Below are 140,078 nucleotides of genomic sequence, written 5' to 3'. Positions count from 1 at the left end.
TTCCAGGATCTCAGGTAAGCACTTGAAACGGAATTCTTAGCACTTTACAACCCAGGAGAAGAAGGACTCCTTCTGTGGCTGCAGACTGGCAACATACGACCACGCTACGTCTCCGTCTTGCCGGGATATTAAAACCTTTTTTTTTATATCGTTTTGAATACATCTGGTGTTACTGGAACGATACGAATAGGCAGATCTAAATTAATTAAAAAAATATCGACAGACTATATTTACTATAGAATGCAGGAATAGGTAATCACTAATCCAATCCGATCGAATCCAATCACTCTCTAAAAAAAGATACGAAATAAATCGATTTTTTTATTGTTAGTGTTAACTTCTGAGTTAGCCTGGAAAAGTGCACAAAAAACAATTTAAAGTTTCTTTCTAATTCCACGCGAATGGAGTCGTGGTCATCATATAATTTTATTCTTTAGCCTTATTTTATTCTTATTTCCATTCCCATCCTTATCTTATAAGGATAGGATAGCATCGGAAAGTGAATTTGACAGAGAAGTTTCTTTCTGTACGTCCTCTCCTCTTCCCACATTCATTGTATTCGAGTATTTCACTGTCAAACACCAATTACTTAAAACCAGAAATGTTTTTACGCAGTTTGCGACTTGATTAATTCGTATGACATAAAAACATTCGTAATAATATTATAATACATTTTATACAATGATAACTAGAAATATGTAACAATTCAAACAAATTTTAATAGAACTAGTACAGTAAATCTTTTAATACTCAATTACAAATACACAAATTTTCATTGTGAAATCTTCGAATCTTATTTCGCATTATTTCGTAACTAGCATAATAAGTCGTAGTTTATATCCTAATAAAAATCAATTTATTAACATATTAAAGAAATGAAGACTATTAGAAATAATAAAATACTACAAAGAAATCTCTTAATTTCTTTTGACCGATATCTGGCACGGATATAAAGGCGTGGCGGGAACATGATATCTCCTTTCTCTTTCACTCAAAGCCACATTAACGTTGAGTAAGAGAGACGATGCGCTTCAGGCGGAGCTTACAGATGATTCCAGAACATCCCACGTACGCATTCCCGCGCAACGAATAAAAAAAACAAAAATTGCAACAAATCACCGGCTAATAGGAAGTTTAATGAGTCACATAGTGCACAGACTGTACAATGTCACAGATTATAATTAGGAAATGATGACAGACATATCGATACATATTTAAATAACGAAGCTTCATGTAGTTTTTTTTCTTTTAATTCGTTGACAATTATGCAGTTATGATATAAAAAATGTGTTTGACTGTTAAAACTACTTACTAATTTTATATTTTATACTGATACAAACAGACAAGAACAATAGATAAGACCTAGACCTATACCTATTGCAAAATTAAGTGTATTCCGTCTGTATCAGCAACTATTCTTAAAAAGAGATTTCGTATTTTCTTATTGCTATGGGCGCTTCCATTTCAGTTAAACTGAATTGGTAACTGCATACTGTGTTTTGCATCGTAAGGGGTTTTATTTGGTTAATAGCTAACGAGAATCAACGCTCTTACCCACAAACATGACAATAACGATCTGTTTGGTAACCTATTGATTCGGATTTCATTTAAAGGAACCCAATTTCATATATTTAATATGACCGAAACAAAATGTTCTCAAAGATTAGCCGTAGCTTCTGTGTATAATTTATTTAACTACATATCTTTCATATTATAAAATGTCGTAAAATCAAAAATAACTTTTCAAACAGTATAACCAAGAACAAAGTGCATTTCCGAACGCAACACAAAAATCCAGAGACCCTCTTCCCGCACTTTATTTACGTTTATGGCCGACGCGACGACAGCGCTAACGACGCCATCTTCCTGCCGCGCATTTGTCTGTCAGCGGGCACTCGCGCGGCGGCCGCGGCGCGCCGGATGCATCTTCAGAAAAACGTTTTGACTATGCTCCATGAGTACTAGATTTAATCGGATAGATCTAAAATAGAAACATATGACTTTATCTTACTGAGGAAACGAAACAAAATTTCAGTTAAATTCATTCAATATATGTATCCTTAATCACCCCTCATAGCAAAACATTTGTTTACTAGTAAATGTTACACAACTACAACTGTCAAAAAGGATTAACCGCTGGTTTCTCAGACCAAAACCTTTGCATAAAACATATCGTCATCCTTGTCATTATTATTGACAAAACTGAGATAATATGTTTTTAACGGATTTGGGCACAGAAACCCAAGGTAAAACAGTTAAGACATTTACAAAAATCGAGTTCTGAGCAATTGGCCGACAATCAGTTTGACGTCTAATAGATATGATCATCAATATCGAAAGGCCGTGGAGAAAATAAATGAGGAAAAATTTAACAGGATAAGAAGGGAAAAGAAACTGGCCATTTGAAATCTCTTTAGTCAGATAAAACAGAATACTTTGTGCATGTCATTGACATTTTAAAAGTAATTTAAAAAAAAAAAAACGCTTTTTGTCCTATTATAAAAAGATTATTATGGTTCACATATTCAAAGTGAACTTTCACTGTAAACAATAAACAGTGAAGTTTGTTTATTGCAGTTGATCGTAAAACCCAACGGGAACTAAGACAGCTCTTACGCAACCTACTCAAAAATCTTGTACTCAGATTGAATATGTTGAATTTTTACCCAACAACTCATGAGGTTAATGTTTTTCGCGTATGTACGTTTTTATGCGGGTCTGTATGTGTTTAAGTTCCATTGTTACCGTCTAAAGCCCAAATGATGCCGATGATCTATGAGGGTGCCGAACGGGGCTGATGATAGTAAAACTTTTTTTTTATTCTAATGAGAATGCTAAACAACATGTGGTTCAATTTTTTAATAAACTGACTAGTCCTTTTTAGTTATCTATGTGGATCTATAGGAATTGTAGGCATCCTTTTATTTCGAAGGAGCTTACTTACATAATATTTAACATTTTTCAAGGGACTACTGCCCCCTGCCCGTGGCGACGTCCATGAAAACCTATCAAAGCAACAAAACCGATTTTATTTCTGAACCTACGATCCATAAATCAACGGTAGTTCCTACAGTTTATTTGGTAGAAATCGTAAGATTATAATTTGTAAGATAATCTTCAGTTTCACAAATAAGATTTTCAATAAAGGATAAGTACGATACGTATCTTTTTCAGTACTTTTATTTATTTGAGATTATCAGCATAATGGGGATGACCATTTGCTTAGTAAACTTCAGAACAAAAAACGTTCGTACAGTAACAGTACGTACTGCGTATGCGTTCGATTCAGTGTACGACTAGCAAGTAAAAACAAATCCTTGGTCAAGGTGTCATTATTTTTATCATCGCAAAATATAGAGTCATAAAACTATCATCAGGGTACGCAGGTGAACGTCCCCGGGGCGCGTCGTTCGCAACATGTCTCCCATATTTCCGTCATCGAGGTGTCTGATGCGCGCCAAAATAAGATTATCGGAAATTTGACACACACGAGCGCGCGCGCTTTACGATGCCTGCACAGACTGTATAATGTCGATGACGTATATGAGTGGTCCTTTTCTCTGTATTTATGGTGGTTAGGATGTTATTTTTAATCGAATAGTTGTTCTTGTGCTTTCTAGACTGCATTTGATAATAAATTCTTTCTGCTAATTTTCAAATATTTTTAGGTATTCCAGTTTTATGTTTGGTCTAAAAGATACTTGGAAGTAAAAGTTGAATGTTGGATTTGAATTATGACAAATCGTCAAATCCTTTGATCTAATAAAATTAGTTATGTATCGATAATTTTATTGAATTGAATGCCTACCCGAATAAAAAATAAAGATTTAAGCAATTAACTTGCATTCAATTTTGCGAATGAACTCAAAGAGTATATACAATTTAAGGAATACAACGTAAAATAAAAAAAATAAGTAATAGGGTAGTTTCAGTTTTAGCCACCTATGTATAAGTACTTCATAACATAAAGTTTTACTTTAATCTTACTAGATGACGCTTTTTAACAAGTAGTAAAATATTATGTCAGACAATTATGGAAATTATCGCATAACGAAGTGTAACATTTAAAATTAAATACTATTGAAATTGAAAATTGTGCAATACTTTTTAATTTTTTTTTTTTACTAGTGTTGTTTACATTGATTTTTTTATATGGCAACTAAACTTGTTTTCGCAAGAACCTTGTGAGCATCGTCAATTTTATTTTGATTGCGAAATTGTCATAGAATTAGATAAGGATTGGTGAATCAGTGAGCTTATCGGAATAGTGTTATTATGTTCTATGTGTTATAATCAATCACCAGCCAAGTGGAGCTCATAAAGAAATTGCTTGCCATGGCCGGCCCGTCCGACGGCGAGCCCGACGGATGGGTCGAGTTCTGTGAGCGTCAGGCCAAAGCTGCCGCACAGGACTTCGCCAAGGCATGCTTAAATTATATTCAAACGGGTGCTAATGACCTCTCAAACCGACCTAACGTTTCACAAAAGGAGTTTTTAAAGAAATTTGTCGACTGTTTCACAGAACAATTTGACTTTGAGTTTGGTAAATTGAAAGCGCAACACAAGCTACCAAACGGTACTCATACCGGCCACGATGAAAGTGACTACTCAGAAGACACGGATTCTCCGAAAACACAACACAAACCATTCTTTCGACGATTATCTTTTAAGGGTCTACGGCGTGGTAAAGGTCTATTTCACAAACAGAACTCTGACGAAGTAGAATTGTCTTCTAATTTGAATAAACATAGTAAAACGAAACTCGCCAAAATAGTTGTTGAATGTAGAAAGGAAGGTTTAGTTAATTATTTAACACCAGAGAGCTTGGAACAGCCTGGAGGTCCACAGAAATGGGAGAAATGTAGGTTAGCTTTAGTGAAAACTGTTGGAGGCTACATGTTAGAATTTTACTCACCACCAAAGGCTCAAAAGCCAAGGAGTGGAGTGTTTTGTTTTTTGATATCTGAAGCTCGGGAGACTACAGCTTTAGAGATGCCTGATCATGAAAACACATTTGTTTTAAAGGTTGGTACTTTATTTTATGTGATCACAATCCATTTGAATTTATTTCAAATACAATGCATTTTAATTCATCAGTTGTAATTCGGTCAAGGTTTTTTCCTGTCATAGTGATCATGGGTGTCCTGTCAACTAAAACACCCAAATGAAAACATATTGTTTTCTCTATTTTTTCAAAGACATGACAACATGTTTTTATAGAGGTGTTTTTGCAGTGTAAACTCAGAATACAGTATAAGTAAAATTAAATTGTGGAAACATTTTAATTTACAACAGAACCTGGATAAGCAAGAATCCAATGGAATGCAATATTTTTCTCGCTTATAGAGGTTTCTCTCTAACCCAAATTTCTTCCTTATGAAGGTTGTCCATAGAAACCATCCGGTTTCTCTTGTGTATAAAGGTTTTCACTTTTCCAGGTTTGACTATTTACATACATTAATTAATCACAGTGTGTGATTTGTATGTTTTCAAAGTTGATATTTTAAAACATTTAATAAATAAAGATATTGTTTCTATATATATCTTTATATAACAAAGAAATTAATGACTAAGCTTATACTGTCAATATAAATATAAAAAACAGTTGAAATTGATTTTGTTTTAAATAAATATTTTTATTTGGCTTTGTAAAGAGTACACTGTTAAAGTGGTCTAGCATATTTCAACTTTTTCTCAGTGTATTGATTGGAACTGTGGTGTTCAGGTATTTTACAATTTTTATAATAAGTATAATTTTAAACAATAAAATTACTTGATAGACTTGTTCCATAGAATTAAGTGAAGTTAATTTATTTTGCAATGTATCTTAATAATATCATGTCTGAATACAATGTGACATTCAAAAACAGAGTGAACAAAAATGTCTGTAGATGGTCGAAAGTATTTTAAGTAACAACAAAATTACGATTCCTGCTTATTAACATATTCAGTGCCTCAGACTTTGTAAGGAGTGAGATTGTGTCCTTTTCTTGAGTTAATAAAGTTCGGACAAGCAGGTGATTAGCCCACTGTACTGTAAGCTATTGGCAGGGCTGTCGCCTTGGAGTTCACAGCCAAAAGGGAATGAGAACAGTGTGTTAAAATATCAATGTTTTCAGGCAGATAACAACATGGAATATGTAATAGAAGCGGCTGATGTAGATGATATGAAGTCCTGGCTGGCCACTATCAAGTATTGCATGCGGTCGGCACCCACAACACAGCCCCCACCTGAGTCGCTGGCAGGGCTGCCGGAGCCCGCGCCTCCAGACCTGCCGCCGCGTCGTGATCTTCCACCCAGCACTAGTAATGCTGACTTAACAACTGATACACCGGAAGAAGGGGAGTTAGGTTGGTATTATAAAGTTTTATTTACAACCAATACTCACATACAAACATCCATCCATACATTCACATTTTTTATATTAGTAAGATCTACCAAGAGAAATAAATATTTTCCCTGATGTAATTTGAATTAGCAAAAAATTTGTTTGAAACTTGTTTCTTTTTCTGTAATATATTTAGTAGACAGTAAAAATGAAAACAATTGATTTTCTACTTATAGCCAGAAATACAGATATGGACTTAGTGTGCTATTGAAGCTGTTGATATTTCTAAGCATCCAACAAAAAGAGTTACTAGTAAGATTCACTATAACTCTTAAGAGGTACATAATAGGTTGATTTATAAAAATCTTACTTTATATTATTTGAACAGGTTCAATAGCGGAAGAAGCATGTGCGGGTTCGGGGCGTATATCTCTGTCGGAGTGGCCATGGTTCCATGGCACGTTGGCGCGTGCGGCGGCCGCGGCCTGCGTGTTGTCTGGCGGCGCGAGCGCACACGGCTGCTACCTCGTGCGACAGAGTGAGACCAGGCGGGGGGAGTATGTGCTTACTTTTAACTTCCAGGTAAGGTTAAGTTTTTAATATTTTTAACTAGATGGCGTTGTTCTCAATTCAAAATATAATTTCTGATTGAAAACAACGCCATATAGTTTTTTTTTCTTGAATTTATATTTTAATGGAATAAAGTTGAATTGAAAATGATTTTGTTAAAATTAAAGCATAATTTCTACTTTATATGGATGGATGTTTGTTATAAATGTGTATCTCCAGAATGGCTCAACAGCTGTCAGTGAAATTTGTCACGGATGTAGAACATACGCTGCTAGTAAAGTTTTGTTTTAAATTCCGCGTGTTATTAATACAATTCCATTACTCCAGGGTCGCGCTAAACACCTCCGTATGACGCTATCTGAGACGGGACAATGCCGGGTGCAGCACCTCTGGTTCCCCAACGTGCACGACATGCTGGAACACTTCCGAGCGCACCCCATCCCGCTCGAGTCAGGCGGAGCTGCTGACGTCACGCTCACACAGTTCGTCGTCTGCCAGGACCACGACGGACGTCACCAAGTGAGCTCTCAGATGCTCTCATAGATTATTCAATAAAGTATAGTAACTGATACTGTGGAAGTATACTTTTGTCATAGATTAAGTAGCTGCAATAGCATTGCATTCTCGTCAAAGAGTATATATGGTAAAACATTAATTTTCAAAGAGTAGCTACAGATAATATAAGTAAAATAGGCTTTATAGTTGAAAAACTACATTTTTTTTTATAAATGACATCATTTACTTCCATAGTACATTTACTATTCTTATATTTTAGATGTTGTGTTCACTTTACACTGGATGTAGGTCCGCCTGGCTCACCTTACGCGAGTTGAGATAAATGTTGATTTATGAACAAATATACTTATTTATGGTCCATTTAAATATTATAATATGCAACTTGATTTACCTATAAGCATAAATAATTATGAGGCTTAGAATCCCACCGAAGTCTTCGCCTTTCTATGTAAATATTAGTTTAGTTTTTTTATATCTTTTTATCTCTGGATTAAACACAGTAATCAGTCACAGTTTATTTGCTTGTTTGACTTAATATGAACTCTGATATTAAATATATGCAATATGTTAATAGAATTTGCTGATTTAATTTAAACATGTCAGAACTTGACTGTTTACAATTTAAATTTTATTTTAATCCTACCGCAAATATACTAAAATTACATATAAATATCATATTTGATTTATTACGTAATATGATTTCTATCTTTTTATGTTGTTTTTTCAACATTTGTGTCACTCGCACTCTAACTTGTTATTCTTATGAATAATTTTGTTATTGTTATGAATATGTTGCTATTAATGTTGTAGGTTATATGTAAATAGTTATTTGCTCAGCAATCTCGTTTATATATTTTTTTTATCCATATAAAAGGTGGTAAATAACAATGAAATCATGCCTTTATTTTTAAATTGAAGTCCATTTTTATTTTATTGCATGTGCAAAAATATATTTTAATATCTGATCATACTTTTGTATTAGCTACATTTTTTTACGTTTCTTTCGGTTTAAAGTAAATAAATCATTTTTTTTATTATTTTTCTCAGTACAGTCTTCATAATAATTATGAAATATTGTAATCTTTATTTTTTTTACCAAATTATGAAATAACTAAAATCTACTTACATTAAACATTTGTAATTATTTTCTTTTTGTATGGCAACATTGTTATGATATGGTTTTGACATTGACAGTTTTAGTATATTTTTTTTTAATTATTAATAAGCAGAATTAGGGTATTCTTATTTCTTTTAGATGTTCTATTTTTTATGAAACAGAACAATAAAAAATGAACAAAAAATATTATTTTTCTCTATACAATATTATGATGACTCTGTCATAGATATATTTCCTCTGGCAACACTTCATTTTTTTATTCAAAAAATTATATAGACGTGAAAAGGGGAATGTGCACCTAATACTTTTCAATATATTAAAAAAGTATATATTTTTAAATTTACAATTTTTTTTTAATTCGTATATAAAAGATATTTCGTTGATTTCTGAGCATGCATTTTATTTATTATTTCGATTGTAAAATATTATTTATATATATTTTTTTGTCTAAGTTATGTTACTAGGAATAGGTAAAAATCACAATTGTGTAATGTTTTTTGTCTTTCTGTCTATTGTTCTTAGTGTTAACTCATGTTTCTTTTCTATATACTTGAACTCTGACAGTAAATAATTATATTTTAAACAACACAAATTAAATAAAAAATTAAAACGTTATACTTTAAAAATAAATTAAAGTATAAGGAAGATTTTTAACTACAATTTTTTTAATGTAAAATTGTTTTTTTTTAATTTTGAGGAACTGTCAGAGTTTTTTTTTATGTAAATAGTATAGTAATAAATTGCTTTTGGGATCCGAGTCACAGTAATCCAGTCCAAACGTAGTTTTTATTTTGCCAGTATCCAGTAATATTAGCTTTACTTGTAGTAACATTTTAAGATTTAGGTGTATTTGATTTAGTTGATGGACTGTTATATTATACTAACATAGATTGTATGTCTGTGTGTTTTCATTGCTGGAACATGAACAGAAACATGTTATTGTACAAATGTTTCAGTAATGAAAACTCATAATTAATTTTTGTTTTATTATTTTTTTTGTACAAATCGAACTCATGTTCTTTCGAGCTTTAATTACATTTCTTTTGTTGTAAATTTTATTATTAAAACTTATTCTGCTGAATGGCTTTGTTTTTTTTTTATTTTTTGCTGGTTATTTTTCTTTTGCCTGCTGTTTGGTGTGCTTTTGTATATCTTATGGTAAGTTGTCTTAACTTCTTTCCTCATACTATTTAAAGGAATTCTTAGTATTGTTTTCATATTTCTTAATGTTATATTTAATAGGTTTCCAAGTTTTCGTAAAGTTTAATCACAAATTATGTAAATAAAAAAACAAGCAAATATTTAGATTTTTCTATAAATTCATCACTTTAACTTTGCCTACTACTCTGGGATACAGGCTTTAATCATTTGTGTAATTTTATTAACAGTTAAGCTTAAATAAGACGCTTCACGACAATATGAAAGCGACAAGCTTTTTTTGAAATTACCCTAAGGTTGACTTGTATTTACTTGTTTTTTTTTCAGCTTGGACTATCACTTGGTAGTGACGTAAGAATGCGACGGGCGGAAATGGAGGCACTACTGGTCGCCAGTAGCGCCCCCCAGGACATGCGGGCGGTGGAGAACAAATACAGCTTCATGTAACATTTACTCTTCTGTAATACATTCAGCTGTCTTGACAGCTACACTTCGTACTAACGTCACCTGTCAATTTGACAAGTGGCTGACATCTGTCAGTTGACGAGTCAGTTCAGAAATTTACAGATCAAGGAATACTAAGATTGGCAAAGATTATATTAAAATTGATAAATAATAACGTTTGTGGTTTGGTGTAAAAATTATTATAATCTTTGGTGAAGTGAATAGGTTAAGGTCATAAACAGACTGCTTTTTATTGGTGACCGTGGTTCGTGTATGGCTGTCAACTGCTGATCGCTGGTGTGAGTGTATGTCGGCTTTAATATTTAATTTATTTAGTAAATATATTCAAGAAGGAATAAAAAATAACAGAAATGTTTACAATCACGCGGGAAATACTAGAAAGATAATTTGGTTGTTGCGGCTATTTGTCTTAAAAAAGCATTCCCGGGACTGTTTTTTACTTTCAAGTGCACTTTTTATTTATTTGTTTTTATTATAATTATTACAATATCCTTGTTATATGCTGGGTAGTTTACAATTTGCTAACTTATTTATTTTGTGCAATAACACATAAATTAATTACATAATGTAAATACATAAGGAATAAAGGTAGTAAATTATATATATAGAAATTTTGTTATTTACTTAAGTATTTCTTCTTCATGTTTCAAATATTTTTTAATATTAACATTGTGCTTTCGTTTTTTATAGAGAAGGATAGCAAATGTGTTTTCTCTTTCGCACTCGTCAATAGAAACATACAGTTAGAATCGTTTATGTTCATGCTGTTCATATCCGCCCCGCAATTTCCTATTTTTAAATACAATTCCGTTACACGCTACATGCATTCCGTATGTACCCAACGACAATTATTATATAAAATATATATTTTTTATATAATAATATAGTTTTAAATTGTAATCAATTCCATAAGTGTTCTATAGTAAAGAATTGCCAATCTGCTATGTGGGATATTTATCTAACTACCCACATTTGCTTATTAAACTGAAACTAAGTTTCTAGTCATTATATTTAGACAGGATTTTAGGATACAGGGGATAGTTTGAATCCATTTTTGGATTTTTTGAAATCTGTATCGTATAAAAAATGTGCATTTAAGCATAGATTAAAAAAATCATAAGCGTAATAAAGCTATTGAACTGATTTTTAACAAGACTATAAAATCAATTTTAAATACGAATCTTCAAATAGCGATGTATGTTACGAGATGAAGACCAGTCTCTCGATGGTCCTTCGAGTCAGATTTAAGTGTTTGAAATTAAAATTAAATTATAGTGAAATAAATTTAAAAAAAAGTAATTAATTGTTGTTGGAATTGAATAAATAAATGTTTCTTATTGTAATAACATGATTGTTGATTGGTATTATGTAAATAATTGGAATTTAGACGAATCAAATATCTTAAATCTGTCCTTTTTTTTGTGTAGACGATATTTTTTTGGTCTTTTAAAAACTGTATTAGTCGAAAATAACAAATTGTTTTTACAGAAATATTTATCTCGAAGTTTTAATGCGAATTTAAGTCTTGAAAAGTATGAAATAACCGTAATGAATATTATAAAACGTAATAAAGGATATGCCAAAATCCGGCTATGAAAATAAAGAAAAAATAATTCATGTAAGCATCAGTTCTTGATTATTTTTTCTATATCATACGGTGGCAAACGAGCAAGCGGCCACCTGAAATCGCTGAAATAGCGAAGAGAAAGTTGTCCATAGACTTACGCAATTGCATATGCGTTGCCTACCTTTAATCGATGGAGGAGAGGATGCACAGAAAGAAAATCTTTTCCCTTTCCATGCATCCTCTCATCCGGAAAGTCCACTTTCACTTCCCATCCTTTCCTTATAAGAAAAAGAGTGGGAAGGGAAAGAGTAAAAAATTAGGCCTCCGTGACACAATTATTGATTACTTTGATGTAAATATCTTTGTTTAATTTAACTTTTGCACAAAATTAATTCTTATGAATATAACTCAATGTAAAAGCTGTTATCTCGATTGTCTTAATTGTTAATTTTTTTTATTAACATTCCTTAGTTAAGATGTATTTAATAGTGAAATATAATACATTATATATTTTGCACAATATTGTTTTTTTATTATGTACCTCATTTAAGAGCAAAATAGCTTTTCCTAGGAATAACAAATGTTTCGTCTTTATTTTAAGGCTGATTAACGAATTTTAAATCTACCCCACATATCCATAGACTGTATTATAAAAAAACATCATCTGTGATATTTTAATACTTTCTATTAAAAAACGTATAAACATTTTTTTAACGGAAAATTTAACCGAAAAATATAAAAAAAAACTGAAATTAAAAAATAACATATTCTAAATACGAAATTATCTAATAGGATGGTTACACGATATCTGCATAACGTCTCAACGGATTTTGACTGATTTGGAAGAACATATAGATTACTAAGTTTTTTATTCCACGCAGACGGAGTCACGGGCCTCAGTTAGTAGAAAATAAGACGATTTTATTTTTTTATTTTTCTTTGAAACATTTTTATTATATTAAATAGAAAGTATTTAATAAATTAATTAACAAATTTCAATCATCAAGTAAAGGCACAATATAGAACTCGGAGAACATCTGTCTCTGATCTTCTTTCTCCAGTTTCAATTGAAGCAGCAATACTCCATTGCTACTGAATCTTAAAACTACCTGCAATTATGTATTTCTTTGAGTTTTCATTGTTAAAACATTTATAAAAACATGTTTGAATAAAACAAATAACTTTGTTACTTTTGCAATGAAAATCCGTTATTTCACAGATGACCTTAAACCGTTGAGATATTTGAAAAGAACTATACTAACCAGTTATAAAGACCGTCGGTGGTTTCAGAGTTAAGCACTTGACTTGTAAACTGCAGGTTCTGAGTTCGAAAGCCTGTAGAGAGTATTACTGTGTTTTTAAATTTACATATGTACATTTATCCGACGTTCTTACTGTGAAGGAAAACACCGTAATGAAACCTGCACATATCTGAGAAGTAATTCAATAATATGTGTGAAGTCAACCCGCACTTGGCCAGCATTGACTATGACCTAGTCACTGACTTAGGGTAGGCTCCGAGCCCCTCAGCGAGGACATATTGAGCTGATGATGACTAACCTTTGAGGAGAGTGCTAGAGCTTTCATAAAAAGCCTAATATGATGAAGCTGGTAGCGCAAAGTGAGAGCTTGCTCACAACTGAAGCTGGACACCATATCTGATGACTTGGGCATGTCTATACATGACCGGTCCTTAACAAATATCGATTTTTTTTAAATTAACAACTCATATGTATATACAGTGCTGTTGCCCGCGACTTCTTGCGCAGAATTAAAAAAATGGGGTGAAAAATCACGTGTTACAGGAGGTTGCAAGAAGATGTGTTAAATCATTGCGGAGTTATCTTACTAATATTATAAATGCGAATGTTTAGATGGATGGATGGATGGATGTTTGTTTGAAGGTATCTTCTGAATGGCTGAACGGATCTAGCTGAAATTTGGCACACATAAGAACATAGCCTGGAAGAACACATAAGCTACTTATTAAGTTTTTATTTCCGCAAGAACGAAGTCGTGGGCTACACTTATTTTATCACAAAAATTTGTGTTACACAAATGAAAGCAAAGTCGAAATCTTACCTGCATACCGTATGTAACAATGCTAACATTTGGATGTTCAGGTGATAGATTGAGTTCCAATACATCGCAGGATCTTTCTAAATCAGCTAATAAAGCAAGGAAAGCCGGTGCCTTGAGCACTAGCTTAGCGACTTCATCTGCGTCAGAATCACGCAAATCTAGCAGAGAATCCGGTGTCTGTGTTGATATCTCACAGTCTGTCATTACATTGTGAACTGATTGCGGTTGAAGCCTGGAAATAATTAAATTCTTTTAAAAATTCACATCAAATACTTTGATAATTGTGTTAACTTCAAGAAAAAAGAATTAACTATCTTACTAATATTATAAAATACGAATGTTAAGATCAATCCATGTTTATTTAAAGGTATCTCTGGAACAGCTCAAAGGATCTCTATGAACTTTGGCATAGATGTAGAACATAGTCTGGAAGAACATAGTTTTCTTTTAATTCCGAGTTTACGGAGTCCGGGCGACAACTTGTATTTTGATAAACATGTAAAATTTAACAAAAAAAGTAACTAATTATCAGCTATTTTATGATTCTGCAACACCATTTAAGACTAAATGAAATAAAAACTAGATATAAGGAATTAACTTTAAAAAACATAACTCTTGTAACCCAGAGGGGTAGACAGAGACCACAGACCTCCATTTGCCGCGATCTTGACCTCTCTCGCTTCTTCAGTCAAACATCTATACATGTTAACTTTTTTCAACTTACACTAAAAGTAATGGTGAACCTTCACATCTGTAATACATTTTCAAACTCGATTCCTCCGCTGAACCAAATATATTCAAACATTCAGCTAACACTGCAATACTTATCTGAAAATAAAATTCAAAAATCGCCAAAGTGGTCCAGGACTCCATTAGGTCTTCGGAAAACCATCTGCTTGTGGATGGTGGAAATAAAATTGAAAATTCACAAGTTTTAAAATCTTTAAAGTTTAAATTCTGTGCAAACAAAGACCAAAAAACTAATAATAATAGATATTATTAAATTTTACTAATATTATAATTGCAAATGTATAGATGGATGGATGATTGTTTGAAGATATCTCCAAAACGGCTGCACAGATCTTGCTGAAATTTGGCATAGATTACAACCTAGCCTAGAAGAACACATAGGCTACTAAGTAAGATTCACAGGTGACAACTAATGCTATATAAAAATGTGTTTTTATACATTATTCAAAATAAAATAAAGATATAATTTGGTTGTAGTTATTTAAAACATTGGTAAAAAATACCTTAAACATAACATCCACATCTTCTCTTACATGGTACTCTGTAAAGTTATCAGCTGGGACATAGGCTGAAGCTTGAACACTTTTCCCTTCCTCCACTGTCAGCTTTAAACCTTCTGTCATAGCACAAAATACTGCACACTGTAAAACATAGTCATTGATTCACAAAAGCAGTTATTTTACAAGACTAGCTGTCAGTGACTCCATCCGCACCGAACTAAAGAAATAAACGTAATTAGTAGCCTGTCTGTTCTTCCAAACTATGTTTTACATCTATGTCGAATATCAGCAGGATCCATTAACATGTTCAGGAGATACCTTCAAACAAACATCCATCCATCCAAACATTTGCATTTATAATATTAGTAAGATATTCACTTCTGTATGTCTGTATGTATGTGGTCATGTTAGTATTATTATTGCTTTTATCTACTTAACATTCTAAATTAGAACAATTCTCCTAATATTATAAAGGGAAATGTTTAAATGTATGCATTAACATGATATTTGATATTTGTTAGAATCTTCAGAACAACTTAACAAATTTTGATAAAAATTGGCATTTATATAGAACATAATATGGAAGAACACATAGGCTACTTCTTCTGTTCTTTGTTCAATTTTGTGTGGACAAAGTCGCGGGCAAAAGCTATAATTAAACTATTTATACAAACCTCTTGAAACTGTATTGCTTTCAATAAACTACAGAGTATTTTTCCAGATTCCATTGAAGCAGTGAAATAATACTCAGATGTACCATCATCCATTGTTCTCGTCTTCTAAATCAAACATAGACTTAACTAACATTAAATATTGATCATGAGTCACGTCATGGTTCACTGTTTTACCCAATATTTGTTGAATTCTTGCAGCCAATATATGCTTACAAGATATCTGAGTTTTCTTTTCTAAAACTTGATGTTTAAATGCTAGACATGGACAGAAGTTAATACGTGGAAATACTCTGTAACATCTGTCGTTTTCACCTTTAATCTCTATGAGTTCTCTCGTTTTATTTGCAGTCGAATAGGTAACGAAGGTTGGATATTTTTCTATAATATCCAAAGCCCTTTGTAACACACCTCCAAATATAGAATGCAAAGTCAGAAGATCTTCATCTGTAACTAAAAAAGGTATCTTGATTAAAGTAAATATTAAAAGACAAGATTAAAATATTTCGGAAAGTAATTAACAACTTTGTTTATTAGTCGTTTTATGTACTCTTTCTTCGATTTGGTTCAAAACTTTTTCGACAATTGATGGTAATTTTGACTGGGTACAATCAGTCATAACAATGAACTATAAAATACTTTCAATAACAATTTACACTATAATAATTCGCTTGGGTTAATTCAAAAATTCACTATGCCGCGTAAAAATTTGTTAGACGTTAGACATCATTTTGATTGTTGTTGTTTTTATTATTCACTCGAAAGAGCAGGCAAATGAACTAAGCCATACAGCCTACATCATTTTGATTGTTGTTGTTTTTATTATTCACTCGAAAGAGCAGGCAAAGGAACTAAGCCATACAGCCTTGTCTTTTTTATTTTGAATATAGAGAATTTTATAATATATAGGCCGCAGCCAAGTCTTATTTTTCTTCCTTCCATCTCTTCAAAATCCATAAAGGCCGAAGCCAAGTCTTATTTTCTTAAATTTTTCATATTTTAAAAAAGGGTAAAGGCTAAAGCCAAGTCTTTATATCATAATCTTTGGAATTTACAATCCATGTAGATTTGTCAATCCAGTATCATCCAATATTTCCAAAAACTGGGATACCATGTTTCATATCTCTTTTACAGTATGATGTATAAAATTGTAAAGCGCTAAATATGTATCAGTATTCCTAAGAATATCTTGCAGGGCACGCGGGACGCTTTCCGAATTTTCATAAACTTGCATGAGTTCTTCAATAAGTAGCAATCTAACTATAGCATACGCTGGGCAGTCAAATATTATATGTTCTGCAGTCTGATCTGATTCTGTATGGCAGAAGCTGCATGTTGCAGATGCTACTATTTTCATCCTGGAAAGATGAGCGTTCAGTCGATAATGGCCAAATCTAAGTCTGCACATTATTGTATAAAATTTTCTGCAATGATATCTTTCGTTGCGAGAAAACCAAGGAATATTTAATTCTGAATTTATTGATGCATACCAACGACCCTTTCCTGCCTCTAAAACAGCATTCCATTGCATTTTCCATTCTTCTCTTAACTGTTGCTTTAAAATTGAGTACAAATCTGTATGTGGTATTGCAACACCAGTTATTCTGTCAGTGTCAGCTGTAACTATACTTTTAGCTAATTGATCTGCACTTTCATTTCCTTGAACACCAATATGTGACGGAGTCCATAAAAATTTTACTTCCAAATTATTTTCTTTCAATTTCCACCACGAACTTTTGATTTCATATATGATGAAAGACGTTTTGGCATCCAAAGTTCTTGTCTTCAGTGCCTTCAAGACACTCATGCTATCAGAGATCAGTAACCATTTATTAGATACATGTGGGTTTTCTTCTATATATTTAAGAGCGTTTAATACAGCATAACATTCTGCAGTGTATATGCTTGCTGATGCAGAAATGGAAAGGCCACGTCCAATTTTCAGATGAGGTATGTAAAATGCACAGGCTACTTTATTTTCAGTTTTTGAACCGTCTGTGTAAATTTGTCGACATTCATCATATGCAGATATAAGTTCGTAAACTTCTTCTTTTCTTTTCAATTTTTCATCAATATTTATATGTATATCACTGAATTTACTTTCATAATTACCCTTATAGCAAGGCCAAGTGTATGTACTTTTGTGAATATTATATTGTTCATCAAATCGAATCACTTCATGAAAGTCATGGAGGATATATGGGGCTGAGTTAGATATAGGAGACATACTATTATAATAAAATAATACTTTTTGAAAAAGAGGATGGCGAGACAAAGAATTAATATTTAATAAAAATCTAAATTTCAGATATTTAAACCTAAGTAAAATAGGAGGAGTAAGACATTCAGCCTGTAAAGACACGATAGGAGTTGTTCTCATAGAACCGGTAATAAGTCTTAAATTCTTATTTTGTATAATATCTAATTTGTTTACTAGTTTTTTATTTGATGCAAAACAAAGGAAACCATACTCAAAATGACTCCTTACTAAAGACTTATATAACATTAATAATATTTTTGGATCAGCTCCCCAGTTAGTACCAGCCAAAGCTTTTAATACATTAAAAGCCTTAGAGGCTCTATCTGAAATAGAATTCACATATTTGGTCCAAGATAAATTATTTATAAAAATTACACCTAAGAATTTTGCACAACTTTCTATGGGTAAAAATGTATTATTATAAATTATTCTAGGATTAAATGGACGAATTTTATTAAATACTAAAACTTTACTTTTCTCAGTACTAATATCTAAATTTAAGTGTGAAAAGTAAGTGTGCAATTTCTTTAAAGCCTCATTTAAAATGGTTACCAAGTTTTTGACATTTGTTCCATAGGCATATATCACCAAATCATCTGCATATTGTAAATTAGTAACATTTGATCCTAAAATAATATTTAATTTAAATATATATAAAATAAAGATAAGAGGGCTTAATATTCCTCCCTGACAAACACCTTTATAACTGAGCCTAGGGCCAATAATTGTATTATTATTATTAACTTTAGCAAAAACTTTTCTTTCATGTAAAAAATTATATATCCATTTTACAATTTTTTCAGGAATGCATAAAGACCTCAACTCTGAGGCAAGTACATCAAGATTGACATTATTAAATGCACCAACAATGTCAAAGAATATACTAATTAATACTTCATTATTATTCATTGATTTAAAGATGTCTAAATGAAGAAATGCAATACTTTCTCTAGATGACTTACTGCGTCTGAATCCAAACTGATTTGACGGTAATAGACAATTTTTTTCTATATAGAATTCTAATCTAGATTTTATAAGTTGCTCAAATATTTTACCCATGCAAGATGTAAGTGCTATAGGTCTGTAAGATTCTGCTATGTGAGGTTTTTTACCAGGCTTTAAAATGGGTATTAGACAATCTTCTTTCCAATCATTAGGAATAAGTGAATGAAACCATAACATATTATATATTTTCAAAACTATTTCTCTACAGGCAGTATTCATGTATTTTAAAACTTTATATGGAACTGAATCTAAACCACAAGTAGTGTCCTTTCTAGAGTTAATAGCTGAATTGAATTCTGTCAAGGAAAAAGGTTTGGTAAGATAATCACAATGTGTATCATTTGATGAGTGAGGAGTTAGAGGTGATTCAACTGTGTCTGGAGTATATTTTTTCAAAAATTCATTAGCCCAATTAGAATTTATCACTGATGTGTTATTATGAACATAGCTTTTGTTAAACTTTTTAATGTAATTCCATACTCTAGTCAAAGGAGTAGATCTATTAAAAGTTTCACATAGTAATTTCCAGCTAAGCTGTCTTTCAGTCTTTAATGTAATTTTTTTGACAGCTTGGAGTCTTTTAAAATTAATGTAATTTCTTTCTGTGGGATCATTCTTAAATCCTAAATATGCATTTTTACAATTTAATACTGCCTGTTTGCATTTTGAATTCCACCAAGGTAGAGAAACTTTTACTTTATTTCGTTTAGGAGATTGCAATTTAACATTTTGATTAGAAGACTGATTGGATGGTATGGATTCAAGCATAGCTTGTTTAACTAGCTTTATTAAATCAGTATAACATTGTAAAGGATTACTATAATCAAAACTATAATTTCTAATTAAGTTATCTATTAAAGTTTGATATTTTGACCAATCAACTAATTTTGTGTTAATGTTATTTGATACAACTGTTTCTTGAAAAATTTGATTATTGACCGTAATTTTTGTCTTTACAGGAAAATGATAGCTACCTAGAGAGTCATCATCACATACTTGCCACTCACAAGACAGTGCCAGTGAAGATGAAACAAATGTTAAGTCTAATGCATTCTGCCTCCATCTATGAGATCCTACTGTAGTCATCTGACCATCATTCAAGAGTACAAGATTGTTGTCATCTATACTTGAAAGAACGTCCCTACCTCGTGAATCCAATTCAGTACATCCCCATATTGTATGATGGGCGTTGAAATCACCAGCAACAAAGACTGGCTGTGGCAAGCTTTGAATTAAATTATCTAGTTTTGATTTGCTATAATTAATTGTTGAATTTGGGGGACAATAAACACTAAGTAAGGTTAATAATGTATTATTGTATTGTATTTGTACAGCTATATTTTGTAATGAGTCATCAGAGAATGTATTGATAATGCGAAATCCAATTTTGTTATGAAGAAGTATTGCTACTCCATTATGATCATTACCTGAATCTAAACGTACAATATTATAACCCTTAACTCTAAAATTTTGCCTAGGTTTAAGCCAAGTTTCACATAGAAGAGCAACATCTATATTGTTCTCGTATAAAAATTGTGTAAATTGAAAGCAATTTTTAATTAAACTCTGTGCATTCCATTGTAAAATGTTAAAATGATCCATAAAATGTTAAATAATGAAATATCTATTTTGGTTTCATTGTATCTATGAGAACATCTTTAACAAGCTGAGAAGATATGGTGGTTTGTTCATTTGATTTATTAAGAGTTAATACTTTAATGACTGTATTTAAAATTATATTAATAATGTCATCATTTTTTAACAGTGACATAAGAGCATCTTTAGGATTTTTTTTGTTCAATTCAGGGAATTCATTTTTATTAAAAAGGTCAACAAATGGGGTTTTATGTAATTTAGCCTGATTTTCTTTTATTTTTTGTTTTTTAACAGGACACTGTCCAGAAATGCTTAGATGGTTACCTTTGCAGTGAATGCATATAGCTTTATCGGGAGTCATGTTACAATCTTTGTAACTATGATTTTCGGTGCAAATTGAGCATTTCATGGAATTTTTACAATACTTTGCAAGGTGGCCATACCTGAGACAGTTGTAGCATTGTTTTACTGGTGGGATATATTGGTTTACTAAGAACCGCCAACCATGAAGATCGACGTGGTCCGGCAAAACATTAGAAGCAAACGTGATCGCCACGGTGCCCGTCGGCTGCAGGAAACTACGTCCTGCGTCATTCTGGCGTTTTCTCCTTATTCTTTTAACACATATAATCTTTCTGTAAGTTGTTAACTTGGAGAGATTATTGGGAACATTAGTTATGACGCCTGTTATCTCTGTCCCAACAGCTGGGATAGAGGCCTTCATTTGGTATTCATTGAGGAATGTAACGTTATTTAAAAAAGCATTCGCTAAAGAAGGCTTTTCGAAATGAACGCCTATTTTGTATTTGTTCATGGATTGTAAATATTTAATTCCCTTATTAAATCTCTTTATATGAGTGGATAGAGACATCATGTCCCGCGTGCCGATTGGCTTTTTTTCTTCGTTTGATTCTATAAAAACTACAAAATCAACGAGGACAGAGTCCTCAGGGTACCTCCTGCTGTAATCTGATACAAAATACGGCTTATATTTACGCTGCTCTTTCTCGGAATCTTCGTCAGTACTTGTATCTACTTCTTCCTCTTCGGTCGTTTCTTCAAAAACTTCTTCTTCCGGCAATTTCTTCTTTTTACGTTTCCCCATGATGAGAGAACCCAGTAGTAATAAAACTTGTGAAAGTTTTGTGATTTTCAACAAAATAAAACGAAATTTAAAATTTTAATTTAAAAAAAGCGCCTTTCGCATTTCAACTTTCCCGCGTTTTTTTTCACATCATTTTGATTTTTGACACTTGGTCTATTGACATTTGACGGTTACGAGTTACGCTATAAAACTAAAATATTTTACAAGTACAAAAATCACGTTTTTGTACTTTTAAAATATTTTTAAATAATCCATATATAATAATAATCAATATTGATGCACATTATCACTTGTCTCTTAAATTCAGCATAAAAATAGATATTCCATAATGACCACTTCGTCACTTCAGAAACGTCATAACACGATCTGTAGATGAACGTCAAACGTCATTTAATCTTTATGATAACAAAAACTGACCTTGAGTTTACTAGACTCTCAAGAAATTTGTAAACAATTATATATTGTTTAAAATCAATTAAAAAACTCTTTTACTTGATAATATCGATTTTACAAAATGAATATGGCTTCAGGTTCATCTTGGGAAGGTAAAGTATAATACAACTTACGAGCTACCGGTGTCACCAATTATCTTTAGAAATTATGACGTTGCATCAAACAGTTTCTGTGGATATATTTTTATAATTATATTACACTTGTACGAGGTTGCACGAAATTCTAAAAAGGCTCATCAACTAGATTTAACTGTAATAATACATTTTAGCAAATTTTAGTTTCTTTTATTATAATTATATCTATGTACAGATAATTTAGAATAACAAATTGTAGTCCATAACTTAAATAGTTAATTTGTTTTGGTTTTAGATTTAAGAAAGCAAGCGAGGCATCTAGAGAATGATATAGATGTAAAACTGGTTGCATTTAGTAAATTGGGTGTTACATATGGATCATCAAATCTATCTTCAGAGACAGCCCCCTTGATCAACAGCGATGATATGTTTGATACAATGTCTATGGAACTTCAGCAACTTCTAAATAAGGTAGAGTATTTAATATAGAGAGTAATTTAATTATTAACATCCGACCCAAAAACTACAGGGTGTTTTAAGTTTGATGTGTCTGTTTCTGTGGCATGGCTCCTAAATGTATGAACCAATTTTGATTTGGTTTTACAGTTATTGGTTATTTTTACTTTGTCCATGTGGTCACATGACCAAATACTAATTTTAAATATTACAGTTTTGATTAATATAATTTCATCAGCAATTATAGGTCAGTTTATGCAGTGGCAATAAAATGTTGACTCATTCAATGAAAGTTACCTCCCTTTTAAACATATGGTTCGGTTTTTTAGACTTTAATTATTTCCAGTTGTCTGCGATTAATGATACAATGGCTGATCTAGCTCCCAGTGGTACTGCTACAATGCACACAATAAAAAGACATAGAGAGATTCTGATGGTATGTTTTATCTTAATTACCTTAAAGTTTTACTTTGAAATGAAAAAATCATAGTGGCAATGTTTTAATTTAATTAACTCACCAATGATTGTCCGGGATGACACCAACTAGTTTTGGCCCCACCAGGAGTCAATCTTCAGTAGTAGTTTATAGTAAAAGTTGATACTCTAATAACCCAGACAATGTTGATAGAGAACTCTGCGAGGAGGTGGAATATGTCCGAGGATTGTGACCATTACTGTCAGAGGCTTACATCCTGTAGTTGTTAACCTTAAGCCGATGATGAAGTATATTATAGGATTACCAACAAGAGTTCTCGCGGACGTCAGCTTTAGTGTGTGCAAGGAGAGAGCGCGAGGAACTACTCCGCGGAGGCAGCCCGCCGCCCGCAGCAGCTGGGCTCAGTCGACGCGACCAGTATGCTAAAGAAGCTAATCATTTGCACAGGTAAATATCAAAATTAAATCCTAAGTGATACCAAAGAGGGATTTTAGGGTTTTTATTTTTATTGGATTTAAAATGAGGTATTTATAAAAATTTAGATACTGGTTGTAGAAAATGTATTATGGTTGTTTTTGATGGGTAATGATACTATATTATTAGTTGTTTTAAGTTACTTTTTTGTCATAATTAGGGAGCATCGCTAACTTATCTTAGGTGTATAGGGATAATAAAAAGCATAACTTACTTTGTTCGCTCTGTTATTTCGGAAAATCTGGTACAGTAGTATTTGAGTTTATTTAGTCTAGTTTAGAATATTTTTTTTTAATAATACCAGTATCAACTAAATTACAATTGTACGGAAACTTGCGTGATCTCTTAAAATGATTTCTACTTTCATAGCTCACACATCTTAGTGGATGAGCAGATCAACATAGCATTGGAAGCGCGCGAGCACCTCACCTCGCAGCGGCAAACATTCAAGCGTATGCAGACCAGATTCAACGACATTGCCAACAGGTAACATTGTGTTAACACAGCCAAGTGGCACGATTGAAGAGTTTAGACTCAAAAACTACTATGCTATTTTCAAAATCTGCTTAGTAGTTTTAGAGTTATTTTTTTAATATATACTAATATAGGATTTATTTATAGAAACTAAGTTTAAAAAAATTAAGGATTTTAAAACGGAACATGCCTAAATCAGAAGTATCTTATTTTGACTGTCATTCTATGATTATTTTTTAAACTAACAGGACTGATAAATATTATTTAATAATTTTGCAGGTTTCCGATGCTGAACAGTCTTATCTATAGAATAAACGCCCGTAAACGTCGCGACTCCCTAATCCTTGGTCTAGTTGTAGCTGTTTGCACATTCCTTTTACTGTTTTATGCTTTCCATTGATTTTTTTTCTTGTTATAAAGATGAATAACAATATCTTAAGCATAGTATAAGTAGATTTAATATTTAATTTTTATTTTGTAAAAAAAATCAGTAATCCATTAAAATTCCCGTTAAAATCGGTCCAGCCATTTCGGGGATTTCCCGGAACAATCGCGGACTCGTTAAGAGACGGAAAAAATTAAAAAAAAATATGTTTTTGTTGTTTCATGAAATATAACAATATTTTGATATTACATATAGACACTCCAATTTTATTTATCTGTATGTATTCCATTGCTCTTGAATTGCAATTGGGTGTAAAAGGAAAGTATGACCATTTTAGATTTTAATTCTTCCTAAGTATTAATATTGCCGAAAGAAAAAAAATGTTTTATTAACTTGTATTTTTGACTAATGTACAGCTATGTATTTACTTATCAACTGTAACAATTTGTAAGTAAAATGTAAATAAATAATATTGAATAAAAGAGTTTATTTCACCATGTTTTTAATTACTCATTATTTACAAAGTTGGATGGATATTTAAGTAAAGAGGTTTTCAAATACCTTGGCTGCTCGGAACATCGCACGACTCATTGCGCAGAACACACTGTGGGGTATGTTGGGAATGACCTTAAGCCGCCGTGATATTTGAAAAGACTTATATTACGTTGGAATTCTTAAAAATAAAACACTCTCGAAGAACTATACTTATTTGACAATTACACTTCACTTTGTCACATTTTTCACTAAATAAAAATTCAGAAGTAATAACCATCATTTATGGAAATTAACGTACCTCTGTTTACTTCTCCGTAGTCGCCATATACATAATTGCGTAGTTAGGAAGAAAATCAGACACTGCCGGTGAATCGGCGCAACACTAGCCTTATTAAAATATCAACGTTGATGTCCCCTCACTAATCAATCTGACACTTAACTTGTTTATATGAAAGCGCGCCATTCGCGTCAAATTATTTTAATTATTAATGTCAAAAACGACCGAAACATAAATATTTACATAATACATAAACTCAAGAATCAGCCGGATTTGTATTATGACTAGAGGAATTAGCGTCCATTTCCACTTAGCTTAAAGTGTACAGACTCGCACGGCTAACAATTAGTGAAAAGAGACCATTAATACTTTGTTTTACTACCAGATTCTACATAGCTGCATATACATTTCATGTTGCCTGCTATGTTTTATCGCGATAAAAATATCTATTATGTATATAACATACGATATATTAAAAAAAAATATAAAAGTTATCAAAATAAGTACTAAACGTCAGGCACACGTCAAAGGCTTAACCTCCACAAGTGTGACTCGCTTCCACCTGAAATGTACCTTAATCCATTTTTGAGACTTGTATTTTTTACGTGGACTTACAATATAAGAGATATGAAATTCGTTATTTCTTTATCCCTATGATCTGAATTTCCCTGATGTTTGATAAAGAAATATTTTATATAATTAATACAATGGCAATAGAATTTCAATGTACAGCATCTTTATGACTATTCAAAGTAGATTTTTGTGTAAAACTTTTGTCACACAAGTTACATTGGTACGGTCTCACACCTGTGTGTATTCTGATATGTTTCTCCAAATCTGATTTGGAATAAAACATTTTGCCACATTCTTTAATAGGACATGCTTTTGTCTTGTTATGCTGTCTCGTATGATGATACAATTTTCTCCATGTTTTAAAAGATTTAGTGCATTCCTAGAAAAGAAAAACGCAAAATAATAAGATTTTTTGTGTTTCAATATACAATAAAAAAAATAAAAAGTCAAACTTGTAAAGTAACTGAAAAACCACATTGATGAATATTATAAATAGGAAAGCTTGGATGGATGGATATTAGAAGATATCTCCAGAACGGCTGAATGGATCTCGATTAAATTTGGCATATATGTAGAACATAGTCTGGAAGAACACATTGGCTACTAATTAAGTTTTTTTTAATTACGCGATAGGAAACGCGGGTGGCGGTGATAATATATAGTAAATTGAAATAATCAGCTCACTATGTAATTTTACTTTAAAAAATCTATATCTTACCCGACATTTATATATAATTATATCTGTTTCTTCACATTTAGGTTTTTTTTCAACTTTATTTTTACAATCAATCTTGTCTTCATGTGTTTCCTGAAAATAAAAGTAATATATTTCTAATAAACATTTAAATTTTTTTATGTATTGTTCTTATATGTATTATCAATCTAAATACATAACAAATTAGCTGTCGCCCGCAACTCTATCCCTGCGGAACTAAAATAAAGTTAATAAGCAGTCTATGTGTTCTTCCAGACTATGTTATACATCCATGCCAAATTTCAACAAGATCTGTTCAGTTGTTCCGGAGATATCTTCAAACAAACAACCATCCATCCAAACTTTCACATTTTATAATATATTATCAATAAAAAACACAGTTTTTAGATATTACCTCACATTCATCTTGTATAACATCTTTATGATTTTTAGATTTTTTAATTTTTTCTTTCTCTTCACAAACAATATTTTCTTTTTGTTTTTCCTGAAGATAAGAACAGTTTGATATAAAAAATACAAACAAATTGATAAACTCCTTCTTTTTCATCTAAAAAATTAATAAAAATAAACTAAAAAGTAAGTATAAAACCAATAGGCGCTATAATGTATTCATAAATGTAGTGTTGTTTGTCTCGAGTATACACGTCATAAGTACATGTCGGTTGTCATCGTCAGTCGATGTCAGACCTTTGGACAGGCAGCACGCGTCGATACGTGATCAAGCAAAATATAACGCAACAAATGCTACAGGCTCCATTAGGGAAGAATAACTTCATATGTCAGATGCTTAGTTATCTTAAGCTACATGTAATAAATTTACCTGTACGGAATTTGGAAATAGATCTTTCCTGATTGTTAAAGAGCCCAATGGTGTTGAATTTGACTGAAATACAGAACATACATATTGTAATAATTCATCAGCAGCTTACTATATATTCCCACTAAGGTGCCCGGAGCCTATCCTATGTTAGGGGTGGCTATGCCATAGTCAACCATGCTAGCCAAGAGCGGGTTGACTTCACTCATATCATATCTTGTGATAAATTAAAAAAGAAAATTGATATGTCATTTATTTCAAAATTATATTATTTACTATCTGTCGCCACCCATTTACTCTATAGTCTATATGTTCTTCCAGACTAGTAGACTGTTGAGCCGTTCCAGAGATACCTTCAATCAAACATCCATCCATCCATCCAAACATTCGCATTTATAATACTAGTAAGTTTAGACATACTTACAGTTAAATTGACTATACATGAATAAGTGGAATTGTCGTTGGATTCAGAATTTTCAATATGAATTTCTTGAGCACAACAATTGCTTTCAGCCTCCGTATCTGACTCTACATCTTCATCTTTAATTACTATTCTGTATTCAATTATCTAAAACAATGAAAATAATAAGAATAACAATATTTTAAACTTAATCTGAAGAATTGTTTGCAATTAACTTAGTTTCTGAAAATATATGTAAAACTTACGTCTTCGTTGGCAGTATTGTCATGCAATGATTTTAATATGGAATCATTTTTAGTTACAGTATCTCGGAATTCGATTGCTTTATTTACGATTTCGTAGCATGTCACGCAAATTTTATTTGGAAAATTATCTGCAAGAAATACCTAAATAAATTGGAATTATTTAATTCAATAAACATAGGTATAAATGAAAATGAAATAGAAGTCTAGTAGTTACTTACTTTGACACCTGTACATACAAAAACATTTTGTTGTAAACCTTCGTCTATGAATGTGGTACCTGCATTTACCAGGCACAAGCGACATAAATCATGAAGTAAAAGGTTATTTTCTTGATACTCCATGTGGTTTTTATACAACTTATTAATAAACGTGCGAATACATGAATATTTCATAAACAACTTTTTTTATTTTACATAAGCGTCAGGCGTATATAAATATAACTGAATGTCAGCTGTGCCGTGACAGATGATGGCAGATGACTTGAGACAACTTAAGGTATAAAAAATATAAAAAATGTTCATCATCGATTACGGCATTGTAACTGACGTCAATAAAATATGTAATGAACCAATGTCATTTAAAATGCTCTCTCTGCCTAACTCGTATCCTACATGGTGGTGGGGTCGGCTTTCCTAAACTTAACTTCGTTATTGTTTAAGTAAGTTGCAACCCTTGCAACCAACTTGCAACACTCATTTTTCATTACCAGGAAGGCGCTAGTGTGCTATCATAAAATCATAATTTAGTTTGTTTTATACCCATCGAGTCTGATATCCTTGTAGGTCTCTAGTTAGTTCAATTCAATAACAATAGATGGCGCTTTTTCTCATTAACTTTTAAAAACCTGACAGCCTGGCCCCAGAGTTACAAGGTACAGTTGCCGACCTAAATCGCCTGCTAAATACAAGATTACCGTTGCACTTTAACCGCCGACGTCTCTTTCGTCTATCGGTAAAACCGGAACCGATGTCTCGCGTATTATCTTATCGGATCCATGTCTAGAAAAGTGCTATTGATTTACCAGTGGGTTGATTAATCATACGCGATAAAGCAGTTTTACTTATAAAAATAAAATATAAATAACTATATCATTTCCTGTCTCACAAATATGCAATGAAAAATATATCAAATTATCAATGTTTTTGTTAGTGCTCACGGACGGAGTAGACGGTCCATGGGGCCGAAAAGTCCTAGAGTGGCGGCCGCGGACGGGTCGACGCAGCGTAGGTAGGAAGGCACGATGGACCGATGACCTGGTCAAGGTTGCGGGAGTGCGCTGGATGCGGGCGGCACCGGACCTACCATTGTGGCAATCGATGGGGGAGGCTTACGTTCAGCAGTGGACGAATTAGGGCTGAATATGATGATGATGAAACATTATTGAAAACTCGTATCTGCTTTTGAAATCCTGATTCCAAAACTGGGTGTTTTTGTTTTATTTACGTTTTTACTACGTTGGGGCAGTGACCCAAAGTGGATCTTGGACTCTGACAGTGATCGCCAGTCATCTGTCTTGCGCTTTCTCTTGTTTTTGTTTTAGTAGTCAATAATTAAATTAGAACCACAGATGACGTCATTGATGTATAATCTAAATTGTCCGCGCTCTTACTTTTTTTTTATAGAAGAAGGGGGCAAACGAGCAACGAATCGCCAAAGATTATTTGATTCGACGCCCATGTACATCTGCAATGCCAGAGGAACCGCAGATGCGTTGCCGGCCTTTAAGAAAGGTGTATGCTCTTTTCTTGAAAGCCTCAAGTCGTAACTGAATTCATTTGTCACATACTACACTAAATTATTAATTTAATGATATATTTTACAATATAACAACTTTATAACAAAAGAGTCTTAAATCTATGATATTAAATAAAATATTAAAAAAGAATAATTAACTAAAATATTAATATAATTAATTAAAAGGAGTCCCTTTAGGCAAGGTTCCGAAGATATTGGCAGCATCCCCCTACTTTTTTTTTTTATATCATAAGGTGGCAAACGAGCGAGCGGCCACTTGAAATCGCTGAAGTAGCGAAGTGACCGTTGCCCATAGACATACGCAATTGCATATGCGTTGCCTACCTTAAATCGACGGAGGAGGGGATGCACAGAAAGAAAATACTTTCCCTTCCCATGCATCCTCTCATCCGGAAAGTCCACTTCCACTTCCCATCCTTTCCTTATAACAATAAGTGTGGGAAGGGAAAGAGGACTAAATTAGGCCTCCGGGACGCACACTCATCAGACTGTACACGGAATTGCTTCTACTTGACGCCTGTCTTCTGTGTGGTCGTGGTATATCACCGGGCGAGCTGGGCTGATTCGTGCGAAGATGTTAAAGCGGGCTCTACCACTGTTAAAAGCTGACATCAACCTCGGACAATGAATTAGTACATTAGTATGCACGTGTTTTTCTTGTTCCGTATACAATTCACACAAAAATTACAAAGTCATAAATCATAAATAGATAATAGTTATCATTATTTTATCGAATGAATGAAAAATAGACTTTGACCTTTGATTCCGTTACCGAAACATATTTTTTTAGCGAATATATAAATAAGTGGACATGTTCTATGTTGTCATATTTAATCTGCACGATTATAAAATAGATGTAACATTATTCACAACGAACAGTGTGAATCGATATGACATAGCGTAAAGTCGTCCGTGTGTTAAAGGCGGGAAATAACAAATCAGTTTTTTTTTAAAGTGAATAGTTATTAATCATCATGGATTTGACAGGTGTGTATATATTTTAAATAATTTAATTATTTTTGTTAACAATGTTTAAATCAAAACAAAAAACAATGTAAAGATTTAATAAGTCATTATTATAATTTTGACAGTCGTAGGTCGAACAACAAAAATATTTGTTTGGTACACAAATAGAAGACAGGTGTCGAGTGGAAGTAATTCCGCGTTTTATCCGTTGAGTGTGCGTACCAGACGCCTAATTTTAGTCCACATTCCCTTCCACACCATTTAGAATAAAGAAATGATGGGAAGAAGTGGATTAAGTGGAGGTGGAGACGAATAGGAAAGGGAAAAATTATTTTTCTGTGCATTCCTTCAATTGATTAAAGGTTGCCTGTATCGGCAGATTTCCAGGGGCTTCGGTCGTTTAGTTATATACTCAAAACCAAGTAGCCGCAAGCTCCTTTATCACTTTATAATATAAAAAAACAACCTTACCTTTTCCCTACAGACGATCGGCATAGTATACTTCCATACATTTGATTCAATAGTCCTATCTGAATTAATGTAGCAATACGAAGTGTTTTGAAGCGAACACAAGGCGCGTCGGACGGTACGAGATATCAAGGTCACAACAGTAAATAAACTGTAGTGGCAAAACTTATTAAGAACGTTAAAAAATATTTACCTATTTAATAGGGTTGTCACAATTCATATAATCTTAATATAGAAATAGAAATTTTTAAATTAGGCTAAATTGTTCTATTATTATTTAAGAAATAGATAAAAAAATACAAAAGCGTCAGCAAATAGTAAAGTCTTAAAAACCGTTAAAAAAATAAAAAAGTGTTTTTGGTAGTGCAGAAACTTTAGTGTACCAACAAACACATCTGTATTTAATGGATGTATGTATGTATTAAACCTTACATCATGCCCAATAGCAAAAACATGCCTGACGGAGTCCTTATTTTAGACTCCTTTTCCTTCCCATCCTATTTTATAAAAAAAAAGAATAGGTAGGAGAAGTATATTTGACGGATGAGAGGAGTCATAAGAAAGGGATATATCCTTTTCCTGTGCGTCTCCTCCTCCGTCAGTTAAAGGTAAGCAACATATCTGCAATTTCGGATGTCTATGGGCAGCGGTCGCTTCGATATTTCGACGTAATCAAGTGGCCGCTTGCTCATTTGCAACCTTATAATATAAAAACAAACACGAGAAGCAGAATGACATCAGCGATTTCTTGTACTTTGGACTCTGGACTTTGCACTGTCCGGGCAAAACTAGTTTGCATATTTACTTGCGGTGGATCTTCTAATCGCATGACAGACTTTGTACCGTTCCGACTTCAAAACGCCTGTTAAAATTGCTATTGTTTAATTCTATCTCTATTATAATTAAGAGTTTCCAACACCGCTACCAGATCATTGGCAATAAAATGGCAGAAATCAAATAGGCACAAAATACTACTTAACCCAACCTATCCAGTGCTACATAGATATCAGTTATTGCCATCTCTCTCATCTCTTTGAAATAAATCTGAGATAGCTGAAACTTTATGGCGGCTATTGCGAGCTGGGCTATTTCACGAGATAATCATAAAACTAAATCATTTACGTAGAAATCTTAATGTGTACAACATCATTTTAAATTTCTACGTGACAAAGGATGGTAGAGCGGAGTTTTCCTTCAACATTAGTGGTCTTAACACATGCTTGCAGCTTAACACTAGTTGCCTTAAATGAATCATATGTTAATATAGTACGTCAAGGGTTGAAGTCGAATTACATTAAATTAATTACCGTCCTTGCACACAGTTGACTTTGATGGATAAGTTTCAAGGTTACTTCAAACAAAATTGTTTTGGTAGTATTTGTTAAAATGAAAGCTGATAAAAGTATTATGCAGATTGTTAATTAAACGGTCTATAATAAATCAGAATTATCTTGCATATTTTCAGTTGATCAATTCATGGAGGGTCTTTTAAGCAAACAGTCGTACGACACACCATCGGATACGGTCAGCCATGAACAATTAGAAATGAAACTGCCCGAATGGTTCGATGAAAAACTATTTAAAAAGTAAGTCAATTGATTTTTTTTGAAATAAAATCGTTACAAATCGAAACATTAGATTTTCGATTTACGAACATATGTATTTTCTTTTTTTAACCTGTTTTTTCTTTGCAGGGGCCAGCGTTTTTATTGTAGGTTTTGCTTTGGCATTTCGTACTCAATGTTGACTGGTCTAGTTGCGTTGTTTGCTATTCCTACCATTTTGGAAGTGCTGGCAGGCTCCAGGCGATCGTCCACAAAATACACCGCATACAAAAGATATGTTGCTACCTTCTTACACATTCAGTCCTGGTATACTTGTGAACTGAAGCCGGGAAGTGTGTAAGTATCTTAATAATATATATAAATGCTGTTGGGATGGATGGATGTTTGTTAGAATGTATATCCAGAACTACTTCATGTATCTCGTTGAAATTGGGCATAGATTTAGACCATAGTCTAAAAGTACGTAGGCTACTAATTAAATTTTTTTATTCGGCACGGACGGAGTTGCGGGCGACAACTAGTAACATGTAATGATTGTACTGTATGGTATTCTGCAATAGCCCGCGCGTTTTTCGTAGTAACTGAATTATTATCTATAATAATTAATGTTGTTAATTACGATTATCAAAATAAACATTATTTTCAGTTCATGGAAATCACTTACCGCTGTACGAAGCGCACATATAAAAAATGGCCGCGCCGCACGTCTGAAGAAAAAAGGAACGGTATCACAACGAGATGTCGCTCTTACACTCTTCAGTCTCGTCGGTCCTGGAATCTTGAAGCCAGATCGATTCGGTATAAGACAGCTAGAGGCAGATGATTGGGAGGCGTATAACCACTATTGGGCAGTTATTGGTTACATGCTCGGCTTAGAAGACAGGTAAGAAATATTTTAAGTAATTAAAAAAAAATATTCAGACGAATTTTTGAAGGAAAAATACGTAAAGTTTAGTTCTATTTTTGAAGTGTTTGTCATCTAAAACAGTCCACAGAACGTGTGTGGCAGTATTCATTTAATTATTGTTACAATATAACATACAATCTTACTAATATACATAAATACGAAAGTTAAGATGGATGGATGTTAGTTTGAAGGTATCTCTGGAACGGTTCAACGGATTTTGATTAAATTTAGCACACATGTAGAACATAATCTGAAAGAATACATTGGCTAATTTTTGAGTTTTTTTTTAATTCCACGCGGACGGAATCGCGGCTACAGCTAGTATTTAATCATCATCATCAGCTCAAGATACCCTACCTAGAGCCTACCCTAAGTTAAGGGTAATTAGGCCATAGTCAACCACGCTGGCCCAATGCGGGTTGGTTGACTTCACACAAATCTTTGAAATTTTTCTCAGATATGTGCAGGTTGCATCACGATGTTTTCCTTCACCGCAAGAACGTTGGATAAATGTACATATATAAATCGGAAATCGAAAAACACATTGGTATATGGCAGGATTCGAACGCAGGACCTGCAAGTCAAGTGCTTGACCCCTGAGCCACCGACGCTCTTTTTACGTATTTAATTCATATGTATAAAAATCACCGTTATTAATGTAAAAAAAGTCTGTCGGCTCTAGACTCTCGATCTATAAATACAATAATCAAATTCCAAACACCTAATATACAGCATTCACGATTTTTTACCGTAATTTTTTCTTATTTTAGATATAACGTCTGTCGGAGAAACATATACGAAACACGCCAGGTATTCCAATTACTTTTGGATCGAGTGTTCGTTCCTTGCTTAGAGAATGTTCCGGAATACTTCGAGCACATGGCCCGTGTGATGATGGACGGCTTATGGGCGGTGATGGGTGCGACGGAATCCGACAGTCTTATGTACATCACCAAGAACCTTTTCGATGTCCCCGGGTTCATTATTTTTGAGGGCGAAAGGATTAACTTGCAGAGAAGGCTGAGAGAACAATTAGGTGGAAAACATAAAGATACAGGTAAATAGTTACATGCCGTAGTTAATACTGCTAGTGTTCGTTTTTTAATTTCAGAATAACAATGAAGTAACAATCATAAAACAATAAATAATCCGTAAATATTTCATTATCTTTATATTACTTATTCTAGTGAAGTGATTTTGAAATGGCTGATTCATTAAAAACCCCACTAATTGTACAGTCAGTGCCTTTAGCGGTATCCGATTACAGAAAATTTTCCTTGTTCCTTGCAATGAGAGAAACTCCATACCTTATTAAAAAAAGCAATAAGGTAGCAGTGATTTGCACAAAAGACGACATAATAGTAATAAGCAATCAGCCTTGTACTTTAAAAGCTGCATTCTATACAAAACGTTCAAATGACTGTCGAGTTTAAAGTGGAATACCGCAAAACTCCCTAATAGTACTTTTCCGCTCTGTCTTGTCTATTGTGTGTTAAATAAAAAAAATCTTATTTCAGGTGTAGATGTATCAACAATAATAGAGAAATCATGCATAGATGGCTTACCTGATACCCCACCTCGATTACTCTACCTCAAAGACTACGAAAGTCTGGAAACATCTCCCGAATACAAGAAACTTTCTTACGATTCGAAATTCAAATTAGGAACACTATGTTTTATAATGTCTGTCTACTCCACAACAATTGGAAGAGTGTTGTTGAATTGGTATTACAGATTCTCTATGTTTATGACAGAATATTTACCATACGTTGCATTCTTTTTGTACGGCATCAAGAAATCTTATGTCGATATGTTTAAAGATCCTGATATGGATTCAACTCCACCGAAGCCTAACTCTTGGTATAACAATAGGAAACCGGAGCCGTGGTACAAAACATTCATTGGTTTTTGGTAAAATTAATTTAGGATATAACAAGAAATATTATTATTTATAATCTTTTGTAATTTTTATTCGTTTTATTTAAGTAATAAATAAATAAAAAAATATAAGTTTTTATCTTTTTAATTTATTGTTTTTAACTATAGATATTCCAAAATAATAGACACAAATTAATAATTGAAAACAGGTTGGCTTCTTTAATCTATGTCATATTTGTGTCAAATGTCACGTGTTGTCAAGATGGAAAAAATGCATATTGTAAACATGTTAGTATTTTTTTATTTTTTACAAGTAAAATAACAATCGAAATAGATTAAAATTAAGGCAAAGCTAACTGTTTAAATATTTTACATTTCCATTTATAAATGAGATGTTTCAAGTCTCTTTTACATTATTCCTTTGATTGGTTAGTTTTTGGTGAAATTCCATTAAATTACTTATTAAAACATATAATTGTCTCTCAACTATTCAAAGAGAATCAATCTCTACCTATTTCTTATCTTAATAATATTAGAAACGCGAATGTTTAGACGAATGTTAGAATTTATCTCCGGAACGGCCCAACGGTTTTTAATAGAATTTGGCATAGATGTAGAAGATAGCCTGGAAGGACACAAATGCTTATTTTTTTTTAATTACCCGCGGAAGGAGTCGAGGGCGACAGCTAGTGATTAATATTGTTGCGACCGTTTGTGTTTTCTTCGAAAGGAAATAACGACTCGATTAGTTTGCCTAATCTCAGTTCCCAAGCAACCGATCTTAGTATCGGTTGCCACAACAAAAATACAGTATCGATCCATGCCTTTTGTCGCGAACAAAGTTGTGGAAGATTGCAAATTACAAATTTACACTTCGTACTTGAATTTTATCATAAAGTGTTTCCCGTTGATCCGACCGTTGGTTTGGAATCGATAGAACCAATCGACCCATTTGGTTGATCATCCGGTAGACCAGTCCAACGGGAAACGCCTTATGTATGTTTATACTAATATTATAAAGAGAAAAGATTTAATTGTTTGAATAGGAACCGAAACTACTAAACCGATTTGAAAATTTACGTACACTATCCCTAGATTTTTTTTTAATTCCGCGCTTAGGAGTTGCAGAAATTTGCTATATGCTTACCTTTTTTATAATGATAAAGGTAATATGTAACTTATTAGTACGTATTAGTATATGTCGTTATAAATATAGATAAAATAAATATACACATTACAACGTTTATCAAACACTCGAATCAACCACTTGAACTGTACGACATATTAAAATACAAAGCGTGGGTAGTAGTACTTTGAACACGTGTCTCATATGACCTGTCTGTAGCTTACAAATAGATGTGAAAGCCTAATAACCAAAGGACTTTCTACTAAACCATACCCAAAAAGTATAAATATCAAACTTTCGCTGTTCGAATTTCAAATTTCGATTACCGCTTTCGCAACTGTATGCTACAGTCATAAAACTTATATTTAACTTAATTAATATTTAAACTATACTCATCTTTAAGTAAACCTATCTTTAAACTAATTATAAACTCAGTAATAAAGTTTTGAATTAAACACTTTGCTACTTTTGTCATAGTCGTTTACGTCTACGCAGCTACGGAGTGCTACGATATTATTTTTTGTTATGCAGTTGTGTTTCGGAATCGTAGCACGGCGCCCGCCCTAACGTAGGCGGTATATCGTATTATTTTTGTTCTAATTAGTTTTGTGATATGAACAATTTTTCAACCATTACATTAATTATTTCATGGTAAGATTATTGCGTATTTTATTATTAAAATTATAAAAAAGATTATTCTCAATTTTATTTTGGATAATGAATTGTGAATGAAGAGAAGTATTACTAATCAATAGCATATTTTTCTTCAAATAGCCATCAGTTTATGTGAGGATCAAATTGAAACTGCATTGTATCCTTGTTTCAAACATTCCGGAATAGTTTTCTGACCCAAAAGTTCATTGTTCCGGTTAAAGTTTTTTTTGCTAATATTTAGCATTTCAAGCATATGCCAAAGTTTTATATCTTACTAATATTATAAATGCGAATGTTTGGATGGATGGTTTTACAAGATATCTCCTAAACGGCTGTATAGATCTCGGTGAAATTTGGCATTTTAACGCATCTACAGTTCCTCTGGTATTGCTGATGTCCATGGGCGTCGTTGAACACGTCGGTGTTCCCGCTGATCGTTTGCCCCTTCCGTTATAAAAAAAAAACTACCGCAGGGACGGAGTCGCGGGCAACAGCTAGTAAATAATAAATCTACTTAAATTTTTATGGGTCAGTATGTTATAAAAGTCATTAGTTTATGTGAAGAGTCACCTATCGAAGGCTGCTATCAAATGATAGTTTGAAAGTGGGCCATGAAACAACTGACGACGTAACTTAGTGTCTGGTGATGTGAATAGATTGTTATTAATGATATTGTCCTAGTTTCATCAAAGTAATTTTGGATTATATAAAATGTTTTGTACTTCGATTGAATAATCAGTTGTGTTTTTGAATCCTTACAAATTTACTGTATTTTATAGCAACGTCTACTTGAGTATTGGTACAGGTTTATAGTTGAAATATATTTTTTCGATTGTAAAGTTAATTTATAAAAGAACTAGCAGTCGCCTGCCAATCCGGCCTTGCGGAATTAAAAAAAAACTTAGTAGCACATGTGTTCTTCCAGACTATGTTCTACATCTGTGCAAAGTTTCATCGGGATTCGTTGAACCGTGTAGGAAATACCTTAAAACAAACTTAACATTTATATTTACAATATTAGTAAGACGGATTTAATTGATTTGAGATCATACAAAAAATAGTCACGTGAAGACAGGATGAAAACGACATATTTTTTTCTAATAAATTCGATATTTTTATTAACCTTAACATTTTTTGCTTAATCTATTTTGAAAAGTCAATTGTCATTAAATTATTTTCCACGGAGTTATTTAATCGGTTTTTATGTAAGTTTATTAAAATAACTGTCATATATTTTTCCGTCTATATACTTGTGGGTATGTTAATCAGGTATAGCAATGGGCGATAGGGTACCGCGACGAGGTGCTGGTGCCCCTTTCTACGCGCCCCCGCGGCGTAAGACCTCTGCGGAAATCATCAGTGAGGCAAGAGCTGCTATTTATGACGGTAAGTTATCTTACTATCTTCCTAATATTATAAATGCGAATGTTTAGATGGATGTTTGTATGAAGGGATCTTCAGAACTACTTAATGAATCTTGTTGAAATTTTGAATGGATGTAGAACATATTCTGGAAGAACACATAGGCTACTAATTAGGTTATTTTCTTAAATACGCGCGGGCGGAGTTGCGGGCGACTGCTACTATTTTAATAAAAAGCTTTACTTATTATTACTATATTTGTTCGTAAATCTTTTAAGTGTTTGCAGACTGAAATATTTAAATTTTACATATATATTTCGTGTTGTGTTTCGCAGGAATGTCTTTACCTAACACTAAATCTGTATTAACTTAGCACGACATCACATTTCACCTTGCGAATGTCGCACGAATGAATTACTTTCAGTCACGGCATATGGCCAATTCTTATGTCGCGATTTGCGTCATTTATCACTTATTACATAATCTATCATTGTTTTATAACATATGAGTAATATTGAAATATTTTATGTCACGAAACCTTAATTATTCCATTTTTCGTCTATGTACACTTTGACACAATTTATAGTCAAAATGACCATAAAATTTCTCTCAAAATTGTATCTTAAAACCTATGTCTCTAGGACGTACACTAGTTTTACTAATTTATTAGTAATATGCTATTGAATTACAATATTATAGTACGACATGTTAAACTCCTGCGAAAAAAGTTCACGCAATTTTTCTGTACATAATATTTGCAGTTCAATTTCCCAAAATAATTATTAGACCATAAATTTAGGATTATTATTCTGTTTTATATTTTAAAATTAGCACTTGAATAATACAGTAAATAAAATAGTAAACATTTTTCATTATTTCTTCGTTTCAATCATAAACTTAATATATCAGTGTCAAGTTGTCATAGCGGCTAATAGGTAGCCGGTGTAGCGTGATTCAGCTATTAACACGCGACACCAATTTGTCCAAAGATTCATATTTTGCTCCAAGGTTATTGAACTTAAGGTCAAGTTGTTAAAGATTGTTGTTGTACGGTTGCCAAGGAAATTCAATTATAACACGTATATTTATTGTTGAAGAAACAACTTACCTGATTGTATTCGAGATTTTCTGTGAACTTAATCAAGCTTCAAATTTCATTAGCAATTGAGTAGGAATTACGAAAAAAAGGGTGCTGAGAGACCGACGGCCAATAGAGTGATCCTATAAGGGTTCCGTTTTTTCCTTTCGAGCTACTGTATTCTAAAAAGGGCATGAAGAGGGTAAATGGATGTACAGATAAGGTAAATATTCTTTCTTTGTACATCCTCTCCTCTTTCCAATAAAGGTATTGCGCATCTTTAAAATTTTAACCCTGTATATATTTTAGCGATTTCATATGTTTGCCAACGAGTACTATAAAAAACATGAGTATATATGACATAGTAATTTTCCAGAAATGAGTGGGACATCAAGTGGATCTAGTGTGGGCGGGTTACGACCGCTGCGCACGCGCCGGCCGTTCACACCGCGCGAGCCACAGCGCACCCTGTTCACTGACCGCGCCCGCAAACGCGATCCCAGACCTCCCAGTGCTTTTGAGTAAGAATATTTACTTGTATAATTTTATTAATCTACTCTCTGTCTTTATTCTACTCTATGTGATTCGCTACAACATGTATTCATTCTGAAATCGTTCTCGATCGTTTCCTAATAGTGCCTATTTCCACTAATGTTATACGAATGAACGGAAGGCTGCACCAGTGGAAACATAACACATGATTCTATACATGTACATGAGACTATATTCTAGTCACAACCAGAGTAGCAGGACTAATCCCTGATGGAAATTGGATTAAAATACATGAATAGAAGATTTGACTAGCTATAATTTAAATGTGGTCTATTATGAAATCTGATATCAAATTTTAGTAATAATTAACAATTAAACATTGTATAATTTGATTTTAACAGTTTGAAATACCTCAGTCTATCAGAGGATAACGAAGGCGCACCGCTAACGAGTACCCGCATTGCAAGCTTTGCAGAAGAGGATTCAAGTCCAGTACATACTAAACATACAACTAAGAAAGATAACTCGGTATACCATAGCTTTACGCGCTTTAGCTTTTCAATATCTAGTAGAAATTAAAGCAATTTATTCGTATGTTCGTATTTTACAGGTGAAAGATGGTATTACGTGGAGTGGGTTTACCAAACTCCCACATCTCAGTGGTAGAAGTAAACCGTTACATCGGAGAAATACAACAGGACAGATAACAGTAGAAGGTGAGACAAATGTATCTCCCTGTCTCACTCTATGTTGAGATTCGTAGTCGTCACCTCTTTCCCATGTCATGTTATAAGGAATCCATTCGATTCTTCCTAAGCGTACTCATTCTCTTTCTATTCTAGTTTCTCTAGATGTTAAGATTATATTACTTTTTAGTAATATTATTATATAAATGCCAATATATGGCTGGACGGATAGTTGTTAGAAAATATCTCCAGAGCGGTTGCATGGATCTCGCTGAAATTTGGCATAGATGTAAAACGTAGCCTGGAAGAATACATAGAGTAGAAATTATGTTTTTTTTTCTATTCACAGCTGACTGACGGCTAGTAAACATGTAAATTAATTATATAGATGATTCCTAAATTCAATATTCGATGATTTTATTTCCAGCCCCATCTTCAATATCGAATCTATCTCAAAGTATATTAGTGACAAGACCATTAGGTGCAAACATTGATGTGGAATCCACTAAAGACATTTCCAAAGATGTATCAGGGACCAAATGTGAGAAATTTTCCAATTTATTCAAATGTATTTTGACTTTTCGCAATTTGGCATCAATTATTGTTTATTGTAATTCTTTAAAACTCTAATCAAAATTTGTTACTTCGAAAAATAAAAAAAATTAGCATTCCGGACTAAAGCCTCATTTTATTTTTTTTACTTAACCAAATAGGTTTTAACCAAACGTTCATTCGTTCGCAATTTATCCAAGTATTTATAAGTTTGTTTATTTTTATTTTTCTTCACCTGTTTATTTTTTATAGCACACGTTACGGATACAGCAGTAAACAAGCGACGTACATTTGGAATAACAAAATCGGTATCGTGCGACGCCGACTCAGGTATCGGAGATATCCCAGTCAGACATTTAGCACTGCAGCTGCCAAATACTTCTTCTGATCATTATGAAAGGTATGAACTATTTTTTTATATCATAAGGTGGCTAAACGAGCGAGCGACCACCTGAAATCGCTGAAATAGCGAAGTGACCGTTGCCCATAGACATACGCAATTGCATATGCGTTGCCTACCTTTAATCGACGGAGGAGAGGATGCACAGAAAGAAAATATTTTCCCTTTCAATGCATCCTCTCATCCAGAAAGTCCATTTCCACTTCCCATCCTTTCCTTATAAGAAAAAGAGTGGGCAGGGAAAGAGGACTAAATTAGGCCTCTGGGACGCACACTCCTCAGGCGAAACACGAAATTGCTTCCACTTGACGCCTGTCTTCTGTGTGGTCGTGGTATTTCACCGGGCGACCCGGGACAATTCCTGCGAAGATGTTAAAGCGGGCTCTACCACTGTTTAAACTAAGTGTTGGAACTAACGATATGAACTGTATATTTAATTCCAAATGAAGCCAATTATGTTTGTTACGTTAACTTATTTTTTGGTTTACGAGACCAAAATCTTACTTTTTACTAATATTATAAATGCGAAGGATGGGTTTAAAGATATCTCTGGAACGACTCAACCGATCTCGTTAAAATTTAGCATACATGTAGAATATAGTCTGAAAGAACTACTTATTAAGTTTTTTGTATTCGGCGCGGACGGAGTCGTGCGCGATAGCTAGTGTCCATATGAAAAATAACGTCATCCCTGTCGTTATCTTTGACAAAACAGAGATAACAATATGTTTAAACGAAGATTTTGGTCTCAGAAACCCAAGGTAAGTTACCTTATCGTAATGATAAATATGTGTTTTCGTTTATAGTATGACCACATTAGAATTGGCCGAAGCATTAGCGGCACAAAGTAGTCATGACGCTGAGAAGACTTTATTATTGTTGGAACCGCTACAGAACATTCTCGAAAAGTCTACGCCTTCTAACAATCTACGTGAGCTGGTCATCCGCTCTCTCTATGTCCATATTGATAATGAAGACGAACGTGTACTGGTGGCCATCGCTAGAGCTATGCTTACGGTAAATCTGGACTGTTTATTATGTGGAATCTGTCAATCTGGAAATTTAATTCCATTTAATCGTATATCATAGTATGCTAGTAGGTAAGGTATTGACAATTTTGTTATTATTTTAGATGCGTGTAACAGGTAAACATTTAGCTGCGGCGTGCAAATTGGTCTTCAAAATCGCCAGGAATGATAAAAACGATCATTTCTTCAGGAGTAGCAATTTATTAGGTGAAAAGTTAAAATATTTTCCAACAAAATGTTAGCTTTACAATTTTTTTTTTAATTTCACTGGACTTTTAGAATCCCCTTTGTCTTCTTTTTTTAACTTCTGTTAACTGACAACTGATTTTAAAAAGGATTTGTTTCTATTATATGGTATAGAACTGCTAGTGGAAGGATGCGGTCGTGCGGACCCGTTAGCAGAAAGCGAGTGCTGCGTGTACGGTGCGGGGGCGCTCCGCTTCCTCGCGCTGGAGCCCCGGCTGTGTGTCCTGGCGCATGACGCCGGAGCCTTACACCTCGCCGCGTTACATCTCAAGATATTCAATAATGCGGTTTGTTAATAATAGTTGGTTTAATACTCAATAAACTCGAATAACTGTGGATATAAATAACGTCAAAAGATGGTTGTACCATTATGGTACGCGATAGTTGAGACAACATATATTTAGAATGAACGATGTTCCTTTCTATTCTGGAACGGTCTTACATTCTGTGTTGCTGTTTTAGAAAGCGGAAAGACCGCGTCAAGTTCGAGAACAAGTTACACACGCGCTGTATCAGCTGACTGGGGCGCTACGGAACCTTGCGAATGGTGGTGCCAAGACGGCGACTGCTTTTGTTAGCAGCGGAGCGCTTGGTGAACTGCTTGCTGCTCTACCACTGCACACTGATAGAGATGTCCTCACTAATGTAGCACGTTGTCTGAGGTAATTATTATTGTAGTCCTATCCCCTGCTATAATTCGACTCTCCGTTATCAATACAACAGATTCACATCATTCAAATCGATCAATGAGTAGTCAACCTCTTATTATTTAACGTTTAAAACTATCTTGGTCATATGTCATTCTTTCCTAATCATACCATGTTTGTTTTTAGCTCGATTAAAATAGTACGTAGTCCTTAGACTTCTGTAGTATGGGTCCAGTTAGTTAAAGCTGCTGACTAATGAAGGATCAATTTTCCAGTGTACTGTCAGCTGAGGACGCGTGCTGCGAATGGCTGTGCAGGTCGCCGTGCAGCGCTCGAGCGCTGTTACGCACATTGGCAGCGTGTGCGTCACGCGCCGCTCTAGCTGTCAGACTGACGTATACTTTAGGCAACATGGCCGCCGCGGACGAACAGGCCAGGATAAACGTAAGCCATAAACATCCGACTTGCAGATGATCCATTTGTTAAAATGAAAGCATTTCCTTGTATATTCCTATATTAGTTTTATGAATGTATTTGTATTTTTAATGATTACTTTTTTTTATTCGATCACAATAAAATAAGTATAGCAACGTAATTTGATTTAACTAAATTTTGTTTTTAATTATGTTAATTAGATTTACAATGAAGAAGGTGGCATTGACGTTATCCTGACGATATTAGAATCGTATACACATCGCAAGGATCGTGACACTAAAGATTTGGAAGAAGATACAGATCTCCATTTAGTAGGTAAGCGTTTGAAAGTTTACTTCGTCACAACCTTTGTTTGGGTAGGTATTTATTATTTGGAATGTATTATATTATAATAAACAACTATTGTTTTTGTTCTACAGGTTCAGATTTAGGTGGATCAGATGGCTCGAACGAAGATGTTCTTATTAAGGTAATAGAATATTTTAAGTAGACAAACTTAAAAAAGAATTCGTTTCCTATGTTGTTGTTGTTTTTATTATTCACTCGAAAGAGCAGGCAAAGGAACTAAGCCATACAGCCTTGTCTTTTTTATTTTGAATATAGAGAATTTTATAATGTATAGGCCGCAGCCAAGTCTTATTTTTGCATTTTGCCTCACTTGTTCATTTTCTCGTTTCCGATGGAATTGACAAGAATTAGGTTCCTAGATTCGAAATATCACAGAGTAAAAAACACATGTTTTGTCCAGACGGTACGCGTTGTTGCAAACCTCTGCCTGTCAGATCTGGCCGGCCGCGGTGTTGCCATGCATCATGCCCAACGAACTATTAGAGCTTTGCTCGCCTGTTTGGATGTAGCAGATAAAACTCCTGATAAATTGGTATGTATCAAAAACAATAAAAATTTTCTTTTTTGTCACATACAATTGTGTGTTAGAAATTAACCAGACATTTTAGACTAAAACATGTCGACAACAAATTGAATAATGTTTAAAACTCTTTGAATATAAATTGACTACCTAGATACAGTTTTTATAATACGAAGTTACTATTTAACAGTTCTTTTTCATTGCTATATAGGATAGTGAAAGTGAAGAAAACAATGAAGACAACTGGAACATGGATCGTAGAGAGGAGCTTGCCACGGCTGCACTCGCTACCCTCAACAATATCACATACTATCTAGAACCTACTGACACATTGGATCCTTTGGACGATAATGTAGAACAACTTTGCAAAGGTTTGTTGTCTCTGTTTTTCAAAGAGAATGAATGGGAAGACTATGGTTTGTGGAAGTTTTTCAAATGTGGGAACACTTAGAAAAATGAATTATGTCGAGAGATTTCTTATAAATTTTGTCTCATTGTACCTTTGTATAGTTTAAACAGCTTGAATGAAGTGTGAGGTGTTTACACTGTAGATAACTAAAGAATCTTGTCACTATGTGAACTTGTCGTCATATAGCAACCTGTCGCTGGCTACACAAAGCGGGGGATGGGTGCCAACTGTCGGCGTGCGAGGCGGTACGTGCGCTCGGCAACTTGTCACGCTCGAGTCGTGCCGCACGCTGGCTGGTGCTTGAAGGCGCGCTTGATGCACTGCCTCCATTCCAAGAACACGGTTAGTATAATAAATATCGGCTAATCAGTCGAAAATAATTATATCTCTTAGGAGATATGACTCTTTTCGAGAACATTTCAGCACTTTATAGCTTGCCTCATTTGCAAGTACGTTAGAGACTCTCTCAACAACAACAACTGAATACAGCATTAACTGTTGTACTTTGTACAGAGGACGCTAGTGTGCGATACGCAGCTGCGGGCGTTCTGGTGAACGTGTGCGGTTCTGGCGCGGAGCCCGGGGCGGCGGCGGGTGCAGCTGCAGCGGCGCTGCGTGTTGCAGCCAGTACGCGCGATGCACCCGCCGCCGCGCTGCTGGCTCGAGCGCTCTGGAACGCGCACGCGCACCGCCCCCTGCCGCCTGCGCATGCGCATCTCATCACCGCCGCACTCGCTGCGTTTATCGGCAAGTATGCGTATTCTAGTAGAATACCGTCAGTAGCATTCGTCACAGCGTTGAGGAAACTTTCGTGTATTTTGGTCACTTATTAAAATGTCTATCGTTAAGTAGCAGTATACACTCACCGTGGGTTTCTGAGTCCTAAATCTCAGTCTCTCTCATAAAAGTCATATAATAATATGTTTGTTGTTAAAGATAAAAATAGAGATAACAATATGTTTTATACAGAAATTTTGGTGTTACCCTCAATAACATACTGATAATTGATTAACCGATTACTCTGTTGAATAAAATTTAAAGAAAATTCTATCAATACAAGCAAAGAGAAAGACTTATTTTTCTTATACAAGTTCAAAATTTTATCACCTTTATCAACCGACTCCGTGGCGCAACGGTAGCGCGTCTGACTCCAGATCAGAAGGTTGCGTGTTCAAATCACGTCGGGGTCAAGAGTAAATTTTTTAATTTTCAGCTTTTTTTAGAAGACCTTTTTAAATTTTATCTTTTTAATATTTATTCATGTTAAACGTTTATTTTCAAACTAGAAATTTAATTTAAATAGAATTGGACTGACTATCGCTATTCTACGTGCATTTTTTGTTATAGCATTGATAACAGGTTTGATATCATAATTTAATATTTCATTTGAAGTCTCTTTTAGCCAAATGATAAGATTATTTTATTTTTGCACTACATTTACTGTCTTCGAGTTCGTATTTTAACAAAATATTTTGATATTCAATCTATAACCAACAAACTGACAGACAATTTTAATAGCGTAATAATTTTATTTATTTTTCGTTTCCAGACGATGACTCTGTGTTCACGGCATGCGCCGCGCCTCGCTCCGGCGACTGTGACTCTAACGATCCGGAAATCAAACATCGCGTTAGTATTATGTTACTGTCATATTGTGAATTTCGACAGTTCCTAAACTTACTAAATAACTATGAAATGCCGGAAACAGCTTGACGTATTCTTACTTGACTATTAGAAATACGTATACTGTTTTTAAAAATCGTATGGAAATGTCAATCAAATGGAAGGAAGGAGATATTTGTGTACGGTGGGCCTAAGCCTGTCACGAATACTAGACGCACAGATGTTTGGGGTAAAACTCATTGTAAAGGAGTCGATTGGATTGTTGTAGACATAAGCCGTTTTTATTCCCATACGATTGTTTCGGACTGAAGCAATTGTCGAGCGTCCAAAGTATGTCTAAATTAACCTAATTTTTATTTCAAAGGTGAAGTTCGAAATGGATAACCAACGTATGCATATTGAAGATTCCAATCAGATCGACAAAGTTATGCCGGAGGATCATCATGGTTCTGGGGACGAAGATTGGAATAGGACGGGATATTCAGGAGAGGATCTGGGTTTTGAGGAAGGGGATATAACTGGGGAAGAGGAATGTGGTTGCGAACCATGCAGACGGTTGGCTGCCTGGGATGAGTTGGTCGGTGTGGCGATACCACTATTGGAAAAGCTAAAACCACCGAGAGCGGATGCCTCCGTTGGTACTGAATGAATTTATTAAATAGTACAAATTATGTAATAATTATTATGTTATTTGTATGCTTATTTATTTATTTTTCGATTTTAAAATATCTAATTAAATTCAATATCTGAAATTTGTTTTTTTTTTTTATTGAACGGCAATAGTTTTAGTGTGGAGCCAGAATAATTACTCAGCCAACTTTACTTTCTTTTTTTTAAAATTTTACAGAATAAATATTAAAATAATTAAACCTAAAAATTATATTACATTTATGAGGCCAATTATGTTTATTTCCGTTAAGTAATTACTATTAGCAACTGGTTGTGCAAGTGTATATGACATTGAAAGTGACGCAATGTCGTAGGAAGTAATAAAAGGTGGTCTGTATAATTCTTTTCAAATATCTTGGCGGCTCGAGGTCATCGGTGCACTGCGCGGTGCCTTCCCTCGACAACACTTAAAATTGTGCGCAACGATTCGCGCGCAGTTAAGAGCCGCCAATATATTTAAAAACATTTATACAAAAGGGTTAAGGCTACCTGCAACGTTCTAAAACGATTTTACTCCTTGTTCTCATTTAACCGACACTATAACGGAATCGTACTTTAATATTACGTTTGAATTTGAATTAAAACTATGCAGACATATCTAATTTACTAACCGTAGGTTGCTGAGGCCTACATCACCGATTAAAACATTTTGTTATCTGTTTTGTTAAAGATGACAGGGATCACGATGTGTTTTATACAAAGAGTTTAGTCTTAGAAACCATAGGTTAAAAAAACAAATAGTAATCGATTATCAAACCTTTATATTAACTCAAACAAAAACATTTCATACGATTTCGAAAGGCCGTATTATTTTGCTCTTTTAAACTTGAAGTAACAACTTGCGACCTTCGTCGGATTAAGTGTTTTGTGTTCGTTTAATAAAAAAAAAATACAGTCACCAATAAACGTACTACTTGTAAACACATGACTTTAAGTTATTAAGTTACAAAAAAAAAAGTGTGTATTTAGTGAAAGTATTAAAATAATTAAGGATTTAAACTAGTGAACTTTTAGATATGTAAATATTTTATTATATCTTTTAAAGTTTATGATATTACTAAGGTAAGTTTGGTTCATTTTCCTATCTTACTTTTTTCTATATATATTAAAAAGTGAAAATTTGGATTGATGGATGTTTATTAAAGGGTATCTTAAGAATGGCTGCAGGGATCTTCCTAAAATTTGGCACTAATTAAGAACATAGCCTGGAAGAACACATAGGCTACTAATTAAGTTTTTGTCCCGCACGGGCCGATACACGGGCGACAGCTAGTTAAATACATATAAAATTAAATATTAATTTTATGTTTCTCAGAACCTCTGTCTTGTGACGTAAGGAATATTGTTGTGTTCGCCATTTTTGACCAAATTGCCTTTGTAGTTAAAATTTCATAATGTTATTCGTTAACCACAATTAACAAAAATAATTCTGCGTAAACAATTACATAATAAAGATTTAAAAAGTTGTAGAATTTTATTAATGTACTCGTTCGTCTATGGCTTATTGTAACCTAGTAGTAGAAATAAACGAATTTTAAAACAACCTGTATAAAGGGGCGTCTGATCAAGCGACAAACAAGGCAACAGATTTCTTCATTCTGACAAATGGAAATGTCGTCAGTATCTCCTTCCGTGGTGTAATAACTATTGTAAACCGTAACTTTATATTATTCTTTGGTAATCTAGGGGGCGGCAGTGCCCCCACCGTAACTTAAGTGACCTAGGAATTAAATTTTAATTAGTTTAAATGCATTTGTAAAGTAAAATCCGGATAAAAATGCAATAAAACAATAAGTGGTCAGAATCAAGTTACTTTGGATCTTACCTATAGGAACGGAACATTCTAGTATAAGTATTGTCATCCCTTTCACTCTGGTTGAAAAAACTGAGATAGCAATATATTTGTATAGTTTTGGCTTTGGAAACTCACATGTATGCCACATACATAAACCATACGTTTTAAAACACCCTGTACGCATTTCCTGGATTACAAGTTAATAAGACATTCAGTGTTGGATTTTCAATCACTCACGAAATAACCACCATAGCATCTAGTCTCAGCAAATTTTGCAATTTTTATTTAATTAGACGTATTGTGAATATAAATACTTAATAAAATGATGTACATTATATTGTAATTAAAATTGCGATCGTATCATTTGCAGGGCTTCATTAATTATATGCTTTAAATATACTATTTTTATATGTTTGTCCGTCAGTTAGATGTATTGCGTTACAGTGGCAACTATGGAAAGGAAAAATTGTTTTAGCGTGTTGCTCGCGATGTCAATTCTTGCAAACGCTTTTTGTGCACCGACACCTGCTTTTAGATTGAGAAGAGCTGAAGACGACATAGAGGATTCGGTGAGTGAAATATAAATTCTATTTTATTTTTTATTCGACTAAACAATGGTAGTTGCCAGCAATAATATTTGATGCATGAATGGACCTTGACCGGTAAAATACCACGACACAGAAGACACGCGTCAAGTGGTAGTAATTCCGTGTTTCGTCCGATGAATGTGCGTTCCTAAGACCTAATTAAAGGTAGGCAAAGCATCTGCAATTGGGGATGTTAATGGCCTCTATGATATTTTAAAAAAAGAACTTTAAAAGTCTCTTCTAACTTATAAAAATTGCTAGATTTATATTTTAAACTAAAATTTGCAATCAATCCAAATACAAATTAATTAATTTAATATTTCAGAATGATTTACAAAGTATCTCTATTAGTACATCAAGCATAACTTCGACGGAAAAAACTTTACCAACACCAGATCCTTTTGACGAGGACGACGATGATGATGATTTTGATGACCTTACACCAGCTCCGTCTACCGGCGGCAGTAGTGTGTTCAGTGTACTAAAATTAGTCACCGGTTTATTTCCAGGATCAAGTTCAGCCAATGTAAGTGTTGATATTTTAGTTATGTTTGATATTTGAGTTATTTTCACGCAATATTCTTTTAGCTTCTTACTACTTCGAATCAAGGGGTAGACAAAGTGCATTCGCTTTTAAGCGATTCCGCAGCGAACTTCAAAATTGTATGGAACTGACGCGCGACAATCACGTAATAAGTCACGTCACGTCATAGAAAGTTATTTTCAGTTCTATTTTTGAATTTCGTTATGGAATCGCTTCGTAGCGTACTTTGTCTAACCCCTTATAAGTATCACTACGCACGGGTACCTGTTATTTATTAGGGGGCAGTTTCATTAAACGCATGCGTGGTGCGAGAGATTTTTTACTCATGAATGTCATAGTATTTGCATGTGAGAACCATTTTCATGAGTCGTTAGGGCCTCTTTGCGATGGACGATAGAACTTACTTTTCCATACTGCGTATTATACGTCAACTGATTCGGACGCGATGCTTGCTTTACATCGATTGAGCATTTTCATTGGCCCTTCAACTCCAGGAACTTCACACATGCTTTATAACGGAGTTATCGCCTGATGAAGTTGCGCCTTTAAGCAGTCCTTTAGTGAAGATATCTCGTACTAAATTTGCATTAAAAGGGCAGTTATTATTACCACTTTAAGTTTGCTTTAACACTTTACGCTTTACGACTCACGTCTACATTGTGTGTAGCAAGATTATAATTTTCTTCAAGTGTTTGTTGTTGTGTTTTTGTTTCTTTAATATATGCATAATGCACAGTTTGAGTGTTGTGTGATATACACTGGACCGCACAAAAGTGTTCATGTGAGTTTACAAAGTAAGTAATATTTTAAATCTTACTAATATTATAAATGCGAATGTTTAGATGGATGGATGGATATTTGTTTGAAGATACCTCCAGAAGGACTAAACGGATCTCGATGAAATTTGGAATACATATAGAACATGATCTGGAAGAACACATAGGCTACTAATTATGTTTTGTTTAATTTCGCTTGGACGGAGTCGCGGGCGACCGCTAGTTATTATAAATATTTATCTAATAAATAATGCTATTATTGTAATTACAGATTGTTGAAAGCATGATAAATATGATTGTAAAGCAAATGATGGTCAAAGCGAATCGTCGTCAATTTGTCAAAGATAATGAAATTGAAAACGAAAAAATTACTAAATTGAAAACTCCGTTCCAAAAACAAGAGAACGAAATCACATCAGCTGAAGGTGAAGTCAAAGACTCAAAGGAAAATGTAAATGTAGAAGACAATGTACGTAATATTTCTAAAGAAAATTCAGAGACCAATTTAGATTCTGTCGAAGAAGATAATGATTCGGGATATGACTCTGATGAACCTCTAGGTGGTGGGGATGGAGGAGGAGGTGGTATTCTAGGTCTCTTAGCAGGTTTAAGTGGCGGGGTAAGTTTTCTTTTTAATAGTTAATTTTTATATTATTCCACAACTGACCAGTGTTATGATTTTAGGAAGATGGCCAGTCAGATTTAGGATCACTTTTAGCTACGGTCAGCGGAATCGTTGCGAATCTTAGTGTAAGTATAAAATATTTCTTTTCAGTATCACATATCTACTATAAAGGGTGGAAGAAAGCTGAAGAAAGTATGGATGGATTGCATGAAAGAGCTAACGGCTGATAGAAATGCATGGAATAATATTTTATGTCGACACTCCGTAGGGAAAAGATCATAGTAATAATGTTGTCTACTAAGAAAATTTACCATTTTAGGGAGACGGCATCGATTTGAATAGTCTTATAGCCTCTGGAATTGGATTATTTGCTGGACTTCTGGTACGTAATCGTAGTAACGAATACTAAGTACACTTCTCTGTGTCTCTTCTTCTTTATCTCTCTGTATTTTCGTCTGTCTTTCTTCTTATCTTACTAGGTCCCATTTGTTGACACTAGTTGCTTTATTCGTCTCTTTCTTTTCCTTTTTTCTTGATATTTTTGTCTGAGACCCATATTGTGGTTACTTTTCTTTCTTTATTTTAACATTACATCTTTCTAATATGTTCGTATTGTTGAATCAATTGTTTATATTCTTTTCCAGTCAGAAGGAGAAGAGAATCCGGGAGCTGTTATTGCTAGTTATCTTTTGACTTCATTGGATACGATAACTGGAGGAGGAGCGGTATGTTTAACACGTTCAATGCTTACTTTTATTTAAAACGCTTTGGCATAGAGTGTTTATTTATATTTAAATAAGTTATTACTTGAGATAACGAGTTTTCAACCTTTTTTCAGCAAAATAATGGCGCATTTTTCGGAAATTTTCTTTCCAAGTTAGTCAAAGGCACAAGTGCTGTAAGTCGCCTTCAATGTTTTGAAAAATTTATATGTTTTAGAGATTTTATACATTTATCATATGTATTCTTTTCTAGGCCGGAGACCCAGATTCAAGTTCTGAAGATGGAAGTAAGCCAATGGCGGATTCTGGTGGTTTTGTTGCCAGTTTTGTAATTTCTTTGTTGGGAGATATGTCTAAATCAAGTTCTGGAGGTAGCTCCCATCGCTGACAAACTAAATGACATTTGGAAGCTTTTTATTATTTGCTGATTATGTTATTATTAATTAATAAAACTGTGTATTTGTGAATACTTTATTTATTACGTTAAAAAGATGATACAATAAAATATTTATGGGAATTAACATTTGCTTTTATATTATAGGTTATATTAATTGTCACCTTTTAATATTTGTGACAGGCATTATTTGAAAGCATTATTAAATGAAGTACGTGAGTATTTATTTAATAATTAAAATGTAATATCAACTGCAGTTTTATTAAAATTCTTTACAGGATTTTAGTTTTGTTCTTTCTCATCGAGTATTGTAAAGATATCAAGTTATGTTACTATAATGTGATGAAAAAATTATTGTCACCTCTCTGGTTCATATTGTCATCCTTATCATTGTCTTTGAAACCATAGAGATAATAATATGTTTTTAATTTCGGTAGCACTAACCTAACATATAACTTTCATCTTCCAGTCTAGTGTCAACTCAACGGATGAGTCTCCGTCTCCGTTTTGGACTCTGAAGCTGGACATCATAAGAGCACTGCTGCAGTTCGGCACCAGCGTTCTCGGCATGGCTTCTTCCACATTCGTCTCGGCTTCATCCGGTTAATTACCATGAGTTTCCATTGACAAAACACTTTAATGTAATGGGAACCCACGTTTAGATTAATTTAAAATGCCATATATTTTTGTAAATAAATGTAAATTTATTAAATTTTTCTTTTTTATTTCACTTCACATGAAAAATTAGTACCATTTTCCATCATAACACCACATAATACTAGATGGGATCAGAATCGAACGTTAGTATATCTTACTGTAGAAAAATAATTGTAACTCGGCACAAAAAGTTCAATGAGCGTTTATTGTAAAAAGGAACCACAGAGTAACAGAGTACAGTGCAGAGAGTAAAGACAGACGGATATAACTTTTTGTTCATCATAGACTAATTTAAATAAGTACATTTGTTGTTTATTATTCCTACACTTTAATATTATTAATAAAAATGTTTAATTGGATTGACGGATGAATGTTTGTCTGAAGGTATCCCCAGAACGGTTGCGTGGAAAATAAATTGGGCTATTAATTTTTTTAATCTCGCGCGGATGGAGTCACGTGCGACAGTCATTACTTTGTTAGATCTTGTATAGTCTAGTCAAGGTATATATAATTTATATAATTATACTATAATTTTTTGGTCTAAATATTGTGTTAACCAAAAAATATTTACGAAGTAGTTATCATTGAAATGGCTTACTATTATTATATTATATACATTTATTTATATACATTTCTAATATAATACATTTCATAAAAAAAAATATATATATACAAAACATATTATATTAAAAAGAGTTATTATTATATTTATTATTATTATATTTATATTATATTACTATTACTTAATATTTGTAGTCACTCGACCCTCACCAAAGCAATTATTTATCATAATATTTTGTTGATCCATTATTATTATAAAACGGACGCACCATAGAACCATAAACGGTAAGTTAAAATAATAAGAATTAAATAAACACAGGTCAACATAAACATTATGATTTTGTAGATTAGAAAATATATCATTACTGTACTGATTATTTCGTATAGTAGACGTGTTCAAATGGAAAATCAAGGATATTTAGTCCGTGGACCGTTAGCTTTGGTGCTGCAAATCTCACGATTTCAAGGCGTAGCTCCATTGAGATTAGAACCAAGGAGCAATGGATATTACGCTCAAAATTCTTCTTTCATGACCCATTATAGCAGATTTCTTCTTATTATATTAAGCAAGTATACATTTAAACTAATATTATAAAAAGGAAAGGTTTGATTGTTTGTTCTGTATAGAACTAGTCTATATAAAAAGTACATAAGCTTAAAGTATCTTCAAAAACAAAAAGAAAACCAATTATATACTTTAATACAGTTCTATTATTTTTAATCAGAACTTGACGACCTTCCGGACGTCTTTAGAATATAACAGTGGTAGAGCCCGCTTTAGCATCTTTGCACGAATTGGCCCGGCTCGCCTGGTGAAATACCACGACCACACAGAAGACAGACGTGAAGAGATAGCAATTCCGCGTACAGTCTGATGAGTGTGCTTCCCAGAGGCCTAATTTTAGTCCTCTTTCCCTTCTCACCCTTTCTCTTACAGGGAAAGGATGGGAAATGGAAGTGGATTTTTCAGATGAGAGAATGCATAGGAAGGAAAAATTTTCTCTTTCTATGCATCCCCATCTCGGTCAATCAAAGGTTAGCAACGCATCTGCAATTGTCTATGGCAACAGTCGCTTCGCTATTTCAGCGATTTCAGGTTGCCTCGCGCTTGTTTGCCATCTTATGATAAAAAAAATATAATGCAAATATTGATCTTATTTCTTCCAAAGAGAACTAAAAATCTTACTAATATTATGCGAATGCAACATTACAGACATATTTACATTCATCGGTTTGGTTATGGATTTGTTTCACGTTGGTACAAAGAAAGCGATTAGGGTGACTACTCTATCGTCTCTGGTTATATGGTTGGTTGACGTTACATCAATATTGATTATCACCGGTCTCGGAGTATTCCAAGGACCGCATCGTATGACACACATTATGGAACATTTGAGAAATATTGACAAGGTACTTTAAGACATTATTAGTTAGAATAATTTAAAATGAATGACGTGCTTTCGTTACTAAGTCAAGTGTCAGAATGATTAGTGAGGGGACAATAAACGTTAATATTTTGATAAGGCTAGTGTCGGATTTTCTTCCTAACTGTAGTAAGAAAACTTATAAACAGCTCTTAACGTTTGTAATCTTACTTATATTATAAATGCGAATGTTTATATGGATGGATGTTTGTTTGAAAGTATCTAAAGAACGGCTGAATGGATCTCGATGAAATTTGGCATATATATAAAACATAGTGGAAGAACACATATATTACTAATTATGTATTTTAACACCGCGCGAACAGAGTCGCGGACGACCGCTATTGATACGAGTGAAGTTAGTTTATTCATTCAACTTTTATTTATAAAACTCTCATTGAATACTCAATTTCAGGTAAATATAAAATTGAAGAAAATCAAAGGTGTACCAGGACAGCAGAAGCTTATAGTTGCCATTATTTGTGTTATGATCGGCTTGTATTTACTTATGGGTGTGGACTTTGGTTACTATGTTATGGACTCGATGACACGTGGGAAAGGAAGTAATACATTTTAATACGTAGATATTGTCCTCCCTTAGCGTCACGTAAATGACACATTAATCGTGGATTTCTGAGACCAATATCTCCATTTAACATGTTGAGCGCCACGTCAGCCATCGGTGGCTGACACTAGACTTTCCGTTTAGGCCGCGTCAGCTATCGGTGGCTGACAATAGATTTTCTGTTTAGGATGTTTGAGGCTCAATGACATTTGAACTGTAATGAACTGATTTGTCCCAAAAGAAAAACGGCCACGAATCCATTTCGAAGAAATTTTATCTGAGCGGGCTAAGCGGTAAGAAAAACAAAACAGACTTGGCGCGTAACGTGTTGAAACAAAGCCTATAGGTAATAGGTTAAAAATGTAAACTATTTTTTACTGCAATCGGAAACACCGGTCCTTTAATACCAGTGCGTATAAGCAGCGCTCGTGGCATGAACGGGATTGTCTTAGATATACGCGTGGCGCTCAACGTGTTATAACATATTGTTATCGCTATCAAAGATAATACCAGGGATTACGATATGTTTAATACAATGATTTTAGTCTCGGAAACCGGTAACTGCCCAACTAACTTTTTCCTAATTTAATAATCACCATAGCATGTTTTTACCTTTTTAATTATTCTGTCGTTCGTTACAATTGAAATTACTTGTTCCAGTGATAGTTGTCTACGTTTACGGCAGTCAATACTTCAAGTACAGTATGGCTTTGTTTCTGCATCTGCAAATTTCACTTGTTATATTACTGGCTAAATCTGCTATGAAAACAATAAACGATCGCCTTCGAGAATTAATCCAACATCTGGATTTAAATCGTACGTATTCATTTTAATTAAAAAAATCGACTATTCAAGTATGTAATAATAACACTTCAGACTGGCAAATCTATATTAAACACCTTATTACGTTAAATCGTCTAACAACAGTGCGTTAGTTGCATGCTTAGGTTAGATTTGGCACCAAAAGATGTCCATGTCATTAGTTTTAGATTTTATTAATTAGAATCCTTTGGCGCGAATGGCGCGCTTTCGTTACCAAGTCAAGTGTCAGATTGATTAGGGAGGGGACATACACGTCGACATTTTAATAAGGCTAGTGTTGCGACGATACATCGGCAATGTGTCGGGTTTTCTTCCTAACATTAGGTAATAACACTTAAACCCATTAACAGGATCAATACATGTAATAAAAGGAATTTTAAATTCTTTTATTCGAGCACACACACGTCTCTTCCTATGTCCTCGTAGTGGAGTAGTGTTCGAACGCGCAGTAGAAAATATTTTAACCATAATTTCTATACATTTCCAGTAAAATATTCTCCAATTTTAATGAAAACATCCACGGATATCAACCAGGAGTTTTTGCTGCAACCTAGTTTACAAGTAGAACAAAAACACAGAGTCCTATTCAAAAGACGCAATTTCAATTTCGACGTTTATTTATCAGGTAAATATTTCGATCTAGTTTCAAAGACAATTTGCATCCTTTATTTAACAAAACCGGACATTTGGATAAATAATCTGATAATGATCTTCATCAATTTTTATTTTCGACCAAGGAATTGTTGGTCGTCGGGCATATTTTTGACTAATTAAAATTGTTCGCGCCTAAGATGCGGGCAACACCACTATCGATGCGAACCGACGTGCGGTGCCACGAAACGTTAAATTGAACTTCCGCTTTTGACCGCCGATGCATACGCGAAACGATTAATTTGTCTTCTTGCAACTCTGTATTCTAATTAAACCATTACACCCAAATAATTGTGTTTGGGGTAAACAAAATGATATCTTCTTAATTTCTTTTAGCCGAAAACAGCTTACGAGAGATAGCGGATTGTTACGTCACAACTTGCAATATCGTTAAAGATTTAAATGAGGAAAATGGAATATTACTTATAGCAATGTACATATCCTTTATAACTTACCTTGTCGTTTCCATTTATTATTTAATTGCGGCCGTTTGTTCACCAAGTAAGTACTTGACCAATTTAATTTAATTTCATATTCAGTAGCTCTGAGAATCGACTATCTATTTTTAATCCGGCGCGGACGAAGTCACGAACGACAGCTAGGCTTATATATAAAATTATCATCTCACAATGTTAGTTACCATACTCCTTCGGCTTGACTTTTATGAAAGTTTGCGTATATATTCAGAAGGTCTGAGAATCGGCTAATATCTATATTTCAAACCCGCGCCGACGGAGTCACAGGCGACAGTTACTAATTCATTTCTTAAATTTTAATGGCAGAATGAAAGTGGAATGACACACTACTCTTGAAAATTACCACAAATCAAGCTAAAACGATTAACTTGACCAACAAATGACGCAACGTAATTCTATTTACGATTTCTTAAATTTATGATATTCATGACGGCGGTTCTTTTTTTTATCGCAGCTGGATTTATGAGAAACTTCAATATCGTACTTCAATTTATTTGGTGCACATATCACTGCTTTAAAATATTTCTTCTAATTGAACCTTGCCATCGCACTCACCAGGAGGTAAGTGTAAACTATCAGATAAAATCCACATCAAACTTATATTATTAGTGATAATGTTTGGATAGATGTATGGATGGATGTTAGAAGGTATCTCTAGGTATAGATGTCAGAACTGCTGTATTTATCTCGCTGAACTTCGACATGAATGTAGAACATAGTTTGGAAGAACACGTAGTGTAATAATTAAGGGTTTTTTTTAATTCCGCGCGGACGAAGTCGCGGCCGATAGTTATTCGTTTAATAAATAAAATACACTGATAGTGATAATTTTACTCTATATTTTATAAAATAAATTTAACTAAAAAATCATATACATACTGTTTAAAACAGCTAAGTATTTGCCGGACTTCAGTTATAACATAAAAAGACGTAAATAAAATAAATGAGAAAAGATTGATATCCGGCATGCAAAAACTTCTAAAAACTGATTTTGATCTGATGTGATTTTTCTTTTATTATTTGATGTTTAATTTAATATAAACAGATGGAGGAGACGAGAGTACTAGCTAGCCAGTTAACGTACCGCATGACGCCACCCGGCCAGCCCCTGCCTGTGGAGCTGGAGACCTTTCACAAACAATTGATTCTCTACAACCCTTCGTTCTCCCCACTCAATATTTGCACATTAAACAGATCACAGATTGCTGGCGTAAGTAAGATAGTGTACAAGTAATCCAGATAAAAATATATTATGTTTTTAGTTCGTATACAATAATAGAAAGAATTGCAAACGTTCCGGTTTCCAATCCATAGACAAATTGCCATAGTAACTCTAGTAACACATGATGTATACTTTTTTTACAAGTTAAAGAACTTGACGATCTGGCTATACACTATTAGAGTTTTATCGTTGAATTTTGGGACACGCTGTATACATAATCAAAATACTATAATAATATAATTATTCTATATTATATCTTAAGCAGTGAATGTGTTATTTTATTTCAGATAATCGCCGGTGTTACCACTTATATGCTTATTATAGTGCAGCAGAGACTCATTGATGAGTGCACGTAATAGCTTAACTCCAAATTTCCTGTGTGCATTGGCAACGACCATGACAAAAACAAACAATTTGCTAATTTATACCACTTATTTAAATACATTCATTTTATATTTATGCTCAAACAAACACCGAGTCGAAATGAAAATCTACAAATAAAATTAAGTAAGTGATGACTCCACCCAATATCTGAAAATAAAATTTTTTTTTTTTAACTTTATCGAAAAAGTGTGCTCTAACCCGCGACTTCGTTAGCGCGGAATAAAAAAAACATAGCCCATCCAAATTCGTTTAGTCGTTGATGAATGTTTGTAAGAAGGTTTCATCAGAACAGCTTCATGGATCTTGCTGAAATTTGTGATAAATCGAGAACATAGTCTAATGCTATGCTAGAACAACGTATGCTAATAATTAAGTCCTTATTTCGGCCGGACGGTGACGCGCTTATTTAACAACAAGCTTATATTAATGACATAATTACCGTTAACAAAAAGTTATTATTCAATTTAAATAAGCCGAGTGGCGAGTAATGAACATTATTTACACGAAAACGGAAGTAGTATACGTCCAAGACTTTGTAGAGTGGGTCGTCGTCGCCAGAAATGTACTTCATAAGGCAGCTTACTAGTCTTTTGGATTCGGTCATCTGGAATCAATTTAAACTTAACCTTAATCTTCATTTTACATATCGTTATCATCATCATCAGGTCAGTATATGTCCCTACCGAGGGACTCGGAGCCTACCCTAAGTTAAGGGTGATTGGGCCATAGTCAACCACGCTGGCCTAATGCGGGTTGGTTGACTCCACACATATCTTTGAATTTTTTCTCAGATATGTGCAGATTGCATAACGATGTTTTCCTTCACCGAAAGAACGTCGACGCTCTCCGACAAAAATCTCCTTTTTATCAAAGATAATGTCATATCGTGATACCTGTCATTACCTTTAATAAAACGGAGATTTTTGTCTCAGAAGCCCACAGTTAGATAGTTTAGTTAAATACTTGTTTTAACCCTTTGACTGTCGGCGGTCGAAAGTGGAGTAACTAACAGAAAGATCAATAAATATTGCGTAAAACATACCCCTGCCGAAGTCTCTTGACACGTGTTCACCATGGTCACCATGTTAACGATGACGAAAACAATCCAAAGGACATCACTGGTGTACAAATATATCCAAAAAGAAGTAGGAATATTTTCTGTAAATATTTTTACTTATTTAACTATAATAGAAATTATATTCAACATATTACTGTGTAGTTTTTATAAAACTATTGAGCAGTGTAGTTATTTCTATATTTTATAGGCTAACCAAGAACATAAAAGACCAAGAAATAGAGCATTACTGTTGCCTGTTCTTTATTACACTTACTAATTAGAGCAAATAAATTAGTTCCATTTCCGTAATATGGCGTGGTTTTTATTTTCCTAGTCAAACTATACATAACATGTTAAATTATAATAAATATTTCTTGTCAAATAGGCTACGGCTAAGTCTATGTTTTGTATTCTAAATTCCCTTTCCAATTGTCGCCCAAAACCGGAATGCCCTTTGAATTCGTTGGATATCTATCGAACGGACTCAAAAGGAGGAGTTAGATAAAGTGCATCCGTTTCAAAGCGATTCCATAGCGAACTTTAAAATGGTATGGAACTGACGCGCGACAATCACGTATCCTATCGGGAGTAATTTTGAAATTCGTTATGGAAACGCTTCGTCTAACTCCCCTGTTCTTTGGTACAGTACGTATCTACGTAGTCACGAAAACTATTGTAAGTTAGTTTCATTTAAGTCCACCGGGTCAAGCAAATTTATCGATCTATACCCTCCTGACAGTAAAGTAACAATGATCAATGTACCTGCAGAAGAGATAGTTGCAATTGCATTGTAGCTTATCATAACGATGTACAATATGTAACTCATTATAATAAAGAGCAAGAGAAGTCCGTCTTGTTTATTGAATACACCAATCACAGCACATAGGTGGTCGTAATGACGTAACAACTGATGAAGCTTCTTTTCGTTTTCCTCTGACAGAGCTGAAGCTATAAGCATCCAAGAGAAATTGGTCAAATTAAACTCAGCTGTATTTAAATTATATTATTACTCATTGAGTTTTTAGAAGCAAAATCTCTGTATAAAACATATTGTTATCTTTGTTTTGTCAAAGATAACGAAAGGGATGACGTTTTATGCAGGGATTTTAATCTTAAAACAAAATAAATCGATCCATCTGTTTAGGAGATTAACTGGAACAAACGCGGGCAGACATATAAAAATTGTAATTAAAATTGGCTTTTCGAAAATTTGAATTCTTATATTTTACAAAGGTAATCCAATTTTATTAATTCAGGTGATAGATAGATCGAAAGATGTGGCATAAAGCCGCAAAGGTGCGCTTGAACCAAAGTGAAACTTAACTCCACCAGGATCGAAGTACGTGAAAAAAGATGAAAAACAAAACATGAGTTTACTCGTTATGAGATAATAAAACAGATAAACGGTTCACTGGAAGCAACCAAATGGCAATTTCATAACAGTCGCTTCTAGTTTGCTTTTGCTGTTGCATACAAGCTTAAGTTACAAACGAACCTGGTCTTTTCAATTCCGGTACACCGAGTTGATCAATTACTTTGTTAATTCGCTTTGATGAAAACTTTAATAACGCATTTTCCATTGGATGTACCTCTTCCTGGTTTTTGGTTGCATCTATTATATAAAAAAGGGATAAAAGACATACTTAACGACATCATCATCAACTTACTGATTTTTTACCAAAAAGATTATAACTTTTTTGCTCTTTAGGTTTATGGATAGGCGATATGATGTGATATTTTGTGCCTATTTCTTTTTCGCCATTATAGCACCGGTAATCGCGGTTGTAGCGATGAGAACTCGAACTAATAACAGGAATAGAAGAAACTGGCGCTTTTAATTCGGAACTGTACACGTGTTGCCGGTCAAAAGGTCTGACATCGACTGACGCTCCTTCTCTCCGGCATGTACATACTTATGACGTGTACGCTCGAGACAAACAACACTACGTTTATGCATACACTACAGGAACCATTAGCTAAAAAATTCTCAATCGAGCGGTTTATTTAAATTCGTGTTAAAAATTTACTTACTTTTTTTAACATCCATTAAAACATTCTCAAGTTGACAATTTATGAAGCGAAACGAGACATTAAATAACTTTATAGTAAACGTATATAAAATACCCAATAAAAACATATACATATGTTGTATGTTCTCAGCCATGTTCAAATAAAATATTATCACTGAAATGTTTAAAAGTAGGAACACACATAAATTACTGTAAACGTGTATTAGTTATTTCAATCTATCCAGATTTTTATGTTTCCATTACATTTATCTATTTATCTTTATTTCAACTTACTCTAGTTTTTGAAAATCGGCTGTTCTGTTTAAAATATAAGTTGTTTTGAATAACAGTCTGACCGTTTGTCAACTAACACCTGCACCGTCATAAGCTAATTTCTGTCCGAGATCAAAATGATGTGACGACGGTCCACGCCTTCAATTCTTTCTCGTTGACTTGACGGTGACGGCGATGGTGGACAAACGGACATATGTGTGGGTTTACTGCGTCGACATTTTTATTGACACAATAGCTGTCGCCCGCGACTCTGTCCGCGTGAATATATAAAAAAACTTAATAAGTGTAGCCAGCCCACCCATCCATCCATCCACATCACATCCATCTAAACATTCGCATTTATAATATTAGTAAGTTAAATAAAAAGTAGCTCTTCAAGGCATAAATTCTAAAAAAAAATAGTATCCTATGTCCGTCTCCTGGCTCTAAGTTACCTCCTCGCCAATTACCAGCCATATTTGTAAAGCCGTTCTTGAGTTATAAATAGTGTAACTAACACGACTTTCTTTTATATATTTGTATAGATATTGTCATCACTTACATTCTCTTTGAAATAAACAGAAACATCAAAACGAATCGATAAAACAGACTAAAAACTTACTTTCTGATTTCTTTTTCATATAATTTTCCAATGCAATGTAATATTGTAATATAATACACACAATTATCCAGATTGTTTGAACAATTATTAAAGCAACATACTTTAATTCTTTTGATTGTACTCTTTGGTTAGTTATAAGTAGATTTATCTGAAAACCAAACGTAACGTATTTAACCAACCACCAAGACAGAAAATCCGAGTGAATCTTCATCAGGACTGTAGCATTCTTTGCGTTATATTCGGCTCGTTCACGTACCGACACATGTTGCCGGTCCAAAGGTCTGACATCGACTGACGCTGCCACTCTCCGGCATGTACTTATGGCGTGTACGCTCGAGACAAACAACACTACTTTTATACATACACAAGGGCAAAATTAAAAAAGTAGACTAAGCTATGCAACCACTCTTTAGCTGCAATCCAGGGAAAGTCCTTTCAAATTTGGTCCAGCCGTTTCGAAGATTATGTGGAACAAATGCAGCCTGAGACAAAAAAACAACTTAAAACAAACCTGATTAGTTTCCTTTATATAATATGATAAGTGCTTCATTCGTTTCTCAGCACCAAAGCATCCAAAGAGGAACAATATCAAAGCGTCTGCAACGTTCATCACCCACATTGCAGCTATTGAAGGTGACCCAAAATGGAGCGTGCGAGGAGTAGCTTTTATGGTTATATCCCAAATCGTGGCAGCTAATAAAACGACACCTGCAATTTTAATATTAAAAACAAGTCAAGTTCGTCAAAGATGATCTCCCACAGATAGGAGGAACTCCAGAAAGCAGAAGACTGAATACTGGCATAGACGACTAATTAAAATATACGTGTCCTCGAAAAAATCTCTTGTCAGGGGGCGTAGCGCGAATATTCGTGAGAAAAAATTTGTGCAACGCGCTATCGGGCATAAAGTACGCAAACAAACCGCATACTTTTGACATATTTTGTGGATGACGTTACGAAAGGCTCATGTCAAATTTTCGAGCTAGGCTAAGGCTTTAGCCCTTAGTCATGCGAAAACAAATCAATCTAGTAAAGCATAACTCTCAATACTTTTTTACTTACAATTTATTATCGCTAATATATATCCCAAATAGAGATACAAACGACATAATCTGATGAAATATTTGGATCCGCATTTTCTAATATGTACTGGAGCCAATCCAACCCAACGCTGCAAGCGAATTATTAACAAAATGGCGCCCTTCACTTCACATTCTTCATATACAGGGCGATCTTCCATTTTGTCTTGTGTTCTAGAACATTCTTCGTTATCAGTAAAAAAACTCGAGTGACTGTAAGCCTTATTTATTTATGAGATTATACAATCCTCCACCTTGTAATACTTAAAACAAAATTAATCGATTCGTATCTTGAAAACGTTTTTTTTTAATAGGAGAAGGAGCAAACGAGCAACGAATCGCCTAATATTATTTGATCCAACGCCCATGGACATCCGCAGCGCCAGAGGAACCGCAGATGCGTTGCCGGCCTTTAAGGAAGGTGTACGCTCTTTAAAACTTTTTTTACTTTATTTTCATTTCATATTTAAAAATTACTTACCGTGTACGTAAAATATTTTCGTACGATGATAAAGCTATGACTGGATTGTATCAACGATTTTTTAGACTGTTAATAAAAATAACTATTATTTTAATGCATTTCGCCTCAATTACCTACAGTCTTTCTATATATAAATTAAACATGGAAAGATACGTATAACGAACAATATAAATCTGATAAGTTTAATAATAACCGTAAATTATTTTGCTGATAAAAAGCCCCTGTCATTCCCTGCACTATCCATTTCAAGTTACAAAATCCATTAGCTTCGAGGCGATTCTATAGCGAACTTCAAAAATGTGTAGACTTGATAATAACTTTCGATAAGCCATGGGTTTGTCGTGCGTCAATTTCATATATTTTTGAAATTCGTTATGGAATCGCTTCGTAGCGAATGCACTTTGTCTAACCCCGCTTTTCATTTACTCATACTAATTATTCGAAACTTAAGGTCAATAAAACAATGTTACGTTTTTCGTATATTTATTTCATCAATCACACTATATTAAATTAATTCAACGCTGATGAACTTTTACAATTTAATTTTGGAACACACAACGAGGTTTAACTGTCTGAGTACTAACAGTTTAATATTAGGGAATGTACCCATACTACGTGACCCGTTTAGGGGGGGTGGGGGTCCTTTAAATACTACGGTCAATCACAGGAGGGGAGGGGTGGCTCAGGTTTTGTCATGTACTCGTTATTTGTTATTTTTCATAATACATAACTCACTAGTAATTTAAGTATGCATGCAGTCTTATGCTGTATAGAAGAGTATGAGCCTTTTTTTTCAATTTTTGCCTGTGAAATGATGACAAGTCGTAATTATGAATTGCTACGTAAAAACTAAAGGGGTGGGGGGTCTTGGCCTGTACTACGATAAGTCACCGAGGGGAGAGAGATGTCGAAAAAACTAAAGGTCACGTAGTATGGGTATGTTCCCTTACAAGCAATAAATGCTTGGATGTTGCCTAGTGCAATTTAACAATCCATTCGTATAGTACTAATGAACAACAGTGCAAGTTGATTAATCTTAGTAATCGAGAAACTTTAAAAATCGAAAAAAGTGAAATTTAAACTTATACTTATATTAATTCGTGTTGAAATGTTGAATAATAATTATTAAATAAGTCACAACACCAACCAATACCTGAAAAAAAGAAATGTTATTGTTTAAAAATATAATATAAAAAAAAATTGTCATTGACACCACTTGCCCAAGTCGCTCACTGTGAAACTCCGTTGACATGATGCTTGTGGAGAGCATATATTGTTGTCTCTATGTTTTCAAATAGAAAAAGAGGGATAGCAATACTCGTATGTTTTAATAGTATCTAGAGAAATCTCTTAATAAGTGAGGTATCTTACATATTTTACCTCGAAATATTTCTACAATATAGCACTGATTTTTATAAACAGATAGGCGATTGCTTGGAAATGATAGCTTTTGATTAATTCCCATTTAAACGCGCCTTTTAATGTTACGTGACAGTTAATTCTTAGTTCGAACCCGAACGCAGTGGAGTACTGCTACAAACCGCTACCATCAACGCCAAAATGGCTTAAATACGTACGCGTAATACGCACAAAATACTACGTCCCAATCCGGTAACAATAACTAAGTAACAGCCCGAGCCGAGGCTCCTGAGGTAGCCCTCGAGTCATGTTATTCCTAAACAAGGTTCAGGCTAAGCGCCATCTGCAATCGGCCACCTCAAGCCCGGTTCCAATGCCTCTTCAAGGCAAACAGTGACTACTTAGTCACAAAAAAAATACTACGTATTAGCCAGCCTATTTGTATATGTCAGTGAGTATTACTTTTTTTTTAATTAAAAACATGTTATTAATGAATACTTACAACTGTTATTTGAGCTCTGTGGAGATCGAAAACATACGAAGTGATAGTTGGCTTGTAGAGTTCGAGTTGTTTATAAAAAATATCCAATTCAATTGCAATCTTATCACCTACACTGGTGACACTGTACATCAGTTTACTGACGACAATGTTTGTTTCGTTCATCTGTAAATTAAATTTTATATTATACATAAGTCATCCATATTCCGCTAAAAGAGCGAAGTACATCTGCAGCAAGTTAAAGGTTAGATAAGATAAGCCTTTATTCGTTGACCAGGACATAATTTTTTTTTACATTAACTACTTTTTTAAAACAGAAAAAATTAAATAATATCTTTGTTTTCAGCTTTCAGTTGCTTTTTCAGGATGACCTTCTCCTCTAAGGAAAGGTTAAAAGGTTGCAAATGCATTACCATTACCTACTTTTAAATAGTCAGGAGACTACAGAAAAAAGATACGTATAAAAAAGTTACCCTTTCATGAACACGATGACATGGCTCGATTAACATATAAATTGACACCAAATGACAGATAGACCAAAGAATATAACACGTGATCTCAAGTACATAGATTGTAGTTACCGAAACATTTTCTGCAACAAATTATGAAATATAAACATCTGTTACTCCAAACTTCGTTTACGATTTTAAGTAATTTATTTATTTTTTATAAGAGAAGGGGGCAAACGGGCAACGAATCCCCTAAAATTACTTCATCCGACGCCCATTTACATCCGCAACGCCAGAGGAACCGTAGATGCGTTGCCGGCCTTTTAAGGAGGTGTACGCTCTTTTCTTGAAGGCCCCTAAGACGTACCTGTTTGAAAATACCACTGAGAACAGAGTAGTTTTAAATAAAACATCATCAGTTCACTATACGTTCCAACTGAGAGGCTCGGAGCCTACCCTAAGTTAGGGGTGCCTAGACCATAGTCAACCACGCTGGTCTACTGCTGGATGGTGACTTTACACAAGTCTTTGAAATTTCTTTGCAGATATGTGCAGGTTGCTTCACGATATTTTTCTTTCAACTTAAGAATGTCGGGTCGGATAAATGTACATATGTAAATCGAAATTTCATAAACACATTGGTACACGGCGGGATTCGAAGCCAGGACCTGCAGATTACCAGTCAAGTAACTCTGTGCCACCAATGCTTTAAAAATAATATATTATAATTGAATATCAGTTAAGTGAAAATGAAAAGTTAGTAAAATTTAACAGTGGTAGAGCCCGCTTTAACATCTTCGCACGCATTGTCCCAGCTCGCCCGTGAAATACCACGACCACATAGAAGACAAGCGTGAAGTGGAAGCAATTCCGCGTTTCGTTTGATGAGTGTGCGTCCCGGAGGGCCAATTTCCCTTCCCATCCTTTTTCTTATAAGGAAAGGATGTGAAGTGGAAGTGGACTCTCCGGATGAGAGGCTGCATGGAAAGGGAAAATATTTTCTTTCTGTGCATCCTCTCCTCCGTCGATTAAAGGTTAGCAACGCATATGCAATTGCGTATGTCTATGGCTAACATTCACTTCGCTATTTCAGCGATTTCAGGTGGCCGCTCGCTCGTTTGCCACATTATGATATGTAAAAAAAAAATGATTACCTACCATTATGAAACATTTCTAATGCGAATGCTCCGGTCAATAATGTATGTAAAATTAAAGTATTTATAGTCATTCCAATGATCAGTGCGTTGTTCTCGTTAAAAGTTTTTACAATATTGCACACTGACATATAAGCATCAGCCAATGATTTGAAATATTGTCCTAGAATTAGTAAAATCTTTATATATATAATTCTTCTGTGAATGTGTATGTCACCGAACTGAACGGAATGGTTTAGATTCACAATTTTGTCTGCTGGACAATGTTTTTTTAATTAATTTTTAATTTATTAGTAGCTGTTGATTTTGGAATGTTTTACATTGGATCCGACAGACGGCGCTACCATCGCAGTGTCAAATTTTCAAATTAAAGACGTGTAGACAGGACCACGTCTGTCGGGTCCGCTAGTTAATATATAAAAATTACTATTACACATTTCAGCAAGATCTATGAAGCCATTCTGGTGATACCTTCAAACAAACATCCATACATCTATCCGTCTATCTAAACATTCTCATTTATAATAATAGTAAGAAATAGATTAATTACAAACTGTTGCCCGCGAACTAAAAAAAAAATAGTAGCCTCTGTATTCAGCCAGACTGTTCTAAATCAATGCCAAATTTCAGAATAGAAAAAAATAAAAATACAAACGTTTTAGCTCACGAATTCGATTGAGCTCTTGAAATCCATAATTAATTGACTTCACCATTGTCTCTATTTCATGAACAACAAGAGATGTTTGGACGAGCGCAAGAATTATCATCATATACTCAATGTGTAGTACAATTGAACGCATGTACGACACTGAAATAAATTATTCAATTAAATTACTTAAAACCCCTTATTCCACTAAGCGACTTTAGTAGCGCGTCTACTACAGTTGCGGTCACGCCAGTGGAAATGATATTTAAAAGTAATCGCACTCTTAGGTCGTTTGTCCACCAACATCGTCACCGGCACCGGCACCGTCGCGAGCTTATTTCTGTCCGTGACAAAATGACGTGACGGCGGTCATTTGTCGCTACCTCGCCGCAAAATTCGTTCTCGTTGACGTGACGGTGACGGTGTTTGTGGACAAATGGCCTTGGTCCTAATTAATGTCAAGTACTTACATTTATTTTCGTAACGAATGAAGATATTTAAAATCAAATTTGTGAACACTAAGACGCAGACGCATATGAAAAAATTCTTAGTCACGAAAATAAAAGGATTCCTGCAGTCTTGCGGTTTTGTTTTGATCCGCTTATGAATCTGAAAAACAAGATTATTACCATTTTAAAATATGTTCACTGACCAATCTACTCTTAGTGTTAATCGAGCTTCTGGGTTACTATTGCCTAGTATTTGGCATACTACAAGCAGCCCGTGTATAGCAGTGATTCCCAAGCTTATTTTGTCTACTGCCCACTTTGAGAATAAATATTTTTTAGTGCCCCCATATTTTCACATATTTAAAAACTACTATAACTTCAAATTAAATTAATTATTTATTGTTGTTGGGAGTCGAGAGCTGATGCAGTCGTTGTCTAAGAGGCCTCCTAGATAAATAAAATGACAAATCACCCCCCCAACCTCTACATAGCGCCCTTATTTTCTTTCTGGGTCTCTTACCCTCCTTGACCCCCTTGAGATCTGCAGCGCCCACAAGGGGGCATTATCGCCCACTTTGGGAAAGACTGGTGTATAGCGTCATTATTTAATGAAGTTTGTGATCTCCTACTTTAAGAAACCATGTATTAACCCAAACATATAAGAATATCGTTCAAAAACCCGACTTCGTGATCGGAAACCCGTACCTTTAACCATTACGCTATTGACGTTTTAATATCTATATAACTGAGGTATTATGCACTGCAGGCCACAATTCATGGCAAATATATGACGCTTAAATTATAATAATTTTTTTTTAAATATATAATAAGAAGTATAATCATTTTTTACCTTTTGTATTTTCTTCAAGCAATGTATCATGTATTCCATTCGAGGTTTAATACGAAATATCATATAGGATATCAATATCGTTTTCGTCACTAATATATTGATCCATACAAATTGAATTATTAAAGTGCTGAGTTGACGATGTGTTATACTTGAACTAATTTTCGAATCAGTCGTCGCATTTCTCATAAACATTTCCATAGCCATTCCAAAATATCCCACTAAATCTATAACAATACATAAATATAAAGGTGTCACGTAATGAACGAATAATCTGACAGAGACCCCCCGTGATTATAGGGGGTTTAAGAATTATCCATTATAACGGGACAGCCTATATTAAAACCAATTAAACAAATTTAATCTAGATCCGTTCAGTCGTTCTAGAGATATCTTCAAACACCCATCCATCCATCCACATCACATCCATCTAAACATTCGCATTTATAACATTAGCAAGTTAAATAAAAAGCAGCTCTTCAAGGCATAAATTCGGGAAAAAAAATAAAAAATTGTATCCTATGTCTGTCTTCTGGCTCTAAGCTACCTCTTCACCAATTTTCTGCCATATCGGTAAAGCTTTTCTTGAGTTCTAGCTGTCGCCCGCGACTCCGTCCGCGTGGATATATAAAAAACTTAATTAGCGTAGCCCACCCATCCATCCATTTAAATATTCGCATTTATAATATTAGTAAGTTAAATAAAAAGCAGCTATTCAAGGCTCTTAATTCGGAAAAAAAAGTATCCTATGTCCGTCTCCTGACTCTAAGCTACCTCCTCACCAATTTTCAGCGATATCGGTAAAGCCGTTCTTGAGTTATAAATAGTGTAACTAACACGACTTTCTTTTATATATATAGATTTGAATATTAAATTATAACAAATATGTTAACTTACTAATTATAAAAAAAAATATTTTGCAATATAACATTGTTCCATTAGATAAACGAACGATGTAGGAATCCCCACGGTGCTCCAAGACTACGCCAGCTACGCCCATTAAACGTGAAATGCGCAAAACATACGCTAACGTACCCTTCACCAAACAAACATCTTGATTTATCGACGCCATTTTGACGAATGAGTTGAAACGAAATTTAAAAAAAAAACCATTGCTAGTATATTTACACTATTACTTTTATTTTATAAAAAAAAAGTTTTTAGTCTTTAATTTAATATTAATAACATGGTGCTAGTGAAACTTATTTGATTAATGTACTATGATAGTTATCTTTGTAGATGGTCTGATGTATTTACTAAGTTATTATTATTGAAAAATACCTGGATTTTAAAAATTACAAAGTAATAAATACAGTCAAAGAATTTGCCTTCTCATTTTTGTTGATAGAAAATAGAATTCGACTGTACGCTTTGCAGTAATTTAACTAATTATGATAAATGTTTCCTTTTACATCCATGTTACACGTTCTCTTTCCGGTTAGGGTATGTAAAGTAGGCCGTACTTTGTTAGTTAAATCATCATAAAGGTGCAGGACGTGTTATATAGTTAACAAAATGAAATATACATATATTTTTGTATTTAATCTTGCGATTGTTTATGCAAGTAAGTTAAAAGTTGAATTAATTATTTTATAAGTAAATAATAAGAGTGCATCAATGATAATCTTCTATATATATATATAAAAGAAAGTCTTGTTAGTTACACTATTTATAACTCAAGAACGGCTTTACCGATATGGCTGAAAATTGGTGAAGAGGTAGCTTAGAGGCAGGAGACGGACATAGGATACTATTTATTAATTTTTTTTTCGAATTTATGCATTGAAGAGCTACTTTTTATTTAACTTACTAATATTATTAATGCGAATGTTTAGATGAATGTGATGTGGATGGATAGGTGTTTGAAGATATCTCTAGAACGGCAGAACGGATCTCGATTAAATTTAGCATACGTATAGAACATAGTCTGAAAGAACACTTAGGCTACACTAATTAAGTTTTTTTTATATATCCACGCGGACGGAGTCGCGGGCGACAGCTAGTATTATACGTAATCTAGAACATCGAGCGAAAACTATCTTACTTCTTACCAATGTTATAAATACGATATTTCGATGGATGGATGTATTTCAAGAATGGCTACATGTACCTTGCTTAAATTTGGCATAGATTCATATTAGTCTGAAAGAAATTATATTTTATTTCTTATTCTTCGCGGACAGAGTGGAGGACAACAGCTAGTGATGTTCAAAGGTTAAGGTTATCAAAATCAACTGCATATTTTAACTATTGTGTTAAAAAATATTAACAATACTTGTTTTAATTTTAAAATACGTTTCCAGATCTCGCGGAAAGAACAGTCGACAATCGCTATCAATACAATAACATATTTAAAACGGTGCCAGTTCTTCTTGAACACCTCATTGATATTTTACAATATAAACCGCAAATATTAGAAATGGATGATATAAAAATGTTTACTATGGAAAATCCTAGAAAATACGATACTGGTAAGATTGATGTTAAAAAACCAAACCAGAAAGAAATCGTAATATTCAAAGACGGTAAAAGATTATCCCAAGAAAAAGCAAATTCTGGTATTTATGATTTAAAACAGACAAAATATAAGCCCATAGCAAATAAGGATATTAGTATTATTAAAGGGCTTGGTTATAAATCAAATAATGAAGATTCTAATTTATCTAATATTCTTAATATCAACAATTATTTTAATCAAAATGATTTAGATATCGTTCCCGTCTTCACGAAGATATTAAACGGAACAAATATAAGATCGATAAGCGATAATTCAACACAAACAAATATTCGGCTTACAACAGAAAAGATTATTGAAATGACTTTATCAGTCGAAAAACTTTTAGAAGAATATAATCTATATATATAAAAGAAAGTCGTGTTAGTTACACTATTTATAACTCAAGAACAGCTTTACTAAAATGGCTGAAAATTGGTGAGGAGGTAGCTTAGAGCCAGGAGACGGACATAGGATACTATTTATTAATTTTTTTCTCGAATTTATGCCTTAAAGAGCTGCTCTTCATTTAACTTACTAATATTATAAATTCGAATGTTTAGATGTATGTGATGTGGATGGATGGGTGGGCTACACTTATTAAGTTTTTTGTACATCTACGCGGACGGAGTCGCGTGCGACAGCTTATAATAAATCTAACATACCGACCACACATCAAGCAACAGCGACAACCGGTCTCGCGTCATTTAGAAATATAGATTAATTGCTTATCGGTAAAACTCTACATACATACTTTTAGACATTATTCATTAGAATCCTTTGGCGCGAATGGCGCGCTTTCATTACAAGTCAAGTGTCAGCATCAGTGAGGGGACATAAACGTCGATATTTTAGTAAGGCTAGTGTTGTAATAAGACGAGTTTTTTGTCTGAAAAAAAAAATGAGTAAATCATACTCTACTGTAGCTGTAATTTAAATATTACCAATATATTTTATTGTATTGTATAAAAGATATTTTTTTAATATTACTTTACTACAAAAACCTGGAGCTGGATAAAGTGATTAATCAATTAGTCATTTAATTTAACCAACGTTCGTTGTCGATGTTGTGTCGTCGCCGTGAATTACTATCAGATTTTATCCGATATAATGTAATGTTGAAAGCGTCAATAGCCTAATGGTTAAGGGTACGGATTTCCGACCACGAGGTAGGGGGTTCGAATCCCGCCATTCGACTATTGTCGTAAACCATATTCAGCACAAGCCTAGAGCTTAGTTGGAATGGTTAAAGAAATATTAGTAAATTTACAAAAAAATCTGCTAATATTTTATAATAAAAAAATGTGATAAGGTGTAATGGAAATAGTATGGTTATTTTAATCGTAATAAATATTGTAAATTTATAGTACAGATCTTTTATTTTCCCTTAAGATTAGATTCTCTTATTAATGACAATAATGTTCTCAGTTTAAAAAAAAACAATTTTCTCCTAGTTGAAAAAAATAGCATCCATCCTTCCGTTATTAGAAAACTGATTATAATTAGGCATCGGAATATTCAAATTATATATTTAATAGTACAAATTAAGTCTAAAGTTAGTAGTATTCCATCAATCAAGCCTGTATATCAAGCATGTTGTGGGTTCCAACATTTCTTCTAATTACAATAAAAGATAAAGCTAAAAACAATCTAAAAATATAATAAACCATCAAATACTTAATTGAAATAAAACATGAAACATTATTGCTTGGAAAATTTATTTTAAAATACACCATCACCACAGGAGACCGAAGATCTGGCAGCAATCTGGTACAAAGAATAACTTTAGCTATTCAACGGGGAACGCTGCCAGTATCTTCGGAACCTTGCCTATAGAGACTCATTTAATAATAAATAAAATGTCATTAACCTAATTATAAATTAAAATATGATCTTACTAAATAACTAACCACTAGAAAATAAATGAATTAATTAATATTAAATATATTAAATAAACTATATACATAAACTAAACCAAACTAAAAATGAAACTAAATAATATAAAAAAATCAACTCCAAAACGCTGCGGTCGCACGGTAGGGTTCCCAAGGGGCTGGCGGCACTTCCCCGTTGGATGTCCAGGCTCAGGTTGCGCAAAATGCGCGCCAGCCCTTGGATCCCCTGAGGCGTCGATGAGGCGTGCGGAAATCTCCTTAAACAGGTGACGGGCTTCCGCACCCCAAAGCCCCAAGGTCTCCACGGTAAAAGGCGCAAATATATACGAATAATAAATTGTAATTAATTTTTAATAACACATTCAATGTTTTTTTTCAACTTTTATTCTATGCTGTTAATTACTTTTAAAACGAAATTAAAATGACATTTTAAATATTGATGGATTTACTTTCAGCATCTGCTTTCAAAGGTCTTACTATCGCTTGGAAAGTACCAATCAATACTTGAGCGTTTCCTTCGGGAATTTGTCGTTTACTTCTTAAATTATTTTTATTTTGATCTTTATATTCAATATTATTCATAGAATTATATAGATTGTTTAAATTTTTCTTTTGTTTTCTTATGTCTGCAATTTTTTTCCATAAAATAGTAAACTTATCTTCGTCATTCTTTAAAGATTTATTTGATATTAAATTTTCTTCATTTAAATCTATTTCTGTAATTATCTTCTGCAAATCATTCTCACTTATTTTTACATCGACCGGATGAATTGTGTTAGCAAATATTTTTACAATTAGAGACATATGTAAAATGAAAAGAAACATTTCTGTTATTAAAACTGCTTTGTTCAAAGACGACACTTGAAATGACTTTTCTTTTTTTTAATTTTGCATTTTAAAATTAGAACGAATGACAAAATTCCAAGCAACACATTTCCATTACTTGACAGTTTTGCGATAACCATAAATAGTTTTAATAGCACTTCTAGTTAATTAGTGGTTGCTAAGTGTGCAGCCTAGTTATGACTACTCAACAGTAAGTCTTAGGTTTCCTGTTTCATCATCAGCTCATTATATGTGCCCACTGATATTTAAATAAAATTGGAGTGTCTGTATGTAATATCGAGAAAAAAATCATCTATCAACAAAATTATATTTTATTTTTTTGTCTGTCTATTTGTTTGTCCTTTAGGCCGATTTTGTTTCGGGTAATCTGCGAAAAATCTGCACCGATTTTGACGGGACATTGACCTGAAGTTAGCTGATGCACGCAGGCAAATTATTTTTTTTAATTCTGCGCTGAAGACGTCGCGGCTACCACTAGTTCGAAAATAAAGTGTTTGCTCGAGTATGTTTAAATATAAATTTGTTTCTCGAAATACGTATTGGAACCATAAGTACAACAAATGACGCAAAACAACGAAAACGAACAGTCTTTTAAAGGTATCCGATACTAGAGGGGCTATAGACACCGCGTGGTACGCCCTAAATTCCTTCTATATAATTTGTTTCAATACAAAAACTACTTTATTCATAAAGTGTCTATCAAATGCCAGTTTGTTTTCGTATTCCATTAAAACACACGTGACATTTTTGATATTTAAACGGACATTAACTTAAAATATTCAATGTGAAAGTTTCGGTAAGTTTTAACAAACACTGATTACTCTATTACTATTATTTTTCTTTTTTACATCAATGAATAAAAGTAATATATTTTAGGCCAGTCATAATATTATTTAAGCTTGAAATAAATTCTCTTCAAGAATGTAACCATTTCGCACCTCAACGAATAAATATGTCAGTTTTGATTCAGCGTCGAAACATCTGCCGCAAATTGATTATTTGTTTACACCACGTACAATGACATGTAGTATTCCGTTTTACGCAAATTAACAAAATTCCATTTTTTTTTATTTTCATAACGTGGCAAACGAGCGAGCGGTCACCTTAAATCGCAGAAATAGCGAAGTGACCGTTACCAATAGACATGTGTAATTGCGGATGCGTTGACTTCCCTTAATCGACGGAGAGATGATGCACAAGAAGAGAAAATTTTCCCTTCCCATGCATCCTCTTACCCGGAAAATCTACTTCTGAACTACTACGGAAAAAGGGTGGGAAGGGAAAGGCCTCCGCTACCAGACTCATCAGACGAAACGCGGAATTTCTTCTACTTCACGCCTGTCTTCAATAAATTAAAAAAAAATGCCTCAAGTTGACAACAAGGTTTTTTACGAGTATCCTAGCAGTGGATATCCGTGTCAATATTTGAAAACTCATTACTATACGTATCAAGTGCGACCTTGAAACCAAATGTCACGAAAAAAAAACATTTTTTTTTTAATCAGTCGATGAAACTTCTAAAAACATAATCTTTTCTACTATTAACTACCAAATGTGCGTCTATTAGTGAATGTATTACTTTAATAATCAATTTGCTTGTTAAAATGACTAATTACAAAATCAACAACAATAATTCAACTCGAACGGGACGATGGAAACTATATGTTTAGTGTATATGATGTTCATAATATTGGGTTGTAAAACTTCACTGTATTATGAAGTGTTTTCCAAGTGATAGGCAATTAAACTTTTTCTATAACTATGATCGATACGGCAGCTACAAGCTCGCTACAAACCCGTGGGATAGCAGTACGTTCGTGTTCAAATCGCGGAAGGTTGCCTCTGAAATACCGTGTTAATTAATCATCGAATTATTAATTAAACCTTCAATTTTAACGTAAAATGTATCTTTAGTTCAATATAAATAACTTTTGATATGAGGTTCCTAATGAAAATCGTAAAATCATAATTGCTTAACGAAACACAAGTGTAGTCATAATTTAAACCTGTTGTCCTTATCTATTCAAAGAGGAAGGGTGCGATAGAAATATTTCATAAAAGATTTTCGACAGTGATAACCCAAAGTTACATTGTATACAGTGATTGTAAAATGCCTGCGTACTCTATGCTTCGTTTCCATTATGCCAGTTCAATAAGACAGTAGTGCTGGCCTCGCATGTACTGTTTTGGTTTACTGGCGCCAATGACATTAATCCAGTTGTATGCGAGCGATGATTTTAAATACTACTGGCATAATATAAACCAGGCATTATTCAGTGATTTATAAACATATTCAAAGTTTATTTTATTTTCCAATTTGTAATGAATAAAGGTATTTATTTCACTTTTATTATTTACTAGCTATAGCTCGCGACTCCGTCCGCGCGTAATTTAATAAACTTAATTAGTAGCCTGTGTTCTTCCAGGCTATGCCAAATTTCATCAAGATCCGTTGAATCGTTTTGGAGATATCTTCTAATAAACATTCATCCATTCATCTAAATAATCGCATTTATAATATTAACACATTTAGTGCCGCCCACTCGGATACGAGTGAGCGCTCGTGCATTTTGTAGTTATATTTTTTATTCAAATAATAATAAAATCAATGTAATTTTAAATATACACGTATACATCATTAAAATACGCCTTAAAAAAAATTGGTTCCTGGCTAATTATTCTGTATTATATCTTATGTAAGGTCTAGCTTTTCGGACACATATCAAATTGTGTCGTCCTGTCTGTTCTGATCTATCCCGGGATGAGTACATTGTACACATTAGAACAAAACAAATGAGTACAAACCAATGTAACCCTATATAATAGCTACAGGTATATTTACATACTTGAATAATGTATAACGATTATTCAAAACCTGTTATTAACAGAAGGCTATAATATCATGTCAAAATAGGTTTAATTGCTTGGAATTCTTATAGTTAACAGTTTACTGTTACACATCACGGATGAATCTTCTAACCTTGGTAACTTTGACCACGAAATTTTAATCAAATGATTGCTACGTGTCCTTTTTCCACTTAACGACTAATCGCATGCGATCAGTCACGTATTTGTTATAGTGGTTGCCCGCAACTTCGTCTGCGAGGGATTAAAAATCTCAATCAATAGTCTATGTGTTTTGGCAAACGTTCTACATCTATTCAGCGAGATCCATGCAGTCAATCTGGAGCCTTCTAATAAACATCTATCCATACATCCAAACGTTTGCATATATAATATTAGTAAGACGTGTTCTTTACTGTTTAGTAAAAATGTATTTTTGAGTGTGATCGTTGTGTCTATTATAAAGGTTTGCTTGACCAATTTTGAATTATTAAGTATTAATTGATTCATAATCTTCCCCTGATTGTTATAGGGGTTGTGAGTCGATGTACATGTGTTTCTTTGATTCATGACAACTTTAATATTAATATACAGTAACTTTTTATGTACTTAATGATTGTATATTATGTGGTGTCATTCAATTCATATTACCGGAGTGTAATCAATCGCTTTTTCACTTTCTTAAAGTCATATTATTAGTGGTAATTTTGTAGGTGTGGAGTCAGATAAGGTGGCGCACGAAGGCGCTGCGGTCGGGGGTGAGGGCGTGGGTGCAGGCGCGGGCGGCGGTGACACCAGAGTCATGCACTGTGTCGTCGGCGGTGCACACGCTATCATTCTGAGGGTGAGAGAAAACGCATCAGGCCACTCTCCCCACAGAGAACCGCTAGCCTACTATGTACTGGGTGCAAATGATTGCGTTCATAACAAAAGATGGGAAACTGCCTTTAAATAAGGGTCAAAGGACTATTTTATATTAGAATGAATGTTCCTAATAATCTTAGAATTGCTGTAGTGTGTAATGTTTCAGGTATCCAGTTTCTTTGGTCTGGCTCCATTGCGTTTCGAGTCACGCTGCAATGGATTCACCGTCTCCATTTCAAACGCTATGTGCATATACGGATATATTCTAGTTACAATTTTAGGTAAGCGAGGCATGATCAAATCATCTGAATAAATATACAGGTTACATATAAAGGTACATATAAATATGCAGGTCATAAATCCAAGTATAGCGAAGACACTTTGATCTTGTGAGGTAGCTTAAAATATTTTTTACAAACGCTGTATATAGTCAAAACTTTTTATTATAAGAGTAGGTACTAAATATGTAAATCTGTCGACTGAAAATAATATTTAGGATTTACTATTATAGAAGCCAAAGTTCTTAGAAGCCGGTGAAATTCTGAGAGATATACGAATAGAAAGATTATATAATTTAAACGGATGAAGATTGTGTGCAGTATATGATTTTTTTTATACGATAAGGTGGCAAACGAGCGAGCGGCCACCTGAAATCACTGAAATAGCGAAGTGACCGTTGCCCATAGACATACGCAATTGCATATGCGTTGCCTATCTTTAATAGACGGAGGATAGGATGCACAGAAAGAAAATATTTTCCCCTTCCATGTATCCTCTCATCCGGAAAGTCCTCTTCCACTTCCCATCCTTTGCTTAAAAGAAAAACAGTGGGAAGGGAAAGAGGACTAATTTAGGTCTCCGGAATGCACACTCATCAGACGAAACGCCGAATTGCTTCCACTTCATGCCTGTCTTAATTGTGGTCGTGGTAGTTCACCGAGCGAGCCGGGCCAATTCGTGCTAAGATGTTAAAGCCGGCTCTACCACTGTTCAAATGTGAATAATTTTGCAGTGATATCAACAATCTCCGGGCTGGTGGCGGAGATGTCTGCAGGCGTGGAGGTATCCGTGCGTATGTCATCACGCATGTCACAAGTCGTGTCCGCTTGCGATGTCTTGGTCGTCGCGGTGACCGCCGGCGCTGGCGTCTATGGAGCACCCCGTCGAATGCGGAATATGCTCAAATTCTGCGAGAGTATTGCATCTGTAAGATAAACTTAATACCAAGTATTTTACAACAATACTCAAAAAATCTCATCACAATAAAGATCATCCATTAATCACTTGAGGCTCGAAAGGGGGCGTGTTACGGAAAAAGGAAAACACAACAATAAATTTATTTTCCGATTTATAACGTAAAAAGGAATAAATTAATAATATTTGAAAATGTTAAAATTACATTGCAAATTACAAATGTTAATATACATACCAAAGAGAAGAAGGAAGGTCGACCCTAAAAGATAAGGACAGATAAAAGAGTTAAAAAGAAAACGTATACTTAACTTTATCGCTTTTAGGTGGACCACAGCATCGGAGCGCAGTACTCGCGCGTAACGGAACGCAAACTATGCGCCATACTCCTTGCCATTCTCATATTCTTCTCCATTCTAATCGCTGACGACTTTTGTTTCTATGCGCTGCAAGCTACCAAGTACCAAAGACAATGTAAGTTCCACTAAGAAGTATTTTTATATTGGATTCAGTTGTAGTCAGTTCAGTTAAAGTGAAGTCTACTCTACATGCCTAAGAAAAGAAATGCTAAACCTCCCTTTTGTCAGCCCATCTTAGTTTAGGAATTACTAGTAGCCTACTACGCTAGAAGTCAACCAACCCGCACTCGGGCAGCGTGGTTGATTATGGCCTAATCACCCTTAACTTAGGGTAGGCTACGAGCCCCTCGTTGGGGACTTATAATGAGCTGACGATGTACCACGCTCGAACAATCAGTCCAATTGACCACTGACATCTGTAAATTTATTCTGAGGCAGGTTTCCTTACGATATTTTGCTTCACTGCAGGTATTATTAAAAAAGAATAGGGCCATGTCGAACACTAGATTACGAATATTAAATTGGATTTGTTAATGTTGCAGGGAACGTGGTGATAAATTACATAGGTTTCTACGTACTATGGTACGTGGCTATGATTCTGGAGCTGCAGTTCGCCTTCACAGCGCTCTCTGTGCGCGCGAGGTTTCAAGCTGTCAACAACGCACTGGCCCTAACTGCCAAAATTGTATCCGCTCCTGGTAATTTTTAGCTTACTCTCCAGAGACACATTGAGTGGAAGTATAGAATCCCAGTGTTTTCATTTGGTTGTAATTTATCAATTGATTTTAAAAAAGAAAATATATCCAAAGGGAATCTTATATTTTCAAGGATAAACCAGCATAAGTTATATTCCTCTTCTAAACTTTATCCAAATCCGTTCTAGTTACTATGTAACCAACATGCAATGTTTTGCAGTTATATTATTATTTATATTAAAGCAATCTGTAATAGTTTTATATAAAGATTCCAAAATGTTGAATTAATATTTATCGCAGTAAAGAAAATGTACGAGCCGCCGCCTTTAAACGTGCTAGCTATCCGTATGGCGGCTACCGAAGCGCGGCGCTGTGCCAATGTCAGCCTGCTGGTTGACACACTGCACGACCCCGATCATAGCGTCATCATTCGGAACACAGGTTACAATTTTTTTATGGCAAAGAATATAAAATCATAATCTACTTCGCATGATTCGAATCCTTATAAAAATAATTAGCAATAATGCAGCTTAGTTTTATTGCTGTTTTTAAAATGACAGGTGCAATCGTTTTGTTTAAAAAGGTTGTCATTCAATTGACATGCATTAAGATTTTATGATTTTTAAACACCGCTATATAGTAATTAAACCAGACATATAACGATGTATGGCGGCTATTTTTCAACATTGTACAGTAACTGGAGAACCTCGGCTGGTGGTCCCACCATGTGAGGCTATACGCCGGCTGGCGTGCCTGCACGGCGCGCTTTGCGACGTCGTGCACGCCCTTGACCGCAGCTACGGTCTGCCGCTCATACTGATACTTATATCCACGCTGTTGCACTTGATTGTCACACCGTACTTCCTGATTATGGAGATAAGTAAGTGAACAACATAACTTTGAACAACATTATTATGGTCTTTGTAGTTTGTGTACATTTAGTATTTAGGTATCATCATCAGCTCACTGTACGCTCCCACTGTGTGGCTCGGAGCCTATCCTATATCAGGGGCGACTAGGCCATAGTCAACCACGCTGGCCCAACGTGGGTTGGTTGACTACACTCAAATCTTCACAAATATGTGCCGATTGCATCATGATGTTTTCCTTCACCGTCAGAACGTCGCGTCGGATAAATGTACATATGTATATCGAAAATCAAAAAACACATCCGTACGTGGCAGGATTCGAACCCAGGACCTGCAATTTTCAAGTCAAGTGCATTGCCCTCGAGCCACCGATTTTGTATATTTATAATGCGTTGTATTGCAGTCGTATCAACGAATAGAATCCACTTCCTGGTGCTGCAGTTCCTGTGGTGCGCGACTCACATGCTACGAATGTTTGTTGTCGTCGAACCATGTCACTACACTATTACCGAGGTAAAAAGCTTTAGAAAACTTCAAAACTAAAATCTACAAAAGGATAAAACTATAACAATATAAAATTCTTAAAGGAGAACAAAAGAAAAACTATGATATTTTACTAGGCTCACTAAAAACCTTCCATCAGGGTAAGAGAACAGAAGGTCTGGTCTGTCAGCTAATGAGATCAGCGCCATCTAACGGTAGCCTGCCGTCACGACTGGAGGTGTTTGCGCGACAACTCATGTTGCAATCTGTGACGTACTCGCCGATGGGAATGTGCACTCTGGATAGACCTCTTGTAGCTTCCGTAAGTGTTTTCTTTAATTCAATTATATAATATAATATTCTTCACTATATATACTAGGAGTAGAGAAACGACAGTGGATTTAAGAAAGACAAGACTCTACTCTGGGGGCCTTACTACTTATGTGAGGTTTGATTTGTTCTGAGGGCCTTAAGCCCCTTCTGGTGGGCTTGAACCCCTACCTGGGGGGCTATGTCCTCTTAGATTAGACAAAAACGATAAAGCATACAAACTTATTACTCTGGCTGGCTAAAAGTTTTAAGGGAATATTTTTTTTAATTCCAGGTACTTGGTGCGGTAACAACTTATCTAGTCATTCTCATACAATTCCAAAGATACGACGCTTAGATACTTACGAATTATTGTACAGATAATATTAAATATTAAGTTTTTTTTTATCGTTTTTAGTCGACGATTACATCTTTCTATAACTTGATTGATCTGTAAGTTTTTGTAATAAATGTCTAAATTATGAATATTATTCTTTCTTTAATCCTGTTACCACAATAAAATAAAATGCGGCGTCATTAGTCGATGATCTGGGCTAAGGAGTATAGGCTGGTTATAAAATTCTTTTTTTTTTTTGTAAGGCAATGCTTTTTGACATGTGGTATTTTTTAACAACGCAGACAAGTAGTTTTTAGTTATCTATAAAAAAAAAATCGTTTATTTAGGCAACAAAAATTATGATAAAATTACATAGTAATAGTACGCCTGATTCCTAAACTAGGTTCTAGACCCGTATTATAGGTCTCTTTCGTCTTAGTGCTATAGTTTAAGTAATATGTTAGTTACATTGTGAGATTGCTTGCCTTACTTAAGAATTACAAAAAAAGAGAAAAAATTATAATTAAAATAGCTTAATATTGCATGTAAATATTTGTAAGTGTAATCTATTTGGATATATTGTAATATTTTTATATCCATTTTTAATTTTGGTATTCTAAAACAGGGCAGCGACTCACCCACTTCATTGCGACGCCCTAAAAGTATAAATTCGTGTATATAAGGTAAATGAAAAAATAAAACTCAAAATTGTATATTTTATTAAGATAAAAGTTATTGTTATTAGTAAAATGTTATTACATGACACTTACAAGATGCTATAGAAATGGTCAGCTATTACACGAACGCACAGCGATTGAAAGACCCTAACACTCATAGGAACATTTGCACCTTAACACAATTATATGGCGTGGGAGATTTTTTTACAACTTATTATAAAAAAAATATTGTACAAACATTTGTAACAATTGACCCCTGGAATAAAATTATCTCATACTTGCCTCAAAACTAGCCATCAATTGTAACTTCGTAAAATCCAGCAACAAATAAAAAAACATATTCACGTAAAATCTGCTTTTTTGAATTTCGAATTCGTATTAAACGTTCAATTTGGAGGTTATAAAGGTATGAAATGTTTAGTGTCGCTACTGTCAATAATACAGCCCGGTGATTGGCTGACACTGAAACTATTTGACATTTCAATATGGTGGCTATAATTCGACATTGCGCGCGTTTTTCTCGATCGTATCTTGAATTAAAAAATTAAATCGAATTTATAAAAGATTTGTTAGTAATGGGAGTCAATTGTCATAATAATACATAAAAGCACCAAGCTCAATAAAATGGAGCTATTTCATTATGTTTACTTTCCGAAGGAAAGAGACATGACAATTTTTATATAAGCAAAAGAGATAGCAATATTAAATCAATATAACACAAAATCTTCACGCCTGCAGAAAGGGGGTAAACATAATCTATACATATACGAATCTCGCTTATATACTATTATACTTTTTTAATACTTTACTGTACACATAACAACTTTTCGATATTATTTATATTTTTTCCTTTATCAATATATTTATTATGCTGTGGGACGGAACATAAACCATTTTTTATTGCTTTCATATTATTATTTTCTAAGTAAATTAAATAAACATATGTCAATTATTGCTAAAATATTGCATGAGAAATATCATTTTTATATGCAAATATAAAATTTCGCTTTATATGTCCATAGCGACTCAAATTCTTTAAGAAATGTGAAATTAAATTGACAAATTTCACTGAAAATATCTTTTATTGTCTATGGAATTATTTCGGAACGTTTTATCTTGAGTTTCTAAGACCAAAATCCCCGTTTAAAATATATTGTTATCTCTGTTTTGTCAAAGATAATGACAGGGACAACGATATGTTTTATACAGATTTAGTCTCAAAAACCAATGGCTGTTTAAAGTGATATAAACATGTCTGAATTTAATAAGTCTGTGACTTTAAAAGGAGAGTTATTTGGATATGTTTGTTAGAATTCCTAATATCATAAATCCATAATCACTTCTATTACCTTAACTAAAACATTTGCGATATCTAAAAAAATAATCGTCTTATATAACCGTGTTTTTTAAACATTCTCAAAATATCTCTGATAAGTTGTTATGTGTACCGTGAATTCCCATTGTCGAAAAACTTGTATAGAAACACTTTGAAATTTCACGTCCTTGAAATAATTAACAGATCTAGACAAAATGCATTCGATCCGAGAAGATTTTATAATAAATTTCGAAAATGTACGAATAAGTTCGTTATGGAATCGTTTCGAAGCAGATGAATTTTGTCTAACCCCGCAGATGCATGTTTTTAACAAATGTTTCGGCAATGAAAACATACGGTTAGATCACAAATAGTTCCAAACATATAACTATGATATAATTAGAGTTAAGTTTTTATTTAATGAGTGATCAAACTAATCCTTTCCAAACGTAATTGTTCTCTTCCATACATCATATCTGAATCCACTCCTTTCTTATGTATATCTTTCATACAATCCATACATTCCTCCGCTACCTTTGTTTTAATATTAAAAATATTTAATACTATTATTTTGTTTGCAAAATGTGGTAGAGCCCGCTTTAACATCTTCGCACGAATTGTCCCGGCTCGCCCGGTGAAATACCACGACCACACAGAAGACAGGCGTCAAGTGGAAGCAATTCCGCGTGCAGTCTGATGAGTGTGTGTCCCGGAGACCTAATTTAGTCCTCTGTCCCTTCCCACCCTTTTTCTTATAAGGAAAGGATGGGAGGTGGAAGTGGACTTTCCGGATGGGAGGATGCATGGGAAGGGATTTTTTTTCTTTCTGTGCATCCTCTCCTCCGTCGATTAAAGGTTGGCAACGCATATGCAATTGCGTATGTCTATGGGCAACGGTCGTTTCGCTATTTCAGCGATTTCAGGCGGCCACTCTCTCGTTTGCCATCGTTGCCATTTATATTCGCGAAGGAAAACAACGTGATGCAACCTGCACATATTTGAGAAGAAATTCAAAGATATGTGTGAAATCAACCCGCAGTTGGCCAGCGTGGTTGACTATGGCCCAATCACCCTTAATTTAGGGTAGGCTCCGAGCCCCTCGGCGGGGACGTATAGTGAGCTGATGATGCTTAAGATTACGAAATTATCACTCATTATATAAAATCTTTATATACTCAATGTAGACAATTTTCTTAATATCTATTTCCTTCGACACTATATACGTGTTGATAATTGTACCTTTTGTTATTGTTATGAATATCATCACGCCGTGTTTATAAAATTGTCAGATGCAGACTGACAGACTATAGTAAGTAAACATTTTTTTATTTAAATAAAATATATTTATTTTCAAATAAATTTTAATATGTTATAAAATAAAATAAAATAAAATAAAAGCAATTTAGAATATGTTCACGTACTTTTTTAAAATTTAATTGGCGAGATGATATTCATAATTTTACGCCAAATAAATAAAAATCCAATCATTGGAATACAATAAAGTTTTTTTACAAACTCTGGAATACTATACGTGCACAATAACTTGATAGTTACGTGTTTCCACATTATTTTGCAAAGCGTACTTTATTTTTGGTACGCAAAATTGCTCGTACGATACACTCAGTGACGTAATAGGCGTCAGGTCATGTTATCATGCACGATGTAACTAAATCAAATTGTGCGAACATAGCAAATGGTCACAAAGAAAAATTGTCTCTTATCTATAGTCAAAACTATATCTTTATTATAAACTATCTTATTAAGAAATTGCACTTAAAAATATCACTTAATTACAAATCTAATACTTCCATCTATAATCCATCTATATCTCTTTTTAAACATTAAATGCAGCATTCAAATATGAAAGCAATTTTTTTATTTTTAATAAAATAAAACACGACCAAATACACCCCTGAGTTGATCAAACATCTTCCGTCTCTGTCCTTCTTATACTGCCGTATATATCTATCTCGCTCACTCGTTCAATCGTAGCTAATATTAGACAGATCCGTACTAATTATGATACAAATTTAGAAACGTCAACAAACAAGTTCCTCATTGGAACAGACTCTGTACTTTTAATTTGGGAGAGTATTGCGTTTCTTGTTTGATTATTTTTACCTGGAATATTAAAAGATATATAAAAAAATAATTATAAAACCTTAGTTCAAAGCGACACTTGTAATTTAAATTGATAGAAAAAAAAAATATTTTTTGAGAAACTAAATGAAAAAACATATACTACTAAATATTTTTAATGTTAGAATACCCAAAATTATTTAATTTAAAATATATACTGTTTGTCTATATTTGACTTGTACATACCTCATCATACATGGAATTCTCTTCCGGATCAAACATATCTCTTGACACCTGCAATTTGAAACGAAAATTAAACAGTGAGGTTACGGTCATTTCTATATCACACAAGACTCATTTTAACGATTCTAATCTACAGCTTTTGTCTCTTAAACTACTACTAACAAAAATACTCTCTTTTTAAATGATATTTGTTAGGCTTTGTAATGTCTTAATCTTTGGTAAGATAAATCGATATGGTGAACGAAAAAACTGTGCCTTAAATTAAGTAAGATAGAACTCTTTGGTTAAGCCAAAGAGTTCTATCTTTTGACAATGAGATATTTTACTTCATTCCGATTACGATTTACTTTAAACGCGCCTTTGGACGTGCTAATAATTCATTCTATTCTATCTATATTACTTAGGATCCTCATCATCGCTACCAACCGCTAGTCATCCTCAAAAGGGTATAAAGGGTGTATAGGTTAGTGGTTATGCGCTCACTTTGGGAGGTCGTCCGCGGCGCGGGGGGTGCGGCGCGCGCGCAGTCATCACGCGCAGCTGGTGCGCGCGCAGCAGATGCTCCGTGTGCTGTCCCGGGGACATGAACCTCTCGCCGCACGACGAGAACACGCACGAGTACACGCGCTCTGTACACAACACCAAACACTTACAACTGCCACACTGCTACAATAGCCAAGCAATCGATAACCCGTAGACATCCGCATTCCTTGACGCCTATTTCCCAATGTATAACTCTTTTCCTTCCCTCAAGGTTCTCTGGCGAGGTATATTAGCTAGATTGATGTTCGTACTACAAGCAAACTACGATATTACAATATTATGTCATATCGTAGTTACGCATCCATCTCTTTCCAACATAACACACATAGTTCTGCCTCACGTTTCTATTCCATACCTTCGCCCTTATAATCACATCGTTTCGCATCCGTCTCTTTTGCACACATAGTGTGTCTCATGTGTCCAATACATTCGCACTTATACGTCTGTAGTTACGCATCCGTCTCTTTCGTTCAGTATTGCACGCATAGGTCGTTCTCACTTGACTAGTAAATACATTCGCTATTATAAACAAGTTTCGCATCCATCTCTTTCGCACATATATCTATCTCAAATGCCTAATCCACCGCACCAATAGATCACCACGCATCCGTCTCTTTCCGACAGTATCGAAAACATAGTTCTGTCTTACGTGTATTATAAATGATGATTGATACGCATCCGTCTCTCTCGCACCTATTGTTATATATATTTGTGTCTCACATTTGTAGTGTGTACTCACTGTCATCATTGTCAGAGTCGTGTACATGTGAGGCGAGGTGATGACGTAGCGCGGAGGAGCCGGGCTGCACCTCCCCGCACACGCCGCACGACAGCCGCGATGACTTCGACTTCTTACCTACCTCACTTGGTACTTCGTGTACAGTTCGCCTGCACACATATCTTCATATTATCTGACTTTTACTAATATAAATATGAATATTTAGATGGATGTTTGAAGGTATCTCCAGAACAGCTCAACGGATCTCTATGAAATTTAGCACAGATATAAAACATAGTCTAAAAGAACGCATAGTCTATTAAGTTTTTGTTATATAGGACGAAATCACGGGCGACAGCTAGTTTAGACATAAGCCGGAATCGTACAAACAACGTTTGTCAGTTGCTTCAGAGCGAGACAAACGTATTATCCCATATGTTTGTCTCGCTCTAAAATGACTGTCGAGCGTTCTTGGTACTATTCCCACTTGTCTAAATGAACCTTTAAGTTGAATTTTTGCCTGACAGTTTCCTGTCTGTATGTTTTAAGTTTTTTTGTATTTGTTTTACTTTGTATGTATGTTTTATGGGCAATATGATAGGGCGCATTTAGGCAACCGCCCAGGGCGCTAGACAGTAAAGGGCGCCACTGGTCTGCAAATTAGTCACAATAAATCCTATTAACCCCTCCTACCAATCCATAGTAAAAATGGGGCAGTCGAAAAAAAAATTCTTAAGTTGAATTGGATGACAATTAAACATAATAAGGTTATTGCAATTTGTCTAGGACCTCCATAGTTAAGTAACATACAGGCAACTAGCTTGTTGGAACTGATATGAAAAAAAAAATTATAAAATATAAGTAAAGAGTCTAGTTACCTGTGGGTATGCATATGATTCCGCTGCTGGAAACTCTCCCCACAAATAGGACAATCATACCCAGGTTTTGGAGCTGGACCAGAGAGGTGACGCTTGCGATGTTGATTCAAATTCGTCACCTACAATAAATTCAAAACTTAGTACTAAATCAATATTAACTGTGGTTGTTATTGCCTTTTTAAAAAGATCGTTTACACGAATAGGTCCCATCCAGATGGCAATAGTATGTTTGGATGGATGGATAGATTTTGTTTAAAGATATCTCCAGAACGGCTCAACAGATCTCGCTGAAATTTGGCCATATATGTAGAACATAGTCTGGAAAAACACATAGTGCTAATTAAGTTTTTATTAGATTCTACGCGGACAGAATCGCGGTCGATAGCTAGTTTAAATATATTTTCAAAGTTACCTGAGCGTAAGCTTTCCCGCAGCCTTCCTCCGGACACACATATGGCCTCTCGCCCGTGTGCAAACGGACATGGTTGTTTAAATTTGTCACCTAAAAACATAAAAATTGTTAATTGAGAAGAAAAAACAATATAAATTAGATTTATTTGACTAACTGTCGCCGGCGACTCCGTCTGCACGGAATTACTTAACTATTAGCCTATGTGTTCTTCCACACTATGTTCTTTATTTATGTCAAATTTCATCAAGATCCATTGAGCCGTTCCGGAGATACATTCAAACATCCATCAAACCAAACATACGCATTTATAATATTAGTATAAACTAAGATATAGTAAGAAAAGATTAACAAAATATCGACAAAAAAAAATTCGCGAACTTTAGAAAATTTCGTATCTTGAAAGCACAGATGTAGAACGTAGTCTGGAAGAACACATAGGCTACTAAGTTTCATAATTCTGTGCAGACAGAGTGACGGACAACAGCTAGTTTTAATTACATAGATGTTTCTGAGGTGAAAACACAAAGTTACATACATACATACTGTAAGGAAGAAAATCAGAAAATGAGGCAGTGTATTGACTCAACACTAACCTTAGTAAAATATCGACGTATGTGTCCCATTCATTCTTACACTAAACTTTGTAACGACAGCATGTCATTCACGTTAAATAATTCTAATTAATAATATCTAAAATACATACATACCTGTGTAAATGCTTTGCCACACTCTGAGCATTTGTATGGCCGTTCATTTGTGTGTATACGGAGATGTGCTCTCAAATTATTTGATTGGGAAAACGCTGGAAATATAACATAAATTATTAAGACAGAGTTTTATTTCATCATCACCATCATCAGCTCACTATATGTCCCCACCCAGGGGCTAGGAGCCTACCCAAAACTAAGGGTGATTAGGCCATAGTCAACAATGCTGGCCAAGTGCGGGTTGACTTCACACATATCTTTGAATTTCTTCTCAGATACATATGTCAATCGGAAAATGTTATTTAAATAATAAAAAAATATTTAAATTTGTTCCATATAATAAGCTAAAAAGTATTTAAAACACTATTTTTTTATTTATTTAAAAGAATTTAAAAACAGCTTGTACTGGTTTTAGAGGCCATAAATGCACCACATAGCAGTTTTCTATTTATATAACAATTTAAAAGTATAATATCCTACTAATATTATAAATGTGAATTTTGAATAGATGAATATATGTCTGAAGGTATCTCTGGAACCATTCAACATCCATTGATTGAATTCCTATGAAATTTGACATAGAGTTGAACATAGTATGGAAGAGCACATAGGCTACTTATTAAGTTTTTTTTATTCCGCGCAGACGGAGTCGCGGGCAACAGGTAGTATGTAATATAATATAGTATATAATATAGTATATAATATAGTAGTTATAAATTTTTATAACACAATTTTTGATGTTACCTTTATTACAATATGTACAAACAAAGCGCCTCTCTGCAAGATGGTTGCGCAAATGACTCTGCAACTGGGTGTTCTTCTGAAAAGACTTCTCGCATATATCACAATTCAATCCAATTGAGTCTATGCTCACCTAAAACATTCATTTATGTTTTATTTATAAGAACTCAAACAGAACCGGGAAATTTCAGTAACCTTGTTACTCATAGAAAAACAGTGGGATCATTTGCTTACATACTTTTTCAATAGTTATGTAGTAAGTTTTCACTGATGTTATCTTACTATTATTATAAATGCAAATGTTTAGATGAATGAGTGTTTGTTTGAAGGTAAGGAATTTTGATAAAATTTGGCATAAATGTAGAACACTGTCTAGATGAACACATGGGCTACTAATTAAGTTTTTTATCTATCCATAGTGGATGGAGTCATGTGCGACAGCTAGTTAACATATAATTGTCACATATTATGTATGAAAGTTAACTAGGCGGAAGTGTTGCTTACAGCTATGTAAACTTACTATTAAAGGAACAGTTGTTTTGTAAGTTTAAAACTAAATAAATATTTAATGGTACCTCTATGGTTTTGGAAGACTTTGGCTCTGTGGCTTCAGATGGATGGTCACCAATAGTCACTTCTGGTACAAGAGGCTGACATTTAAAACAGGCATAAACACCATCCTTTCCAGTTTCAAACAGTTGCTAAAATCATAAAATAGTAACTAATTATTATTAGGTATAATAAAAAATAGGCTAACAAAATTGTACAAAACTGCCTTTATCAAGTTTAACATATTCTTATACAACTCAAAACTAGGAAATATTTGAAAAATTAGCACAACTGCAAAAAATACATAAATACTACATTTATAAATTGTACATTTCTAAAATGTTTTTGACAAAACAAAGGTTTTTCTGAATATTATTAGCTATAACTATGGACAGAGAAAAAGACGTTTTTACAAAGCGCGGTTCCAGACGTAAAAAAAAACAAACCGAGACTAAAGAAGAAAAAAAATAAGGCGGGCAGGTTTCGAACGCAAGTTTTTTTATTATTATTGCTACAGCGACCTCCATGCATTACAAGGCACTTTTATAAAATAAAACCACACAGATATTTCTAAAGAAAGAGCTTCTCGAAATATAATTGTGTTATTTTTATAACAATCTCGTAAAGAAAACAAAAAATATTGACGGGTTTCTACGTGATATAATGGTATTATAGAGGGTTTCTATCTACTTACAACTGCAGGCTTGAGACAAATTGCACATTTATCCATGTTTGAACACTTTCTATTTACTTATATTTTGTATACAAATATGATTTCATAAATATTGCTATTTTTCTCATTATACGATAGACCGTCAGAAAAAGGACAGAACAGGCACAAGCGGGGTGGGGCACTGTGATGCGGGTTGAAGGGGGAATGCTCTTCATAGACTATAAATTCATGAAAAGTTGTCAAAATCATCTTAAATTGACAAAACCAGAGATAATGAAAGGTAAATGCTTTATGACATTAGAACAATGTTTTATACTCTTTGTTGTTATGTTTTTGTCGAATTTTGACAACTTGTTTGACATATGACATATATTTCAAGACTTCAAGATCTCAAGAACATGCGAATATAATTAAATAAAGTTGATGATTTTCAATCGATTTAGTGTGATTTATTTTATTAGTTCATAGTTTTAATTTTATGGTGATTTATACAGTCCTATGATACATATTTTACTTAAACAAATTTCTATAGAGTACAGTGTTAAGACCGTATTTTAAAGTAATACTTCTTCAGGACATTTTCAGTACGTAAATATGTCTGAAAAACCTGTTGTAGCTAGTGGAAACCAGCCTATCGTGAAGATAGGCCACTATACTTTAGGTGCCACTCTAGGCGTAGGAACATTTGGTAAAGTAAAAATAGGCGAACATCAACTTACCAAACACAAAGTTGCTGTGAAAATTTTAAATAGACAGAAAATAAAATCCCTCGATGTTGTTGGCAAGATAAGACGTGAAATTCAAAATTTGAAACTGTTTCGTCATCCTCACATCATTAAATTATATCAGGTACAGATTTAATAACATATATTACAGTAAGATGATCATCTTCCTGTCTATCCTACTCATATATCCTCCATCATTGATGGTTTGCCACTTCAATATACCATTGGCCATTTACCTATCTCTCCCTAGTGTTTTTAACTGATGTATCCTTTATTCATATTTAAAGTTTTTACTTACAATTTACTCATTTTAATTTTAATTAATAGATTTATTTGATTACAGGTTATATCAACACCAACAGACATCTTTATGATAATGGAATATGTTTCTGGTGGTGAGCTCTTTGACTATATAGTCAAACGTGGCAAACTACAAGAGCATGAAGCCAGAAGATTCTTCCAGCAGATCATATCCGGTGTTGACTATTGTCATCGTCACATGATCGTACATAGAGATCTTAAGCCAGAGAATCTCCTATTAGATCATAATATGCATGTGAAAATAGCAGATTTTGGTCTGTCTAATATGATGTTGGATGGTGAATTCTTACGTACATCTTGTGGTTCACCAAACTATGCTGCACCAGAGGTAAATTCTTTACTTATTTAAAATTTACATGCTAAATAAGCTAATATGATAAATGTGAATGTTTGGATGGATGGATGTTAGAAGGTATCTCCAAAAATGCTACTCGATATTGCTGAAATATGGTTAGATTTGTTTTTTCATACTGTGCAGATCATTACTACCAAACATATTTTGTTTAGAAAAATTCAATTAGAACATTTTAGAATAGATCGTGAAACTCAAATTATTTGCAGGTCATCTCAGGAAAATTATATGCAGGCCCAGAAGTAGATGTTTGGTCTTGTGGGGTCATTTTATATGCATTATTATGTGGTACGCTACCATTTGACGACGAACATGTACCTACATTGTTCCGGAAGATCAAATCTGGTATATTCCCGATTCCAGAGTATTTAAACAAGAGTGTTGTCAGTTTGTTATGCATGATGTTACAAGTTGATCCAATGAAACGAGCAACTATAGAGGATGTTAAGAAATACGATTGGTTCCAAAAGGATTTACCTGATTATTTATTTCCATCACCTGTGGAACAGGTAAATTATTATTTTACTACTTATATTAAGTTTAAGTTTAGGTAACTTACCAACTAAGTAAATTATGTGTAAATGTAGAAAAGAATCACTTTGAAGCGAATGCAATATGTCTAGCCCCCTCAGGAAGAAGGTACGCTACTACACTAAAAAAATGTGGTGTAGGGAAGCAATTTTAATATAAATGTATGTCTTTAGGAGAGTGGATTTGTAGACGTAGAAGCGATAGCGGAAGTGTGCGAGAAGTTTGGTGTGAAAGAGCAGGAGGTGCACACAGCACTGCTCAGTGGTAACCAACATGATCAGCTCGCGATAGCCTACCACCTCATCATAGACAACAAAAGAATAGCTGATGAAGCCGCTAAAGCTGAGATCAAAGACTTCTATATTGCTGGTAAGTTGGTAGAGAAACGGAAGGTATATCGTGAAATAGGTGTATTAATAGCTGAAAATCAATTTACTTAATAAAGATTATGTAAAATATTTAAAAGTTGTTCTGTTAGAATTTAGTACTAGCTGTCGACAGCGACTCCGTCCGCTCGGTATTTAAAAAAAACATAATTAACAGCCTATGTGTTCTTCAAGACTATGTTTTATATGTATATACCATATTTCATCTAGTTCCATTGAACCATTCTGAAGATACCTTCAAACAAACAAACATCCATCTAAACATTTGCATTTATAATATTAGTAAGATTGAAATTAGGTAAATAATGTTTAAAGTTTTTTAACCATACATGCTATTTTTCTTGTAGCCATATCTCACTTATTATTTTAAACATTTTGAATGTACAGGTCATTCCCCACCGAACACAGCGGAGCCAACACGACCTCATCCCGAGCGAATCGCGCCAATGCGCAGCAAGGAGTCACCCAGCGCTTTACCCGCACAGGACAAGCAGAGAGGAACGCCTGTTAAAAGGTAAACCATTCTAACATTTTTATATCAAACACTAGCTGTCGCCCACGACTCCGTCCCGACAGTATTAAAAAAAAAACATAATTATTGGCTTTTGTGTTCTTGCAGACTATTTTCTATATGTATGCCAAATTTCATAGAGATCCGTTGAGCCGTTCTGGAGATACATTCAAACATACATACATCCATCCAAATATTCACATGTAAAATTTTAGTAAGATAAAAGTGGATGGGGTTTCCAATTTATGTTGTACTTTGCAGAGCGAAGTGGCATCTCGGGATAAGATCTCAGAGCAAGCCGAATGATATCATGCTGGAAGTGTTCAGAGCTATGAAGGCACTGGATTATGAGTGGAAAGTCATCAACCCTTATCATGTTAGGTATGTATATAAAAACTAATCATTACAACATAGGTTATAAAGACATCGGTTGTAGCGATCAAAGAAGTTGTAACCGGTTTTGTTTCAAATCTGGTTGATAGAATATTTTTTGTGTTTTAATTTACGTTGAAATTAAAAAAATGGATGAGCAAGAGTCCAAGGGACCACGATATTTTTCTTGGTTATGTTTCTCTCTAAACCAAGTTACTTTCTTAGGGTTGTCCGTCCAATCTAACTGTAGACGGTTTTCACTTATATAGGTTTGACTTTATCTTAAAAACTTAGCCTATAACACATATCGTTCCTTCCAGGGTACGTACATTAAACAAAAAGACGGATAAATTCGTCAAAATGTCACTACAATTGTATCAAGTTGACTACAAGTCATATTTACTCGACTTCAAGTCACTCTCCAGCGAGAAGGAGGAGTATGACGAGGACTCTGCCTCCACCTCGGTGGCTTCCACACCTCCCAACCCTATGACCATTCCGACAGCACCTCAAGGTCATCACACTATGGAGTTCTTTGAAATGTGTGCAGCATTAATCATACAACTTGCACGTTGAAAAAAAAAGGAATAACACAACTAAATTTTTGTGTAAATATATTTACTAACTTAAATAATAATATATTTTTCCGCACTCATTGAAAAATTCGATTAATTGTATAATTTATTGTAAATATTTAAAAAAAAATGTTTTATATGTAGTAATGCTTAGTACTTACCAAAGAGAGCGATTAAGTGCTTTGCGAAGTGCAAATTTTATGCCATTTTATGAAAAAGTTCAATGTGCCTTGCCTCTACTGGGAAATAGTAAATGCCTCTATCGGGAATTATAAATGCCTCATGAAGGCAAAAACTTATTCCGTATTCCAAACATACAGTTCGACATTGATTAGTTAAATACGTGTTTTATCCCTTTAAACGCCGCAGAATAACATTATTGTCAAAGAGATATGTTTTTTTAAGTATGACTAACTATTCTTCCGATATAAGTTTTTAGGTTATTTGTCAAGTTCGCATTTCGGAAGTATAGCATATTACAATTATACTGATTTCTGGTATTCTAATATCAGCGTAGGATAAAAGGGTTAAAAATAAATTTGTTAATTTCTTTGAAACACTAACTTTTTTATGGTTTGGCTCAAAAGCCTTCAGTTCTCTTGACATAGAGTCATGGCATGGTATAAATGTATTTTGCATTGCACTTATGTAATTTATTTTAATTAAAATTATTATATTTAAAAAATCGTACAAAATTAAATGCACTTAATTATTTCATATAAGTTATGTTTTTAATTTAGACCAAAAGGTATTAGGGATATGTTAGATTTAAAAAAAATAATGTAGGTGTTGGAAGCTTTTTGCTAGAGTCAAATTCATTAAACATTGTTAACTCATTTTAGTAATGACTTATGTGCGTTGAAACTTAACAAATACCATAAACATTAAATACTTAATATTATTGTGTTTTATTTTTTACCTAAAAATTCTACTTCAATGACTTATTACAGCGACTTCGACGCGGAATTAAAAAAAATACCAAAGTAACTCCCCCACACATTAGCTACTTGCCAAGAAAATTTCCGTCAAAATCGGTCGGAGATTACCCAAAAGAAAAACGGATTTGTGTACACTCGGACAGAAAAAAACTTTAAAAACTGGATTTTTAATTAGATGCAGATACCCATATTTACTAATTGCTTGAATATTTCACTTCATCTTTGTATCTACACGATTTCCACAGAAACACAGATGAATGCCAACTTTTTTTATTGTGGTAAAATAATAAAAACAACAAAACACATTTTAATACTGTAATTTATTACAGATCTATTAAATTAATTTAAAAAAACAACTACACTATTCCATTTCAAACAAAATGGATGCAATTGACAATCTGAATGATGGCCGATGTTTGTTCTATAACTAAAACAATAAATTAAAAACCTCTCTTTAAAAGAAAAAAACAATTTATAATAAAGACAGAACTATATGCACTATCACGGTAATGGACATTTTTAAACGGTTTTCTCTTTATAATTTCAAGTATAATAAATCTCTTTTACATATGAAAACAAATAGAGGCACTAATATAAATTTCATTTAGCATTGGTTGGATTTTCAACCTTAAAGCTTACACGCTTACGGTTTAATTTGCCGACTAAACGAAATAAGAACATGTAATTGAAAATATAAATTTTGATAACCACAAAATTAGAAAAAGAAAAGTCCATTGGTAATTTACATGCCGTTGGTAGAAATAGTTTATATTGTGACAGGTCCGTTGGTAGAAATAGTATCTGTTGGGTCGGTAGATTTGTCTATGGTCATGCGCTGGGCGTGGGCGACATGGGCGAGCCCTCGTCTGGCTTGCTCTCTAGGGAGAATGGCGGAATGCGGCAGTCGAAAGTGTAACCATCTTCACGCTCCATTCTAAACGTGCCCCTTAAATTATAAAAGAGAAAAAATACATTTTAATTTTTACAAAAATATACGGAAATAAAATGCCTCTGTCAGGAAATAGTAGATGCCTCAAAAGAGGAAGAGAATGCCTTTAGTAGGAATATGAAATGCCTCATTAAGACAAAGGCGGGTTATTCTTACCACATGTGACCGCTGGGTGCTTGCAAGCTGACGTGACTACTGTACTGGAAAGCGGGTGCGTGACGCGCGAGCACCGGCTCCTGGCCGACTACACCACGACCGCGCACCGTCTCCAGCGTTCCCGAGAGCGAGAAGATGCGCCAGTGCCGCTCGCGCAGCTGTACCGCCTGCGCACCAAGGTTCTCCAGCCGGATGCAATAACGCCACTGCACATAAATAAAATAAATTACTTACTAAACATAATAACTAACCTACAACAAAATTATGCAATAGTAAGATAGGAAAAACCAAGGCTAAAACTGCTACCTTTTAGTCTTGGTTTTTCCTACCCTTTTACACACACAACAATACAATTCTTCAAAGCAAAAAACTTTTGATTTGTGAATAACAGGATAATATAATATTTAACTATGAAATAAGATCCAGAGATGACCATCTTACCCAATATACAGCTGAATTCTGTGATTCCCGGCTGCCCATGTAGAAAGGTATGACGGTGACGCGCACTCCCTCAGTCGTCTCGCGGTGCACGTCGCTTAGCTCCAGCCACGGGTGGTTCTTCTTCTGCCAAGCCCTGAGTGTCTCTTGAGCTATGAATGGTGGGTCTGTAAAAGTATTGTACACAATAACAAATAATTGAAGTCAACTCACAAAAATGTCATAGCATTTGAGTTGATCTTCAAATAAACAATCACAGATAATTTATTCAATGTTTGTAAACTTGCCTTGCCCTTATGGTAATTTATATTTGTCCTCGTCGAAATTTTACACTGAGATTTGTCAGGATTGTTTGTGTACTTGCCTTAATCGAAATTGTCTACTTGCCTTTATGGGGATTCAGTGTGTATTTGCCTTTGTGGAGATTGTTTACTTATCTTCATTGATTTTTTGCACTAGCCTTTGTCGGTATTTTGTATTTGCCTTTAACAGAATTGCATATTTGCCTTTATTGGGGTACTTGCCTTTGTCGGGATTGTGCATGAGGAACTTGTCGAAGAGCTCGTGCTGGAGGGGCACGCGTTCGAGCGAAGTGTAAGGGATGATGTCGTCGTGTGCTACGTAGTCCAGTCCGGGAATCGCGTACAGGCTACGGCTCGATTCCTGGTTGCCGAGAAAGGTCACCGCCTCTGTCTGTGCCCGCTGTGAAGATGATGAGAATCGTCTTGGAGATTCTATGTTTTTTATTTACTAGGAAACCATGAACCCACCAGTAATGGAACATTTATGATAATTAATAGATAGGGAAACGATTGATCGTTTGATGATATAAAATAATAATAATTTAATTTCCATATTTTGTGATGTCAATCGTGAATATAATTTTTGTCGTTTTATTGGCTATTTTATTTGAGCAAGCGACTTCGTCCATTGCAGAATTAAAAAAAATCTTTATAAGTAGCCCATTTGTTTTTCCATCGAGATCTGCTGAGCTCTTCCGGAGATGCCTTCTAACAAACACCCATTACATTAGAACAATTCCTATTATTCATTTATTTATTATTCTTACATCTCCATGCAAATGGCATATGAATATTACAGTGAAAAAAAAGTTAATAATTACTAATTGGTTATTAATTATTACAACAGTTACAGTGATTAAAACAATTTATTTAATGATCTTTGTAATTAATCAAATTAATGATATGAATGAAGTTTTTATTATTTGATAAAAGTAATTAAATAGCTGGCTTATAATAGAAAGAATAACAAATCACTTTAAAAAGAAAAATAAATTTTTAAAAAACATATTCTATGTTATTACTAACGGAAAACCGCGTCTCCGATCGCGTTGTATTAAAAAAAAACTTAATTTATAGTCTATGTGTTCTTCCAGACTATGTTCTACATCTATGCCATTATTCAGCGAGATCCATGCAGCCCTTCTGAAAATACCATCTAACAAACATCCATCCATCCATCCATTATAACATTCACATTTATAATATTAGTAAGTGCAGGTCGCATCACAATGTTTCTCTATATGATAAAAATTTCGGATAAATATACATATGTAAATTAGGAGCATCGGTGGCTCAGGAGTCAAGCACTTGAATTGCAATCTGCAGGTCCTGGGTTTGAATCCCGCCACATACCAATGTGTTTTTCGATTTTCATATGTACATTTATACGACGTTCTTTCTGTGAAGGAAAACATCGTGATACAACCTGCACATATCTGAGAAGAAATTCAAAGATATGTGTGAAGTCAAACAACCCGCACTTGACCAGTGTAGTTGACTATTACCTAGTCATCCCTATCTTAGTGTAGGCTCCGAGCCCCTCTGTGGCGACATTTAGTGAGCCAATGATGATGTAAATGGATAATTTGTAATATATATGTCCCTAATGGGTCCTTATTTATAGTGGAATGACTTTTCTGATTAGTTTTAAATAAATGACTATATCATATTACGCAAGCTAGAATGCCAATGACTTTTTTACATAAAGCATTAATACAAACACCCATAGTTAATTAGTAACATTTTTTAATAAATAATATATATTTTGATACCTTTTTCTTCCATTCTGGTCTCATATCGATGTTGGTTTGCACAGTCAACAATAAATCATTTAAATTTAGTATCATTGCTTATTAAAATAGAACTCAATTTTAAATAACTGTTAAGGAAAATAAAATCTGCTAAGTTAGTTATGTAAAGCTATGATATATGCTTTTTATGTGATATTAACTTTACTAATTATGTACTAAAACCCTCAGTAATATGTTAAGTATAATTTATGATATGCTAAATGCAAGATGGTTCAATGGACAAAGAGAAAGAAATAGTTTGTAGCTTGGTTTGAAATAATGAAAATATTACTGGCACATAGAATAAAAATGTTAATTAATAATCTAATTATGAGTAAAAACTAATTCTATCTACCCTAATTAGGATAAAATATATATGAGATCTATCTATCATTTTACTTATGCAATAATGTAGTGAAAAACACACAGTGTGTATTGGACTTCAATTGTTTTATGAATTAATTAATGATATGACAAAAGTTGTTAGCATTGACATAAATGGTAACAAGCATGTTAGTTACTTTTACATTTGATATATACTTACTATGTAAGGAGCATCCCTGGTGTCTATGAGGACTTGATAAAATGTATGTGTTCTCCCTTTGACTTCCTTGCCAACGTTCGATAGAGTATCTCCCGTTTCCGAAGGGTTGGAGGTTTCTGCGTATTCTTTCTTATTAGATGCATCTCTGTCATAAACTCTAGCTAACCAAGGAAATAATATAACGCCTCTGTATCCGAAGACTTTATGCAAAATAAGTTGACCCGTATCATATTTTCCTGTTGTCTTTGGCGACTCCAACTTCCCAACTTCTGCCAACCTGAAGATTTTATAAAATGTTAGGTTATAAGCGTAAAAAATAACAATTTATATGAATAATTCATTACCTACCTTGTATAATGTGCTACATTTGTTAATATAAGCCTAGATGTAGTTAATCTAAATAGATTTATAGGTACTATTCGTGTCAATATCTCCATTTTATCATTTTAATTTGTTGTTTTTCGTTTACACTAACAATATATTTTTCTTTTTTATTTGACACTGACAGATGTTGTCAGTGTCAAATGTGTTCGTATTTTGATAAATTCACAGGAAAAGTCCAAAGCCTTTTACATATGGATCCACTGTGAAAAAAAACTTTCAACTTTTGCTTTGTTGAAATTACAGAAAACCAGTTCATGTGCTTATCGCTAATAATAATCATACATTCGGCTCTTTAATTAAAATCAGTGAGGCTAAGTTAGATCAAAATAAAGATTATTTATACTCTGTAAGTAATTAAATACAAATCATGACATCCGCCACTTGACATCTATGACTGTCTATGACATCCGTCCGCAAAAAAACTGGATAAAATTACAAAGTTCAAAGTACCATATTTATCAATTTTTATTATTAAAATAAAATGTTGAATATTTTCTCAAGAACTGTGCATCTTTTTGGTTAGTCTTTAAGTTTAAAGAACCTTTAACATTATACAAAAAATGTGATAATTTATTCATATAGTTAATAATTTCCTAAATACAAAAGTTTATTGATAAAAAAATTTGAATAAACCATAGCTTTATAAATTTTAGACTAGAGACAATTATACTAAATAAAATTTGTCGCATTTTAGTACTCATTTTTTGTATAATAACACAATTTTATTCATAATTATTAATTATTAATAATTTCAGTATCAACTTCTGTCAAACAGTCGAGATGTATTGCATCTCTATCAGCATTACCTGATACATATCAAATGTTGTACAAAACATGCCGTGACTTCGCTGAAGCTGAACTTAAGCCACAAGCAGCTAAATATGATAAAAACCATGAATATCCCGGAGAGGCTATAAAAAAAATGGGTGATCTCGGTCTTATGGCTATCGCAACTCCGGAAGAATTAGGTGGTGCTGGTTTAGATTATCTAGCATATGCTATAGCATTGGAAGAAATATCACGTGGTTGTGCATCAGCTGGAGTCATCATGTCTGTGAACAATTCATTATATCTTGGACCGGTTGTACACTGGGGAACGGATAAACAAAAACAGGAGTTTGGGACACCATTTTGTATGGGTTTGTTTGTAATTTTTGTATCAAACTTAGAATTTGCACTGTTGAAACATTCACATAAGATATTTTATTTATAATTCATATACTTGTGTCTAATCTTCAGTACAAAGTCTCATTACCTAATTAAACATAATGCAATTTATGGTAAATTTTATGATGATTTCATTATTTCTCTAGGAGACAGTGTGGGATGTTTTGCACTGTCAGAACCAGGAAATGGATCAGATGCTGGGGCAGCTTCAACTGTAGCTAAAGATATGGGAGATAAGTGGATTTTAAATGGGACGAAATGTTGGATTACAAATGGATATGAAAGTAAAGCATCTGTTGTATTTGCTACTACAGATAAGAGTTTAAAACATAAAGGAATTTCAGCATTCATTTTGCCTAAACCAATAAAAGGCTTAGAATTAGGCAAGAAGGAAGACAAGTTAGGTATTAGGGGGTCTTCAACATGTTCTCTAATATTTGAAGATTGTGAGGTGCCTAAAGATAGTATTTTAGGGGAGCCAGGATTTGGTTTTAAAATTGCAATGATGACATTAGACTCTGGAAGGATTGGTATTGCAGCTCAAGCATTGGGTATTGCTCAGGTAAAAGAAACATTGGATTTCTAGCTTATATTTTTCATGGTAGCTTTAAAAACTAAATTGTCATCTTTCACTATCTTTCCCTCTGTCTGTTAAAGAGTGTGATAAAAGTATGTTTATAAATAAGTATTTTGGTTGTTTTAATAAATATTATTTTCTCCAGGCATCATTAGATGTAGCGGTAGAGTATGCGTCAAAGAGAATAGCATTCGGTAAACCTATATCAAAGTTACAAGCAATTCAAACTAAACTAGCGAACATGGCGTTACAATTAGAATCTGCCAGATTGCTTACGTGGCGTGCGGCTTGGCTTAAAGATAACAAGCAACCATTTACTAAAGAGGCTGCCATGGCTAAGTTGGCAGCTTCAGAGGCTGCAACATATCTATCACATCAATGTATTCAGGTAATTGTAGGGTATATCCTATATCCCTAGTTTTATAAATCACTAGCTGTGGTTTGCGAATCCGTTTCGCGCGGAATAAAAAAATACACTGCAATACATAAACTTGAAAGCAAGCTAAAGTACACAATAAATTGTTTTTTAATTTATTTTGGTGTAAATAACAATATTTCTCTAATTCTATCTTTAGATTCTTGGAGGTATGGGTTATGTGTCCGACATGCCAGCAGAAAGACACTACCGAGATGCAAGAATAACCGAAATATACGAAGGCACTTCAGAGATTCAAAGACTTGTTATAGCTGGACAAATTTTGAAAGAGTATGGAGTTTAATATGAGCAAGAATTTTTCTTTTTCAAATAAACTGCCCGAAGATATAAATCTAACAAAACAAATATTTTATATATACATAAGTAGCATATAAGTGAAAGTTTTCAGAGATATTATACTGTATAAATTAAAATTTAAGAAAATGGCCATTTCTACTGTTTTTTATATAATACTCTAGTAAATCTCTTTTTTAGCATAAAGGTATAGTTTTTATAATGTTAAAAATAATAAAACAAAAAAATTTTTGAAGATTTTATTTCACATATTGATATTTCTTTTTTAAATAAAAACTTACTTTTGATAACTCTTATACACAGTTTTGGATTTAAGTGACTGATGATAGTGAAATACATGATACAAATAATGTCAATTGTATAATAAAATATAATAAAGAAAGTACATCATTATAAGCTATTGTTTTACTGGCCCGGCCCTGACAAAGATTTATCCATGAATTTCCTTTTAGCAAAACAGAGCCACCACTTGCTTGGTTTGCCATCTTCTGTTGCAAACACCTGAAAAATAAAAATTTCAAATATCAAGTTAGGTTAATCACAATGCATAATGCTATCCCCATCACTGAGATGCGCTTGAATAGGAGAAACAACCTATGTAACATCGTCAAGAAGAGAGGTTGCATGCTTGAAAAAGTTGACAATGTATAGAACTACCACATATTGGCTTACTATCGTTACTGGCTAAAAATAATCCCAAATAAAAACTAAATCAAGGTAAAAACAACAAACTTACCTTCTCACAGACCCTGTTACCAGTTTCATGTCTCAATTGCTGCAAATATTGTCTCATCAAATCTAAAAATTAACAAATTTTTGTAATAAATTTAAATTTTTGTTTCTCAAAATGTCTATGCAGCTTTCAAAGAACAGTTAATATGCATCATTAAATTAAGAGAATCAAAAAGTATTTTCTTCAATCTATACTTAAAACATATTTTGAACTGTCACTATATTTATTTCAGTTTGAACATGAACTACCAAAACAGCTAGTGACATTGAATGTATTAAATTACTGACCTGCTTCTTGAGTACTGGTAGGTTTAGCATAAACTGAGTTGAGGGGAAATCCGGCCTCTCCAGGGATGTCAAATTTAGATATAGCGAGCATATACATTTCCTGCTGGCCCTGATTCTTATTAGAGCACTTTTGCAATTTCTTTAGACATTCTGAGATGTACAGAGTTAAGTATATGAGAACTCTGTCTGCATCAGACTGAAATATAAAATTTAAATTTACTTTGGAAGTCATTATAGCAATTTTATTAAGCTGTAGGTACTTTTAATTCTTTATTTAATAATTTTTTTACCTTTATCTCATAAAATCTAAAGAATACATTGGCCTTAAAATAGTTAAGTGCTTCGTCGATAACATCCAATTCTTGTTTAGGGTTGGTGGGCGCTGGGCCTCTATAAGTAGTCCGTAAAGGTAGTAGAGCCAAGTTACCAACTGATTGTGTGTAATCTGTTAATGTCGAATGATACGCCTGGAATATTCAATTTGATTTAAACAAATATGTTACAATTCTGAAACATAAACAAGCGCTATACACTGACTCACCGGCATATTGAAATTATGAATCCTTTTTCAGATAAGAGTTTTAAAACACGAAACCTATGGGTGTGGTAAATATTACACTTTCACTAATTACAGTTGACAGTAACTAAATTATGAAACAACTAAAGTGATTATTATCTGGTTAAAGTTATTAAACTTGTCACGAACGTCTGAATCACTAAATTACAGCATTCATATTTATCCTTAAAAATTATAATTTGTGTTTGACAGTAAAATATTCACAGGTTGACAGCAACTTGACAATTTTAATTTTAACTGACATTGGCATGTTTTCTATTTCCGTTGAGTGTCGTGGCTGAACGGTCATTGATGAAATACCATGAAAAACATTACTTTTGTCTATGCGAAATGTCAAGTTAACTGTCAACATTTGGTGTCTATGGATTGTAGTAATACAAGAAAACAAAAACACGTGTATATTCTAAAATTCGATTAGTAATTAATAGGAGTAAAAATGTCTTCAGAAACAGACATTAAAGTTAATTCTTTAATAGAGAATATAAAGAAAAATCAGGACGATGAATCTAGTGAAAAATCTGTTGTTAAAAAACAACCTAAAAAGCAAGAAAATAAAGATGAAATAAGGGGAAAACCTAAATCTGGTCGATTTTGGAAATCTCAGAAAGAAAAGTAATTATTGTAATATCCAAGTTATTGTTTTTTTGTTTCGTTCTAATTTCATTGTTAATAATTCTCTTTTTTAGGTTTTCTACAATAAATAAAACAAAAGGATTAAAGCTAGATTTCCAGAAGAAGACTGCTTTACGTATGGAATTGAAACGCACAAAAGAATTGTCTAAAAGTCTTTTAGAACAATTTAAAGAGAAGGAACTAGAACGTAAAGAAAGGCGACGAGAAAATATTAAAAGGACAGCAGAAAACAAACAGAAGTCTGAAATTGTACAAGTAATAACTAACACTGCTAAACTAAAAAGAATGAAGAAGAAACAATTAAGATTTATTCAGAAGAGAGATACAAATAAAGCTATAGAAACAAGCAAATAAAGTATAACATGAAAGAATGTATTTTTATTTTAAAACCTAATCTATTAACATATTTACCTGTTATTTCAAGAATACTATTTATCACAATCACGTCATCCTTACAATTAAATTTTTACGTTCAAATTCAATCTCTAATGAATTGCGGGGGATAATAATCTATTTTATCTCAATTATTCAACTTAAATGTTCATGAAATGTGTATTTTAAAGTTTTGTTACAATGTGCATATTTGTCTCTTAGACTGGGCACTTATTCAGATTATGAGGTGTTACATTCCAATTGAACGGCTCATCACTAGCATGTTTCCCCACATACTGAGTGCTCACCATGTAATATTTTACTTTTCATCCTGTAACTTTGGTCAGTATTGGCCCACCAGCCACATACACATTTACTCAGACAAATGGAAGTGAAAATCTAATTCTGGCATTCAAAGTTACATGTTTCAAATCCCAACTCCTACTATTTAACAGTATTTATCGCATGAAACCATAGACACTGTGGACAGTTCACTGGAGTGAATGATTGAGGTTCTCATTGTTTAACAAATAAAAGTCAAGAAATCATTTAATATTTTTATTAAGTATCTTCATACAACCGCATATACATATAAAAATATTAAATGCTTACCATTTTTACTGTTAATTAGAATATCATGCGTGGGAAATATTTACACACAGAGATTGTGAGGGGATGTAAGTGATATAATTCATTATAACATTGAATTTTAATGAAATTCACGTATGTACAAGTGGAAAACCGTTTACAATCTTTATACTATAAGTTATCCAAAAAATACACTTAAATTTACACCAATTAATCATTATTAAGGATTCTGAATTTATTTAACAGTTCATTCAGAGATGCTACAAGGAGATCCACAATATTTTCCGAATATCAAATGTTATATACATAAACGCACAAGCAAACTTTGCTTATACATTTATGTATACAAGCCTCAATTAATATCACTTTTCTACAAGGAAATACTGCTCAATGTAAATAGTATTTTTACAATTAACTTAAAAATTAATAGTTACGTACATTGTAAAAAAAAAATCGAAAATTAATATAAAAAAAATGTTAGTGTTAACCTCAAAAATCACACATATATCAAATATTTTTAATTTACTTAAATCTAACATAACTTTCATTAAATTCAATCAAATAATTTACATTACAAAACAAATAAAGTTGTCTGTCGATGTTAACAACAGTTTTGTCTATCATATTAAAACTAATATTTTGTCTATAATACTTTTTTTTTTCAACAAATAGAAACGAATTCATTGAAAAGATCAGTCGAAGGCAGTGATAACATAGTTGATCATAAAAAAAATGATTAAAAAATGTTGTTCGTTAAGTAAAAAAATAATATAGAAAATACCTACAAAGTAAAATTCGAGATAAATAGGAGAGAGTTTGTAATAATTTTGTAACAAAAAATGGTTGGGATAATTCATCTTTGAGCATGATACAATGTGGCAAAAAAAATTAGAATTAATTACACGGAAATATATCTATAGGCGTTTGTTGAAGAAAATTTAAGGAGTATTTTTATTTACATTACCGTCGAGGACATTTATTCCCTACCCACTTCAATTTTAAGGCTCACAATGCAATTAAATCGAAAACTTGTCCTACACACAATGCTAATTAATCGATTCTAAATGGGAAGCTATTTTTTTTTGACTGATCAAAACTCATTTTAGTAACAAGAAAGGTGTCTATGCATACAGAAATTTTCCAAAACTTGAGATTCTAAAAAAAACATTAATTATTTTGATGAAAACATTTCGAATAAATTGTTAATAAAAAATATGTTTACAATTTTGTGAATCATTTGACAAGCTTTTTTTTCATTTGGCACTGACGTCTTTTTCAATGTTTTTATTTTGAACACTGGATTTATTTAGCTGGAAGATAATATTTGTTCTACCTTTTTAAACATACAGTTTGATACCTTAATTTTATAATGTTGCTTCTCTTATATATATAAAAAAAAACATTGTATTTATGTTTAAACCTAAAAAAATAAAATTGTCTTTGTCATATACGGGTATTGTACATTTTAATAAAGAAATATAGTGAAATTTATAATTTTTTTTACAGAAAGATGGGTACTGATCATTAACCCTCTGCTAATCGGTGACATCTCAAGAAGTTTTTTTTTATTCATAAAACTTAAGATTTTTAGGACATGACTCGAGCATAAGATTTTATTAATTCTCATAAAACCTCACAGCGGAACAAAAAACTATGAAATTGTACTTTGTTATTTATAATTATTACAAAATCATCAAAAATAATAAAAAAATATATTATGATTTCAATAAAAAATTAATCGGTAAGAATTTACTGTCACAGTAAGTGAAATGTTTACGGTTTTTTCCCGTTGGACCGATCGTCATATGAATCGGTTAGCCGATGAGTCCAACGGGAAACACCAGTAGTCACTAAGGCATACTAAATTCACGCCATATTGAAGTTATCACATACAGCTATTCCTTTCACTCTCTTTGATAAAATAGCGACAACAATGTATTAATAGTAGTCTAAAATAAAAGAGAAGCAACATTAATGAGTATTCGAATAAACAAGGCGGTAGTTCAAAAAGGTTAAAATAAAGTGCAAAAGGTTAGAACTATACATTTAAAATCTCTTTTAAAGTCACCCTGTGTAACTTTTCTTCTTACAACAAACCTTAAAAAAAAAACAAAGCGCATTTCTTAATCTAAACATCTTATGTTCTCATAACTATTTTAAATCCATATCGAATGAAAAATTAACAATTTTTAATACATATTAAGAATCTGTAAGAGCAAATTTCAATGAGCGCTAAGAAAGTTCCTAACGGTAGATTTACTATGACAAATCTACAAGACTTAAGTCTGATTAAATAACTCTGTGGCTTAAAATTACAAATAATATTGAAACTAGAGCACAAAAATCAATGTTTAAAATACAAGTGTTTAAATACTAAAATATTTACCAAATTAGTATAAGAAAAAAAATTACAAGAACACAAAAAAAAAATTCTATTGCCATAACTAAAATAATTTTAAATACAACCTGGATAAGTAAGACTCCAGGGGACCACAATAATTATCTTACTTATAGAGGTTTCCCTCTAACCCAAGTTTCCCGCTTATGGTAGTCATCCTTCCGAACTGGACAATGACTTATCCAGTAAACTTATCCAGTTCTCTTGTCAAAGTTCGACTTGTATATTATTGTTAAATAAATTTAGAAAAGACTAAATATATCATAGTTCTTGTGCTCATATTTCAACTTTGTTCAACTCCATCACAACGGAAAGTAAATATATGTAATTATATTCGACATCTACAAACTTTACATTATATACCTTAATATAATATATAATGTGATCAAAGCCATATACATTAAAACTTAATGAATAACAATCATTTTATAAGCCAATTGTGATAATTATAATACGATGTAACTATTAACATATTTTCATACAAACAACTTCCTATTTATGAATACAAAAAGAAACATCAAAATCTTTTAAAAGTATAAGTATAACAATTCATAGTGTAACAAATAATTACTATGCCAGATAATGGTAACACTGACTTCTGACAGATGTCATTGACGTCTGACAGATGTCACTATATCATTGTAGATAATGTAAAGATTTCTCTATATTTTTCTTGTTTTAATTTGACATTTATTTTAATCATAACTGCTTAAATATTATCCGTAAACCAGTGAGAGAATATAACAATCACTAAATTGATTTCAATACTTACTCTTTGATAATTTAGATATATTTCCTTCAAAACCATGAACAAACAGTTTTCGACATTTTAACGCATAAAATTATCACACTACAATAGACAATATCAAAGATTTCACTTCTAAAGTTTCTGTTTTTTAATTTTAATTTCCATAGCTAAGCTGTACAACTGACAGATTAGAATTGTCTATTGCTATTAAACATCTAACCACAAAGGAATAAACTGGCAACACTGTCATAGTAATATAATGTAGACTATAAATGAAGCATACTTATATTTCGGAAGCTGACGTTTGTACGTTGGTTTATTTGCCAACTACTGGGGGGGATATAACATTTGTTAATTTCTGTTTCTTCACACGTCAAAGTCAGCGCCGGATTTTCCATTAGGTGCGATGAACGGCTCACTCCACATTCGCCTTAGATCACCCTGGATATAAAAAAAATCATCGTTTAACAATAAAACACAATAATTAAGCGTCAATAGCCTAATGGTTTAAGAGTACGGGTTTCCGATCACGAAGTCGGGGGTTCGAATCCCCCCATTCGACTATTGTCGTAAACCATATCCTAGCACAAGCCTAAAGCTTAGTTGGAATGGTTAAAGAAATATTAGTAAATTTACAAAAAAATCTGCTAATATTTTATACAAAAAAAATACTATAAAAATAATTTATAATGCAGTGTACAGGCCAAACAAGAATATGAAAAAACCTGAGTTAGGAGCTCCTTATCATCTTTTTTGTTATATCACTTACTGTGGGTTTCTGTGACCAAAATCTCTGTATAAAACATATCCTCATCCGTCTTTCGTCCATTCATCAACAGGAATTTTTATCTCAGAAACTCACGGTTACTAAGGTATGTAAAGAAATTAGCATTTTTGAGCAATTAGTCGAGATTTTTATATTCTTGGTCAGCCATAATTAAATTACTTGAGTTTCTACTAATGAAACACTAAAAAGCATAGTTTTATTGACAATTTCTCAAACCACTCGATACAATCAGACGATATAATCAAACTCTTTACAATCAGAGTTTTATTGACAATTTCACAAACCACTCGATAATGTTAAATTGTGTACAAACGAATCTTTATAAATTTATTTTATGATTCGTCAGTTTACAAACTGTCACTGTACATTACCTTGACGTATGCCATGGTGAGAAGTGGCAGCAGCGTGAAGGGCACCAGGTAGAGCAACGCGGGCTGAGCTGCCTTGAACACCTCCGCGGACACAGTCGCCGTCAGCAGACCCAGGAAGTAGCCCAGCAGAGAACAGTGGAAGTACGTTAGACGGGAACCCTGAAATGACAACGAAGGAACATTAACTACGGAAGAATATAAATACGGAAGGTATACAACTGACAATGGTTAAATATTAAATTTATAGTTCGACAAGAATCTTAAGCCTTTGGAAAAATTCCCGAACAACGTCTCATTCTTGACAGAGTAATATTTTCACCAATAAGAGTGTGGCAGCTGCACGGTATAATGTTGCCATGTTTATATTTTTCCAAATTCCAGGAAAAATATCACATGTGGTGATTTATCGTGAAGGTTACGTAGCTGAGTATTTAATATCAGCGAATTTCGAAAGTAATTGGGAAATTTTTGTTTCCTGATAACCCTAAAATATTTGTAGACCCAGTCATTACATAAAAAAACTGCCAAGATTCTTAATTAACAATATAATTAACAGTAAATCACAGAGCTGTCCACTAGTTCATAGTACATCTTCATGTTTTCTTTCAACATGCGAATTTAAAGTATTTGACATACCATAGACCTAGGTCCGGGCACCTGCCCCATCTGGCAGACAAGAGTGGCCTTCTTGTAGGCGTCGTAGCGCAGCACGAAGCACAGCAACAGACCAGGCATCACGATGTCACCCAGACCTATTGTAATTATTATATAATTTGATTGTTGCCAAATGTTATCAAGAGATTCTAAAACGTCTGCTATAATGGACAGGGGGTGGGGATGACCTTGAACACAAACTCATCTAACAAAAATCTGAGTAATTTCCACTTGATACCTGTCTTTTGTGTGTTCGTTGTATTGTATACGTTGCTGGGGACTCTATTCTATATGATCAAGGTTACCCAGCATAGAGAAGTGTCCCTGGTGGTGCATCGAGGGGAAGACGAGCTTGGCGGGCAGTGACAGCTTGGGTGCATCCCGCATCGCGCCTCCTAACTGCAATCTGCGTGCCACTACGTTCATTGGATTCTCCGCCGGCCTAAAGAAAATATAAATGCATTTAAAAACTATACCCTACAAAATATATTATTCCAAACTAGCAGTTACCCGTGACATCACCTGGGCAGAAAAAAATCAAATAATAAATATAGCCTATTAATTAATAATTTTCTAATTCGGTTCAGTAATTTCAGAGTTTATTCAATGAAGACATACAAACATAAAATCAAATCTTCCTCTGTATCATATTACTATATATCAATGCATAAATCTGAACATACCGACACTACTTTTTTATATCACTACTATAAAAATGTAAAAAAAATCTACATTTAATATATTGTCTATGATTTTTAGTCTGTGTATTTGATTTATGCTCAAAAACGGTAACGGTAACTGTGTGATTACCGAAAAAATATAATTTTAATAAAGTATTTCACTTGAGTTTGTCAGATGTTGGTGTCATACCTGGTGGCCACTTTGACCATAACATTGGTAGTGAAGATGTAGGAGGAGAAGAAGACCCAGAAGACGTCGTAGAGCAGGAGGCCGGTCAGCAGCAGCGTGGACACTTTCAGCGAGGGCAGTCGGATCAGCGCGATGAAGGTCACGCATAGGCCCATGCCCATTGCTGAAATATTATCGTAAAAATTATTGTATTTTTCAAATATCTTGGCGTCTCTTTACCTAATCTCTAGGTTAAAATTATAGTATTTTAAAGTTTGTAACGCACAAACATATTGAAAATTGAATACAATTAAAAATCAAATAAAAATCATGGGTGAGATGGAGAGACGGTTTTAACGTTCTAACCAAAGAGACATTCATTTTGTTGTAACCATACCTGCATTATTTTAATAAAAAAAAAACATTTTATTCCTGGCCATTAATAAATATATATATAAAAATATTTTTTTTTATCAATGGCCGTAAGTTTGTTCAATGCTGTATTCACCATCCATAAGCAGCCAGTGTCCAGTGAGGACCCACACAGCGACGATGGCGGCTGCGAGGAGTGCGGCGGCGAGCTCCGGGGCGGAGTACTTGCCGCATGCGCGCGCCCCGCCCCCCACACCCGCGCCCCCCGCCACGTACTGGCACAGCGGCGTCAGCAGGAACGCCAGCGCCGCGCACGCTATTACTGCAACACAATTATTATCTTCAATATTTTTTTATATATATTATAACGTGGCAAATGAACAATTGGCCAACTGAATTTGCCAAAATAGCGAAGGCTTTAACGCTACCAGCGCCGAAGAGACATTTTTTACGGCACCCTCAATTTTTTCATGATGGGGGGAGGTAGTTTTGATAGCGATACGTGACTGTTCGAAACCCTATGACGCGGCGTACTGTCCAATGCCCTGGAAGTCACCTCCACCTGGCCATATAAAGTAATGTCCACATTTGCCAATTTTTGACTTATTTATATATGTACAGATGTCTATGGGAAACATTCACTTCGTTATTTTAGCTAAATCTGCGTTTGCCGTTTTGTACTATATAAATAAAAAATTTCGACACTTGAATGTATATGTAAAGACAATATGATTGACATACTGGCAGTGCATATGGCGACGAGGGTCTGCATGGAGTCAAAGAAGAAGAACATGATGAGCAGTGCCACAGAGGAGCCGAGCGGGAAGCACAGCGCCTGCATCGTGTTCAACGTCTGCACGTCTGGAACGAAACCAGTAACACATACTATTAAAATTCTAAATCTTATAGTACAGGAGCCAAAGTATTTGTAACTACAAAAAAACTGCTTAGTACGGTATCGGTTAGCCTTGGGTTTATGAGACCATCTATGTTGTGTGAAAAATAATGACAGGAATGACGATATGTTTTATAAAGACTCTACGTGTTAAGTGTTTACAAAGCTCTGATTCGGTTCAAAAGTTCAGCTCATATAGATTTGAACTGTTGATCTACGTCTCATCAAATAGCAGCTAAAAACGTAAATCAAAACTCTATGCAAATATGAACTGAGCTAAGCTGCATGTCGCTTCATTGCAGATCGTCTTTAATTTTAGTTGAATCACTGACTAGTGAAGGCTATCGGTTTTCGTTGTAAACCAGGAGTATACTTACTGCTGCTGTGTGAGCAGGAGGGCACAGGCTTGCCACCGAGCAGCGTCGCCTCTCGCTCCCTCTCCGCCCGCTCGCGCGCCTCCCTCTCCATATTCAAGGACCGGAAGCTGCCGTACACTATCAGTAGCATTGAGATGAGGCATGCTGACACCCTACACAAACACACATTGTTAAAACGTCACCCCAAACTTCTAATAGTCTTGTTCAATTGCAATAAATTACACTATAAAGGAATCCATCTTGGCAGCTCGGAACATCTCATCAGTCCCCGTGCAGAATACAATTTTAGGTGTGGCGGGACATAAAAGAATGCGGGGGGAGGTAACAGTGCAGCTGAGCTTGCCTTGAGCCTTAAGCAACCATATAGATTGACGCGAATACTATGAATTTTATCCGTAAGTTTCGTCTGTATACAACATACAAAAACATATTGTTCTTTCTTATGAGAAATACGGTTTGATAACATCGAGTTAAATCGCTTTTGATGTTTTCTTTATAATCAAATAAATTATCGACTATTTCGTAATTGCAATAAATTTCACAGATACAGTTATAGGAAATCGAGGTTTAGTTTTTTTTATAATTTCCCACGTACTGTTTTACACGGCAAGATTTCGATGTCAATAACGGCTCATATCCTGTGCATGATTTAAATAAAAATACAAATCTTATATTTAAATAAATGTTAACTTTCTTTCTAGTAAAAACTTATAGAAATGCTTATTGTCCAAAAACCTAACCTGATTCTTAGGTACTTTTTCACGTAAGCATATTTATCTGATTTCGTACTACTGAATTACAAGAATTGCCTCTAAATATGACAACAACGATACGAATCATCCCTGGCCTAATTAGAGTAGCATAGCCCACTCGTGCTGTAGATCGTAAGGTCTAATGAAACGTAATGGCACATCCAGCCCTCTCCAATTAGGAACGTTGTCTAACTGCCGGTGTAAGCCACTTTGTACTAACAATTGACAGACGATGCTTTACTCGTTACAAATGCAAATATCGATTTTACATAATACATCGAATACGAAAATAGAGAAGTACATACTTCGAATTTTGGTTTATATTTTTTCAGATACAAGAATGAAATTGTTTGAAATTTTGTAGGACGGTTCATTACAAATAGATTGTCAAGACTTTTTTATTGCATTTTTTTAAATATATTTTACCGTTACGAGTTCTACGTTTATATCAACTTACCTTGGGTTTCTGATTCCAAAATCTGCCTTTAAAACATATCGCCATTTCTATCTTTGACAACACAGAGATAACAATGTGTTAAAAGTGAATTTTGGACTCAGAAACTCACGGTTAAGCTAACATTCTTGGAACAAATAACTGGATCATATTCTCTTTAATAAGGATAACTAACACCAAAACTATCTTCTTATGTATACCAATATATGAGGTAACAGTTCATTAGAAACAAAAAGGGAATACTCCAAACTTTACTTAACAATAGAGAATAGCATGAACAAAGCGTGACCATAGACAAGAGTATTTAATAAACATACTCTTTGATGTGTGAGAACACTTACAATATAGACTGAAGCCTCAATCAAAAGAAAGTAACACAATAAACAAAGATTACAAGATCATTGAGCCTCTGAAAGGAAATAGCGTGGGACATAGGCAATTATCAAATCTAAATATTATAATTTATACTAATTGAAAGTAGTACAGTCGTTATTTTAACTGTTATAACTGTCATTTAAATAAAACTCTTTAATATGTATATGTAACTAACTGCTACTTTGTCCGTAGAATAAGGTAATTTTAATTTTTATGGTTCCGTACATTGAAATGAATAAAAGGTATCTTTATAGGATTACCCGATATACCCGAGCATTGTTTTATTATAATTTAAGATGGCAATGAGCAAGGTGTCACCTGAATTCGCGGAAATGGCGAAACGAATGTCACCCATAGACATCCGCAATTGCAGTTGACGCACAGAAAGACAATATTTCCCCTTCCAATGAAACCTTTTCCGTCATTTTATTTATATGTATAAATTAAATTAGTTTATATTTGTCACACTGAATAAACACATAAATTTGATACGATATTTTATCGTTTATCGGGCGCTTTATAAACTTATAGCTGAAGCCCCGATGTTTAGCTGCAATCCTCCAAACTCACTAATATTATAAACACGACTGTTTAAATGAATGTTAGAAGGTATCTCCAGAACGGGTAAACGGATCTCGATGAAATTCAGCATATATGTAGAACGTAGTCTGGAAGAACTCATAAGCTACTTATAAAGTTTTTAACAGAACGCGGAGGGATTCTCGGGCGACTGCTAATACATAAATAATGCTTCTCATTTCGAAGTTTGTTACAAAAGTTAATTCGCATTCAAGAACTGCACTAAGTTTCGTTTATTGTGAAAGTGTTTCTCCAACTGTATTCGCTGTTTTATATTCAGTACTCCGCGTTAAGACTGATCTTATTTACATTGAGAACTCAAAATATCTTCTAAAAATAATTTCGAGCCTTATAATATAACGTATGTATACAAGATATATAACTTAAAGAGGTTTAATGATTGCTTAAACGATTACTAAGTATAGATTTCTTAAATAACATATCTGAGTGCGGCATTGTATTTTTTACGTTATAAATTTTAGTTTTCGCACAATTTCACTAGTATTTACTCATAACATAATAATTTAGGTTAAAATACTTTTGATTGTTATGTATTGTTGTGATAAAACAAAACACTAGCTTACATCATAGAAAGCAATGTCCTACATTTTTTTAATGTAGCATAATATAGAAATTATTCATAAAACGTGATTTAGAATTCCGTTGGCTTGGTACATTAAATGTAAAAACTCTAAACATCGTGACATAAAAATTCGATGTCTACACGATATTACGAAAAAAGTCTAATTTCTGAATTAGTTACAATTTTTTTTTGTTTTTAATATTATAAGGTGGCAAACGAGCTAGTGGCCACCCTAACTCATCGAAATGGGGAATCTCTACCCATAGACATCCACAATTGCGAACGCGTTTCCATCTTAAACGACAGAGTACAGAAACAAAATATTTCTCCTTCGTATGCGCCCCCTTTTCTATAAAATCCCCTTTCATTCCCATCCATCCAATGTTGACCATTTGTAATAATTGCTTATATACAAATATTATATACTTTTCCAATCTCTCCCTTCATAAAACAGAACTTTTTTGAAAGATTTCGTATATATCATTTAGCATCAAATAAAGTAAGCCTTTGTTTATTTTAAAAAAAATTACTTTGACGAGTCCATGATTGAGTAGGCCCACTTGTACTCCTGGTACTCCATGTTGGCTCCGACCTGCGCCATGTTACTACGTCACTGGGCAGCGTGGGTGAAGCGGGCGGGGAGGGCTGCTCTCCGGGAGCACTCTGAAAGAAAATTACATTGATAAATTCCTAATTAAAACCATTTAACAAAGCTAGCTAGGTATAGATTACAGATTTTCCTATTAATACTTCAACACTCGCCTTTTGGTACATCAAAGTATACGGTTCAATAAAAATTGATACTTAAATTGATCCAAATGTTTAGATCATATTGAACTAAAATTTATCTACCGCTCTCTAAAGTTCTAAACTATAAATAAGGCCCATTATTAAGATGCTTCGATCTTTTTAAATTTGGAAGAAATAGATTAAGAATATGGAGTAAGCAAAAAAGTATCAATATCATGAGAACCATCTATAAAATTTGATCTTAATATGAAAATATTTTCGACTAATATTCCGAAATGGTTTAACAAAACGCGTAGCGTTCAATCAACATAATTCATCTCATAACAAACGGACGCTTCGAAAGACGAATATTTGACAATAATATTTGTAGTTGCGTGTGAGAAACTGCTACGGATTTTATAGATAACTAGCTGGCGACCGTGATTCCGTCCGCGCGCAATTAAAAAAACTAATAATATGTATGTGTACAACCAGGCTATGTTCTACATCTGTGCCAAGTTTCATCAAGATCTGTTAAGCCATTCCAGAGATACCAAGTGGGCGATAACGCCCCCTTGTGGGCGTTGCAGGTTATAGTAAAAGTTTCGTTAAGAATTCTCCGTTAATTTACATATATAGGTCACAATATTTAATTAATTTAATTTGAAGTTATAGTGGTTTTTAAATATATGAAAATATGGGGGCGCTAAAAAAATATTCATTCTCAAAGTGGGCAGTATACAAAATAAGTTTGGGAACCACTGCTTTAAACAAACATCCATCCATCTAAACATTCGCATTTATAATATTAGTAACAAGTAAGACTACACACATCAGTACAATACTAAGAATTTAACCAAACATGTAACATTGATAAGGTATCATGTAACAATTATTAGGAAAACAAAGCATACATTTATTTCTACTTAGTTCTAAGAGGAATAAGTATGTAGTTACATGCATAAATCATAGAACTATCTGTTTCTGAGAGAGTTTAGCCAAAGATTAAAAATTGCAACATTACTCTGGATTCTTATCCATTACTTTTCACTACCAAAACACCTTTTCAATGCATTCACCAGATCTAATGCGGAAGAATTTTTCATCCGAGTCAAGACAAAATATATTAACCAATGTTTAACTAAAACATTTGGATAATAATTACATACTCCTGAGTGTTATGTGTGACAATTAAATATGAAAACACATAATCATTACCCTTTGGTTAAAATTATTATTATTAGAGATAAAGTATTGATTTGACCATAAAGAATTAATGAGCAAACACTTCATTACCATAATTTAAAGTAAACTAAAATTTATCTCAATGCTTATATAGATTATCATATTTTTTTAAAACTTAAAAAGCACAATATTAAACAAGTAAGATGTCTCAAGCAGATCTTAAGTGCATACTTAAGTATACGGCAATGATGCACTGAGCGTAACTTAAAGTGCACTTAAACCACTTGAAACTTCGCAGCAACGAGATGTAGACATTAATGGAGATTCAATGTCATATTTTATAAGGTTTCTACCGTGTGATTGCGTGACCTGTGTATGTTAATAATTATTAACAAATAATATAGTTAGTAATAGGTCAGTCGTTCCACAACTTATTTTTTTATCAGGTTCCAAGTTTAAAATTTTTAACAAAGAGGAGAATGTCTTCATGCATTTAACATGCAAAATTGCAATTACCGATTACAACTAACAATAAGGAAATATAAGAGTAGCCCTAGATATATGTATGTTTAAATAACTTGATTATACATTGTTTTTGACTATTACTAAACTGGAAGTGAGCTGCAGTGTCGGTTGGGGCCATCCTAGATGGACTTTTACCGTTCAGGTCAATAAAATACTCAAAAAGGGTGGCATAAAGAGCCACCAAAACCGAGGTCCATGCATTGGAAGATGTATGAATATATATAACATATAGAAGAAGCGAGAGAGGTGTGTCAGGAGTGCACCAAATAGAGGTCTGTGGTATCTGCTTATCCCTCTGTGTTACGGATGAGTGTTATATTGTTGTTGTACTAAACTGATATGTTTGAAAAAGATTATCTCAGAATGGATTAAGATTTGGTCTGGGCATAATAGTAACTTTTGTTCAGAACCAAAATACCTATCCAATGTTAAATAACATGTTGTAATTTGCATCATTGTTCGAGACAATTAAAATTAATGTGAAAAAGTGTTTTTTTATTAAAGATTATATTATTAGTTTACAACATTGAATTTTGAACAATGGATGATCAGAATTTGTTGTATTTGTTAGTAATCAAATAAAAATGTGTCAATGAATAAAAAAACATAATATGTCTTTCTTACTATTAAAAGATATAAAGGTCAAGGGGTCAAATGATATCAGTGGAAAATTATTTATTTAGGCAAATTATTCTTTGTTACAACATAACCAGTTTTGTTTATCATTTCTTGTGTTTTTAAAGGTTTCATATATAATAATTATTACACACAAAATAAATGATATTCGTAAAGTCACAAAAAATAGCTGTTTACTACTTGCTATTTTTTTATATTTTTTGCTTACACACATGAATAATGTTTTTAGAAGAAGATAATATTAATATAGCATTTTTCTTTATAATGATTTTCTTCAAGATGTAATTTAAAATAGATATCCCCAAAAGGTAACAATTTGCCTTTCATAGTAGGTCATTTTTACAAATTTGTATAACTTATAGAATTATATATTGATTTATATAAAATAAGATATAATAACATAATTGATTTATTTAAAATAAGAAATTAAATAATTCCCCTAAAATTAAGTAGGTCATTTTATTTAATTATGTGTTTTATAATACAATTATTATTATCAGGGACCCCTCACAATACAAAATAGAAATTACTTTTAAAAAATGAAACCTTTGAATTGGTATACGATGGCATAGCTAACACCTCTGGTCAGAACAATGGATAAAAAACACCTTCAAAATAAGTAGAGCACGAAAATTTCTGTACAAACTGAAGTGAAAGGGTATCCCAGATGGACTTACAATATGAAATACTTTTAAGGTTTAGACATCGTATTTACAAATTAATTCTGTTAAATAAAGTTAAGAGATTACAGAAAACAAGAATAGATGCATTTAGAAGTAATTATAAAAGAAAGTGCATTATAATTACGGAAGCTACAAACAACAATAAGAAGCTTACCAAAATCGAGAACTGCTCCAAATTTTAAGCAATCCTCAGCCCCTTGATGCCATACTTGGTTCTTGAGTTACTATTAACAATTCCCTTACATAGAAAATAGAGTTTATTAAAATTATTAACTTAAGAAAATACACGGTCTTTTGCTTGACGATCGACTAGACAGCCATAATACACCATAGACAATGATGGGACAATGATAAATGTTGCTAGGTTGCTCTCGGGTTGCTAGCCGAAAAACACAGTTATAGCAAAGAGTAAAAGTCTTATCTATGATTTTTACCATAGACCATAGCAAAAAAGTTTAATTTGTCTTTGGTCTTTGTTTTTGTGTGTGATGGTGTGATTTCAATTCGTAATATAATAATTTTACCTCTTTACTCCTTCTTATATAATTACATGCAAGTAATTAAATCGAAAATATTTCAAAATGAAGTTGTCGCTTATATTGTTTAGGCGAAATCGATTGCCTAATGGACATATATTCAGAGGAAAAGATCGCTTAGTTAAAAGAGTAGAACCCCGCCACCTTCGTCGTTTACAAGAAAATTTTGCTATTGAAGAACAAAATATGTTTTACTTGAGGTTCCCTTATCTGACAGAGGTAAAATAATTTATTATATAAAAGTGGTAAAAAATTGTCAAGATTCTAACCTAAATACATACATATATTTATGTAATAACTGTTTATTTTTTAGGCTGAAAGCGCAGGACACGTAAAGGCAATGGGAAAGGTAGAAGAGAGAAAGCGGGCATGTCGTGATAAAAATCTAAAAATATTCAAGGAAGATGTTACACTTTATGAAAGATTGAAACACCTCAGAGTAAAGGAGAGTTGGGATTAAGCAAGAATTTGTTTTTATTATATTATTTGGTAGAATTACTGTAAATGTATTGTTTTTGAATATACAATAAGAAATAGTGAGTTTGTAGCTTTTACTCTTCTCGTATGCATTCTATCTTCTAAACTATAGTTCATACAATATGGTACCAATGATGTAATCCGAATAAAATCCGTGTTATTATAACATTATATACTTTATTTATTAACACATAACTAGTACATGGACACTGTAATATCACATTTATAGACACATATAAAACTTGAACATTATAAATACTTGTTTAAATATTTTTCAAAATTAGCTTATTTTATAGTTTAATTTATAAATTCACAGAAATATTTGCAAATAAATATTTTATATTAATACCTTTATTAGAAGCAGATAAATTTGCTTTAAATAATATATAAATTAAGATTTGAAGCACTATGTGCAATAAGCTATAATGAAGTTTTTTATTGCATTGTGAGTACATTTGACATAGCTCTGTTCTGAAAAAGATTCGATCTTAGGATAGTGATGGCCTTTTCATAATCTACATGAATACATTATGAACATAAACTATAGTTCAACAAGTCTTTTAGTTAAAAATGTTTATTATATTATAAATATTATAGATGTGTACAAGCATGAAATTTTTTAAATAACATCCTATTTCAATTAAAAATACTCGATTTAAAATTAAACTGTTACAGAACAGAGCCATTCTCTATATCAAATTCCACAATTGAATTGATAATACTAAGATAAATAATACTGAATCTTACATCTACTTTGTCCATGCGAAAGGATCATCCTTTAGATCTTTCTTGTATAAAGATTTACCTTGATATACAAGTTCTGCAAATTGAGAGACTACAGGATCCCGCATGCATGATGCCACGGCTATAACCTTATCCGAGTTATCAAAGAAAAATATAACGAATTTCAATGCATCAATATCTCCCTCTATTTGTGTGCTAGATGGTTTACCGCACCCTGCATACCGTATAGACTTCCCAAAGAGCATGGTCCAGAAATATGGCACAGTTTTGAGTTGAGTTTCCTTCTTCAAGATGTTAAGACCGGCAACTTTGCCATGGTACTGGGAAAGACCTATATGTCCAATGGCCATTTGTTCGTCATTATGAGCGAACACGGGTGCGTAAGCGATATCACCGCCAGCGTAAACGTTTTTGATATTCGTCTCCAGTTTATCAGATACAATAACCGCACCATTCGGCCGCAGTGCGATACCACTATCTTTGAGGAAGTCTGTATAGAATGTGCTTCCCACACCCAAAATCAACAGGTCTGCGGGTAATGTAGTACCATTGGCCAGTTCAACGGACTTTATCATACCATTTTCACCGATACATTTGGTAATTGTTGTTTCGAAATGGAATTTAACATTCTTCTCTTCAAATAGTTTTCTTAGACTCCTGCCAATTTCCGGTCCGAATATTAATCCGAGGGGCTCGGTGTCTTTGCCAACGACGGTCATAGACTTGGACGCTTGTGTGCAAGACGCCGCTGCCTCCAAACCGATGAAACTGAGTCCGAGAACGACCACGTTCTTGTCTTTATCTGAACCTAAAGCTTTGAGGATATTTACGGAATCCTCGTAGTTTCTAACTGTGAATATATTTTTCAAATCGATGCCTGGAATATCGGGCACTCGTGGTTTGCATCCAGTTGCAATATAAACTGTACTGTAAGGTAATTTCTTTCCGTTGCTCAGATGAACTACTTTCGCTTCTGGCTCGAGTTTGGTCGCTTCGACACCTTTAAGGATTTCTATATTTGCGTCTGTGTAATAGTCTTGGTTTCTGACTTGCAGTTTCTCTATATCTGTGGGTGTTGTTATTTTTGATATTTTGATTCTGTCGTAAGGCAGGTAGTTCTCTTTGGCGACAATAGTGATGCGTCCCTTGAAACCCTCGCCCCGTAGAGTTTCAGCGCAAGTAGCGCCCGAAGGACCTCCGCCGATGATTACTACTGAAGTGTCGTCGCAGGGCGCTCTTGATCCCATATCCTTTGATCTCTTGTTGGATTTTAAATCCGATATTTTAGCGCGCACCTGTAATGCGAAAATAGATAAATTACATAATTTTTATAACTATCAAAATGGAAAGATTTTTGAATATTTCACTATGGCCTAGTCACTCCTAACTTAGGCTCCGAGCCCATCAGTGGGTGTATAGTGAGCTGGTGATGAAGTGCTGGATAAAAATGAAACAGCATTCTAAGCATCTAAAATATGTGCACAGCTACAAGTGTGTATAAAACAAATATTTTATGAAACAATCAACTTCGTAGTTGTAGTTCATAAAATATTTACTGTTTTACACTAACTTTCAATTGTCAGTACCGTGAAGCTGTTTTGTAACGATTTATCGAGCTTGGTGTGACCTTGGTGTGACTATTTCAACGTTCCATCAAATGCAACAAGGTTATATCATTCTATTTAAACGAATGAGAATCAATGAACAATGTTAAAATGCATCGCTTTCGCATAACCAACTCTGAGCTATTCAATATAGGACCTTTCATTTTTAGTTTATATCTATATTCTTGCTAACCAAAAACACATTTTAACAAGAATCTCACTTATATTATAAATGCGAATGTGTAAATGGATGGATACTAACAACTTAGATTTTTTATTAAGGTACAGGCTCAAAGCGAATCTTGAGATGGATGGATGAATGTTTGTTCGAAGGCAACTCCAGAACGGTTCAACGGATTCTTATGAAATTTGTTACAGATGTAGAACATAGTCTGAAAGAACATATAGGTTACATTTTTTTTAATTCCGCGCGGAAAGAGTCGCGGCGACGGCTAGTTACTATATATTTATCATTACTTATTGCGCTCCCTAGTTTTATTAATTTCTCTCTGAATCTTTGACGGCTAACTAATTAACCACCATTAAATAATTAATTAGAAATAATTCTTAGTTATTTATCTTCGTATTCCATATACAAAAACAACGGATACACGTCACGTTGCTTAGACTCTTAGAGATATAGAGATCTATGACGATTACTTCATCTGTGTACATAAATCAATGAGTTACAATGAATAATAAAACAGCGGATATGAGTTGAGATATTGCAAATAATTAGAACGTTTCTCGTGGATTTCCACTGCAGAAACACTAGTATAAAACAATGCTGTCATCTCTTTCATGCTTCTTAAAAAAAAACTGCGATAACGATATGTTTTTGTTCATGTTTCGTGCCACTAATTTAGAAACAAACATTTGACGTGTGATTTCTGTATTCAGAGTCTAAATTTAGCTAACAAGTCATTTCTACTGAGTCACATGGACTGTTGGTAATTCCATAAAACATAAAATATAATTAGTGTTGTTAACACGTATTATGTTTATTTGCTATATTTTGTTTATCTCTTTTCATTATGCAGCAAGTTTTCACTGCGAAAATCACAATTTAAAAACATATTTTCCCTGTTTCGTTGTTTTATAGAGGGCCAATAGCCTAATGGTTAAGGGTACGGAGTACTGCATTTTGGGTCGCGGACGAGAGCGAAAGCGTGCCTGTGGCCCCGTCCCGATACGTTGGAGGAACAGAGAGGTTTAGTGTGTATGCCTCCGCTATGGAGGAGAATCCCACACAACTACCGCGTCCCCCCGGAGCGCGGAGTATGCATAAAACATTTCTTTCTGGAAAAAAAGGGTACGGAGTTCGAATCCCGCTATTTTACTATTGTCGTAAACCATACCCTACTACAAGCCTAGACCTTACTTGGTATTGTTAGAAATAAAATCCGAAAATGAGTCAATGTATTGCCTCAACACTAGCCTTACTAAAATGTCGACGTTTGTGTCCACATTCATTCTGACACTAGACTTTGTAACGAGAGCACGTCATTCGCGCCAAAGAATTGTAATTAATAATGTCTAAAAGTATGGTACAAATGAAATTGGTAAATTAAGAAAAATGTACTAAAATATTATATCATAAAAAATCTAATTTATTTCTGTTTTTTTTTACCACAGAATTACAAAAACAATAATTCAGTTTCTACGGTGGAAACTCAAAGTAACGTAATGCAGTTTGAAAACATTGCACGCCTTTATTATTACGTCATAGTAGTCATGTGAAATACGGACAGGGTCGGTAAGCGAGGTCGCAGAATTGCAAGAAATTTTTCCTCGTCCATTTTACTCTCGGATCACATTTAAATTTTGATTATTTAGGAAAAAAAGTAGTCTTAGAAAAACCAGAGATCTATGTTTATGTACAAATTAACTGTAGCTCGCGACTCCGTCCATGCGGAATAAAAAAAAATAATAGCCTATGTGCGTCCTTACTATGTTCTATATGTATGCAAAATTTCAGCAAGATCCACGCAGCCATTCTGGAGATATCTTCAAACAAATATCCATCCATCCATTCATCTAAACATTCACATTTATAATATTAGTAAGAAATACGCGAGTGTAAACTGAATTTAATAAATTAATAAGAGATTGACATTAAACAATGTTCATATGATTATTATGTACTTTATACCCCACATAACTTTATTATGAAGGCGACTGCGCTGTTCTGTCAGCCCCATAGATATAAATTCCAAAGAGTTACGTCATGTTTCGAACAATCTTACAAAAAAAATCACATATGACTAAACATTAATTCTGATCACATGTGCGAAATGGAAAACATAACATGATAAAAAACGGAAATAATTACGTTTTAAACGTTGTCAAATAATATAATTAAAAACATGACACTCATGCTAATTGGAGTAGGCAGAGATTACGAACTTCCTGTGCAATAATGGCACACCTTTCTTCTTTTTTAATTTTAAGTAATTCTTTACTTGATTTGTATACATAATTGTCTGTATAGTCTTTATAACCTATCTTTTTAAAATAACGTAGAAAGGAAATGGAAAAAAAATGATACATCATAACATAAAATCGTAATAAAGTTCAATAGAATCCGATCGATAATTTTATATGCATTTTGATATCCTTATCTAATCTTTAGTAGACTAAAAAAATGTAAGCTAATGTTCTTAAAGTACTAAAGCAATATAAATATATATTTTTTGCACCTTATGAAAACAGTATAGTATACGTCACGAATATTATAAGAACATTACGTACTTTGTTCCTATATTTATATATATAATTCTTCTGTGAGTGTGTATGTCACTGAACTTCTCTCAAACGACTGGACCGATTTTGATGAAATTTTTTGTGTGTGTTCAAGGGGATCTGGGAATGGTTTAGATTCACAATTTTCATCAAATATTAACTTCATATTAATTTATTCAAATTAAAGACATGTAGACAGGACAACGTCTGTCGGGTCCGCTAGTCTTAACAATAAAAAATTAGTAACGGATCATATCAGAAACACAAAATAACTCGTTATCCTTCATAGTGTGAAAGAGACCTTGTTCAAGCACATAACTAGGTCGAACATATTTTTACCAAAGTTAACTGTATGGTTTTGTTTAAAGCGAAGTTACGATAACTAACAAGTTTGAACAAGGCTCATTTAATATACCAAGACGCCGCGGCAATTAAACTAATTAAAAACAAGCTATCGCCCGCGACTCTATCCGCGGAGAATTAAAAGAAAAAAACTCAAAATGTAGCCTATTTGTTCTTTCAGACTATATTCTACATCTATGCCAAATTTCAAAGAGTTCCATGCAGCCGTTCCAGAGATCATCATCATCAGCTCACTATACGTCCCCACCGAGGGACTCGGAGCCTACCCTAAGTTATGGGTGACTAGACCATAGTCAACCACGCTGACCCAATGCGGGCTGGTTGACTTCAAACATGTCTTTGAATTTCTTCTCAGATATTTGCAGGTTGCATCACGAAGTTTTCCTTCACCGTAAGAACGTCGGATAAATGTACATATGCCAAGCGGAAATCGAAAGACACATTGGTACATGGCGGGATTCGAACTCAGGACCTGCAGATTGCAAGTCAAGGGCCTGACTGCTAAGCCACCGACGGTCTGTTCTAAAGATACCTTCTAAGAAACATCCATCAGTCTATCCGAACATTCGCCCTTATATATTAGTAAGAGTAATAAGTTTTTTGACTAAAACGTAACTATTCGACTTCAGGAAGTTATAACAATTATCAAGTAACTACACTGTTAATTTCCTTCCTCCAATAAATAAAAAACCCAAGTACTATAAAATGATAAATATTGATTTATATATATACAATACCAGACTGATTACATATAATGCGATAACATGATTGATTGAAAGAAAACTTATCAAGTAAATATATCAATGTAAATCATTTTATTTCTAATCTAATTGATTATTGCCCGAATTCTGAAACGTCACTCAAATATGTAACGGCGTCTTAAAAGATAAGACCACGCTTAAACTCCAATATGGAATTTTCAAACGTCAGTTAAAGGCGCATCTCAAATTTGAGGCTACTCAAGTAAGACGATGCTTACAGGCCACTCAAACCAAATTTCGTATTCTCAATCGTCACTCAGTGTCATTTTTCTGTCAAATGAACTGTCATGTCGACTTAAGTTTGTCAAAAATTTAAGAGCGGTCGTGAGGCATCTCAAATCTCTCTCAAATCTTAAATCTCAAAAACCTTACGAGAAACCATGTCTTTATCGTCGTTATCATCGCTTTCGGACCATGAAAGGAGTAGTGTATGTCGGCGAAACCCCAGAAAAGTCGATGCTTTCACAAAGTACACGGATGCGGAGTTTCGCTCAAGGTTTCGGTTTTGTAAAGAAACTGTTCTCTATTTGGACTCCGTATTCGGAAAAACTATTCAGCCGGTAACACGACGGAACAGAGCGCTGAGTTCGAAAGACCAAATACTTATTGCACTGCGATTTTATGCGACCGGGAGCTACCAAAGAATGGTAGGAGATACTTTTAACGTAGCACAAGCGACGGTACATAGGATCGTTCATAGAGTTACTGCAAAGATAGCAGAGTTGAAACCTATTTATATCCAAATGCCGACTGCAGAAGAATATATTGGAATTGCAAATAGGTTTGTAGCGACATTTTTCTTTGCCCGCGTCGGCCTGCTTCGAACTTTTCGTCAATAAATGATATATATATATATATTAATACGTCTCACAGGTTTTACTCCATTGCGGGATTTCCCAGAGTAGTGGGGGCAGTGGACTGCACTCATATTAAAATTAACTCACCAGGTATGTACACCGTTAACTACTTATTACTAGATGAACAAATGATTAAAGGCGAGGAATACTCATATTTATGTTTATTTTTAGGGGGATCTAATTCAGAAATGTTTCGGAATAGAAAAGGATACTTTTCACTTAACATTCAAGTTGTGTGCGACTCCAATTTATGCATAAGAAACATAATTGCCAGATGGCCTGGCTCTGTGCACGATAGCACAATTTTTAATGATTCACCCTTATGTGCCCAATTTGAACGTGGCGACTTTGGCTCTATGGTGCTTCTTGGAGATAGTGGCTACCCCTGTCGACCATACCTTTTAACACCAATACTAAATACACAAACGCCTGCTGAAGAAGCATATAATCAGGCACATGTTAAAACCCGAAACGTTGTGGAAAGGCTTTTTGGCGTTCTGAAACGAAGATTTCCTTGCCTTCAAGTGGGGATGGGTTTAAACATAAAAAATGTTCCAGCTGTCATCACTGCATGCGCAGTACTGCACAATATTGCAGTTTTACAGAACGATCCACTTTTAGAAGAGGACACCGTGGACATGGAAGAGTTTATGCATCCACCTGTCGGCATTGAGTGTAATGAAAATTTTATTATCAGGACAACCTTAATCAATACACATTTCTCTTTTTAAACTTGGTTTTATTTTTTAAAAGAAACAATATTTATTTTTAACAGTGGTCAGGGATTTCGGGTGGCTGTTAACTCGTTTGCCACCTTATAATATAAAACAAAATAATATAAAAAAATTTAATATAAACAAAGTTTCAATTGGTCTTTTTTCATTTTGATTAATAGAATATCATCATAACATAAAAGTAAAAGTAGGAATAATAGATTAAGATTTATTTTTATTATAATTAATTCATTTTCATTTAGTTTTCAATTTATTTAATCTTAATTTTAGTATTTGTATTTCTAACTTATGTTTACTAATCATTTGTCTATATTCTAAGTTAGCATTTCTTAATTTTGCTCTAAAATAAGCATGCTTAAGGTCATCGCCATGCCTTTTTTTAATTGTTTTGGATTTTGCCTGCCCTGAAAAAGTTTTATCAATAAATAAATTTAACAATGTAGTAATAACTTCAAAAAGGTAAATAAGGTTCTAGATTACAAACAATTATATTTACCAGGGTTTGAGGTAGCAGCTGAAGGTACATTTTCCTTTTCAGGTAAATTATTTATAGTGAGACAGTGGGTAGCATCATGGTTATCTAAAAAATGATTATAAACAAAGTTTAGTAAACTGTATTAATACTAAACATTTGTAACAATTATTTTATAATAATTACCAGAATTTATGGAAATCATCATCATCAACCTGCCCTTATCCCTATCGGGTCGGCACAGTATGTACTACTCCTCCATACATCTCTATCAGCTGTCATATCCGAGTCTACCCTCTTCCTACGCATATCCTCTAGCAGAATTTATACTATAATAAAAAATAAACTATTCTACTATACTATACTGTAATAAAAAAAACCTGAGCGGTAGTTTTAGGGAATACGATCATATTTCCCTTAACTCTGCATTATTATCTGTATGTACATACCACTCTGCACACATAAATTATCTGTGTTTGTTTCAATGGTAAGCAAATTATCTGGTGGATTTATTTCATTTTCATTATAAGTATTCGCTTCATCACCTAAAAATAAAATATTATAATGTTGGGCAGTGAAAGGGGCGCATGAAAAGAGAGCAGATGTGGCAGAAAAGAAAGATTGTTAAGATGGGATGATATGTGACGAGTGGGATAAGTATGTGAATATGATGACTATGATGAAGATATACAATCGGAAACAACAGAGTTTTCATATTCCAGGCTGCACATTTCAATGGCAATATACCAACTTATTTTTATTGAATATAAAATGTATGTACTAATTGTAATGCCAATATGCTACACTAACCAAAATATAATGCAGCATCATCATATACATTGGATAGAGGCTGAACTTGTGGAGCTACCATAGCTAAAACTTGTGCATCTTGTTCGGTAAGTATACGTTTATAAGCACCACCACCAGTGAGATTTATTTCTTTCTATAGATATGTGAAAAGAAAAGCTTATTATGATATCTTCTATTACTTGATAAGAAATTAAAAATATACATACCTTATCCATAGCTGCCTTCTTTTTAATTTCCTTACATTTTTCATAAAATTGATGACGCTAAAAATATTGTGGTATTAAATAAATAAATAAATAATAGTTACTGAACATTTATGTTTGTAATATTTATCTTGAAAGCAATATAAAATTTTCCTACATTGAATTCAGCTAAATTCTTCTTTGACCGCTGTTTCATATTTTCGTATAAGTGGCGGAGTTGTTGCCATGTTCTGGTGCCACTCACAGCTACTGAATTATACTGCTGGCACACAGAATCCCAAGTATCTCGTTTCTTTGTAATAATGTTTGCATTCGTCTCTTTATTTTCTATAACATCCCTGTATCTTCAAAAACATGTTTATTTAATAATGCTTTAAATATTATTAAAGTTATATAACAAATATTAGTGCTTACTTGTATACAAGATTTAAAAGAGTTTCTTTCTCAAAAGACGTATAATTACTTCCCCTTTTTTTCTTTTCTTCCATAGTCTATTACGAGTTGTGGAAATTAATGTGTAACACGCTTCCAACTTTAAAAAAAAGGTTCTTGATTGAAGGAGATGAATATTTTGAAAACGTCGCACTGTTATTATTCACAATATCAAAATAAACAATAATGTCCGGTGCATTCCATTCTACAAATATACGGCCAAAATTATTTATTTTTTGTTAAAAATAATTAAAATAGATATGATATTCTTTTATTATAATCTTCTTTGCTATCAATTAAAAAAATACGAAATACTCATAGCATGCAGTATTTTTTTAATATTCTTTGATATTTGGGAATAAACTCATCTTACAACTATACATTGTCTAACCCTTGCTGCGTGAACCGGATACAAAAAGTTAATTTTAAGAAAATGTAATTGAGAACAAATCTTTTCTACATACTCTTTGACACAGAACAGAGGTTGTTGCCATGACGTAAAAATGTTACGTCTACTTACGGAATCACGCGCTTAGATGTCTTGATTAGCGTTTGTGAATTCCACTTAAGTTTTGACGTCTCTTAAATTATAAGCACTGCTTACGAAAGTAGATATTTGAGTGACGTTTCAGAATTCGGGCATATATCATTTATCATACAATAACCTACTAACGATCGAGACATATTGACATTGCAATTAGTATAAAATTTCTTTATAAAAATTCTTTTTTTCCTTTGAAAAAAAAAAACTTCTCAGATTCATATGCTGAAGCAACTATTTACGAAGCTAAAGAGCAACTAAATCGTTTTTTTTTAATTCGTCTTTCCCACTTTATGACCATGACCAACTTAGAACTTTTTGATTTATAATTTATCATTGGCGCTAATTTTACTATAATACGTTATTTAACTATAATTATATAGATCTTTTTCCATAGATTTCTTTTATAAATTCAGTTCGTTTTTCAAATTCTAAGTTTCCAATAAAACTTTAACGTGTTTTCCAATACATAAAAGTCTATTAAGTTGGAACAAACCGTAAAACGATAAGGTGGAAACGCCTTCGTCCAGCGGATAACAATGTTAGGCGTGGTATTACTCACTTATTTGTTAGTCACAAGTTTTAACTGCTAACCACGAGTCAAAATCCTCGTTTAAAACCTATTGTTATCTCTGTTTTGTCAAACATGAAAAGGATATGTTTTATACAGAGATTTCGGTCTCAGAAATGGACGTAAATTAAGTTCGATTTTATTTACTTTTTTTCATAAGAGAAGAAGGCAAACGAGCGGCGGGAACACAGAGGTGATTATCGACACCTCTGGACGTCCGCAATACTAGACGAACCGAAAATGCGTTGCCGGCCTTTTCCATTCTCATTATACGACTTTTCGTCCATGTCAACGTCGACAAACCTTTTTACTTAACATAGTCTTCATTAAATTGTATTTGCAGCAATAACAATATTCGTTAATGATATAAGTTTATAAAACTACGGAAAAAAGTTAATGGACTTGTAAGTTCTGCTATGACGCCAGGGCTTTTGTCTTATTGCTTATTTTTTCTAACATTTTTAATTAAACAATAAATTAAGTAAAACAATTATGTCCAATAATATATTTGGCAATCTCGAAAAATTCGGCAACTCTTTTTTTAAATGTAGAAAAAAAATTAGGAGTTTACAATAAGCACTATAATAGTATAAACTTAATAAAAGTCCGCCCTTATCTTTATTATTCACCTCGCAATCTTGCGATGTGAGCGCGACATCCCGGTATTACGGAATTTAGATTAAAATTCCTATAGCCATTAGGAATTTCAATTATTAGATTTTAGTACAAATGAAATTTCCGTGAACGATTATAAAAATTTAACCGGCAGTTAACTTTTTTTTAATGAATTACTTTTTGACATATGCAAGAAAAATCACAGAATTTTTAGATGCTTTTCTTGCATGTCCAAGGTTTATAACAGTAGTCGCCCGCGACTCAGTTCGCACGGAATGAAAAAAACCTTAATTAGTAGCCTATGTGTTTGTCCAGACTTTGTTCTACATCTATGACCAATTTCCATGGAATCCATGCTGCCGTTCTGGAGATACCTTCAAAGTAACATCCATATATCCAGCTCCCGAGGCCTTCTAACATGCCTCACTTTTATGCTACAAACACTTCGTCTTTGTGTAAAAATCAATAATATTAAATATAAAAAAGCACTTACTTTAACTTCTCCTTTTTCTGTCACAGTAACTTGATAGCATGGTAAGGAATCAAAACCGGGGAAGTCTTCTATATCACCGGTTTTCAAATTAAAGCATGCCCCATGCCAGGGACACCTCACCCTTCCATCTCCTAGGGCTCCAGTCACAAGTGGGGCTCCATAATGTGTACACTTAGTGCCCACTGCACTGAATTCTCCCTTCTGTTTAACTAACAACACTTTACCCTCCTCTCCTATATCAAATACTTTCATCTCATTTTCCTTCAGATCATTTGCTTTACAAACTACAGATTCCACATAATGGTTTGTTGAATCAGTTCGTGATATTGTCCCACCTATTGATAAAAAAAAATTATGATTACTTATGGTTTTTAAATGGGAAATAATCTTTGTATATTATTAATTTAAAAATTAATATTAAAACGAAATATTTTCATAAAAATTATACTTTTTGCATTAGTCATAAAAATCAAATATAGTTACTATGTAGGCTTGAAACTAATATCGTAAGAATTGTTCTTAAAACACATATCGATTGATTTTATTTTTTTTAACATGTGACTTAATTTTATTCTGATATATTTATATTACAAATATTGTACTTTTTATTTTATTACTTACGATTTTCATTTTCATTTTTACTTGTTCCACATTTAGGAGAAAAGGATCTTGAAGATGAAGTTCCCATAACTTTGTTTATCGTAGAATGTTCTGTAATAAATATAACACACCTACAACACAAGCCGTGACGACCGCGCAACTAATTAATAAGTTAACAATATGCCTCACTGATTACTGAGTAAAAGATAATCGGAATCTAAACTGTAAATGTAATAGAAAGGAATTACCTTGAAGAAAACAATTCGCGACCTTATTCAAGTTAAAGCGGCGGCGGAATACAAACATTTTTCCTTGTTCCGCACAGAATAAATATAACTCGTTTTTTAAAGAATTTTTGTTCTGCGTGGAAAGAAATCTTTTAGGATGTTTCGTTCATAAAATATTTATCTTTTTCTTATGTAATAGGAATAATTTGATAACGATAACTCATTTCAATCATTGCAAAATACTATGTAAAGAAACATGATCTGATTCAATTAAACAAAAAGTGATTTTTATAATTCAAAGAGCTGTGTACTCGAAGGTTGGTGTCGTATGGTCCTTTTGCGCTTAAATAAATGACATCAACTTTTGAGTACATTTTAAAAGGGTCAATAAGTAGATAAATACAAGAATTATAGTAGATAAAGGTAAGAACATGTTAAAATAATTTTCGGTTCTCTGCAATAATTTTGAGTGTTGTTTAGTCTTTGACTTAATATGAAGATTATCAATTTTACATCATGCAACCCCATTGATTGAACACTTCAAAGAGTACATAAAATAAGAGACGGGTCTCTTGACTTATTAGATACACAAACGGAGAATAAAAATTGACATTTTCAATGCTAGCAATATTATGAACAAGTCTACGTTGCTACCAACCTAAAAAAAAATCAATCTGTCAGTTTCCTTTTTGACGTTTGAAAGTATTATTCGAGGGAAAACAATTTTGGAAAAATAAAACAATTTCGTTAATTGCAACTTTATTTAATCTTCTGACTAAAGCAAACATATTTTAAGAACGCAACATAATGCTCATTGCTTTCGTAATAATACCATTATTGTTTAGTTCACCAACAAAATACCCCAACTTTGATAAATGCTTATTTGTTCCAGTTTGTTTATTTGATAGGTCATATTTTCTGACAGCACTGGAGTAGTAGTGCCACTCTCGTCGGGAGAAATACAATAACACTGGAAAGAAATTAGCTCCTATCTGTTGGTAAAATATTTAGAAAATTGCTAACAAGACAATATGCATTGAAGCAAAACAAAAAGCTCACTATACGGACACACTATACTCCACTGAGGAGCTCGGAGCCTACCCTCAGGAATGCGACTAGGTCTTATTCAACAATGCAGAGCCAGTGAGGGTTGGTCGACTTCACACATATCTTTGAATATCTATGCAGTTGTATGCAATTTGTAATTACAGTAAGAATGTCGGATGGATGTTATCAAGAAATTCGAAGAACGCATTACTGTATAGCGGAGATCGTACCTGGATATGTAAAATATGATCCGGTCAAGCGCCAACTGCACTGCCGACGCTCCAAATAGTCCCCCAATCCAAACTTTTCCTATCAAAACATTGCAAAAGTACAAGTCATGTTAAATATTATGTAATGTAAAAATAGAATACAATATTTAAGTTTTACTTCTCAAATAAATTTATAAAATTATCATGAACCTAAAGATTCCGCATATTAACTCTTTTGTTATTACTATTCTCCATAGATGTTTAACCTATAAATTCCTTAACGAGAAAAATAATGAGCTTAGAAGGCATCATTTTGGCGTAAAGTACCTGTGTTGAAATTTAAATTACTTGTAAGAAAATTGTATACAATCTCTGTTTATTTTTTATTACTTAGTTCAAAAAAGTTGAAGATATATAATAAGTTGTGATATTTGTAAAATCCAAATTTAATAAATTAATTTTGTTTCATATTTTTCGCTAAATGGTATTTTTTTTTATCTTTTGTACTTGATACTTAACTCCCTATATTTTAGTATATTTTTATTTTCTATACACTGCATTTCCCAATTTCGAGAAAATCTTATTATGCTAGTGTATATTTTATATTAAAGTCTTATACATATTTCTAAAAATTGTCATATTATTAACATCAAACTAATATAAAACACTAAATCTATAGGTTACACATCTATATATCAATATTGACATTAATATAGTTATTATGCTAGTGCATTTCCTGCAACATGGTGACTCTTTTTTAGATTTGCGGTTAAACTACTCCATATAATAAGTTATGTTTCAAAATTTAGTTTAGAATTACAATATTTCAAACAATCAAACTTTGTAGCACAGATGTTACAGCGACATGCAGTCAGTAATTCTGAAGCAGATTCCTTCATTTAATAATTCTGTAGAACTTGAAGAGGTGCAATCATTCATCTGCAACAGAATGAAATTGTAATTAATTGATTCAAGTATACAACATAATCAATAAAATAAAATAAAGTATCAAAGTTTCGTTAATGTCAATATGCAATCTTCGTAAGTATTGCCAATACATAAGATGTCGTCTAAATAGATTACCGAATTAAAGCCTGCATTTCTCAAATGAGTTATAACTTCTCTCATAATCTCAGTAAACACCCTAGGAGCCACGGAAAGTCCGTAAGGCATCGAAGTGAACTCGTAAGTTGTATTATGATTGTTTATCTTAAACTGAAATCTTAAATATTTTCTATGATTAGCATGAATAGGAACTAGTAGGTAAGCTTCCTTTAGATCAGTTGTGACTAAGTAACAGTTTTGAGGTATTAACTTCGCCGCCGTTCGGTAATCTTCCATCTTGAAGTGACACTTTAAAACATATTTATTTAGTGGTTTTAAATTTAATATAAATCGTTTGCCGCCGCTTGTCTTATTTGCAAGGAATATTTTGGAAACAAATTGGTCTCTACTCGGAAGACATTCCGTTACGGCGCCTAAGTTAACTAGTTTTTGAATCGCTGTTGACATTTCCTGATGCTCTAACTTCGAAAAAGTATTGTGAGGTATTTTTCTTTGATTTACTTTCTTGCAAAAAGGTATGGACAGGCCGTTTTGTGTCCAATCTAAAATGACTGTATTGGAGGTTATTTTAGACCAGCAAATAAAAAAGTATTTAATTCTGCCTGCATGTACCTGAGGTACTGCGGTGCCGGGGCACGAGGCCTGATCGCTGCTGCAGGTTTCTACGCTGACTGCTGTTGCGTCGAGCTCGGTTATACGCGGCGGTTCTGTGATATTGCTTTTTTCCCGTCTCGGTTGCCGCGAATCGACGAATACCGGGGCCAGTTTCCCGAGTTTGAAGAGCGGTTGCTTGTGGTTTGAGGTCCGGAAGATCTCGAAATAGATTTTTTAATTTGCAGACCCTGACGTTCTATTGCTTTGGCAGCCTTGATCTTATCAGAAAGATTGTTACCAAACAGGGTTTCGTCTCGTACTGAATCTTGAATGATGTGGATAAAATTCTTATCTAGGTTTGGTGTTATGAGTTTAATGCGACTATTCGTGTTTGTTGCAATGTAAATCCGAGAGTATGCGGCAGGCATTACTTAAATGATTTATGGAAGCTTTTTTGTCTTCGCCACTTAAAAGAATGTTTAACACTCGGTTGGCGGCAGTTATGCCCGATCCTAATTGTTGCTGATGGGCAACTAGGATCTTGTCTCTGTTCCTAACAGAGTCCGCTACGGCTGCAGATATTTCGGCATTTAGCTTAGGTGCTTGTAACAACGTACAATTATCGGGTATGAGGTAATCTTTTAATAAATAATCTTTCTTATCTCTAGGAAAGCCCTTAACCAAAAGCGGAAGTCATAATTTAGCCAAACTTTCGTGAATTTTTTCTCCAAACTCTGAGATGTCACCGAGGGCTTCTAAAATATCAGGGTCCAACTCTGGATCGCCTGATTCGCCTCTTGTATCCGGTAAAGGGTCAGGATCGGGATCGGGCGCGAGCTCG

The 140,078-nt window shown here is 33.6% G+C and overlaps 18 protein-coding genes, 1 long non-coding RNA gene, 1 other non-coding gene and 1 pseudogene across 28 annotated transcripts; 12 read left to right on the top strand and 9 right to left on the bottom strand.

Moving 5' to 3' along the window:
- The first annotated feature begins 4,170 nt into the window (after positions 1-4,170).
- Positions 4,171-10,675, top strand: Lnk (SH2B adapter-like protein Lnk). The gene is made up of 5 exons (XM_013312535.1): positions 4,171-5,025; positions 6,120-6,351; positions 6,718-6,911; positions 7,227-7,418; positions 10,018-10,675. Exons 1-5 carry the CDS (start codon positions 4,336-4,338, stop codon positions 10,135-10,137), a joined length of 1,428 nt encoding a protein of 475 aa, XP_013167989.1. The 5' UTR covers positions 4,171-4,335; the 3' UTR covers positions 10,138-10,675.
- Positions 10,676-12,667: 1,992 nt separating this feature from the next.
- On the bottom strand, positions 12,668-16,133 carry Rad1 (Radiation insensitive 1). 2 transcript variants are annotated; one of them, XM_013312394.1, is made up of 7 exons: positions 16,041-16,133; positions 15,729-15,833; positions 15,058-15,195; positions 14,529-14,632; positions 13,805-14,036; positions 13,283-13,414; positions 12,668-12,831 (listed from the first exon to the last, which is right to left on the bottom strand). In XM_013312394.1, the coding sequence occupies exons 2-7, from the start codon at positions 15,819-15,821 to the stop codon at positions 12,718-12,720; spliced, it is 813 nt and encodes a 270-aa protein (XP_013167848.1). In that variant the 5' UTR covers positions 15,822-15,833; positions 16,041-16,133; the 3' UTR covers positions 12,668-12,717. The 2 variants fall into 2 exon arrangements, with proteins under 2 accessions (XP_013167848.1, XP_013167847.1); XM_013312393.1 differs by lacking the exon at positions 16,041-16,133 and having other exon boundaries at positions 12,669-12,831; positions 15,729-15,845.
- On the bottom strand, positions 15,793-16,495 carry LOC106117890 (zinc finger SWIM domain-containing protein 7). The gene is made up of 2 exons (XM_013312395.1): positions 16,251-16,495; positions 15,793-16,178 (listed from the first exon to the last, which is right to left on the bottom strand). Exons 1-2 carry the CDS (start codon positions 16,342-16,344, stop codon positions 15,814-15,816), a joined length of 459 nt encoding a protein of 152 aa, XP_013167849.1. The 5' UTR covers positions 16,345-16,495; the 3' UTR covers positions 15,793-15,813.
- Positions 16,496-16,873: 378 nt separating this feature from the next.
- Positions 16,874-20,589, top strand: LOC106117887 (uncharacterized). The gene is made up of 4 exons (XR_001227900.1): positions 16,874-17,675; positions 18,034-18,112; positions 18,789-18,974; positions 19,950-20,589. It is a non-coding gene; the product is annotated as an uncharacterized LOC106117887 (long non-coding RNA).
- Positions 20,590-22,077: 1,488 nt separating this feature from the next.
- Gos28 (golgi SNAP receptor complex member Gos28) lies at positions 22,078-24,937 on the top strand. Its single transcript, XM_013312032.1, has 6 exons — positions 22,078-22,236; positions 22,514-22,689; positions 23,021-23,110; positions 23,409-23,557; positions 23,954-24,070; positions 24,338-24,937. Exons 1-6 carry the CDS (start codon positions 22,206-22,208, stop codon positions 24,456-24,458), a joined length of 684 nt encoding a protein of 227 aa, XP_013167486.1. The 5' UTR covers positions 22,078-22,205; the 3' UTR covers positions 24,459-24,937.
- A 462-nt stretch (positions 24,938-25,399) lies between these two features.
- On the bottom strand, positions 25,400-29,168 carry LOC106117798 (zinc finger protein 891). 2 transcript variants are annotated; one of them, XM_013312242.1, is made up of 7 exons: positions 28,205-29,168; positions 27,987-28,114; positions 27,745-27,888; positions 27,324-27,386; positions 26,898-26,987; positions 26,507-26,596; positions 25,400-26,167 (listed from the first exon to the last, which is right to left on the bottom strand). In XM_013312242.1, the coding sequence occupies exons 1-7, from the start codon at positions 28,287-28,289 to the stop codon at positions 25,937-25,939; spliced, it is 831 nt and encodes a 276-aa protein (XP_013167696.1). In that variant the 5' UTR covers positions 28,290-29,168; the 3' UTR covers positions 25,400-25,936. The 2 variants fall into 2 exon arrangements, with proteins under 2 accessions (XP_013167696.1, XP_013167695.1); XM_013312241.1 differs by having other exon boundaries at positions 27,987-28,127; positions 28,205-29,166.
- Positions 29,169-30,564: 1,396 nt separating this feature from the next.
- On the top strand, positions 30,565-35,600 carry LOC106117794 (uncharacterized). Its single transcript, XM_013312235.1, has 6 exons — positions 30,565-30,728; positions 32,641-32,761; positions 32,870-33,076; positions 33,387-33,623; positions 34,418-34,704; positions 35,165-35,600. The coding sequence occupies exons 1-6, from the start codon at positions 30,716-30,718 to the stop codon at positions 35,560-35,562; spliced, it is 1,263 nt and encodes a 420-aa protein (XP_013167689.1). The 5' UTR covers positions 30,565-30,715; the 3' UTR covers positions 35,563-35,600.
- Positions 35,601-35,747: 147 nt separating this feature from the next.
- LOC106117793 (armadillo repeat-containing protein 2) lies at positions 35,748-47,819 on the top strand. The gene is made up of 20 exons (XM_013312234.1): positions 35,748-35,813; positions 38,575-38,691; positions 40,122-40,266; positions 40,639-40,765; positions 40,848-40,953; positions 41,351-41,464; positions 41,728-41,875; positions 42,682-42,892; positions 43,008-43,110; positions 43,264-43,436; positions 43,612-43,811; positions 44,072-44,240; positions 44,432-44,546; positions 44,651-44,700; positions 44,980-45,111; positions 45,311-45,470; positions 45,695-45,850; positions 46,022-46,255; positions 47,058-47,137; positions 47,496-47,819. The coding sequence occupies exons 2-20, from the start codon at positions 38,583-38,585 to the stop codon at positions 47,778-47,780; spliced, it is 2,817 nt and encodes a 938-aa protein (XP_013167688.1). The 5' UTR covers positions 35,748-35,813; positions 38,575-38,582; the 3' UTR covers positions 47,781-47,819.
- Positions 46,627-46,698, top strand: TRNAW-CCA (transfer RNA tryptophan (anticodon CCA)). Its single transcript has one exon. It is a non-coding gene; the product is annotated as a tRNA-Trp (tRNA).
- Positions 47,820-48,731: 912 nt separating the features above from the next.
- LOC106117795 (uncharacterized) lies at positions 48,732-53,782 on the top strand. 3 transcript variants are annotated; one of them, XM_013312238.1, is made up of 10 exons: positions 48,732-48,862; positions 50,020-50,164; positions 50,508-50,708; positions 51,774-52,121; positions 52,187-52,252; positions 52,447-52,509; positions 52,772-52,852; positions 52,966-53,025; positions 53,103-53,136; positions 53,713-53,782. In XM_013312238.1, exons 2-10 carry the CDS (start codon positions 50,024-50,026, stop codon positions 53,715-53,717), a joined length of 999 nt encoding a protein of 332 aa, XP_013167692.1. In that variant the 5' UTR covers positions 48,732-48,862; positions 50,020-50,023; the 3' UTR covers positions 53,718-53,782. The 3 variants fall into 3 exon arrangements, with proteins under 3 accessions (XP_013167692.1, XP_013167691.1, XP_013167690.1); XM_013312237.1 differs by lacking the exon at positions 53,713-53,782 and having other exon boundaries at positions 50,040-50,164; positions 53,103-53,332; XM_013312236.1 differs by lacking the exon at positions 53,713-53,782 and having other exon boundaries at positions 53,103-53,332.
- A 4,549-nt stretch (positions 53,783-58,331) lies between these two features.
- Positions 58,332-60,139, top strand: LOC106117799 (gustatory receptor for sugar taste 43a-like). Its single transcript, XM_013312243.1, has 4 exons — positions 58,332-58,424; positions 58,854-58,960; positions 59,445-59,609; positions 59,909-60,139. The coding sequence occupies exons 1-4, from the start codon at positions 58,355-58,357 to the stop codon at positions 59,975-59,977; spliced, it is 411 nt and encodes a 136-aa protein (XP_013167697.1). The 5' UTR covers positions 58,332-58,354; the 3' UTR covers positions 59,978-60,139.
- Positions 60,140-75,016: 14,877 nt separating this feature from the next.
- On the top strand, positions 75,017-84,136 carry Gr9 (gustatory receptor 9). Its single transcript, XM_013312245.1, has 11 exons — positions 75,017-75,038; positions 79,713-79,852; positions 80,039-80,153; positions 80,885-81,078; positions 81,390-81,537; positions 81,965-82,120; positions 82,418-82,558; positions 82,812-82,997; positions 83,390-83,499; positions 83,630-83,791; positions 84,074-84,136. Exons 1-11 carry the CDS (start codon positions 75,017-75,019, stop codon positions 84,134-84,136), a joined length of 1,437 nt encoding a protein of 478 aa, XP_013167699.1.
- A 3,415-nt stretch (positions 84,137-87,551) lies between these two features.
- Positions 87,552-93,837, bottom strand: LOC106117796 (zinc finger protein 239). 2 transcript variants are annotated; one of them, XM_013312239.1, is made up of 10 exons: positions 93,672-93,837; positions 93,004-93,129; positions 92,432-92,561; positions 91,688-91,782; positions 90,981-91,070; positions 90,569-90,687; positions 89,712-89,860; positions 88,913-89,058; positions 88,433-88,480; positions 87,552-88,228 (listed from the first exon to the last, which is right to left on the bottom strand). In XM_013312239.1, exons 1-10 carry the CDS (start codon positions 93,705-93,707, stop codon positions 88,163-88,165), a joined length of 1,005 nt encoding a protein of 334 aa, XP_013167693.1. In that variant the 5' UTR covers positions 93,708-93,837; the 3' UTR covers positions 87,552-88,162. The 2 variants fall into 2 exon arrangements, with proteins under 2 accessions (XP_013167693.1, XP_013167694.1); XM_013312240.1 differs by having other exon boundaries at positions 92,432-92,507.
- Positions 93,838-94,028: 191 nt separating this feature from the next.
- On the top strand, positions 94,029-97,469 carry AMPKalpha (AMP-activated protein kinase alpha subunit). The gene is made up of 7 exons (XM_013312549.1): positions 94,029-94,499; positions 94,719-95,024; positions 95,258-95,557; positions 95,753-95,948; positions 96,353-96,479; positions 96,738-96,857; positions 97,169-97,469. The coding sequence occupies exons 1-7, from the start codon at positions 94,245-94,247 to the stop codon at positions 97,422-97,424; spliced, it is 1,560 nt and encodes a 519-aa protein (XP_013168003.1). The 5' UTR covers positions 94,029-94,244; the 3' UTR covers positions 97,425-97,469.
- A 1,222-nt stretch (positions 97,470-98,691) lies between these two features.
- Positions 98,692-103,055, bottom strand: POLDIP2 (DNA polymerase delta interacting protein 2). 3 transcript variants are annotated; one of them, XM_013312344.1, is made up of 7 exons: positions 102,889-103,055; positions 102,541-102,817; positions 101,979-102,023; positions 100,429-100,606; positions 99,908-100,056; positions 99,467-99,672; positions 98,692-99,307 (listed from the first exon to the last, which is right to left on the bottom strand). In XM_013312344.1, exons 1-7 carry the CDS (start codon positions 102,975-102,977, stop codon positions 99,190-99,192), a joined length of 1,062 nt encoding a protein of 353 aa, XP_013167798.1. In that variant the 5' UTR covers positions 102,978-103,055; the 3' UTR covers positions 98,692-99,189. The 3 variants fall into 3 exon arrangements, with proteins under 3 accessions (XP_013167798.1, XP_013167797.1, XP_013167799.1); XM_013312343.1 differs by having other exon boundaries at positions 98,694-99,307; positions 99,908-100,071; positions 102,889-103,054; XM_013312345.1 differs by lacking the exon at positions 101,979-102,023 and having other exon boundaries at positions 98,698-99,307; positions 99,908-100,071; positions 102,889-103,054.
- A 271-nt stretch (positions 103,056-103,326) lies between these two features.
- Positions 103,327-105,576, top strand: Arc42 (Activator-recruited cofactor subunit 42). The gene is made up of 5 exons (XM_013312342.1): positions 103,327-103,442; positions 103,680-104,063; positions 104,238-104,653; positions 104,814-105,056; positions 105,244-105,576. The coding sequence occupies exons 1-5, from the start codon at positions 103,406-103,408 to the stop codon at positions 105,385-105,387; spliced, it is 1,224 nt and encodes a 407-aa protein (XP_013167796.1). The 5' UTR covers positions 103,327-103,405; the 3' UTR covers positions 105,388-105,576.
- Positions 105,577-105,625: 49 nt separating this feature from the next.
- On the bottom strand, positions 105,626-107,171 carry Arpc3A (Actin-related protein 2/3 complex, subunit 3A). Its single transcript, NM_001312764.1, is given in 5 exon segments — positions 105,626-105,899; positions 106,135-106,196; positions 106,419-106,614; positions 106,709-106,885; positions 106,960-107,171. Coding segments are annotated over 5 exon segments (537 nt in total). The 5' UTR covers positions 106,966-107,171; the 3' UTR covers positions 105,626-105,803.
- Positions 107,172-107,335: 164 nt separating this feature from the next.
- On the top strand, positions 107,336-107,996 carry LOC106117896 (coiled-coil domain-containing protein 86). Its single transcript, XM_013312405.1, has 2 exons — positions 107,336-107,607; positions 107,682-107,996. The coding sequence occupies exons 1-2, from the start codon at positions 107,432-107,434 to the stop codon at positions 107,980-107,982; spliced, it is 477 nt and encodes a 158-aa protein (XP_013167859.1). The 5' UTR covers positions 107,336-107,431; the 3' UTR covers positions 107,983-107,996.
- A 3,278-nt stretch (positions 107,997-111,274) lies between these two features.
- Positions 111,275-122,873, bottom strand: SppL (signal peptide peptidase-like protein). Of its 2 annotated transcripts, none has more exons than XM_013312403.1 (10): positions 122,695-122,873; positions 119,313-119,445; positions 116,040-116,191; positions 115,509-115,640; positions 114,904-115,089; positions 114,417-114,579; positions 113,852-113,988; positions 113,529-113,644; positions 112,893-113,051; positions 111,275-112,175 (listed from the first exon to the last, which is right to left on the bottom strand). In XM_013312403.1, the coding sequence occupies exons 2-10, from the start codon at positions 119,381-119,383 to the stop codon at positions 112,101-112,103; spliced, it is 1,191 nt and encodes a 396-aa protein (XP_013167857.1). In that variant the 5' UTR covers positions 119,384-119,445; positions 122,695-122,873; the 3' UTR covers positions 111,275-112,100. The 2 variants fall into 2 exon arrangements, with proteins under 2 accessions (XP_013167857.1, XP_013167858.1); XM_013312404.1 differs by having other exon boundaries at positions 115,509-115,628.
- A 662-nt stretch (positions 122,874-123,535) lies between these two features.
- Positions 123,536-136,561, bottom strand: LOC106117582 (apoptosis-inducing factor 3). The gene is made up of 4 exons (XM_013311949.1): positions 136,344-136,561; positions 136,117-136,206; positions 135,496-135,830; positions 123,536-125,592 (listed from the first exon to the last, which is right to left on the bottom strand). The coding sequence occupies exons 1-4, from the start codon at positions 136,399-136,401 to the stop codon at positions 124,303-124,305; spliced, it is 1,773 nt and encodes a 590-aa protein (XP_013167403.1). The 5' UTR covers positions 136,402-136,561; the 3' UTR covers positions 123,536-124,302.
- Positions 136,562-139,335: 2,774 nt separating this feature from the next.
- LOC106117545 (uncharacterized) overlaps positions 139,336-140,078 on the bottom strand; it is an 817-nt pseudogene continuing 74 nt past the window's right edge.

This window comes from Papilio xuthus, unplaced genomic scaffold, assembly GCF_000836235.2.
Source record: "Papilio xuthus unplaced genomic scaffold, Pxut_1.1 DF827679.1, whole genome shotgun sequence".
NCBI classification, from domain to species: domain Eukaryota; kingdom Metazoa; phylum Arthropoda; class Insecta; order Lepidoptera; family Papilionidae; genus Papilio; species Papilio xuthus.
This window is presented reverse-complemented; position numbering and strand designations above follow the sequence as displayed.

Excerpts from the sequence above, each read along its gene's own strand:
- LOC106117799 (XM_013312243.1), top strand. The coding sequence starts at position 58,355 with ATGTACATATCCTTTATAACTTACCTTGTCGTTTCCATTTATTATTTA. Across the intron at positions 58,425-58,853 it reads TGCGGCCGTTTGTTCACCAA|CTGGATTTATGAGAAACTTC; the intron begins GTAAGTACTTGA and ends TTTTTATCGCAG. Across the intron at positions 59,610-59,908 it reads ACAGATCACAGATTGCTGGC|ATAATCGCCGGTGTTACCAC; the intron begins GTAAGTAAGATA and ends ATTTTATTTCAG.
- LOC106117796 (XM_013312239.1), bottom strand. The coding sequence starts at position 93,707 with ATGGATAAATGTGCAATTTGTCTCAAGCCTGCAGTT. Across the intron at positions 92,562-93,003 it reads AGTCTTCCAAAACCATAGAG|GTGAGCATAGACTCAATTGG; the intron begins GTACCATTAAAT and ends TGAATGTTTTAG. Across the intron at positions 91,783-92,431 it reads TTGTACATATTGTAATAAAG|CGTTTTCCCAATCAAATAAT; the intron begins GTAACATCAAAA and ends TTATATTTCCAG.
- Gr9 (XM_013312245.1), top strand. The coding sequence starts at position 75,017 with ATGTTGTGGGTTCCAACATTTC. Across the intron at positions 80,154-80,884 it reads TATTCTAGTTACAATTTTAG|TGATATCAACAATCTCCGGG; the intron begins GTAAGCGAGGCA and ends ATAATTTTGCAG. Across the intron at positions 81,079-81,389 it reads TCTGCGAGAGTATTGCATCT|GTGGACCACAGCATCGGAGC; the intron begins GTAAGATAAACT and ends TATCGCTTTTAG.
- POLDIP2 (XM_013312343.1), bottom strand. The coding sequence starts at position 102,977 with ATGGAGATATTGACACGAATAGTACCTATAAATCTATTTAGATTAACT. Across the intron at positions 102,818-102,888 it reads AATGTAGCACATTATACAAG|GTTGGCAGAAGTTGGGAAGT; the intron begins GTAGGTAATGAA and ends TAAAATCTTCAG. Across the intron at positions 100,607-101,978 it reads GACCAGAATGGAAGAAAAAG|CGGGCACAGACAGAGGCGGT; the intron begins GTATCAAAATAT and ends TCATCTTCACAG.
- LOC106117795 (XM_013312236.1), top strand. The coding sequence starts at position 50,024 with ATGTATTGCGTTACAGTGGCAACTATGGAAAGGAAAAATTGTTTTAGC. Across the intron at positions 50,165-50,507 it reads AAGACGACATAGAGGATTCG|AATGATTTACAAAGTATCTC; the intron begins GTGAGTGAAATA and ends TTAATATTTCAG. Across the intron at positions 52,510-52,771 it reads GATTATTTGCTGGACTTCTG|TCAGAAGGAGAAGAGAATCC; the intron begins GTACGTAATCGT and ends ATTCTTTTCCAG.
- AMPKalpha (XM_013312549.1), top strand. The coding sequence starts at position 94,245 with ATGTCTGAAAAACCTGTTGTAGCTAGTGGAAACCAGCCTATCGTGAAG. Across the intron at positions 94,500-94,718 it reads ACATCATTAAATTATATCAG|GTTATATCAACACCAACAGA; the intron begins GTACAGATTTAA and ends ATTTGATTACAG. Across the intron at positions 95,949-96,352 it reads CAAAGACTTCTATATTGCTG|GTCATTCCCCACCGAACACA; the intron begins GTAAGTTGGTAG and ends TTGAATGTACAG.
- Lnk (XM_013312535.1), top strand. The coding sequence starts at position 4,336 with ATGGCCGGCCCGTCCGACGGCGAGCCCGACGGATGGGTCGAGTTCTGT. Across the intron at positions 6,352-6,717 it reads ACCGGAAGAAGGGGAGTTAG|GTTCAATAGCGGAAGAAGCA; the intron begins GTTGGTATTATA and ends TTATTTGAACAG. Across the intron at positions 7,419-10,017 it reads ACCACGACGGACGTCACCAA|CTTGGACTATCACTTGGTAG; the intron begins GTGAGCTCTCAG and ends TTTTTTTTTCAG.
- SppL (XM_013312403.1), bottom strand. The coding sequence starts at position 119,383 with ATGGCGCAGGTCGGAGCCAACATGGAGTACCAGGAGTACAAGTGGGCC. Across the intron at positions 115,090-115,508 it reads CGTCGCCATATGCACTGCCA|TAATAGCGTGCGCGGCGCTG; the intron begins GTATGTCAATCA and ends ATTGTGTTGCAG. Across the intron at positions 113,645-113,851 it reads GGGACACTTCTCTATGCTGG|GTCTGGGTGACATCGTGATG; the intron begins GTAACCTTGATC and ends TAATTACAATAG.
- LOC106117798 (XM_013312241.1), bottom strand. The coding sequence starts at position 28,378 with ATGAAATATTCATGTATTCGCACGTTTATTAATAAGTTGTATAAAAAC. Across the intron at positions 27,387-27,744 it reads CATGTATAGTCAATTTAACT|TCAAATTCAACACCATTGGG; the intron begins GTAAGTATGTCT and ends TCTGTATTTCAG. Across the intron at positions 26,988-27,323 it reads TATTTCCAAATTCCGTACAG|GAAAAACAAAAAGAAAATAT; the intron begins GTAAATTTATTA and ends TCTTATCTTCAG.
- LOC106117793 (XM_013312234.1), top strand. The coding sequence starts at position 38,583 with ATGGGCGATAGGGTACCGCGACGAGGTGCTGGTGCCCCTTTCTACGCG. Across the intron at positions 41,465-41,727 it reads AGATGTATCAGGGACCAAAT|CACACGTTACGGATACAGCA; the intron begins GTGAGAAATTTT and ends TATTTTTTATAG. Across the intron at positions 44,701-44,979 it reads ACGAAGATGTTCTTATTAAG|ACGGTACGCGTTGTTGCAAA; the intron begins GTAATAGAATAT and ends TGTTTTGTCCAG.
- Rad1 (XM_013312394.1), bottom strand. The coding sequence starts at position 15,821 with ATGGATGATGGTACATCTGAGTATTATTTCACTGCTTCAATGGAATCT. Across the intron at positions 14,633-15,057 it reads ATGTGGATGTTATGTTTAAG|ATAAGTATTGCAGTGTTAGC; the intron begins GTATTTTTTACC and ends TTTTATTTTCAG. Across the intron at positions 14,037-14,528 it reads GGTTCACCATTACTTTTAGT|GCTTCAACCGCAATCAGTTC; the intron begins GTAAGTTGAAAA and ends AATTATTTCCAG.
- LOC106117890 (XM_013312395.1), bottom strand. The coding sequence starts at position 16,344 with ATGACTGATTGTACCCAGTCAAAATTACCATCAATTGTCGAAAAAGTT. Across the intron at positions 16,179-16,250 it reads TAAAACGACTAATAAACAAA|TTACAGATGAAGATCTTCTG; the intron begins GTTGTTAATTAC and ends TACCTTTTTTAG.
- LOC106117896 (XM_013312405.1), top strand. The coding sequence starts at position 107,432 with ATGTCTTCAGAAACAGACATTAAAGTTAATTCTTTAATAGAGAATATA. Across the intron at positions 107,608-107,681 it reads TGGAAATCTCAGAAAGAAAA|GTTTTCTACAATAAATAAAA; the intron begins GTAATTATTGTA and ends TCTCTTTTTTAG.
- LOC106117794 (XM_013312235.1), top strand. Across the intron at positions 32,762-32,869 it reads GATGAAAAACTATTTAAAAA|GGGCCAGCGTTTTTATTGTA; the intron begins GTAAGTCAATTG and ends TTTTCTTTGCAG. Across the intron at positions 33,624-34,417 it reads ATGCTCGGCTTAGAAGACAG|ATATAACGTCTGTCGGAGAA; the intron begins GTAAGAAATATT and ends TTCTTATTTTAG.
- Arc42 (XM_013312342.1), top strand. The coding sequence starts at position 103,406 with ATGTTGAATATTTTCTCAAGAACTGTGCATCTTTTTG. Across the intron at positions 104,064-104,237 it reads TGGGACACCATTTTGTATGG|GAGACAGTGTGGGATGTTTT; the intron begins GTTTGTTTGTAA and ends TTATTTCTCTAG. Across the intron at positions 104,654-104,813 it reads AAGCATTGGGTATTGCTCAG|GCATCATTAGATGTAGCGGT; the intron begins GTAAAAGAAACA and ends TATTTTCTCCAG.
- Gos28 (XM_013312032.1), top strand. The coding sequence starts at position 22,206 with ATGAATATGGCTTCAGGTTCATCTTGGGAAG. Across the intron at positions 22,237-22,513 it reads TTCAGGTTCATCTTGGGAAG|ATTTAAGAAAGCAAGCGAGG; the intron begins GTAAAGTATAAT and ends TTTTGGTTTTAG. Across the intron at positions 22,690-23,020 it reads TTCAGCAACTTCTAAATAAG|TTGTCTGCGATTAATGATAC; the intron begins GTAGAGTATTTA and ends AATTATTTCCAG.
- LOC106117582 (XM_013311949.1), bottom strand. The coding sequence starts at position 136,401 with ATGTTTGTATTCCGCCGCCGCTTTAACTTGAATAAGGTCGCGAATTGT. Across the intron at positions 136,207-136,343 it reads CGCGAATTGTTTTCTTCAAG|AACATTCTACGATAAACAAA; the intron begins GTAATTCCTTTC and ends TATTTATTACAG. Across the intron at positions 125,593-135,495 it reads CAGAAAAAGGAGAAGTTAAA|GTGCGCGCTAAAATATCGGA; the intron begins GTAAGTGCTTTT and ends TTCGCATTACAG.